Consider the following 134,431-nt stretch of genomic DNA (forward strand, 5'->3'; position numbering starts at 1 on the left):
CTGGGTTCGATTCCTCAGCACCACATTCACAGAAAAAGCCAGAAGTGGCGCTGTGGCTCAAGTGGTAGAGTGCTAACGTTGAGCAAAAAGAAGCCAGGGACAGTGCTCAGGCCCTGAGTTCAAGGCCCAGGACTGGCCAAAAAAAAAATTTTTTTTTAAGTTAACGTGTACAATTAAGCATCCTTTAATAAATAACTATTTGGCTTTAACATGCACAAAACAAAACATAGGAAAAACTCTGACTTTGAACTTGGAGCATTTATTAAAAATCAAATTCCAGTGACAAGTGACATACAAGCACAGTGAGGGGCTCGCTCAGTCCTCTTAAAGCTTTGTATTTCAAAGGTCCATGTGACATGCTTAGCCGACAGGAAGAGCCCACCTGACGCCCACCACAGACTCCGCACATCTGCCTAGCTCAGCTGTGCCATAAAGTGCTACTCATGGGTGGGAAAGAAACAAAAGACGACCACACACAGGTTCTCCATGTTTTCCTTTCTTTTTTGCTGCTACCAAAGCTTGAACTCAAGGCTTTGTGCTTGCTTACTCACGGCTGTGTTCTACCACTTGAACCATGGCTCTAGTCTAGCTTTTTGCTCATTGGAGATGGAGTCTGGTGGACTTGTCTGTCCAGGCTGGCCTTCAACTGTGATCCTATAGGTCTCAGCCTCCTAATCCCAGTTGTAGGCCAGGATTACAGGCCTGAGTCGCCACATCCAGCATTTCCCATGATGCATCACATCAGGGTTGGGAAGAGGGTGAGGCAGAATCTAATTCAGTGTTATCAGCCTGAATAAGACTTCTAGTGAAAAACTATAAAACATACACACACACACACACACACGTTCCAAGAGTTTGGGTCTTCCCATTCAGATGCCACCAACATTCCATAAATTATTAGTGCATGTCCTAGTTTCTGAACATTCTAACTTAAAAAAAAAAAGAAAGGAAGTAATGATTTAGTCAAGTATCAGTGGCTTGTGCCAGTCATCCTAGCTACTCAGGAGGCTGTGATCTGAGGCTGGTGGTTTGAAGCCAGCCCAGGCAGTAAAGTCCGAGAGACTCTTATCTCCAATAAGCTACCAAAAAGCCAGAACTGGAACTGTAAGAGTGTAAGAGTGCTAGCCTCAAGTGAAAAAGCTCATACCTTAAAAAGCATAATGCCTTAAAAAACTTTTAAAATATCCAATTTAAATAAAGTATAATTCTTCAAATTTAAAAAAAAGTTTAATTTACCAAAGGGTACCCTTCACGGCAACTTTAGCCATTATTCCTATTTTGACATTTAACTTGCTTATATGACAAATATCCTCACCAATGGACCAAAAATTGCCACACTAAACAGTTTGCTGTTCCACATTTTAGAATGTGTTCAAGGCTGCTAAAAAAAATATAGCATGAACTTTCCAAACTTGTAAACATAAACTGGGAAGGGCTGGTAATATGTATGCAGAAAATATAAAAATCACACAGGGAGACAAAGGGCAAATAGGACATCAACCTCACTCTACATCACGCCTAAGAAATAATTTTTCGTTATAAACACGAGTTTCAAAAGTTAAAAATTGCAGGGTTTTTTTCCCCCCTTGGGGAAAACCAAAACAAAAAGTGAAAAGTTCCACATGCTAATAAGCCAGATGCTTACACTTCAACAAGGCACGTGGCCAGTACAGGCCCAACAAACCCGAACCCAGTCCCCCCACCAGCCTGGAAGCCCAGCTCCTCAGGGAGGCTGAGATCTGAGGACCGTGGTTCGAAGCCAGCCCAGGCAGCAACGTCTGTAAGACGCTTACCTCTAAATTCTGAAAAACAAAAAGCTGGAAGTGGAGCTGTGGTTCATGTGGTGGAGCACCAACCTTGAGCGGGGGAAAAGCTCAGGGACAGTGTCCAGACCCTGAGTTCTAGGCCCAGGACTGGTGTGCACACGCGTGTGCGCGCACACACGTATTCTTACTAATACAGTTTTGTGGTCTTCAAAAAAAAAAAAACCAAAACAAAAAACACACAAACAACAGCAGTGCTCATTTTCCCGGGGTCACTGACTGGCTCTTCTTAGCTTCACATTTTAAAAAGACATCATCGGGTTAGGATACTTCAGCACTTTCCGGTTCTCTGTCTTCCTATCTACCTCCTTATTTTCCTCGGAAGACCAAATGCAGGACGCGCGGCTCCGTGCTAACCCCCACACACGAGCAGTTTAAAAAAATAAGCTTCTCAAAAGACGAAAACATGACAGAAACACACACACACGAACTCACACGCAAGGCGGCGTAATAAATAAGAAGCGCGGGCCAGGATCACGTGGGCGCCTCCGTGTGGCGTGCGTGGACGCCGTGCGCGCCCAGGCCCAGGCGGGGAGGCGTGGCCAGGCCACTGCGGTGGGAGGGGCGGGGGGGGCGGGGAAGGACAGCCTGGCGTGGCCTGTGGGGGACTGGGCAGGTCTGGGGACGGCCTGGCGTGGCCGGGCCGAGGAAGAAGCAGACACAGGGAACGCGTGTGACCGTGTAATGGGGACCGCTTGGCACCGCGTGCCGTCCTGCCACGCGAGCCCGGCGGCTAAGCGTCCTGGCCCAAGTCCAGGTAGCGGGGGGCGATGGGCTCCTCCAGCTGGATGCCCGCGCCGCCCATGAGGGCGAAGGCCGGGAACATGGTGCGCGCGCAGTCCACGGGCCGCTCGTACAGGCAGCGCATGCGCGCCATGTCGTAGAAGGCCACGCGGCCCCGGTCGTGGTCCAGGCACACGCCGATGCTGGCGGGCATGGGGAGCACGCGGGCCTCGGGCTCGCCGGAGGCGGACGGGGTGCGGGGGATGAAGAACTTCTTCATGCCCACCGTGACCAGCGTGAAGGGCTGCGGGGCGTCCGGGCCGGCGTCCTCGCTCCCGCTGTCGTGGCCGCTGTCCTGCTCGTACCTGCGGGGGGAACGACACTCGGTCCAGGGGCCCGCCCCGCGGCCCCCACTCACTCTCAGGGCTCCGTGCCCACCCCCACCACCCCCATCCCTCAGTGTCCTGCAGAACTGATAGTTTCTGCGCGGGAGGTTTGACAAGTCCCCAAGGCGACACTTGGCGGGCAGGTGACACCGGCTGAGCGTGGCCACCGGAAGCACTTCACTGGTGTGTGCGGCCGAGGCCGGGGGTAGTAAGGACTTTCCTATCTGAAAACCCTGAACCGCGTCACCAGAACTGTCCTAACAGACCTGCTTGGACGCCTAGGTCTCACTATTCCCTCTGCCTGACTCTGTGTATGTGCGCATGCGCGCGCGTGTGCGCGTGGACGCGCCGGGTCGCGGGCGGGGAGGGCGGGCCTACCTGGGGCTGGCGGCCTCGCGGGGACAGTGCAGCCACTCCTGCAGCTTGTCGCTGGAGGCCACGCCCACCTTCACCAGGTAGGAATAGGGCTCCACGCGGAAGGCCCAGAAGTGCCGCCCCTTGCTGATGCCAGCGTCCGCGATGATGTAGTCTAGGCTGGCGTAGTGGCCGGCCTGGATCCGCTCGGCCTCCAGCAGGGTGCTGAAGCCCGCCCGGCTCTCCACCCGGTCCCGCTTCAGGTTCAGCAATAGGCGCTCCGCGTTGTAGCCACACTTGTCGTCGAAGAGGAAGCTGAGAACTGAGCGGAGCTCACCGTGAGTCTCGGGTCAAAATGGCGCGGCCTTCCCCAGACATGTTCAGACCCCCCCCCCCAACCCCCACAGACATGCCCCGGGGGCCCCACAGACACGCCCTGGGGCCCCACAGACACGCCCCCGTCCCCTGCCCTCCGGGAAACCTCCAAAGCAGAAGCAAGTGTTTTGAATATGTGTTTTTTAAAAAAAAATCATAAGTGGGGGCTGGGAGTATGGCCTAGTGGTAGAGTGCTTGCCTCATATACATAAAAGCCCTGGGTTCGACTCCCCAGCACCACATATACAGAAAACTGCCATAAGTGGTGCTGTGGCTCAAGTGGCAGAGTGCTAGCCTTGAGCAAAAAGAAGCCAGGGACTGCTCAGGCCCTGAGTTCAAACATCCCAGGACTGACAAAAAAAAATCGTAAGTGCACCTCTGTGGAATACAGATAATCAATTGAATGTGGATGGTTTATAGTTAATCATTCTTATCCTTATATGAATGATCACATTTGCATATGCATTGATTCCAAATTTTGAGATATTAAGCTCTTTTCCTTAACAAGCCACATGGCAGACACAAGAAATACAGTAGTGTCACTTTTTAAAAAAATTAAAGCCTAGTGCTGGTGGCTTATGCTTATAATAATCCTCGCTTCTCAAGAGGTTGAGAGATCTGAAGATCAGGGTTCTAAGTCAGCCTGGACAGAAAAGTCCATGAGCTTCTTATCTCCAAAGAACTAGCAAAAATCCTTAGGAGGAAATTAAAAGACACTTCAAAGGTGATGCCCACCATGCAAGGCCATTTCTGTGGAGCCCATGAGAGGCAAAGCCTCAGTCAAGCAGGAATCGGGAGTTATTGATCATGGTGGGGAGTTATTGATGATGGGAAGGAGTTACTGATCATGACAGGGAGTTACTGATCACAGCAGGGAGTTATTGATCACGTGGGAGTTATGGATAACAGACTTTTGGGGTGGGATGGGGAGAATGACTGTGGATGCCACTGAACTGGTGGTCAGAAGAGTAAATGTCCTCCATGTGACACCATCACAATGTTTTCAAGACCTGGCCTCTGGCAAAGAGCTAAACCCATTTTCATGGACTGGCAGACCCTTCCTCCTGGTATCGCCCAGCGCCCTGGCAAGCTCATTCCTGCCTCTTCTCCATCTCCTGAACCTCCTGACTTGCACAGTGAATGGAAGGGTGGGCTAATTTCACTCATGAGGCTTCTCTCCAAGAAAAGGAAGCACCCCTGAAAACAGGCAGCTGCACTACTGCTCCCTCCCGTGCTGTTCCTCCCCGTCTCTTCTCCCCTGTCCTGCTCCTCTCCCTCCCTCCTCCACCACGCACAAGTCAGGGAGAACACATGGCTCCCACTTCATACTGGAAAAGGCATCCGAGGGCGCTACTGGATTTTATCAAAATTCAAGAGAAATCATTTTAGCCAACTCTACGTGTGCCCCAATTTTTTAACGCCATGATGTGCTTGAAAACCACAGAGGGAAATCTACACACACAGCTTCTCTATTTTGGACCAAAAATAAAACAGGAGGAAGGAAGGACAGGGCAGGGAAAATCTGAGGTCCTAAGCCACTAAAGTTCTCCAACTAGAGAAGCCTAAGGACCACTGGCAGGGCCGGGCCGGGCCGGGCCAACTTCTGTCCTCCAGGTCCTGCACATAGGTGGGATCTGGAGCCCCTGCCTCGAGCTGCAAGGTTCTCCCTGCACCCCTGCACCTGCGGGGGGGGGGCGCACACTGCCCCCCCCCACGCCACAGCCTCCCCCCCCCACAGCCCCCCCACACCCTCTGGCTAAGAACACCCTAGACCAGGTGAAGCCAGAGTACAGGACATCTGGACATACTTAGATCCTAGATTATAGAATGACAGCATGTGAAGCATGCTGTTGGAGGCAACCCGGCACAATCCCATCTCTTACTCCTTGCCCTGCAAAGCTCCTCCTGACAGCAGCCTTGGAGCTGAGCTGCGCTGGTGACTCATGCCTGTCATCCTAGCTACTCAGGAGGCTGAGGGCTGAGGATCACAGAGAGAAGCCAGCAGGGCAGGAGAGTTCGTGAGACTCTCATCTCCAGCTGATCAGCAAAAAGCCAGAAGTGGGGCTGTGGCTCAGGCAGCGGAGCACCAGCCTTGGGAAGCTCAGAGGAAAGGAGAGCCTTACCTGGCGCCGGTGGCGTGTGCAGGACCAGCTCCCGGCTGCAGGGGCTGCAGATGGAGCCGCGGTAGGCGCGCACGCGGAAGGCATAGTGCGCGTTGCTGTCCAGGTTGGAGACCACTTTGCTGGTGCCCAGCACCTCCACCTCGTCCCACGGCAGCAGTGTCTCCTCCCGGCTGACCTTCCGGTACTCCAGCACGTAGCTGTCCGCCTCGTCCCCGCCTGGATGGCGCCAATTGATCAGGGCGTTGTTGTAAACCTTGCTCTGCTCCTCGCTGATCTCCGGGACGGCCACCCCTGCATGAACCACAAGATTCAAGACGACATTCAAGGGCTGGCAGCTTGGCACTAAGATTGTTCCTCAGTAAAAAAGAAAAATGATGACATTGGGGCCCAGGCCCAGTGATGTCCCTTTCTCATGTCAAAAGCAAGAGGCACATGACGCATGCTTGCAAGCCGAGACTTCAGCTGCCCTCCCTGGGACTTACCACTGGAGAAAAAAGACAGTTCTCCAAGGAGTTCCGATTGCTTGGATGTATTCAGCACGTAGTCTTCAAAAGATGTCTGAGCAGCAGGTCGAAAGCTCTTCAACGATTCTGTCGCTCTCTGTATTCTGTAATGAGAAACATTTTATATCAGAAACAACCCAGATCAAGCTAGCCACCCCCACCCGTGGCTCACACCTGGCATCCTAGCTCCTCAGGAGGCTGAGAGCCGGGGATCACGGCTCGCCGGGGAGGAAAGTCTGTGAGACTCATCTCCAATGAAAGTCACAAGTGGAGTCATGGCTCAAGTGGTAAAGTGCTAGACTTGGGGAGTGGGGGGGGGGGGCCTCAGAGACAGTGCTCAGGACCGGCACACACACACAAATCCAGATGAGACCAGGCTTGAGCCTGGCTCGGTGGTGGCATGCCTGTGGGGCATGCGTGGTGTGGGGCGGAGCACCTGAGGTGGAGCTGCTTGGCCGTCTGGACGAAGCAGGACGGGTCGGTCTCCTTGAGCACCTCCTGGGCATAGCCCACCAGCCCACTGCTCTCCAGGAGCCCCTGGTGCTCCTCCACCTGCGTCTGGAACTTATCCAGCCTCAGCTTCTTGGAGGCCTCAATGGCCTTCAGCACGGACAACTTCCTCTCCTCCAGAATCTCAAAGAGCTTCTCAAAGTGCACGATGGCTTCTTCCTTTGCTCTCTCGCCGTTGCACTGTGGGGAAGAACAAAGTTCACGCCATCTGCTAAACCCAATGAAAAACTGCCACAAGTCAAGGAGACCCAGATGGACGGATGGATGGACAGGCAATGAAAGCAATTCTGTCATACTCGGAAACTGCCCAAACCACCATGGTACAGAAATGCACTGGTTTCCTGACGCCTGCCACCCTCACGTCCAGGAGATGACAAGTCTTCATTCTCATGAGTATATCTTAGCTATGGATAACTAAATCATTACTTACTACTATTAATTTCTTATCATCAGTAATAGTGGTATTATTAACGATCTCTCATGATAATATACATTATTATTTCTAAGCACTTCAATTATCCAGAAAGGACATTGGGACAGAAACGAACTACTAGAACCACACACGTGACAACACAAAATAACTGAACCCTGGGGATTCATTTCAGGTTCAGGAGGTTTAAGCCTTTCTGTGCAATTGCCTTTAAGTTAAATCCTAGCTACAAAATTAAAAAAATATATAGTCATTCTTTTCTAAGACATAAAAATTAAAGGCAAGGGTCACTGAATCCTGACTCCACAGTGGATTCCGGCTGGAGCTCGGTGGCCTGGAGCCTCGTCACGTGCTCTGAACATTGTGATTGTGGACATGTAGTATGTTATTATATGATCCTATCTAGTGTTCATTCAACATTTTCATTTCAAAAGGAGAAGGTCTGTCTGTCTACCCATCTATCTGTCTGTTCACAGCTAATGTAACTGATGAGGCCTAGCAACAGTCACTTCCTGTCAGTCATTCCTCCTGTGTTCCCAGGATGTCACCTGATCACTCTGTCACAGCACAGATAACAAACCCTTGCATGGGCTGAGACTGAATGCATGGGCTGAGACTGAATGCAGGTGTGATTCCAACTCACACTGGGTCACCCAGGTGATCATGAGCAAGGGCCCTGACTGTCAGGCCATGCACCACTCACCTCCGTTTCTCTCATTAACAAGTTCAGTTCTGAAATCTGGCTCTTCACCTGGCTCTCCTTACCAATGAGGTAATCAATATCCTTCGAAAGCTTTTCCTGTGGGACATTTGTAACACAAAGGACAAAAATAGGTTAGCGGAGACCTTGCAGATTTCATTTTATTCTACCACTTGAGGCACGTCACCAGCCTAGCATTTTGCTGCTTAACTGGAAATGGAGTCTGGAGGGTTTTCTCCAACAGGCTAGTATCACCCCAAGATCCTTAGATCTCAGCCTCTTGAGTAACTAGGTTATAGGCGTGAGCCAACTGGCCCCCAACTTGCAGATTTTTTTATTGCATCGTTTTGATTCATATTTGGTAAAAATTCAGCTAGTCATCCCTCCATGAAGCCTTCATTATATTAATATTTTATTATGTTATATACATGTACCAACTGCATATACATACTATATATTACATATATTCTGTATAATATATGTTGAATGTGATATATAACATGATATATTGCATATATATTATACATATAAATAAAGATCAATTAAAACTGACCCAGTAATTGTAGAGGGAGAGAATGAGTACACAGAACAATAAATATGTCTATATGCACTACTGAGCATGACAGATATAAAATATAAAACTATACATGTGCAGTAATATATGAGGCCAATACAAGTATGAAAGTACGAAGGTATATATGGATGTATTTTCCCCGACCCTCCAGTGTCTGTGGTGGACCAGTGTGGTCCCCAGAGGAGGGAGAGGTGGGCTGGCTACCCCAGAAGCCCAACCCTGCCCTACCTTCAAGGTCTTGTAGGCAGTGCTCATAGTGGTCACTCGGTGGTTGGCGTGAGCCCCGCCCAGCTTACACAGGTGACACACCGGCCTCCGACACAGCTCACAGTACATATTGATTTTCTCCGTCTCATGTTCCGGGCACATTAAAATCTGTCGCATTCAATAAATGAATAGAAGTATGATTAAGGATCTCAACACACCAAGATTTTCTTAAAATAAAATACATAAAGCCATTGAGGCCAGTGCTCTATCACTTGACCATTTCCAGCATTTTGCTCATTGGAAATAGGACTCTTTCAGATTTGTCTGCCCACGCTGACTTTGAACCGTGAACTTCAGTACTCAGCCTCTGAGTAGCTAGGATGACAGGCTTGAGCCGTGTGTGCCTAATTTCAGGAAACCCTTCATTCACAAAAGCCCAATTCAGCTACTAATCAGAAGGCTTTTCATGACAGAACAGCACTAGCCAATTTAATGGGTCTCTTAAAAGAAATAGTACATACAACATCAGGACCAATTAGTACATTTTTAAAGTCAATGGCCTTGAGAACGTCAAAGGATCTGACAGGATTAGAGCTATTTCCTAAAGCTGCTGCAGGAAAGGCAAGTGTGAGTTTCTCACAGGGAAGCACCAAAGTTCTAGACTGTCTCTCTATGGGAGACAGTCTTTCCCCTTCTAGTGAGAATTATCGTAAGGAGCATCTACTTTTTTTTTTTTGGCCAGTCCTGGGCCTTGGACTCAGGGCCTGAGCACTGTCCCTGGCTTCTTCCCGCTCAAGGCTAGCACTCTACCACCTGAGCCACAGCGCCCCTTCTGGCCGTTTTCCATATATGTGGTGCTGGGGAATCCAACCGTGAGCTTCATGTGTAGGAGGCAAGCGCTCTTGCCACTAGGCCATATTCCCAGCCCAGCATCTACTTCTTGTGATGACCGTACCAGTGTCGCCGTCTGGCCGGTGCGCCGTGGCCTGCCTCACCTTGGGCCTGAAGTTGGTGGTGGGGCCCACGTACTCGTGCTGTGCCTTGAGCGTGCCCCACGGGTGATGGATCTTGAAGCACTCGTTGCAGTAGCTGGCGCTGCAGTCCATGCAGCTCTTGGTGGACTCCTGGGGCGGTGGCTTGCACAGGTCACACATGATGGCCGTGGCGGCCCGGGCCGCCTGCCGATACCGCTCCACGATGGTCTCCAGCGTGAAGTTCCGGAAGAGGCCACTGATGCCTCGCTCCCCCAGGTCCACATCGTGCTCGCAGCCTGGGCAGGGGAAGGCTATGGTCCGGGGCGTCAGGGAGTTCCGCTTCCAGCCTGCATGGTCAGGGGAGGCCGGGTCAGTGAGGGCAGGGAGTCTGGGAGTCCTTCCGTGATCCATGGTTACACGGGTATTGAGTCAAACAGAGAAGGGAAACATGGTCTAGAAAATGCCACCAAAAACCCAATTAAACCAAACAGCCATAGGAAGACAGAAACACAGAAGACAATGCTACGTGGGGACAGGGTCCTTTGACTTCTAGAATTCACATTTCTCGTTGCTCAGACCCACCGGATGCAAAGGCATGAGCGTGCACTAAAACACACTGCTTGGGCTGACGGAGGGGTCCTGAACTCAGGAGCAATGTGAAATTGTGTGCAGAAGTCTCCACCTATTTGCACATTTTCTGGTTTATCTACAGCTCTTATCAGCTTCTCAAAGGAATTTTATGACTACAAAAAAAAAAACTGAAGAAAGCTTTAAGCACCCACAGTAGTATTGTTTTCTCTAAAACAATCCAGCAGGCAGCAGCACTAGGCAATTTAAAGAATGAAAAGCCACTCACTAAGAGATCTAGAATTTAGTAACGTTAAGAGGGACCAACCGTTTAGTAAGCTCTTCTTGTGACCTGAAACAAACAACGAAGGTTACTTCACTCATCAACAAAGCACAGGGCATCCAAAAAGTGCCAGAATTCTGTAACAGATTTCATTCAGTAACTGAACCCTAAACATCACAGGTTTGTTCATGATTATCACTCTAAGGGTAGAAATATCAAGGAATTAAGGCTCGACAGTCCCTACCCACTGCTCCCTAAGAAAAAGTTCTCCATCTCACAGAGGCTCAAGCATTCCTTCCCCTCACTTAGAAATCTACCCTTGGTCCAGCATACACCCATAGATCCAGCTACTCAGAAGGAAAAGACTGGGTAGATATCCTGGGGGAAAATAAAACACTGTCTGGGACTCTCATCCCTCTTCCCCACCCCCAGCCCCCAGGCAGGGCTTTGAACTCTGGGCCTAGGTGCTGTCCCTAAGCTCCTTTTGCTCAAGACTCTCCACTACTTCCGGCTTTTTCTGTGATTAATTGGAGATAAGAGACTCACACACTTTCCTGCCCAGGCTGGCTTTGAACTGTAATCCTCAGATCTGAGCCTTGTGTGTGTAGCTAGGATGACAGGTGTGGGCTGCCAGTGCCCCAGCGTTCAACAGTTTTACATTTTTAAACATGGATGCATACCCCCAAAAAACACCCCTTAAAGAGTTTGGAAATCCCACCCCAAACATGTTGCCGTAGGACTTCTAAGAGCAAGCAATGCAATGCAGAAGTTTCACTCCACAGCAGGTAGAGAGGAGGCAGCCGAGAAAGCAAGGAAGGCGAGGGGGCTCCGGCTCAGCTCAGGGAACAAGCCAACCCCAGCCATTCAGGCAGCTGGGAATCCGGGAGTCAGGTGTAAACACATGCAAATTTACATACAAATGCATATTTCTAACCCAGGAACTGGGAGGCTGAGGTTTCAATAGGTAAACAGCTCATCCCAGCAGCCAGTTAAAAGATGACGAGCTACTCTAGGTTCTGTGAAAGTAATGATTAGTAAAGGAATGAGCTACAACTAAGTTAAATCCCGACCTGAGATGCTGCTTGCACACACACACTAGCAACACCCCGGTCTCCATGTTTGGAAATTTTGATTAAGATGCTTTGTCCCTTTTCTATACACCTCAGACTTTTTTTTTTTCAGCCAAAAACATGATGCCTATGAATTTTACTGATGAGTTAAGTATTACATTAGAATTCTGCAACTTGAAAAAATTATTTTTCTCAGATAACTTCTGAATGAAAAACAGATAAGAAACTTAAGTAAACAGCTCCTCTTACTGAATCACAACAGGCAAATCTCAGAGACAGGTTTTGAAGATTTGCAAATCAAAAGATGCAGAAGACAAGGAGGAAAACAGAAAGGCGCATTTCTCCAGTGAATCCCAAGGCCCGCCAGCATTTCACCAAAAAGCAGACCATTTTCCTTTCAAATAAAGGTCAACTAGAGTGAAAATGGATGGATGGTTCAGGGTTAAAATTCGGAGGCCAAATACCTTAAAACATTAACCAAAAAAACTATGTGATAAAACAAGATTATGTTCTACTACCTATAAAAAATAATACCATTAATTAAAAGTTGAATACCTTAAGATAGGATTGGCTTATTTAAGGGCTCACAGGGAGCACATTTAGCTTTATTCCACTCTAGGCAAATGTGAAGGATTTTTAGGTACCGTGTGTGTGTGTGTGTGTGTGTGTGTGTGTGTGTGTGTGTGTGTGTCACTGAGTGTATGTGTACGCTGGTGGCTTTAACTCAGGGCCTCATGCTCTTGGCTTCTCCCCCCTCCCACCCCCCGCACTCAAGACTGGCTCTCTACCACTGTAACCATGCCCCCACTTTCCAATTTTTGCTGGTACTTTGGAGGGGACTTTCCTGCCTGGTCTGGCTTCTAACCATGATCACCCATCTCAGCCTCCTGAGTAGCTAGGATTACAAGCCTGAGCTACCAGTGCCTGGTAGTTTCATGTATCCTGGCTGATGTTCAAGGACCACTTTCAGACATCAGAACTTGCCTGGAAATTCAGTCCTGTTGACCTTTTTTTATTGGCCAGTCCTTGGGCTTGAACTCAGGGTCTGGGCACTGTCCCTGAGCTTCTTTTGCTCAAGGCTAGCACTTTACCACTTGAGCCACAGCGCCCACTGCTAGCTTTTTCTGTTTCTGTGGTACTGAGGATTTGAACCCAGGGCTTCATGGCTTCATGCTAGGCGGGCACTCTGCCACTAAGCCACATTCCTAGTCCCCTGTTGACCTTTTAAGTCATCTCACTTTCTACGTGCATATGGAGACGACCACTGACCGGTCCAGAGCCGCATGTGCAGTCGCACGACGCCATTCCACTGGAGTCCAGGCTACCAGGCCCAAAGCCTCTCTGCCTCCCCAGAAACACAGCACGCCATGGACAATGAACAGAAAGCTGCATTTAGAACTTCACTCGGGAAGAATCACAACTTGTTAACAAAAGAGAAAACACGAGCTGTGTCCTGCACACAATACAATTATTCAATTAACAGTCAAAATGTGTTTTCCCAGCCAGCCATAGAAAACATTCTCGCTCCCTTCCTCCAATCCAGAATGTGTCCTTGTCTCTAAGACTAGGGCTGCATGAACCTGGAGGCACTGAGGAAAAGGAAGAATGTTCTGTATCACTCGTTATCAGCCTAAACACTGCTAGGAAACACTACCAAAACTGAGCAGCTAGCCGGGAACCCGTGGCTCATGCCTGTCATCCTAGCTACTCAGGAGGCTGAGATCTGAGGCTCCAGGTTCCAACCTAGCCCAAGGAGGAAAGTCCATGAGACTCTTGTCTCCAATGAATCACCAGAAAACCGGAAGTGGTGCTGTGGCTCAAGTGGTAGAGCCCTAACCTTGAGCTGAAGAGCTGGACAGCTCCCAAGCCCTGAGTTCAAACCCCACAACTGGAAAAAAACTGAACAGCTTTTCCTGACAACAGACAATACAAAAGAAGAGGAAGGAAGAAGAGTCTGTACCCTTTACCATCAGAAATCTAGACGTGGTTTTTATTTCTGCATAATTTAATGTGCAACGGTGATAGATACATTGTTCTTCTTTCAAAATACCCATTTCTTAATTAGAAATAAATAAAACACTTGAGCCTAATTTTTCCACTAGCCGTACTTTAAAAAAGTAACTAGTAAAATTCTGATAACATTATTTAACCTGTTACATTCGAAATACACATGTACATAGGCATATACAGATATACACATGTGTATATATCCATACAGTGCATATATACACACGAACACATACAAATGCATGCTTATATGCATGTACATGCACTCGTGTGCACACACACATTCACATGTATACATAACCACCCACATGCATATGCATATACAGACAATGTGGTATACACCTGCCTGTGCGTTCACATGAGCACACTTTACATGCACACACCGCACGTGCTCGCACACACAGAGTAACAAGTTCAGGGTGAGTACAGAGTCTAATCCCCATTATCCTCACACTCTGCCAATGCACAACATGCCTGATGCTCCCTTCTGTGGTGTGGACACATCATTTTTTTTAATGAACACTGTGCCTGAGCGCCACTTCTGATTTTTTGGTGGTTCACTGGAGATCAGAGTCTCATGGACTTTTGTGCCCAGGCTGGCTTTAAACCAAGATCCCCAGATCCCAGCTTCCTTCCTAGCTGGGATGACAGGACTGAGCCACCAGGGTCCGGCTGGACACATCATTTTTTTTTTTTGGCCAGTCCTAGGCCGTGAACTCAGGGCCTGAGCACTGTCCCTGGCTTCTTTTTTGCTCAAGGCTAGCTCTCTACCACTTGAGCCACAGCGCCATTTCTGGCCATTTTCTGTATATGCGGTGCTGAGGAATCAAACCCAGGGCCTCATGTATACGAGGCAAGCACTCTTGCCACTAGGCCATATTCCCAGCCCCTGGACACATCATTTTTATTTGTACAAAACAGCCTCCAAGTTATCAGGGACCTCTAAAGAAACATCCACTTCACCCTTAGAGCCAGTTCCATGCCCCTGTGCGTTGGAAGGGGCAGCACCTCGCGGCTCGAACTCGGAAACTCAACCACAGCGGCATTGTTCACAATGGGACCTCCACAGAGAGATTCTTGTCTGGAAAAGGACTCAAGGTGAATGACTTCTGGTCCTAAAAGAGCCACACTGGGCGAGGCTGAAGGTGAGGGTCACAGAGCTGGCAAGCCAAAAGTGAGGTGTCCCACCTCAGCAGCCTGACGGTGTTTAACCTCAGCCTACATTAAACCCCCTGAACCTGTCCAGGAGAAAACACTGGACAAGACTTCACTAGGTCAACCTGAAACAACGTGAACACCAGCCAGTGCTGGGTAGAGACTGACACTGTGTCAAACTACATCTGCTTCTACACACATATCTCAGAATTCCACTGCTTTTTTTTTTTTTTTTGCCAGTACTGGAGCTTGAACTCAGGGCCTGGGCGCTCGCTGTCTCTGAGCCTCTTTGTGCTCAAGGCTGGCACTCCACTACTTGAGCCACAGTGCCACTTCTGACTTTTTCTGAGTAGTTTATTGGAATTAAGATTCTCCTTTTCTTTTCTGCCCAGGGTTGGCTTCAAACCACAACCCTCACATCTCAGCCTCCAGAGTAGCTAGGATTATAGGCGTGAGCCACCAGCGCCCAGCTCCACTGCCTTTTATGATCCTCAAAAGCTTATATTTAAAATGCACTATAAACGACTGAGGGAAATAAAAGTTCTCAGGTAGAATGATATTAGATAATCTAGCTAAAGAACTTTCGAGCATTCATCGTTCCTAACATGCCATTAAGCCGTGCTCAATTCTGTGGGCCTTACTGGCACATTGCCATTTGTGGCTCATCCGCTAGTATTTCAGTCGTCCATTATCACATCAAAAATATCACAGGTCATAAATATCCCCTAAAATACAGACTCCCTACTAAGGAGTCTTAGCACGAAGTTGGTGTTCCATTGTCCTCTTTAAGGACATTTCCCAAAAAAATGAGTTGAACATTTAAAATGTGTGGGTGGGGGGACCTTTTAAAAACTATAGTTTATTTACCTGGAAGAAAACAATACTCATGAAAAAAAATTATTCTTCCAGAGTGACAAAAGAGCAGAAGCTCCTCGCTCTCTTGGCTCTCTCTCTCTTACACACGTACACACACACACACAGATACCTGGCCTGCTAATCCTGTCAATTTTATCGAGGCTGGGGGAGGGGAGGCGGAGTCGAGGGCTGCTCTGATTGGAGTTGTCGGAAGCAGAAGCGACATCATTGAAGGAGTCATCCAGAGACAATAGGAGTTCCTTCACACATTTATGGCAGATGCTGTGTTGGCACGGGAGGATCAGCGGGTGGCTGAACAGCTCCTTGCAGGCTGGGCAAATGAGCTCTCTCTCGATATTCTTAATAGTCACCTGAAAACACAGCGAAAGGTCAGAGTCAGAACTCGGCTCCACACCAACACCTGTCCAGTAATCCACTCCTCTTAAACCTGGAACAATGAATGCTATCCATCTCCCTTCAACAGCCACAGCTTAGAACTGAGAACTGGGAAACGTGAGACTAAAGGAAAGAAAGTTAAAGAAAAAGAGTTGGCATAAAATACTATGGACATTTAATACTAATGTCCAGTCGAAACTTACTGGGCTTGGTGAAGCACACCTGTAATCCCAGTACTCAGGAGAGCCAGGCAGGTGGACAGGGTTTCAGGGCTGGCGGGGGTGGGGGGGCGGGGTTGTGTATCATACATGATATCTCTCACTCAAGACCACCTCAGAATCAACAGGTGTGCCTATGACAGGAAGAATGGACGCCCCTGCTGAGTGCATTCGCTGGAGCAGAGGACACTGGCCCAACCAGTCTGCTGAATTATCAGCAGTTTTCCACCCACTGAGGGTTCTCGGCTCTGCAGCACAGCCGCAGTCATAAAGGCAGTTTATGAACATGAAGAGGGTGCAGTGGACTTGGGGCCACCATGCTCAGGGCTTCTAAAAGGTCCCATGGTGATTTTCCCATCCTTTCTCTACAAACTTTGGTCCAAAGAACCCAAATTTCAACGACTGTGAAGGTATTTGTGCCATGCTGTGTGTGTGTGTCTGTGTATCTGTGTGTGTGTGTCTGTGTATCTTGGTCCTGGGGCTTGAACTCGGGGCCTGGGCTCTCCACTTCCAGCCTTTTGGTGGTTCATTGAAGAGTCTCATAGGCTTTCCTACCCCGGCTGGCTTCGGACCCCAATCCTCAGATCTCAGCCTCCAGTGCGGCTAGGATGACAGGCGTGAGCCGCCCTGCCTGCCGTCTGCTGCCCGGCTCCAGCATCACTCGTTTAAAACCATGTGTTTCTATTAAGCTGTTTCACCAAGGGGTCACCGAGGCCCCAGCCATCCCATCCCTCCTCTCACCCACGGGGTGCGCACAGGCGCCCCGACGTAGCCCTACCAGGCTAACTGGGCTAATGAAGTGAGGATGCGCAGAACCCTCCCTCCCCGACGGTCCCCGCCCGTCCCCAGCGCGGCCCCCTGAGGCGGCCCCCCCCTCATAGCCGGGGGCCCGGGGACCTCGGTCCCCGCCCGCGGCTCGGACTGACCCGCTCTACACCGCCCGCTGAACCGTGAGCGCGACCGGGGCCGCGCGCCGTCCCTGGGCGCCGCTTCAAAGTCCAACTCCAGCCCCGGAGCCCTCACGCACCCAGCCTCCCCCCTGCACCCCCTCCCCCGCCGGCAGCCGCACCGGCACCCGCACCCGGCTGCAGGGGCGCCGCCCCGCCGCGCCTCCCAGACAAAGGGCGGCTGGGCACCGCCCTCGCTCGCCCCGCGCCCCGGACCCCTCTGCGCCCCGCGACGGAACCCGAGACCCCTCTGAGCCTCCGCACCCCGCGCCCCGCGTCCTCACCCCCTGGGCGCCCCACGAGAGCACCCGAGCCCCACTGCGCCCCGCACCCGCGCCCTGCGCCCCACTGCGCCCCGAGCCCTGGACCCCTTCGCGCCCCACCGCGCCCCGCGACCGCACCCGAGACCCCACTGTGCCCGCACCCCAGCTCCAGACCCCTCTGCGCCCCGCGCCCCTCAGCCTTCCGCAGCCGCGCCCCCGCGGCGCCCCACTCTCCTCCCAGGGCCCGGAACCCCAAGTCCGGGCGGGACGGGCGCGGTGCGAGAACTCGGGACCCACGGCACTGACCAGCGTGTCCGACGCGTCGCCCTCCATGGCGGCCGGGCTCGGTGTCTTGCGGGGCGCGGCGGCGGCGGCGGGCGGCAGCGGCGGGCGGGGCGCGGCCCCGGGCGGGGTCCGGTGGCCCCAGGCGCGGGTCCCTGCGGCGGCCCCGAGCCTGGGCTCGGAGCCGGGTCCCGCCAGCGACCCGACGCGGCGAGGCTGAGCCGGGGCGGCGACAGCGGCGGCGGCAGCGCGGGAGGCTCGGCGGGCTCCCAGCGGCGGCGCCGGGAATCCGCCCTGGGCCGGCGGCGGCTCCTGCGGACTGCGGCGGGGCTGCCGGCGGGTCCCGCGGCCGCGCCGGCCGGGGCGGGGCGGGGCGGGGCGGGGCGGGGCGGGGCGTCGCCGTGACAACCGCGCGCCGCACAAAGGGGGCGTGGCCTGGGCGGCACGGCGAGCGTGATTGGTCCTTCTCCCCAACACACACATACACACCGCCGCCCCGGGGTTCCCGCCCACCGCTCCGGGGAGTCGTGGGGGGGGTGAGGGGGGGAGGGTCCCGGGCCCTCCAGTCCCCAGCTTCTCCCCAGCTCCGATCCTAGGGTCCCACTCCGAGACCTTCCGGTCCGTGCCCGTCCCGGAGCGCTCGGGGCCGGGGCGCTGGCAACCCGGGCCCCAAACCCCCCACCCGGGCCTCCCCAGGCCCCCTTCCACCCGCGGTCCTCCCACCGACGGCGCCGGGGTCCCCAGATGCCCGTGCCCACGGGGACCTGGCCCCCAGCTGGAGCCACGCAACTCTATTTTTTTGCGGGGGGGGCTCTTTCTCTTTTCTGTCTTTTCATTTCTTTTCTTTCTTGTTGTTGGTCGTGGGGCTTGAACTCGGGGGCCTGGGCGCTGTCCCTGAGCTCTTTGGCTCTACCACTTAAGAGACACACACAGCTCCACATCCGGCCCCCTGGTGGTTCATTGAAGATGAGAGACTCACGGACTTTCTTGCCAGGGCTGGCTTTGAACCGCCATCCTCAGACCTCATTCCTCCTGAAGGGCGGGGATGACAGGCGTGAGGGGACCGGGGACTGACTAAGAACCGATGCCTGGCCAGGTAAGGACCAGGACCAGGCACGATTACCCAGAGCCTAAACACCCCCACCCCCCAGGGCCTCCATTAAAGAGCATTATGCCCATTCCTGTTTTCAGATTGGATTAAATTCTCCCCCCTCCTGTGATTTTATATCAGCACACCCCCATACTGCTTTGGGCCAAAAATGTCCAAGAGTTAATGTAGAAGAAGAGATTACTAGATGGTTTCATAACATGAACTAAAGAGAAGTCCTGTGCAAACAGTAGATGGGTGGGAAAAAAAATCTACAAGACTTCCATTATACGAATCAAGCTGTTTTCCACCTGATGAACCTTTTGTTTTGCCAGGCCTGGCATTGAACCCCGAGCCTCAAAAATGCTAGGCAGGCACTCCAGCCCCAGGTTGCCTTCCCATCTGACTGAATCCCTCTCCTGCCTCCGGATATGAGCTCTCACGACTAATGATTTCACAAGTTCAAAGGTCCACACACCCCCAGCTCTTCTCATTCCCATGAAATAGAGGCACAGTGCGTGTGCACCGTTTGTGGTATAAAACATAAGCTCTCTGTAACCCCACACCACTAAGCCACATCTTCCCACACCAACTCACCTTACCCAGCCAAGATAGAAAACCTGCCCAGGTCCCCAGTCTACAGGACCAGACACTTGACACTCAAAACACCACTGGCCCTCGCCCTAAAATCAGACAGACAGGGCAGCGGACAGGGTGTCCTGAATAGAAAGTGGAAGCCAGCCGGTTGCAGCTGGGGCAGCCGAGATCTGACCATCTGAAAACTGAGGCTCAAAGCAAATCCGAAGTCAACTGATCAGATGCTTTATCTCCAGCTAACAGCAAAGAGCCAGAAGTAAGCCTTGAGGCTGAGTTCGAGCCCGAGCACTAAGTGTGTACATGCACGTGCACACACACATATACCAGAGTGATGTGACCACCACCTCCTAAACCTTGTTACCGCTGGAAATGCCTAGTCTTTACACAACTCTGTACAAAATCCAAAGAGTTCCTGGGCGAAGGCAATAAGGAAGCGAGGATGCAGTAAACGCTCGAGTCACAGGAACACCCACACACACACTGTCCGTGTGTCCAGTGGGGTGCCAGGGAGCCAGCCGTGCTATCAGTTACTAACCCAAACCTCTGGTAGGCCACACACCAGCCATAAAGCGTTTCCATGGGAACAAGGTCAGGGGAGAGGCGGGAAGTTCAGCTTTCCACCACCTGCCAGCCTCCCGCTCATCTTTCAAGCCGCAGTCCTGGAGCCGGGCTCGTTGGCTTTCCCTGACTGACTCTCCTCTGAGCACTGTAACTTAGTCTCCCTGCTTTTACACAGCCACCCACATCCGTGCCACATGCGAATGGTGGGTGCTTCTCACTCGCTTTCCACCTTTCGTATGTGTACCAGACAAACTCCAGAAGGTATTCATGGCCTAGACAGGTGTCACTAGCAGACAACAATCTGAAAGTGTAATGGAATATACTTGCACTAACAAAAATTACCTAAAATCCAAGGATAACTCTACATCCTGTATTTTATCTGGAAATCCCACCTGTGCTTGTTCATGTGCACACAATGTAGATGTAAGGTATCCTAAGCCTAACCCAGTTTTCACAGCAGCTAGACACAGAACTGCTACTTCTTGCCTATTATGTGCCAATAACATGAAGCCTGCATGAGATATGGGTGTAATTATTTCAACAGCCCAGTGGAGCGGTAGACCTCTGCCTGGTGGACATACGTGCTAAATGCCACTCCTCCCCTCCACACAGATGCGGTAAGACACTTGCCTTGGCTTGGCTACATTCCAGGTGCCAGAGCACAAGCCTGGGGGGTTTGGGGGAACCCAGGCTCTGCCACAGGTAAGCCAGAAACTGGAATTGACCATTTCATAGAAATATCTGGCCTAAGCCAGGTGCTGGAGGCTCACGCCTGTCATCCTAGCCAATCAGGAGGCTGAGATCTAGGGATCGTAGTTCATAGCCAGCGCGGGCTGAAAATTTCCCCATGACACTCTTATCTCTAATAAACTACTCAAAAAAGCAGGAAGTGGCACTGTGGATCAAGGGGTAGAGCACCAGCCTTGAGCACAGAGAGGTTCAGGGATGCCCAAGGCCTTGAGTTCAAGCCCCCAGGGCAGGCAAAACCCAAAAACCTGGCCTACTCTTTTATTTGTTGTTTTTTTGTTTTTGTTTTTGCCAGTCCTGGGCTTGAACTCAGGGCTTGAGTACTGTCCTTGGCTTTTTTTTGCTCAAGGCTAGCACACTGCCACTTGAGCCACAGCGCCACCTCTGGCTTTTTCTATATATATGGTGCTGGGGAATCAAACCCAGGGCTTCATGTATATGAGGCAAGCACTCTTGCCACTAGGCCATATTCCCAGCCCCTGGCCTACTCTTTTAAATGCAAGAGATGTGTTTATGTGTTTTTCTAATTATATCAAAAACCAAGAACAATATCATTAAAAACAAAGCTATGGCAGTTATGAAATTAACTATTTTTGAGTCCTATTACAGACTCTAAAACTTCTCTCCCCCTCCCTCCCGAACACATATACTTCACTCATTCCCAACTGATTTTAAAATGTTTTAAAGAATACTTTGCAGGTGCTAGGAATATGGCCTAATGGTAGAGTACTTGCTTCGCATATATGAAGCCCTGGGTTCAATTCCTCAGCACCACATAAACAGAAAAAGCCAGAAGTGGCGCTGTAGCTCAAGTGGTAGAGTGCTAGCTTTGAGCAAAATGAAGCCAGGGACAGTGCTCAGGCCCTGAGTTCAAGTCCCAGGACTAGCAAAAAAGAATGTTTGCAGCCTAGCTTTTGCCTGTAATCTTAGCCACTCAGGAGGCTGAGATCTGAGGATCATAGTTTGAAGGCAGCCTGAGCAGAAAAATCCCCATGAGACTCTTATCTCCAATGAACCACTCAAAAAGAAAGGAAAGAAGGAAAGGAAGGAAGGAAGGAAGGAAGGAAGGAAGGAAGGAACGATCTGGAAGTGGGGCTATGGCACAAAGTGATAGAGTGTTAGCCTTGAGCTTAAGAGCTCAAGGACAGCCCCCAGAACCTGAGTTCAAGCCCCATGACCAACAAAAGAAACTAACTTTGCAACAGACACAACTTGGCCAGTTTAGAATTCAACTGTGAGGGTGCTGGTGGCTCATGCCTGTAATCTTAGCCACTCAGGAGGCTGCGATCTGAGGATCATAGTTCAAAGCTGGCCTGGGCAGACAAATCTGAGAGAGTCACAGCCAGTTAGCCACCAAAAAGACAATAGAGCTGTGACTCAAGTGATAAAGCACCAGCCTTGAACAAAAAAAAAAAAACTAAGGGAAAGCTAGGTCCCTTCGGTGGCTCAGGCCTGTAATCCCAGCTACTCAGGAGGCTGACATCTGAGGATCACAGTTCAAAGCCAGCCTAGAAGAAAATTCCATAAGATACTTATCTCCAATTAACTACAAAAAAAAATGAAATTGGAGCTATGGCTCAAGCAGTAGAGTGCTTATCTTTGAGCACAAAAACTCATGGACAGTGCCCAGACCCAAAGTTCAAACCCTAGGACCAATACAAGAATAAACAAGCTGGTAGTTCAGTTGTGTTAGCAGCTCTCTAGCAGCCTCTGAAACTGGTGACAATTTTACTTTGTACCCCAAACCATTTAAAAACTTCACATCCATCTAGATGTGTGGATTTTCTAAGCCTGATCCAGAATGTCTTTTTGTTTTAGAATCAATGTTATGTTTGTTAAAGTTCTTAAAATTTTGTCCCTCAAAGACCTTTCAAAGTTAAAATAATCATTGACCAAGTAAAGTTAAAATAGCAATTTAGTTCATTTTAAAACATAAAATAATGTAGTTCATACTTGTTAGAATAAGAATTCACCAAGTAATTAGTATCATTACCTGTATCTTTACCAAAGTTAAATGCACACTTTCCAAAGTGTCAATTTTTTAAAAACTAATGTATTTCTTGGAAAGGAGAAGTACTCACTATCCACACAAATGGGAACATCATAAGCACTGGAAATACAGAGGTGTGCTCAACTTAATTCTTTGGTGCCTTGTCATCATTGCTTCATTATCGGATCCCCGAAGAGTGCAGAGGAGTCAAGAGGACGGGGAAGACAGCCGTGATACAAAAATTTCAAGACACTAATGGTGCTTGAAAACTTTGCCTTGCGTAATCCTAGATACTGACTGCCAACTTGAAAAGCTTTTAGTCCAAGGGATGAGTTGCAGAAAAAATAAGAGACAGAGCTTTCCAAAATGGCCAAAGTTTCACAAAGTGGAATAGGAGGAAATACATTGACATTGATTTTAAGTCTCCCCAGAGCCGCCATCAGCATTAACGGCAGTGTGTACGAAGTATTGTTTGATGAGCTGAAAGATCACAGTGCTGGAGATCTGTGCTTTAAATATTAACGTAAGCCTCACAATAGAGTTTGCTCTACCCAACAAGCCCATGGGGTTTGGCACTGTGGGTCTTGGGTTACAAAGATAAAAGGTTCCCGCCCCACATCAGAGAACACACCATCAGCTAATTTAATTGGAAGTCCGCACAGAAGGCTTCTGGGAAGACGAGTGGATTGGATGTGGAAATGGACCTTCCAATGTTTTTACTCCCTGAAAGCTTTCCCAAAAGCTTGAAGATGTTGCAGTACTGGGAATCAAACCCACAACCTCATGGCCCGTGAGGCAAACACACCACCACGGAGCTGCATCCCAGCCAGGACTCTCACGCAGTGCAACCAGCTTAGGTGCAGAGGCTGGGAAAGTCCTGCGGGCCTGAAACTGGCATGGGGAGGGCGCGTGGAAGAAAGGTGATGGCCCCCTCACCAGGCCCGGCTCTGAGGAAGGGAAGGGCCGAGGCTGGCCCGCCACAGGCCCAAGCTGTCCTCCTATCTCACCAGTAAACGCACTGGCCCTGGTTACTCACACAGGGTGAACTTGAACTACAAAGCCAGGCCTGACTCCTCAGGGGAGACTGAAGTCAATTGGGGAAGGGGGGGCATTTCACGCCTAAAGCAAGTGTGGTCACAAAGTGGTTTTCACTGGAGTTGAAATGGTGAGGAGGCTATCACACACACACACACACACACACACACGCACTGCCCTTTTCCACTGGAGAGCCTGCTTTCCAAACTCAGGAGCTACCCAGGGACGCCTGAGCTCTGCTCGGTGGCTGGGGCTCCCCCAGCACATCCTGGGGGCGGGGGGGGGGGGTGGAGAGAGGCAGAGGGGTCCAGGGCTGGAAGCGAGGGGTGTTGTGCTTGCACACTGCGGTGAGCACATCGCCTTTCCTGGGACGCCGGGCCCGCGCGCGCGCTGGCCGGGCTGAGGGGGGTGGGGTCGGGTCCGCTCGGCGGCGCGCCCCCGCCGCCCCACTCCGCGCGCGGGGAGCGCACTGCCCGCCCGCCCGCTCGCTGGCTCGCGGCGCCCCGCGTCCCTTCCCTCGCAGTCCCTGGACGGAGTGCGGGAGTGGGGAGTCCCGGCCGGCGGGCACAGCTCCGCTTTGGCAGCGGATTCTCTGCGCACAGCCTGAACCCGCCGCGGGCGTACCGTCCGGCCACCCCCCCGCCCCCGCCAGCCCTAGCGCGAGACGCCCCCACCTCCGGCCCCCGGGAGCCGCTCCCCCCCCCCCACCGAGAGTTCGCTTAGCCCGGGGCAGCCGGGCCCCGCCGAGCCTCCGCTCCGCTCTCCGGACGCAGCCTCGGGGGCCGGGCCTCCCCGACAGCTCTCAGGATGTTGGGGACCACGGAGAGCAGGATGCACGGCCAGTGTCCCCCGAGGCACAGGGTGGGACCCTCCGGTGTGGGGGGAGTGGGGGGCCGGAACGGCAGGCGGGCGCCACAGCTCGGTCTGGTCTGAAGCCCCTGGGCGGTTTCCCCCACGCAGCCCCGACTGCGGGGGTCTGCGAGCCGGGAACCCCGCGCCCACCGAGGGCGTGGTCGCCGAGCGCCCGCCCGGGATGCGTGCCCGGGCCCCGAGCCCCGAGCCCCGGCGGCGCGGCGAAGTGGGGGGGGGGGGCCGAGGGGCTCACGGCGCCCCGCTGCGAGGACCGACCGGGCGGCGGCGTGGAGTCCGCTTACCCTGCCCTTGGCCAGCAGGTCCATGATGTAGCTGAATTCGCCTCTGTCCCCCGACCCCGCCATGGCTGCGCCCCTCCGCCAACTCCGGGGGGTCTGGGGGTCCGGCCCGGTGCATGGGGCCGCCCGCCCTCCCGAGCGCGCGCGCACCGCGCCCCCGCCGAGCACCGAGGCCAAGTCGGGGGTCGGCGGGGCTGGGCGCGATGGAAGCCTTCGGGGGTCCCGGGCCGCGGGGTGCGCAGGACTGACTGGGCCCGGGACGCGGATCGGGCGGCGCGAGCTAGCGGAACAAATAAATGCGGGCGGCGACAGCGACCGGGCTACTCCGACGGGCGGGGCCGAGAGCAGAGGCCACGCCCCCTAGAGGGTCGCCGCAGCCGCCACGCCCCCGAGCGCGGAGGCCACGCCCCCTAGCGGGTCGCCGAGGCCACGCCCGGAGTGTAGAAAGCCCTGCTCCCGGAGCACAGAAACCACGCCCCGGAGGGGGAGGCTCGTCGAGGCCACGCCTCCAGAGGGCGGAAGCCACGCCCCTGAGGGTCGCGGGCGCCACGCCCCCGACGCAGAGGCCACGCCCCCTGAGGGGGTCGCAGACGCCACGCCTCCCAGGGTGGACAAAGTCTGCACACAAAGCCGGCGACCACCGGAGCCCGGTCCTCACTGGGGCGCCACGGGGCTGGAGGTGCCCTGGCAGGGAGGCGCGGAGACAAACTGAGGGTCTGGCCCGCGGTGGTAGACGGCCCGCGTCTCCCCCCTCAGCCTTCCGAGAACAAAAGGCCTGGGCCCCCCTGCCTGCCAATCCCCCCTCCATCCCTCCACCTGTCCTTCCCCCCCCCCCCCCGCCCGCCCTGCCGGAAGGTTCTGGACATTCTTGAGGAGGAGGAACAGCCACCAGGGAACTTCACTGGACTGGGGGCCCCAGCTCAGAAAGACACAGCAGGGCCTTTTTCCTTGTTTGCCTCTCAGTCTCCCCCTCTTCCCGTCTCCTCTCTTCTTGCGGCTGCACCGTTGCTCCCGGCCGTCCGTGTCCATGGCTCTGTGCATCCTTCTTCCAGGGGCGCCCAGGCTCCTGGTGATCCCAAGTTCTGAAGAACCTGCCAACTTCAAAGGTCAGCAGCCTCGGTGGACGGCTTCATTTCCACCCGCACCCCTGCTGCACCATCAGAAAGAGACGCTGCTCTCAGAGCCGAGGCTCCTCACTCAGTCCCTGAAGGGATTCGAGCCCTGATAGAAATCAGTCAGCCGTGAACAGCCAACCTTATGTCTGCATGAGGGAAGGGGAGGGGGGGGGGGACAAAAGGGAGCACAAGGCGAGTCTGTCACCCCACAGCCCCGTCCCATGCCCGTCCTTACAACTCCTGTGTGAGATCTGGGTCAGGTGCCCACCTTTGGTTTCCAGGAAGTCGGGAAGGTAGTCATTGTTTGCAGGGGCTCTTCCTAGTCTTCACAAAATCAAAGGTTAGTGAGGAAGGGAGACAGATCTGGGGTGAGGATGCTGTCTGTTCCCAGGATGCTGTCTGTTCCCCCAACGGCCTGCGTTAAGTCCATTCGACTTTCTGGGTTTTGTTTTTCTCTTCTGTACAAGGACTGGTTTTCAATAAGATGTGCTCTGTCCTCTAACTGCTCTTAAGGTCAGGATTGCAGCGCTGAGGCCCTTTGCCACGTGGCCACACTAGAAGGGGTTGCTAAGGGCTGTCCACCTGATCACCGGCTCCCAAGGAATACTCCAGCCAAAGGAGCCTCACCCTGACTGACTCCTACCAAAGGCCAAGCGAGCAGGGTTGGGGCCAGGCCTGAGTTCTAGAATCAGCGACTGTCTCATAAGCATGTCGGTGGCACACTTAGGATCTGAGGCCTCCCGAGATGACAGCTGCTGTTTCCCACTATTCTCCAGTGCATAAAGCGGCCGTGAGATTTAGAGATAAGGATGACAGGTGCACAGAAGGATGGCCTTCCAAACAAAAATCACTTTTAGTCCCTTTTTGCCTCCAAGGACAAAAATAAAAGTTCAGTCACAAAGGTTAGCTTTAAACTTTGCTTTATCAAAAGTTAATTTTTTTCAGGGCTGGGAATGAAGTTTTAGCAGTAGAGTACTTTGCCTAGCATGCATGAAGCCCTAGGTTCCATTCCTCAGCACCACATATATAGAAAAAGCCAGAAGTAGTGCTGTGGCTCAAGTGGCAGAGTGCTAGCCTTGAGCAAAAAGAAGCCAGAGACAGTGCCCAGGCCCAGAGTTCAAGCCCCAGGACTGGCATACACACAAAAAAGTTGTTTTCTAAAACAACAAATGGCCAGGTGCTGGTGGTTCATGCCTGTCATCCTAACTACTCAGCAAACTGAGATCTGAGGATCACGGTTCAAAGCAAGCCAGGGCAGGAAAGCCTGTGAGACTCTTACCTCCAATGACTGCCGCCCCCCCTCCAAAAAAAATCTGGAAGTAGAGCTGTGGCTCAAGTGGTAGAAGGCTAACATTGAGGGGAAAAAAGTTAAAAGACAATGCCTAGGTCCTGAGTTCATGTCCCAGGACTAGCACCAAAAATAAAGAATGAAATTAATGTGACAGAAGATGCTTCAAATGGAACTTTCCCACCCAAGAGGCTTGAACCCAGGGCCTAGGCACTGTCCCTGAGCTGCTTTTGCTCAAGGCTAGCGCTCTACCACTTGAGGTACTTCTGGCTTTTTCTGTGTATGTGGTGCTGAGGAATCCAACCCAGGGCTTCATGCATGCTAGGCAAGCCCTCTACCACTAGGCTACATTCCCAGCCCCTAAACAAAAATTTGCAAGTCCCTTTTGCTTGTAGGTTCAAAGGATCTGTGTGTCTTCTCATGGTTTGTCTCCCAGGGCCTCCTCTGTCTGCAGGGGTGGAAAGTGAGTCCTTTGTCCAACAAGGGGATGCCTGGCACACCAGCCTGGGCTGTCACAGGTGCCAGCGGCCACCTAGCACTTGTTGCTAAGCACAGGGCCTACGTGCTGGAACGACACTTGCAAAGTCGCCCTCAAAATAAGTGTGCCCTTGAGAAGATTTAAAAAAAAAAAGAGGGCTAGGAATATGACCTAGTGGCAAGAGTGCTTGCCTCATATACATGAAGCCCTGGGTTCGATTCCTCAGCACCACATATATAAAAAAAGGCCAGAAGTGGTGTTGTGGCTCAAGTGGCAGAGTGCTAGCCTTGAGCAAAAAGAAGCCAGGAACAGTGCTCAGGCCCTGAGTCCAAGCCCCAGGACTGGCATAAATAAATAAATTGAAAAACCTTCAAATTAGGAATGTCCCTTCAGTGCTTGGATTCTGTGCCTTGCTTTCTGCTGCCAGGCGGGAGGATGCCCTCTCCCCACCTCATCTCTCCCTGGGAAATAACAACTATGGAGAGATCGCCGGCTTGCTTGTCACTAGATATGGCACAACCATACTGGATGGTCAGGCTTCTTTGAACCAAGGTCGTGAGCCACCTTCCCTGCGTGGCATCCTGGCAGGTGAGTTCATTTTCCACTGATCCAAGAGAGCGAGGCGGGGCTGGGAACTGCCTCTGATCAATACAGCTGCGGCAGCATCGTAAATAATTTAACCACAGACTCCGGTTTTAGTTCCTTTGATCTGCTTCTTTCATCAGGCCTGGCTGTGTTATGACCACAAAAGTTTCTAGAACCTTCCAGCATGACCCTAAGTCATCTTCTTAGGGGCAGGGTTGAGTTTGGCTTATTCGTCTGCCTCCAAGGTAAGCATCAAGGTTGTTTCATGATTCTAGAATATCTTAACATTGCTGCATTGAGAGATACAAGCCAGGGAGAAAGGAAGTTTATATATTTGTTTAATTTTTATTTTCTCAGTCATGGGGGCTTGAGCACTGTCCCTGAGCTCTTTCGCTCAAAGCTAATGCTCTACCACTTTGAACCACAGCTCCACTTTCAATTTTCTGCTGGTTCACTGGAGATAAGAGTCTCACAGACTTTCCTGCCCAAGACTGGTTTTGAACCCTGATCCTCAAATCTCAGCCTCCTGAGTAGCTAGGATGACAGACATGAGCCACCAGCACTCAGCTGAAGTTATTATTAGTGCTAGACGTGCTAGCCTTCTTCCCTTTGCTAGTTTACAATGTTGTTTGTGGTGTGGGTGTTGGTGAAGAGGGAGGAAGAAGAGGGCTGATGTATAAGACTAAGATTCATATCTAATATTACTTTTAGCAGGCAGTGAGTGAGGAGATGGTACAGGAAGAAGTCTCTCATCAGCAAAATATTGTCTACTGTCTGATGACTGAATATAAAATTATTAGCGCTGATAAAAATAAAGCATGGCTATTCCCCCTCCCCCCATTTTGCCACCAAGACATCTATTTAAAAAAAAAAAATCCCTTCATGTTTTGCTACAGACGCTACAGACCCTCAACCAAAGGCACCCGTTAGCTTGCCTTTAAATGCAAAGCAAGAATGTTAATAACGTCCATACTGGATACTGATTTATTGAATCAGCGGAGTGTCTAGCAGGGCATGAGCGCTGCTGCGATTGGAGGAGAGAAAGATCTTGAAAGGAATTCACAGTAGAGAAAGGTGCTAAGAAGAGGATTCTTTGCCCACCTTTGAGACATGGAAGGGCGAGCCTGGGCCGGCACCTGTTCCGAAACACCAGACCGGCCAGGGGCAGCCAGGTGTCACAGAGCTCTGCTGTGTTTATAAACAGTCACCCTTTTTGATTAACATCAAGGGCTCAAAAGGGAAATTATGCTGAAACCCTCTTTTAAGAAATAAGTAGCCAGGCCGGTGGCTCACACCCGTCATCCTAGCTACTCAGGAGGCTGAGATCTGAGAAGTGCGGTTTGAAGTCAGCCAGGGCAGGAAAGTCCCTATGAGACAGACACTTAGCTCAAAAACTGCAAGTGTTGCTGCAGCTCAAAGTGGTAGAGCACCAGCCTTGAGTGCAGAGAGGCTCAGGGACAGCGCCCAGGCCCCAAGTTCAAGCCCACAACTACCACCACCAATAACAACACAAAAAGCTGGCAAGCAGCACTGTATCTTCTCCCAGTCCAGACAACAATCTCCTTCTGAATCTGTGGTTGGTAGGTTTGCTTTTCTTTCTTTGGCACTATTGGGATTTGAACTCAGGGCCTTGCATTTACTAGGCAGGTGCTCTGCCACCTGAGCCACGTCCCCCCACTTCACCTCCTGCCTGTTTCCTTTGAGCTGGAGACTCCAGGCCTTTCATGAGATCCTCCCATGTAGCCCAGCTGCAGGGCTGAGAAGGGGTCTTGTGAATGTTCCTGCGTGGCCTAGCCTGGGATCCTGATCACCCTTTTCTGGTCACCCTAAGCAGCTCTGGGCGATCCCACAACCCAATGGGGCTGCTGTAATCGTGCCCACGGCTGGCCTGGTGTGGGGTGCTCCGAATCAGAAACAAGTGAAAACCACCTCAGGCCTGCGGCCATGGCCCCGGCTCTGCTGCTGAAGCCAGAGCTCGCCACCCACCCTGTCACACGCCCGCTCCTCCCTTCTACCGGGAGAAACGCTTTTATTATAGTTTCCATCACAGGCAGCTCTCCTACTATGATCCTTTCTTCCCAACACATTTCTGAAATACGACAGCAATATGTACAAACCTCTCCTTAGAGAAGCACTATGGCTACTTTTTAAATATACACTAGAAGGATGTGTTCATCAAACATGTCTGTTTTAGAGAGCCCCAGCTTGCTATGGGAGTGTTGGGTTTCAGAAAAGCACTTCCCAGAATACTATTTACTCTTAAAAAGGAAAATTGTTAATATTTGTCTTCAAATACATAAAAGTTCATAACGTGTGCTTTGCTCCCTGCGATGTGTACTTAGCTGGAAGTATTTGTATAATTCCAAAAGGAGTTTCTTTTCTCAATGTACCATTAAGGCAAATTTGGTTTACGTATTTGAAAAGACATGTTAAATGGAAATCCCCGTTGTACAACTATTTCAAGATAATAAAAATACATAAAAAGAAGTGTGATATGTTCAATCATGAAAGTACTTTGAGTAACAATTTTTAATCTTTTATTACAAATTACCTCACTGCTTTGCAAACAATGAAACAAAAATGACTTTCTGAGTGAAAGTATCCAACACCCAACACTAATTTCCAGACAAGTATGTAGTCGATGAAGAAATAAAGGGAAAAATAAATGAATGATCTATTTACTTCACAACTGGAGAAACTGAGGTTGAAAGATTTTAGCCATAGTCAAGTGTCACTCAACTAAGAAATTCTCTAGGACCAGGCCTGGCAGTGCACACCTGTAATCTCAGCTACGGGAAAAAGACATGAGGATCAAGACTCAAGGCCAAAGTACAAAAGTTAAGAAGATCCTATCTGAAAACTAAAAAGGTTTGGGAGGGGGGAGAGTATGGCTCAAGTGATAAAGAGTGTTTGTCTATCAAAAAATTCTCTAAAAATTTAAATTTTTTCCCTTAAAAGATACATGAAGGTCTAACTCTGAGACAAACTGGGTTATATCTGTATGAAAAGAAATACGTGTGTTTAACACTACAACAATGTAAGTGAGGGACTTTAGAATAAAACTTTAGAATAAAAATAACAGAAAAATCATTTCATCTAAACACTGCTATAGCTAGGTACTGGCAGCTCTCGCCTGTCATCCTAGCTACTCAGGAGGCTGAGATCTGAGGGTCATGGTTTGAAGCCAACTGGGCAAAAAAGTCCCTCTGAGACTCTTATCTCCAATGAATCACTCAAACAGCAGAAGTGGCGCTGTGTAGAGTGTTTGCCTTGAGCAAAAGAGCACAGGGGCAGCCTCCAGGCCCTGAGTTCAAGCCCCACAAGCAGAAAAAATGAAACACAAAACAACTGCTACTTTCTTTCAATCTGACCGTTACAGGAGCTACAGAATTTTATCAATCAAAGAACTGTGGATAAGGAAAACAAATGTTTAGCAAAGGTGTGTGTGTGTGTGTGTGTGTGTGTGTGTGTGTGTGTGTGTGTTGGTACTGAGGCTTGAACTCAAGGTATCCTACTCCTGTTTGGCTGCCTGCCTGCCTCCCTCCCTCCCTTCCTTTCTCCTCTCCTGGGGCTTGGACTCAGGGCCTGGGCACTGTCCCTGAGCTTCTTTTGCTCAAGGCTAGTGCTCTACCACTTGAGCCACAGCGCCACTTCTGGCTTTTTCTGTGTATGTGGTACTGAGGAATTGAACCCAGGGCTTCATGCATGCTAGGCAAGCACTCTACCACTAAGCCACATTCCCAGCCCTCTTGCTTGGTTTTCTTGCTTACAGCTGGTGTTCAACCACTTGAGCCATGCCTCTAGTCTGGGGTTTTGTGTAGGTTAATTAGAGATGAGTCTCACATACTTTCTGCCTGGGCTGGCTTCAAACCAGGATTCTCAAATCTCAGCCTGCTACTGAGTAGCTAGGATTACAGGCGTGAGTCACCATCACTCTTTACCTTGGCATTCTGAGAGGATCTGAATGTCAGCTGTGCCACTAAGATGAGAGGGGAGCCCAGGGTGTACAGAGGTTACACCTGCCATTCTTCCTACCTCCTGCCTTCCTCCACATAAGAGAAAACGGACTTGTTGAAGGGATGTTATTTTCTGTCACATACCAGCTAGTTCTAACCAATCTAGCACCTTAGATGACTCATTTTTTAAAAAAATGAGCATGATAACAGATGGGCTCCAAGAGCTCTATAAGTATCAGAGGCATTAACACAAGCTCCACTCATTTCTACACACTGCAATTCAGCACTCGGGGTGGGGTGGGGTGGGGTGTCATTCCTGAAGATTCCACGGGCGCTGGCAATGTCCAATATATCTCCCCCTTCTCTCCATCCAAATGGGTACAATCAATATGGTAATAGCTTCTGGAGAATGGAGCCATCAATAGAGGACTTTTAAAAGGTTCCTGCCCAAACCCAGCATCCAATCATGACCCCAGTCCAATCATTAGAAAAACACTGGCGAAATCCCAGCAGGGGGCACTCTCCACACATCCCCCCCCCAAAGCCATCAAGAACAAGGAAGGTCCCAGAAACTGTGACAGGCAAGAGAGAGGGCTGGATGGGACGTGGCCTGGTGGACAGGTGGACAGGTCTGGGGAAAAAGAGTATTGGGTCAAACTTCAGGAAATCTGAATGTATGTGATCACCATGCAGCAGTATGGGATTATTAATTAGTTTAAAAAAAAATGAAGCCGGGCACTAGTGGCTCATGCCTGTGTAATCCCAGCTACTCAGGAGATTAAGATCTGAAGACTGAGGTTCAAAGCCAGCTCGGGCAGAAAAGTCTGTGAGACTATTATCTCAATAAACTACTCTGAAAAAGCTGTAAGTGGCACTGTGGCGCAAGTGGTAGAAGCACTAGCCTTGAGCAAAAGCAGCTCAGGGACAGCAACTAAGCCCTGAGTTCAAGCTCCAGAACTGGCATACACACACACACACACACACACGCACAGGAAAATATGAATGGCAGGTAAATGGGTACAGAATGCTGTGGTGGGAACTCGGAGGAAAAAATGGGCTGGGGAATGTAGCTCAGTGGTCAAGTATTTGCCCAGGGTTCAAGAAATGTACTTAAGTCCTATCCTGTGTGTGGTTGGCTGAGACTTCCTCTTCCTGTTGAAGGGAACGCCCCCTTCTCTGGCATATCGGCAGGCACACATTTGTTTTTATTGTTTGCTTAGCCAGGTGGCAATTTTTATGATTCCAGTTACACAGTGATTCTGGTTGCACAGGGAATGGTTGCCAAAGGTCACCAGAACAGGGCATGGTTGGGTGTGGAGTCAACAGTTTACCACGCCCAGCACCTGCTATGCACCACAGGCTGGGTACTCACACACGGGGAGGGGGGGGCGGAGGGGGGGTGGGATAACTCCCTGCCTGGTGATCATGTGGTGCAGCTGCATATGGACATCACTTCCAGACCCAAGGCAAAGCCCCGTAGCAGGTGCATGAAGGATGCTGAGGTTGCTAGGAGACGGCCATGGGTCCCCAGGGAACCACCCAAGCCTGAAGGACTCTGCATCCCGGCTGGGGACAAGGTGTCACAACCCCGTAGGTTTTCTGCTACGTCTGGGCCTTTCCTGAAACACCCGTGCTGGTGTTCTTGGGCAGGGCCTGAGACTTCCATTCAGTGGCTCCATTTTGTGAGAGACAGAAGACCTTTGATCCACACAGAGTAGTAAAATCGCAGCTGGAGCAACCTGGCTGGCTCCAGGCCTCGGAGGGGTGAATGGAGAAGGGGGATGGACAGCTGGGAAATGTGTTGAAATGTGACATGTGTAGGGTGGGGAGAGTGGAGCCCGCCCTGAACTCGATTCGTGTTACTCAGGACTGAGTTGTGGCTCTGAGCATTGTCAAAATCTTCAGTGAAGACAGGAAGCCATTTCTTTCTTTTTTTTTTTTTTTTTGCCAGTCCTGGAGCTTGAACTCAGGGCCTGAGCACTGTCCCTGGCTTCTTTTTGCTCAAGGCTAGCACTCTACCACTTGAGGGACAGCGCCACTTTTGGCCTTTTTCTATATATGTAGTGCTGGGGAATCGAACCCAGGGCTTCATGTATACTATGAAAGCACTCTTTCCACTAGGCCATATTCCCAGCCCCAGGAAGCCATTTCTAAACCTGGTCTCTCTCAGTTCAAGGCCCTGCACAATGTTTCACAGAACTACACAGGAGATTGCTCTTTCATGGTAGATCACTGCTTTAGGAAAGTAATCTCCCAGCCTAGAAGTTTCACATCAGTTGTCTATGTTCTCTACACTTCATTCCAGCAAGGACTGTGTACTAGTTGCCAGGATTAGTAGGGGATCAATATGGAGGCACACCTTTGGGGTTAATAAAGCCCTTAGCCAAGCCAGGCACCAATGGCTCCTTTCTGTCATCCTAGCTACTCTGGAGACTGAGATCTGAGGGTCATGGCTCAAAGCCAGCCTGGGCAGCAAAGTCTGTGAGACTCTTCTTACCTTCAATTAACCACCAGAAAAGCAGAAGTGGCACTGTGGCTCAAAGTGGTGTTAGCCTTGAGGAAAAGAGCACAGAGGACAGCACCCAAGCCCTGAGTTCAAGCCCCAAGACAGAAAAAAAGAAACAACAAAAAAAACCCTGAGTCACGATTTAACAGCCAGTAGTTATATGACTTACTTTGACTGGCTGTTGGCCAGAGGGTAATCACATATTCACATAATGTACTTTGCCCATATTACTATTCCTTGTCCCTGTCCTCTTTCTCCACTACAGGAAAATGCTCAAGAACCTATCAAAAACAAAGCAAATAACACAAAAAGGAAAAGCAAACAGTGTAGCGGCTCCAGTGGCAGAAGTGTGGCCTTAGCAAGTCCTTCCCTCGGCGAGCACTTCTAGGGTGAATGTGCCTTTGCCTTCTTGTTTGGGTGATAATCTCTTTTCCCATATGTTGTCTGGCATGGAATACTTTGGGCTATGTTCAGAGGTCTCAAATCTCCCAAAATTGAAAGTAGGCTGCCCAACTGCCTAGTCTGTAAGAGAACTAGTCTTTGAAATAAAAATCCCCCAGAAATCACTGTCCCTGGCTTCTTTTTGCTCAAGGCTAGCACTCTGCCACTTGAGCCACAGCGCCACTTCTGGCCGTTTTCTATATATGTGGTGCTGGGGAATCGAACCCAGGGCTTCATCTATAGGACGCAAGTGCTCTTGCCACCAGGCCATATTCCCAGCCCCTCCCTTTGCTCTTTCGAGGCTCCATAAAGTACTATAAATCCTGACTTGCTAACGCAGGATTATTTGCGGGAAGCAGTATAATCCTGACTTGCTAACGCAGGATTATATGCGGGAAGCAGGTTTGGAGTCTGCACTCAGAATGAACGTCCCTCACTTGAGTTCCCCAGTGAATTTCCCATGCCTCTTATGGACCCACGTGCAAATCTTTATTTGATTTTGGGGTGGTGCTAGGATCTACCACTGACCTCTACCTCCAAGACCCTTCCCTCCCATTTTAGAAACTTTATTCTGAAATATTTAGACTCACAAGAGGCAAACAATCTTCACAGGCTTCTGTGCTCAGGGCATCTTATACAACTGTAGCACATTATCCACTCGCTCAGAACACCTCACCCAGCAACCTATCATTAAGTAGTTGGGGGGACCCATGGCTCACGCCTGTCATCCTAGCTACTCAGGAGGCTGAAAGCTGAGGATTGCAGTTCAAAGCCAGCCCACGCAGGAAGGGCCATGAGATTCTTACCTCCAATGAACCACCAGAAAATCAGAAGTGGTGCTGTGGCTCAAGTGGTAGAGTGCTAGCCTTGAGCTGATAGAGCTCAAGGACAGTGCCTAGGCCCATCGTTCAAGCCCCATAACCAACAGAAGAAAGATCCATAAGTGAACATCAGGAAAACATGGAGAGGCAAGATAAAATGCCTACTGTGGGTTCCTTCCCTGGGGACGCCAGTTTATAAAACGTGACGTTGAAGTGCCAGACTTTGAAGTCAGGCCCCACTTTACCACGTGAACCTGAGATAAGCAGGCCCTGTGAGCAGACCCAGGATAAGCCCATTAGGCCCCAGTCGGTCTAGAACTCTAACCGCTGGGAATGCTTAACTCTGACCACCCCTGGGGTGCCTCAAACCCTGAGCCAATCAGATTTGTACCTGTGTCCTAATCTTGCTTGCTTGAACACCTGATTGTTGTAACTTTGTTTTTTGCCTTTATAGCCCTGTGGAATCGTAGCTCGAGGCTGCCTCCTAACCTCCGCTGTGTCGGTGGGTAGGACGAGGCCTGGGCTGCGGCCCTGCTTGAATAAAGTCTTGCCCTGCTATTGCATTTCGGAATGTCTGAGTCTCGGTGGTCTTCTTGGTGGTGGTTTTGCAACTTGGCACAACAAGGTGAGTAGAACAAGGAAGGAAACCACTAACGGTTTCCCAATGCCAACATTCAGGCTCTACAGGCAGACGGTGCTCCCCTTCAGACTTGTCTTCACCACGTGGACCGCCTTGCTGTCAAGGCAAGAGTGTGCTTCTCGGACAACAGCTTGGCAAGGTACTGGCTGACATGGCCCTATTAAACCCACATCTGTAAATGTAGCTTAAATGCAACACAATGGCATATTTTCAAAGACCTCACAGCAAAGTACTTGTGAAAATGCATTGAAGATACATTTGTATGATATCACGTTAACTGTTAAGAAGCATGGACAAGGGGCTGGGGATATGGCCTAGTGGCAAGAGTGCTTGCCTCGTATACATGAGGCCCTGGGTTCAATTCCCCAGCACCACATATACAAAAAATGGCCAGAAGGGGCGCTGTGGCTCAAGTGGCAGAGTGCTAGCCTTCAGCAAAAAGAAGCCAGGGACAGTGCTCAGGCCGTGAGTCCCAGAACTGGCCAAAAAAAAAAAAAAAAGCATGGACAATGCCGAGAGCTGGTGGCTCTCACCTGTCATGCTACTCAGGAGGCTGAGATCTGAGGACTGCAGTTTGAAGCCAGCCTGGGCAGGAAAGTGCATGAGACTACTATCTCCAGTTAACCACTGAAAGGCAGGAAAGTAGAGCTGTGGGCCTAGCAGTAGAGTGCTAACCTTGAGCAAAAAGCTCAGAGACAGCAGCCAGGGCCTAAGTTCAAGCCCCAGGATCAGCATTATTTAAAAAAAAAAAAAAAAAGCAAGCATGGACAATGGACGGCATTCACAATATTGTTGAATGGGAAAAGGGGATGAAGCAACGAAGCCTTCAAAAATACAAGTATCCGATATGATTCAAACTTCAAACTATCATCCCAGGACCGCTTATTTCACCATTCACTTTCTGTTTCCATCTGGCATTCCTGACTGCTTTGCTTGGGTGCTGGTAACAAACCTGTAGTGTCTTCGTTGTGTGCTACTACAGATGTAGGAAAATAAACAGCATTTTCACACTTCCCAGTCATTGCTGTAAGGCTATTGAAACCATACCACAGCCTGCTGTGCAGACGCTGATTTAGAGCACTGTGGAGGAGGAAGGCGGCTGTGACAGTGTATACCGAGCCTAGCCTGTGTAAGAACGTCCTGCAAGGTTGGCCCCTCATTCTTTGTGGTTGTTGGCTTGTTTTGTTTCCGCCAGTCCTGGGGCTTGAACTCAGGGCCTGGACTCTGTCTTCCTTTGCTCAAGGCTAGCGCTCTACCACTTGAGCCACAGCGCCACTCCCAGCTTTCTGTGTATGTGGTACTGAGGAATCAAACCCAGAGCTTTATGCATGCTAGGCAAGCACTCTACCACTAAGCCACCTTCCCAGCCCCTTCATTCTTTTTTAAACAATATGATGTATTTTCCCCCCCATTTGTTCCCATCTATTTGGTCTTTCAAGTTTTGTTCTTTTGTAAAGTCAGGAATTTCTCAGATTGTAAGAATATTAAATTTATATATTTTATGCCTTTGGTGTTGCTTGCCCAGAAAGACTGCAAACCTGTCTCTACTGACTATTCATAATTTATGAGGTACTCATTTTCCACTGCTGAGCAACAAATTCCCGTAGGTTTAGCAGCTTCAGATGCCACCACTTTGTAAGCTCAGTTGTGAGCCTGAAGTCTGGGGCAGTGCAACCAGGCTACGGGGGGGGGGGGGGGGGGGGGAAGCAGAAACAGAAGACTAGCCTTTCTCACCGTGCCTCCGGCCAGCAGAACCACCCCGGGCCCTGCCTCGCCCAGGCAGTGGCTAACATGGAGAGAGAGAGAGACTGCGAGGCTGGGGGGTGAAGGGGGCGCTACACTGAGGGTGGGGACACAAATCCACAGATTAACGCCGCTGTTCTGGAAATCAAGCTGATCCAGAGGTGAACTGTCAGACACTTGCCTGAAGGAATGAAAACAGCACACAGTGCCTCAAGTAAGCTTGAGTCTCTGAGTTCAAATCCCAGGACCTCCGCGGCACTGGCGGCTTAGGGCCACAGTCTAGCTACTTGGGAGATGAAGATCAGGACGACTGAGGCTCCAGAGCAGGAAGTTGGAGAGACTCCACTTGAACAGAAAAGGCCCAGTGTGGTGATACATGCCCGCCATCCTGGCTAGTTCTTTTCTTTGCGATGACAAGTGAGGTGTTCTCTTGTAGCTTGGGTATGTGTATACTCACATATACATACATACATATACATATGTTGTGCATATATATGTATGCACGTGTGTACAAAGTCTTTTCTTTTTACTGTCTTTTTATTGAAATATGATCATACATACAGAGCACTGCAAAAATAATGTGTATAGAGATCAATAAATATTCATACAGCGAATGCACCTGTGTAATGAGAAGCAAGACATTCCTAGCAGCAGAGCCCTGCGTTCCCTTCCAGAGCCGGGCCAACAGGGAAATAATGCACACATCTTCCACATATGGAAATCCCAAAGAGATGACTGAGGCTGGCAAACCATCGGTTACCAGTTAGTGACTGTCGACTCACCTATGTGCAATCGGAGCGTGGACACCTGTGTGTCCAGCGAGGGCCCCTGGGAGCTGCATCGCGCTGAGCTTTCTGGGGAATAGTCCAGGTGCACAGCGGCTGTAAGTGGCTGTGCCTCTTTCTCTGTCGCATCTGCCTCCTGTTGAGCTCCCTGTGCTGTCCCTACCTGCTTCTGAGCTGAGTGAGTCTGTCTGTGCTTTCAGGAGGAGGAGGGGTGCTCTAGGCAACTTCCCCTACATGTCCACATGGCCATGCCTCTGTCTACTGGCTTCCTTCCCAGTGGCCCTGTCCTGTCCGGGTCGGATTTCAGGTCTAGCAGTGACCCCCAGGGCCTGGATCTCCTGAGAAGAGCCACAGTGGGAGGCCAGGCTGCTGGGGAGGCCTCTTTTCTTCAGCGCTCACCTGCATGAGGCCTCTGTAGACACTTCTCTGTCTCAGCTCTACTCTCGTAGGTCCACTCCACTCTTGAGAGGGCTGCGGGCAGTGTCAGAGCTCTCCAACTGCAGGAGCTCAGAAACCAAGCAGGTGGGTGTCCCCAGGAAGGCCCTGCGCCTGGCGCTGTGCTCAATGTGCATGGCTGGCCACCAACGTGTTCCTCCACTCTTCATTCTTTTTTTTTTTTTCCCCTGGCCAGTCCTGGCGCTTGGACTCAGGGCCTGAGCACCGTCCCTGGCTTCTTTTTGCTCAAGGCTAGCACTCTACCACTAGAGCCACAGCGCCACTTCTGGCCTTTTCTATATATGTGGTGCTAGGGAATCAAACCCAGGGTTTCATGTATACGAGGCAAGCTCTCTTGACAGTAGGCCATATTCCCAGCCCCTCCACTCTTCATTCTTATGCCATCACTTTCCCTGAGGTTAAACTCTGTAAGACCTCTGCCTTTAAAAAGAACTTTATGATGATATGACAGACGGTGGAATCAGGATTTCGCTGCGTTCCTGGTGCCCTGCTGAGTGCTTTATGTTTACTGACTCATTAATCCTCAATAAACCTGTGAGTTTGTCCTACTATTTTCCTCATTTTACCAGTGGTAAAACGTGGGTCCAAGATGGCACTGTTCATCTGACAGACTTGGGATTGAACTCAAATCATCTGACCTCCGAGCATCTCCTTATTAAAGCCTATCAATAATCAGGGCTAACCATTCTCCAATTGTGGACCATATTCAGTGAACTTTCTGGGTTTCCATTACTTGGAAACGGTTCCTTAAAAAATTTAACAAATATAAATACTCCACATTTCTCTTCTCCTTGTACCACTACTGCTAAAAAAGAGTACAGATGTGAAATGATGCTTATTATTTATTTATTACTACTTTCCTTGCCAAGTAAACATTTGGACGGGTTAGGAGTAATTTTTCCACAATTGAAGGGCCTAATATTTCTTGGTCCATAGCTTTCTATGAGATGTGAACCGTTACTGGTCCCTAAAATTTCACAAGAAACTTTGCCCCTCAAGTATGTCAACTAGAGTCAATCTGTCATGAATGGTCTCTTACTGGTACTCATCTCACTGCTCTTAACTTCTACCATAGATGGCAATTTAGGAACGGTTTTGGTGTATCCCAGGGCCAGGGTCTCCGTATCTAGGTGATAACTTAGCCTGATATGGCCATGTGTGAATTTTCCAGGACTGAAATAGAAGCAAGTGGAATAACTAAAGAATAAAATCATTTTCTCCCACTGATGGGAAATTTCTAATCACGCTTTTAACTTCTCTTCCTGTCTGGTGATCAAAGCCAGGCTTTGCACAGGCTGGCAAGTATTCACCATATAATACCATCACCTGCTCTTACTAACCACTACTTCCCCCCCAAAACACTCAGGACTTTGTAAAATCAGGTTTAAAACTAAGCATGCCAATCATAAGCAAATTGTTTGTCCAAGTGCCCACGTTTCCGTTTAGAAGGATTTTTCTTTTAGGGCATGGCTTAGAAAGCAAATTAAAAATACAATATTTAGTGATACTAGTCATTTAGTTTTTGTTGAGGTCTGTGGAATCATTCAATTTTTTATTATTACTAGAACTGATGAATAAACCCGGCTCCCCTGGTGAGGAAATTTTCTCATTTCAGAACCGGACTCCTGTCTGACTGCTCCTGGGTGAAGGCTGTGGCGTTTGCCGAGTGGGTTACCCATGTACAGCAGTTTCTACCCCAGCTCCTTTAGGACAATAGTTAACAGAATGAATACAAAACAATGGATTAAAGCAAATTAAAGTTCTTAAATTCTAAAGGGTTCTAGCTCCCTACCACTTACTTGAAATGTAAAAAGAGAAATGACATGTATGGAGCCGCACCATTAAGTTTACTTGAGTGGTTTCCTTTTTGTATTTGAATTCTTAATTAAATTGAAAAGAAAAAAAAATTACTATAGATTGAGCATCCCTTATCCAAAATGCTTGAGACCAGAAGGGTTTAAGACTTGGGTTGTCCATAATCAACACTGTATCTCATCACAGGATCCAAGGTTAAATGCAAAGCTGATTTAAGTTATGAATAGCTTCTCAGCATGCCTGCATTTTTTTGTCTGTGAAACTTTACACTTGGGGTGTCCTGTAGGTATGCAAAAGTTTGGATTTCAGAGCATTTCAGAGTTTGAATTTTGAAGTTAAGGATGCTCAACCTGGAAATTTGAAATTAGAGCAGCTAACACACTGAGAGCAATAACATTTCTTTTTTTAAAAAAGGAAGAAAATCTCCAAATGGCTAAAAATTACTTAGTTATAAAAGAACAAATATAATTTACAGTATCAAAAACCTCAGAAAAATAAAAACACTCAATGTCTTTCCTTTTAGAAAAGAAAGTGTCTCCTCCCCATTGCCCTCAAAAGGCTGAGTAATTCAGATTCAAAACCCCAAAACATAGATGCTCACCCCAGCAATGTCTTAAAGACTCACAGAGCATAAAACTTTCTCATCCATAATCAGTCAAGTTACTTTTCATTTACATAATAGTCCTCTTAAAACAATTTCCGTTTAGAAAACTAAAGTATTAGTTGCGCCTATTTATTCTTATTATAAACAATTAATTTCATTTATATAGGCCACAAAAGTGTAATTGGCACAGAGGAATAAAACAAAATAAGCCATTCTTTTTTCTAAAAGAATTATGGGATTTTCTTTTGAAGAATGATCCTGACACATAATTCACGAAAGCAATCTTTTCCCTAACCATTACCGCCAAGATTCTTAAAGAGTCACTGTCACTTGAGGATTATCAATGCTGAGTGAAGTGTAAACTTGTTCTGAAGATCTGTGTCCATATTTTAAGATATAATTTGTACTGAAGAGTTTTAAAAAGATAACTTACCTCCATAGTTAATTTGCCTCAAAGAATTTCTTAAAAATACAGTATAAACATCTAAGAACCAAACAATATCTATGGTTGTGGTTCAAACTTCAAGGAAAGCTTTCTTGAAGCTTTGTAGCAAGGTTGTTGGCTCAAACCCGCATCCGGAAGTGGTGCCTCTTGGCGTGGCTCTCAGCACCCCCATGGCTTCTAACTTTGCGCTACACAGCTGTGCTACGACCCCGCCTGCCGCCGTCACGTCTCAACGTGCACGGAGCTTGGAGCATAGCCCTGGCTTTTCCAAGCGCGATGGAGGTCACGAAGGCGCTCCGAAGTCCGTGTGCTGACATTCAGGGCCGGATGGACTTTGCAGATCCCGCTTTCCTCCATGAGAGAGAGCCCGCAGATCCCGAAATACGCATGCAAAGCATCTGAAAGGCAGGTGATTTTAATTATAATCTGTTGCCTTCTCTGTACAATGATGAAATACGCATCCAGCAGCCCAACATAAAACTAAAAACACATTTAGAAAAACGCTAGTTTTTGAAATATTTTCTTCCTCTAAGTCTCAAACAACTAATTTTAAAATACATACCATCAACATGAATTATCAAAGAAAAACTTCATGAGGGGAGGGGAGTAAAGTGGAGCCTTAGATAAGTGGAGTTTTCCTTTTGCTTGCTACAAATGTAGAATCAATGGCTTTAACTCTGTATTTAAAATTTTTTTTCTTTTTAAAAATGTTCCTGTGGGGGGCTGGGAATGTGGCCTAGTGGTGGAGCGCTTGCCTAGCACGCACAAAGCCCTGGGTTCGATTCCTCAGTACCACATAAACGGAAAAAGCTGGAGGTGGCACTGTGGCTCAAGAGGTAGGGTAGCCTTGAGCAAAAAGAAGACAGGGACAGTGCTCAGGCCCTGAGTTTAAGCTCCAGGACTGTTCCCGTGGCGCTGAGGATTGAACCCAGGGCCTTTCATAGATGAGGCAAGTACTGTACCACTGAATCATACTTTGATTCTCAACATCATGACACTGTACCCCCACTTTACTTCTGACAGCTCCTAGAGCATCAAATTATCATCACCGTTTTACATAAAAGGAGCAAAACCAACCCTCTTAGCATGTGGTGCCATGTTGGTTCTTGCCCATCGTGCAAATGTGCCTTCTGGTTGGCTGTGGGATAATCACAAGGCCCTCTCATCTACCAAAGTGCAGTGCTCGCCCGGGAGCCTTAGAGCTGGCCGAGGGCGCTATACAGCGGCTGTGAAAACACGGCAAAAAACAGCAGGTCTGCAGCACTCAAGACCTTTCTTTCCTAGCTTTGAACCAGCTGGTGTGTACGACTACAAGAGACACAGAACACTGTCAGCAGCTACATGCCCGCCTCCCCCCACGCCTGCACTACAAATATCCTGCGCTTACGCCAGCATTCACTGACACTTTAAAAAAACTATTGGAGCCAGGTGCTGGGGGCTCACACCTGTAATCCTAGCTACCAAGGAGGCTGAGATCTGAGGATCCCAGTTCAAAGACAGCCTGGGCAGGAAAGTCTGTGAGACTCATCTCCACCAAAGTAACAAAAAGGCGACGCTGTAGAGCACTGGCCTTGAGCATAAAAGCTCAGAGACAGTACCTAGGCCCTGAGTGCAAGCCCCAGGACCAGCAAAGAAAGAAATAAGGGGAGGAGGAAGAAAGGGGAGGAGGAGGGGGACTGCTCTGGATTCGTACCTGGATGGCTGTCTGGCCACTTGGCGAACCCCCCTACAAGGCGGTCTTGAGTTGACAAGATGTAATTTCTATTCTTCTCAAAGTTAGTGTACTGGAAAATTTTCAGAAGCTGAAATGACAAAAATTCATTAACATCTGGCTCACATTTCAGCTGTGCTGGCAGTTAAGAGCAACTCTGCAGACTCAAGTACTTGAAAGTAGTGAACAATCCAAGTTTGTATTTTCTTCTTCTTCTTTTTTTTTTTTTTTTTTTTTTTTTTGCCAGTCCTGGGGCTTGAACTGGAGCCTGAGCATTGTCCCGGGCTTATTTTTGCTCAAGGCTAGCACTCTGCCACTTGAGCTTCAGCACCACTTTTGACTTTTTGTTTATGTGGTGCTGAGGAATGGAACCCAGGACTTCATGCACGCTAGGCAAGCACTCTACTGCTAAGCCACATTCTCAGCCCCAAAGTTTTTTTTTTTTTTTTAATTTATTTAATTGAACGCAAATTTTTTGACAAGTTGTGCAAAAAGGGTACAGTTACATAGTAGGGCAGTGTGTACATTTCTTGTGATATCTTACGCCCTGTTTTTCTTTCTCTTCTCTAGGTCAGGTAGACATATATACAATACACAATGTACCAAGAATATAGACAGTAGCCACGTGGCCACGCCCAAGAAAGTTCACCTAGGGCTTTAAATGTAATGTCGATATTAGACCATATGTCGACAGTAGTCTTATATGAAAGTACATACATAGCTTTTGAGCTATTGTATTCCCCTGAGAGGTCAATTTTTGACCTTTATATGTTGAGTAATTGTTTGGTTTTAGTTACATACTGTTGGGTCGCTGCCCCAATCCTGTGGGGAATACTATTTGACAAGCAGTTTTTGTTTCACAGACTTGGTCTCTACTGTCTCTGTCTCCCTTTGTTAACAGTCATATATCAGGGAGATCATGCCCCTTTGTTTTCTGTGTTCTAGGCTTGTCTCGCTCAACATTATTTGTTCAAGTTCTGACCATTTCCCTGCGAATAACAATATTTCACCATTCCTAATCGCTATGTAGTATTCCATTGTGTATAAGTACCATATTTTTTGGATCCATTCGTCTGTGGAGGGGCATCTGGGTTATTTCCATATTTTGGCTATTGTGAATTGTGCCGTGATAAACATGGAAGTACAAATGTCCTTTTTGATATCTTGGGGTTTGCTGTTTAGGATAGATGCCTAGGAGTGGTATGGCTGGGTCATAGGGTAGGTCTATATTGAGCTTTTTGAGAAACCTCCATACTGTTCTCCAAAGTGGTTGTACTAATTTGCACTCCCACCAACAACGGAGAAGGGTTCCTCTTTCCCCGCACCCCCTCCAGCATTTGTTGTTGCCTGAGTTCAGAGTACAGGCCATTCTAACTGGAGTGAGGTGGTATCTCAGGGTTGTTTTTATTTATTTGCATTTCCTTTACTACCAGGGATGTTGAACATTTCCTCATGTGTTTCTTTGCCATTTTTATATCTTCTCTTGTGAAGTCTCTCTTTAGCTCCTTTGCCCATTTCCTAATTGGTTTATCGGGCTTGGAGGGGCTTAGTTTTTTGAGTTCTCTGTAGATGACCGATATCAGGCCTTTGTCTGTTGCTGTGCTGATAAATATCCTTTCCCATATCGTTGGCTGTCTTTCTATTTTGATGGCTATGTCCTTAGCTGTGCAGAAACTTTTAATTTGTAGTAGTTCCATTTGTTGAGTCTTTCCCCTATTTGTTGTGCCCCTGGGACTCTATTCAGGAAGTTCCTTCCTGTGCCTATAAGTTCTAGCGTCTTTCCTACTCTGTCCTTCAGTAGTTTCAAGGATTCAGGTCTGATATTGAGGTCCTTGATCCATTTTGAGTTGATCTTGGTGCATGGTGATGGGTCTACTTTGAGTTTTCTGCATATGGCTGCCCAGTTCTCCCAGCACCAGTAGTTGAAGAGGCTATGTTTATTCCATTGTCTGTCTTTAGCTCCTTTGTCGAATATCAGTTGGCTGTAAGAGTGCGGTTTTATTTCTGGGTCTTCAATTCTAATCCATTGGTCTTCCAATCTGTTTTTATACCAATACCATGCTGTTTTTGTTATGATGGCCCTATAGTAGAGCATGAAGTCTGGTATTGTGATACCTCCTGCGCTGCTTTTTTTGCCTAGATTTGCTTTGGCTATTCTAAGTTTTTTGCTGTTCCATATGAATTTATGGATTGGTTTCTCTATTTCAGTGAAGAATGTTCAGCCCCAAAGTTTGTATTTCCTTACCAAATCTATTCTCCTTTTCCTGACCCATTACTTTTTTCTTCTGAATCAAGCCAAACTGATGTAGACTCAACCCATAACTTTTCTAAAACACTCAACAAATTCATCATTTTTAAAAGTGCCATTTACTCATATTTTTAGGATTATAGGTGGTAGCCATGAAGCAGCTGGAAGTTTTAGATTAACAGCTCCCACAAAATCTTCACTGGTATATCTTCCAGAAAGAAACTTCCTCTACACCAAGCACTGGTTAGTTGCAGTAACATGTACTTATGACTCTAGGGAAGCAAGGGCAAACCACTCTGCAGAAGTTACATGGAGCCACAGAGTTCAAGTTCTAGATGGCTGGTGTTGTGTAAGGACGGCCATTTGCAAGTAGCTCAATGAAGAGAATGAGCCTAAGTTTAATCATAATGAAGGGAGAACAAGGCCATTCCCGTGTGACCTCTCACCTTTAGAGTCGCTCCCACCCAGAAGGAGTAGCAAGTGTCCACCGGCTTGTTGGGTCTTCCGTGGTAGCCATTCTGCTGCCGCATGATGCACCACCTCTTTATCCTGTTCAGCTCCTTTTCTGAAAACACCTCTTCTAGTTTCCCCATCAGACACAGAGAGGCAATGCCACAGAAAGTTGATCCTCCTGTTAATCAAAGCCCATAACTAAGATGCCGGGAAAACACTGCACAAGTTGGGGGTGGGGGAGTTAAATGAACCTTGAAAACAGTAAAATCTAATTTTTAAAGGACAATTTTGAAATACCAACTCAGCACAGAACTCTCCCATGCTGTGCTGACAAAACATAATGAAATGTAAAATAATTGGAAGCTATCTAGTGAACAGATTAATGTGAGGTATTGTAGGAGCATGCGGGTTTGAACAGCCTGGTAATGGCCAATGACTAGAACAGCAGCATGGGAGAGAGAAGCAGGAAAGAAAGCACATGCATCAGGCTACAGTAACAGCTGACACAGAACTGTGCTGAAGATATTGCAGTGTATTTAAAGAAGCAAAAGGACACCACACCACCCATGTTCATTGATTCTTACCATGAGATTCTAGTCCAGCTCCCTGTGCCAGCCCATTGTCGTAGGACTGAAAAAGAAAACACTGCTTCATTTACAGAGAAGAATACAGGAGGAACTTAACACCCCATTTTTGATCTCTTTATTTACTCTATCTTCTTTCTTCACAGAGAATTAGAACTAGCCATTTTCAAGGACCTAGCCTTGTCTCCTTTACCAAACCAAGTTCCTAAGTGCATATACTAGAGGCACATTCTGAGACTCAGTTGGTCAAAGGTAATGTCTACAGATTCAACTTCTACCCCAGCATTCTGGCCCTTACTTCCCTTGCACTTCCTATGTATTGGCTGACTGAAAATATAAGGACCCTGGTCATAAAACATTCCTCTCCCCACAATTCCTCTAAAATCAAAATAGAGCAAGGAAAATAAATGAAAACCTGTGGTTTTAGAAGCCACGGTCAAGCTCCAGACCACTGCCTGTAGAGGAAGAGACATCACATGCTGGCAAGCCAGCTCTGGCATAGTTCCTGAGAGCCGTGGTCTCTGCTAAGAGCTGGGAAGGAGGAAGTGGCACGGATGGGAGGGCAGAGCCTCCTCCATATGCCCTGCTTGGAGACAAAGCCCACCCTGAGAAGGAGGGCACGGGCAACCTTGCCCTCACTGAGCTAGCATGTATCAAGACTAGTCACCCTGGGGTAAATTTACAAATGGCTTAGATTACAGTAAACCACAGCATATTGACTTCAACTGAATAAAGTATAAGTAAGCCCTATGGTCCAGAAATCCTTATGTAAATAACCAAGGCCATCGAGATCAGTGATCAATGCCATCACTGTCAGCAGTTTTCACACCTTGTGTACTTTGCAGATGCAGAGTGAAAAATGTGGCTCTGCCACAGCGCTGTGGTGCTGTCATTCAGTGAGAAGTGCGCAGTGTGCTTTCCTTTCTAAGGAGGCACCGTGAAAAGATGAAAGAAGCATGGAACAGGGCTGGGAATGTGGCTTAGTGGTAGAGCGCTCACCTAGCATGCATGAAGCCCTGGGTTCGATTCCTCAGCACCACATAAATAGAAAAAGCTGCAAGTAGCGCTCTGGCTCAAGTGGTAGGGTGCTAGTTTTGAGCAAAGGGAAACCAGGGACAGTGCTCAGGCCCTGAGTTCAAGTCCCAAGGACAGGCAAAAAAAAAAAAAAAAAGAAGCACACAACAGTGACACTAGATAAGGAATCACACCATGTTCACAACTAGAAAATACATGCTCTACATATAGAATACTTGAAAACACTAAGGGACACCTGAGAAACTACAACTTTAACAGAAAGAATAAGGAAAACATGAATTTGCAAGGGATTCTCATGGTATATTGCTCAGTGGGGGAAAAAAGGAAAGTCAGTGGTATGCTATCTTTAAGTAAGAAAAGAGAAATAAGATATGTATAAATATATTTTTATATTGTTCCATGGGATGATGAAACACAGGGAAGATAACAGGACAAATCAGTAAGAAGTCTTCCTGAGCGTGTGGAGACTCATGGGAGGGGGCGGGGGGTAGAAGGTTTGTGGGGGGGGGGGTGGAAGGGGGGATAATCACACCTCTTTGAACATGGCTCTTCTACAGTCTTAATATTCAGAACCAGGCCAGCATTTCATACATTAAGTAAATGAAGGTCAACTAAGTGGGGGGGGAATCTAAATTGAGCAACTACCTGAAATGGGAATCCAAATAAAAGCAACCTGAAGCCGACTTCAAATAAATACCATCCATATAAGCATAGTAAAGAGGTAAAATACATGAACACTCTAGTGTCAGACTAAGAACTGAAGAACTCTTGCACTGGATTATGTACATGGATGGACAAGGTACACCTGTGTGTGTCTCTGTGTGATGGTTAACTGGGAGAATGTCCATACATTTTCTAGCTCTGTCTAATGAGATGGGGCCGAGACACAATGTGCACACTCCAGATAGCGTCCTCCAACAAGGATGAGGACTCCAGATGAAACTGGAATATCTTATGCTGGGAAGCAAGAAGGGGCTGAGAGAATGAAGGGAACATTCTAAGAGCACTGGGAGCTTGTGTGAAAAGATTCTCAGCTGCTACATCTAAGACTCAATGGACATCAAAATCAAATCTGACAATACAGTCTCTCTAACCTATACCACTAGAGTTTAGAGGATGTGGAATTTCAACTGCATGGCAATCAGGGCCAGACAACCATAAACGCACATTAAGACACAGATAGAAGTTTCACAACAGTATATTTATAGTTTCCAGATGCTCTAAATAATTACAAAGAGAAAAAAGATGCTAGCTTTGCAGAGAAAACTCTGGCAACACATCACCTTACCCAAGTCAACAGAAATAGGACAAAACCACCAACAAGGAAAGTCAATACACATCAAATAGGACAAAACCACCAACAAGAAAAGTCAATACACATCACCCCGCCTTCCTAATGCATATCTGAATTCCTTCAAGGTGACTCGGCTTCCACAGCCTTTTAAACAGAGTGCCAGTTCCTACACAATCGGACCCATAGTCCCAGAGTCATTTAAAACCAGCTCCACTTCCCTAAGAATTCACATACATTTCCTTTCATAAATACTGGCTAAAGCTTGAAGTAACAAGTGTTAAATATTCTATTCTAGAACACTACAAACTTCATATCTGAGAAGCGATAACTGTAGGGAAGCAGCTCTATCCTTCCAGATTTGGTTTTTCTTCTTTCTTTCTTTTTTTTTTTGGCCAGTCCTGGGCCTTGGACTCAGGGCCTGAGCACCATCCCTGGCTTCTTCCTGCCACCTGAGCCACAGCGCCCCTTCTGGCCGTTTTCCATATATGTGGTGCTGGGGAATCCAACCGAGAGCTTCATGTGTAGGAGGCAAGCACTCTTGCCACTAGGCCATATTCCCAGACCCCCCCCCTTTTTTTTGCCAGTCCTGGGGCTTCACTCAGGGCCTAGGCACCGTCCCTGGCTTCCTTTTGTTCAAGGCTAGCACTCCACCACTCAGCCACAGCGCCACTTCCTGCTTTTTCTGTTTATGTGGTGCTGAGGAATTGAACCTAGGGCTTCATGCATGTTAGGCAAGCACTCTACCGTTAAGCCATATTCCCAGCCTGTTCCAGTTTTATATAACAACAACAAAAAACCGAAACCAAAACAAAAAAAAGAACCAAGGAGCTGGGCGCCAGTAATCCTAGCTACTCAGGAGACTGAGATTTTAGGATCATACTTCAAAGCCAACCCAGACAGAAAAACCTGTGAGACTCTTACCTCCAAGAGGGAAACCAAAAATATCCATAAGTAGAGATCTGTGGTCTTGAGTAGAAAAAAACTCAGCAACAGCACCCAGGCCCCGAGTCAAGCCCCAACACTAGCACCAAAAAAACAAAAAGCCAGAGCATATATAATTCTGGCTAAGATTACTATTCATAGTTTGGGAGAAAAACACTATTTTCCTGAAAATGAATGTTAGATCAAAAAACTCACACAAGTATTCTATGTTCATGGCCAAGGACTGAATCTGCTCTTCTGGTACAACGAGCTCTGTGGTGTCTACTTGTGGGGTGCAAAAGGAAAGCAATCTTAATTAATGCACACACCACATGCCAGCAACAATACCCCACGTCGTGGCAGCCATACCGCTCACCATACTTCTCCGTATGTAGCTGATGGCCTTCTTCACATCCATGCCCGACCAGTTGTTGAGCATATAACAAATGCAGGATGCACAGTACACAAACCGCATGTCATTCTCACTGCCTTCTGGAACAGCACAGAAACTGAAAGGAACAATACGATGTTCTATTAATAACACAATGGACAGATATTTTTATAGGGGGGTTAAAATACCGACTTTGTGTCTCTGCTAGTGATTTAAAAATCCTATGCTACTTGTATGACATACTAGGATAACTGATATAAAACGATGTCTACTGGCCATCAACTGGAGAGCTCTGGACCGGAGCTCCTGCACACCAATGTGGTGATGCCCTGTACAGATGATGCCACTCCCAACTAGGGAAGCCGTGGCACAGGGATGGTTCTGCCGAGGCAGGAAGGCAGCAGGTAAACCTACTATTAGGCAGTAAGTCATTGCTCTGCTGTGAGGAAATTCTCCCCAGTGTATAGGGCTATTAATTGAGCCATCGGTTGCTTTGCTGCATACTTAGTATTCGAGTCACAGTGCGCACTGCATAACTGTTTATTCATAAGCAACGATGAAGGACGTCTGAAAACAGACAGAGCACAGAGATAGAGCACGTGGTGGGTTTGTCTGCAGTCTTCCTCAGGCAGTTCTGCTGCTGCAGCGCTTGCCACTGTGACCATGGGCAAAGCATCAACTGCCAACATGGAGCACACAGCACTCCATGTGTGCCCTCTCTCACACCAGCAGGAAGCTCACACTAAATGGATGTTTACTTCAAGACAGTTTCTCATTCATTGAAATGAAATTACTCTTGCTCTCATTCCACCTAAGCATTGAAATCAGGGCCTCATACTTAGCCAGTGTGGCAGGCAGGCAGGCACTCTACCTCCTGAACCATGCCTGCAGACTCTGTGTGCGGGCTATTGGCAAGGTATGCTCTGGCTTCTATGCCTGGGCTGGGGTGCTTCCCCTCACTGAGGGCCATAGGCCATGCCTACTGGCCAGGAGATGGAGTCTCTCGAGCTGGTCTTTGCTCGGGCCGGCCTCAAACTGCAATCCCCTGATCTCTGCACTCCAGGTAGCTAGGATGAAGGATGACTTTTCTGATGAAGCACTTAACTATGTATGCAATGGGCTTTTACATGGTTCTTTGTTCTTTGTGGTGGTGCTAGGTTGAACCCAGGCCTTGCATGTGCCAGATGAGCACTCAGAGCTAGATCCTCCGAGTTTTAACAAGAACATGTGATGATCCTCGAACCATCAACTGCAGTATGTTCTTCTTTGTTATTCCAAGAACTACACACCTACACACACACACACACACACACACACACACACACACACACACCCCTTTCCGACTAAAGGGATTTCCAGTGACTCCTACCTTCCATCTTCCAGCTGCAGGGCTCTCAGGCCGGCTAAGCAAGCTTCTTTGTTTACACGGCTTAAGTCATCTCCAAGGATTACTAAACACGAAAGGCCAGTGTAGGTCATTGCTATATGTCCACTATCGTAAGGATGAGCTGTTCCAGGATTCTAAATTCAAAATCAATTTTATGTCAATTAATAAATCAAAACACTTCATTAATTAACAAATCCAGGGGCTGGGTATATGGCCTAGTGGCAAGAGTGCTTGCCTTGTATACACGAAGTCCTGGGTTTGATTCCCCAGCACAACATGTATAGAAAACGGCCAGAAGTGGCGCTGTGGCTCAAATGGCAGAGTGCTAGCCTTGAGCAAAAAGAAGCCAGGGACAGTGCTCAGGCCCTGAGTCCAAGGCTCAGGACTGGCAAAAAACAAACAAACAAACAAAAAACCAAAAACAAATCCAGACTACATAATTTAAAATTTTATCTTATTGAGACATCAAGTTTATGGAAGGAATTATGATACTCAAAATTATTTAAACTTTATATATAATTTTCATTTACAGTACATTTTACTTATTTATTTGGCCAGTCCAGGGGCTTGGACTCAGGGCCTGGGCGCTGTCCTTGGCTTCTTTTTGCTCAAGGCTAGCGCTCTACCACTAGAGACACAGCCCTACTTCTAGTTTTTCTGTTTATGTGGTACTGAGGAATTGAAACCAGGGCTTCATGCATGCTAGGCAAGCGCTCTACCACTAAGTCCTACAGTTCATTTTATAGGTAATCACTTAATCTTTTAAATAAAAATATTTATAAGACAAATTCCTTTAGCTGAGCACCTGTGGCTCTCACCTGTCATGCTAGCTACTCAGGAGGCTGAGATCTGAGGATCGGGGTTCAAAGCCAGCCCATGCAGGAAAGGCTATGAGATTCCTCCAATTACCCACCAGAAAACTGGAAATAGTGCTGTGGGCTACAGTGGTAGAGCACTAGCCTTGAGCTGAAGAGCTCAGGGACAGCACCCAGGCCCAGGGTTCAAGCCCCACAACTGACCCTCCTGCCCCCCCCAATTCTTTTATATAGGAGAAATCTAAATTGATATTACAGTAGTAATCACCATTTACAAAAAATTAAAGAGCCCAGGTGCTCTTTTACAGGCCTCTACCTATAATAAGCAGGAGGAAATGAGTTCAAAGCCAGACTGGGCAGGAAAGTCCATGAGACTCTTACCTCCAATTAACCACCATAAGTGGTAGAGTACCAGTGAGCAACAGAGCTCAGAGACAGTGCCCAGGCTCTGAGTTCAAGCCCCATGACCAACAACAACAACAAAAAGAATATAGGTGAAAAACCTATGAAGTCTCATAAATTTTATAAGCTAGAACTGAAAAACTGGCTACAAATAAAATAGTCTATCTCTGTACCCTGCCATCAGCTGAGATGAAGCCTCATGAACTTCTTTTTGCCCAGGGTGCCACAATCCCCCAATCTCTGCCAAGTAGCTAGGATTACTGACTTGACCCATTCCATTTTTTTTTTTTTTTTTTTTTTTTTTTGCCAGTCCTGGGGCTTGGACTCAGGGCCTGAGCACTGTCCCTGGCTTCTTTTTGCTCAAGGCTAGCACTCTGCCACTTGAGCCACAGAGCGACTTCTGGCCATTTTCTGTATATGTGGTGCTGGGGAATTGAACCCAGGGCTTCATGTATACGAGATAAGCACTCTTGCCACAAGGCCATATTCCCAGCCCCCATTCCATTTCTTTTAACAGAGTAATTTCCTGTGTGTACATGTATAGGAAAAATGTTCCAGGTAGGGGGTGAAGGTTTCCCATAGGTGGCTATTAGTTTGTAATACACTTTATTGGACAGTGTTTAGCACAACTGAGCCTGGAAGCCTTATCTGTCTGTGTGGTTTACTCAGTCCATACGCCCTACTCCTGCTGCAGACTCCAGGAAAAATTGACCTCAGATAGCTGAATGGATACCCGGGTGGGAACTGACCTTACATGTGTTGGATGGGTGGAATGGGATGCCCGGGTAAGAACTGACCTTGGATGATTAAATGAGATGCTCAGGTTGAGAACTGACCTCAGATGGTTGAATGGAATGCCCAGATGGGAGCTGACCTTGGATGGTTGAATGGGATGCCCGGGTGGGAACTTACCTTGGAAGGGTTGAATGGGATTCCCAGGTGGGAAGAGCCTCGGAAACCACAGCGATTTAGGTTTGATCCTAGAAAAAAAATGCACTTCTTTAACACACTCCTTATTTACTTATGCATTCTTGCAGACACTTTCTCGTGCTCTCCACCCAGCTGGTGTGGGTCTGTCCACTGCGGGTGCTCCATGGGGACCTCCTCAGGGCACTTGGGCGCAGGGACTTCTTACTATCATGTTCTCCTATGCACAGCCTACCCACTGCACACTGAATTCTCTCACAGTTCTATGTGACTCGCCCTGTGATCTAGATGGTTGACAGAAAACAGAAGCCCAGGGTGAACAAAAACATGTTCAAAAGATCACTCAGTAACATAACAGGTCTGCAGTGCTTACTGCTTTAACCCACTGCTTCTTTACAGATGAGCAAGCAACAGCCAGAGAAAACTCTTTGTATGTTAGCACTCTGTGTGTTTATTCACACATTCTTCCCTACCTATTTCAAGACACAATGGCATGTTTCTGCAGTGTGACAACCATTAGAAAACGAGCCTTTTAGAGGCAGAAGAACCTACAGCAGGCTGTGTGTGCACTGCTAATGAACAGTGAAGTTGGCTTAACAGGCTCTCAAGTGGGGAGCTACCCCCTACCTCTCGTGACTGGAGTTCAGTCACGCGCCCATCAGGACAGGTGGGAAAGCAGTTCTTTTTTTGGAGGGTGACACAGGAATAAGGGGAAGAGGAGTGAATAAATGCAGTCACGGAAGTCAATATTCACTATGCAAGAACTCAACTATGTAACTCGCGGGTAGGGACAGGAGGAGGAGATGGGAGAGACTGAAAGAAGGGGTGGCAGTGCCCAAGAAGTGGTGCACTCATAACCTTACTTATACAACTGGAACCCCTTTGTACAGCTCCTTAAAAATAACAACTTAAAAAACTCTAGATAGGGGCTGGGGATATGGCCTAGTGGCAAGAGAGCTTGCCTCGTATACATGAGGCCCTGGGTTCGATTCCCCAGCACCACATATACAGAAAACGGCCAGAAGTGGCGCTGTGGCTCAAGTGGCAGAGTGCTAGCCTTGAGCAAAAGGAAGCCAGGGACAGTGCTCAGGCCCTGAGTCCAAGGCCCAGGACTGACCGAAAAAAAAAAAAGAAAAAAAAAAACTCTAGATAGGGACTGGGAATATGACCTAGTGGTAGAGTACTTGCTTCCTATACATGAAGCCGATTCCTAAGCACCATATATATAGAAAAAACCAGAAGTGGTACTGTGGCTCAAGTGGCAGAGTGCTAGCCTTGAGCAAAAATAAGCCAGGGACAGTGTTCAGGCCCTGAGTTCAAGCCCCAGGACTGGCAAAAAACAAAATGAAACAAAACAAAAAAACCCTAGCGGGCTGGGAGTATGGCCTAGTGGCAAGAGTGCTTGCCTCCTACACATGAAGCTCTCAGTTCGATTCCCCAGCACCACATATATGGAAAACGGCCAGAGGGGGTGCTGTGGCTCAAGTGGCAAAGTGCTAGCCTTGAGCAAGAAGAGGCCAGGGACAGTGCTCAGGCCCTGAGTCCAAGGCCCAGGACTGGCCAAAAACAAAACAAAACAAAAAAACAAACCTAGTGTATGTTACAAACATTTTTTAAATTTAATTTATTTATCAATTGAACACAATTTTTTTTGACAAGGTGTTGTGCAAAAAGGGTACAGTTACATAGTAGGGCAGTGTGTATATTTCTTGTGATATCTTACGTCCTGTTTTTCTTTCCCTTCTCTAGGTCAGGTAGACATATATACAATATACAATGTATCAAGAACATATACAGGCCAGGCCCAAACCATACCATGGACATCATCATTACTGAAATGAGGTCTCCATCGCTTGCCCAGGCTGGCCTCAAGTGCCATCCTCCTGCCTCAGCCTCCCAATGCCAAGCTCATGCCAAACTCTACCATTATTCATCATCACAGGTATACTGGGATCAACACAAACACTGTATTGCAACACAGTATTTCTTTCAACAAACTAGGAGGTCAAGAGTTTAGGATGACACCTAGACCATGAAAGATCTGTGCAACTAGCGGACACATAACTAGGTATGGGTGCACACTGTTAGAGTAATGAAGGAATTCCTTCACAAAGACTTCTTGATATATTATGATTCTAAGATTGGTAAATAATAATTTAATATGCAATATGCTTGGGTTAGCCACATGAAGTTGTACTTGCAACACATTTTGTAAACATGCTTTTTTAAAAGGGAACAAGTCTGAAAGGCCTACTGAAAAATGAAAATGAAACATTAAAAATCGTACCTTTTGGTATTTCTTTCTTTTTTTTTTTGTCAGCTTGAACTCAGGGCATGGGCGCTGTCCCTGTGCCTTTTTTTCCTCAAGGCTAGTGCTCTACTACTTGAGACAGCTGCAGTGCTACTTTCGGTTTTCTGGTGGTAAATTGGTGATAAGAGTCTCCCGGGGGCTGGGGATATAGCCTAGTGGCAAGAGTGCCTGCCTCGGATACACGAGGCCCTAGGTTCGATTCCCCAGCACCACATATACAGAAAAACGGCCAGAAGCAGCGCTGTGGCTCAAGTGGCAGAGTGCTAGCCTTGAGCGGGAAGAAGCCAGGGACAGTGCTCAGGCCCTGAGTCCAAGGCCCAGGACTGGCCAAAAAAAAAAAAAAAAAAAAAAAAGAAGAGTCTCCCGGGCTTTCCTGCTCAGTCTGGCTTTGAACTACAATCCTCAGATCTCAGCCCCTTGAGTAGGTAGGATTACAGGTGTGAGCCACCGGCACCCAGCTACCTTTCAGTATTTCTAATCACCCAATTCCAGTATTTTATAGTATGTTAAAAAAAAAAAAAGGACCAGATCATTCCTTCATGTCATAAGATAGCCTCAGAATTCTCATGATAAAATCTGTATCTCAAAGAAAAACACACATGATAAATATCACCTATTGCACTGAATCAGTATTACATAATAAGACTGTTGGCCTAGTAGCCTCCTCTCCCACAGCTTAGCACCCTCCTTTCCTAGGCCACACTAGGCCCATTTGGTGAGGGCAGTAAATGATCAGCCTCCACCCCCTTTACCTTGAGGTAGCATTCCTTCAGGGCAATTATCAACATATAAGGCAACAAGATCCCACCTGGGCAGCTGCAAGACCCTTATCTACCATTTGGGCAGCAGCCATAAATCCTAGCCGCCATGATGAAGCCCCTAGATCACATGTCCACATTGGGGTCTCCATCTCCAAAACCCCCAGGTTATATAGGTCACCTCAGACAATAGCAGGCACTTCTTCTTACTTCTCCCTTGTGAGAAGAGGTCTGGCCAGTCCCTTTGCTGGCAATAAACCATTCCTTTGTTTTTTGTACCTGGGGGTCCGCGTGGTTTTCTGGCAAAGTATAATATATTCTCACAAAGACTATCAACGGACTAGAAATGAGAACACTCCCTTGAATGGAGCTTGACTCCTGCATTAACTAGCCATATTACTGTGGACCTGAGGACCTTCGTAGTGGGGGGTGGGGGTGGGGGAGCTGTGTGCCCTGAGCAAAAATAACCACTCTTTGTATATAGCCATGTAACTTTTATCTTGTTTTGTTGTTGTTTTGAAAGTTTAACTAAGGCTTTTTCTAATTTAAGACATTCAACACTGAAAGCTTTTTACTTTTTACATTCAACATTTTAAAATGTTTTTTAGATGGGTCCTCACGGTGTTGCCTACACTGGCCTTGAACTCCTCAGTGAGCTCCAGCAGTCCTCCTGCTGCTGACTCCCTGGTAGGCTGAGACTATAAGCACACACCACCATGCCCAGCTCTCTCTATGTTTTAGCTCACTATTGAATTACATGCAACGGACAGAAACCAGGTCAGTACATACAAAGGCCAACTTCTTTACTACATAAGTCATAGTTTATTTAACTCTTCTAACTTCCTTGCTCTTTTTTTGGGGGGGGGCTTGCTACCAGGGTTTGAACTCAGGCCTTCAGGTTTGCTATGCTGAAGCAATGCCACATCTGCAGCCCTGTGTCCACTGGCTCTTTAAAGGATAAGGCTTTGCTTCCTGCCCAAGGCACGCACCTGACCTGCCAACATCTACTTTAGGCTTCCCAACATGCTGAGATCAGGTGTGGGCCACCCCATGCAGCTCTCCTTTCGGGGAGATGGAGTCTCCCGGACTTTTCTGCCTGGGCTGGACCAGAGCCACAATCCTCCCATTCTTAGCTTCTCAACTAGCCAGCACTACAGGATATACCCCAGGGATCAGACAAACCATGTCACTGTTTGATCCTAATTAGTTTTCTGTAAGAAAGGTGATTAGATACATTAAATTCTGATAGACCTTCAGAATGCTGAATCGTTTTTAACAAGAATTTACAAAGTTTAGATTTAAAAAGCAGTATAAAAACAACTATGGATTTCAAGAATAAACTAGAAAGCTATCAACCATTTCCAAGGCTATATCTGACAAAAGACAAGATCTCTTTCTACATAAAAGTCCTAGATATTTAATTATCACAAGCCACTGGATGAGCTAGAGATGATTACCCACCATTGCACCAAATAGCTAGGATGTGTGGCTCTCCCAAGACTAGCGGCGGTGGCCACTGACACAAACTGCACAAATCTCATTTCATGCTTTTTATTCCCTTGGCATTTCCACCACCCCATGTCGAGGATGGGACGCAGAGGCCAGAGCAGGCTACACTTAAGAGAACATCCCAGAGTTGTTTTCTTTTTTTTTTTTTTTTAAGTGTACCTTCAGCTGATCACGAACTTCCTGAATTTTGGAATTTAATCAATCAAAACCACCAAAGTTTTAAGTATAAAAGTGGCTGAAGAGTGCTAAGAAACCATAAAAATATTAATTAAACATAAAGATCAGGAGAAAAGTGCCGGACAGACCGAAAGGCAGAGTGTGTGTCACACTGAAGAGACAAAACAAATGGTGGGGAATGACAAGGGGAGCCAATGGTATAGGTCAGTCATACATAAAGAGCAAGCACAAATAATCAATCAGCAGTTATCAGTGAGGGGTGCCCACAGCGTGCTACAGGTGTAACTCTCCACTTGACCCCGGGATGCCAGGTCACTCTCGTTACAAGGGAAGCACAGGCACAGAACACATTCACAGCCTGAGTCAATACTGACATGCCCCGCCAGGTTCCAGCCATACTAAAAATAAAATGCTAAAAACTCACTCACTGTCTTCTGTGGGGAGGACCTGCAGGGAGTAAATCCACTCTATTATATCACCTCTGTTCACCACATCTAAGGAGTCCAACATATCCAGCCCGGAGAGAGCAAAAAACGCAATTGTCAACCTAAAAGAAAAAACGCAGAACACCACCTTAACCATCAAGCCACAGAACCAGTGCTGCCTCAGAAAAGCAACACACACACACACACCTACTTTTGCAATCATTGAAACAATACTTCCACCTTACCAAAGCAAAACAAAACATAAACGATTTTTTATTTAAAAGCATCAAACCTTTAATTTAAAAAAAAAGAGATTTAAGGGCTAAGGAACTAACATTGCTCAACCAAAGCATCCATGAATCCACTGATGCCAGTACATAAGCAACTGAGAGCTAAGGAGATTTAAAAATCAGTACAATCAGCTTTAGCGGACTGGGAATATATAAAAAGGTCAATTTTCACTAATATGGTAAAAGCAGTTATGCTTCTAGGTTTTGTTTATACTTTTTTTTTTGGTCCAGGTACTGGGGCTTGAACTCAAGGCCTTGGTGCTGTCCCTTAGCTTTTTTGCTCAATGTTGGCACTCTACCACTTTAACCACAGCTATACTTCCAGCTTTTAGGTGTGAATTGAAGATAAAAGTCTCACCAACTTCCCTGCCCTGGCTGGCTTCAAACCTTGATTCCCAGACCTCAGTCTTGTGAATGGCTAGGGTTACAGGCATGAGCCATTGGTACCTGGCTGGGACCCCAGTTTTTAGTCCTGTGACCAGAGTCATCTGATGCATCCAAGGGGAGCGGCAGATTTCCCGAGTTCAGTGTTCTTCCTGTGAAGATGGGAGAGACGACCTCCAAGGTCCAGACACACTGCATACTTGGGAGACTTTTTCATCTCTTCCTCCCCTTCCATATTTTTAGAACAGGGCCTGCTTCTGCTTGCTCAAGAGCGTCGCACATCCTAGCATTTACGTTTTCTCAGAGCGCTGAGAAGAATACACTGAGAAGTGTTGAGTCGCCAGGCCCTGATCCTGGGGTGACAGCTTCATGGTGAAGATGGGCCTGACTAGGACAAGACAGAACTCACTGCACTCCCCACACTAGACTGGACTGGATTAGAGAGAGGACACAGTTGCCCTCAGGACTCATAGGTTGGAGGCACTCCCTGAGGAAAACACACTAGAAATGAAGATGATGAGTCCACAGAGCATAAACGCGACCTGGTTCTGGTTTGGAAGTTTGACTCTGTTTCATGATGCCTGCACTAGATGTTCAGTAAATGTTTCTTTTTAAGAATTTATGATACTACAAAAATTGCTTCCCACATGAAGTAATTGTAAAGATGTGTGACTAAGCTTAAAAATAGTTACAGATGAGTCAGCTGCTGAAAACTATGAATGAATAATACTTAAAATCCTAGATTCACACACAACTTCAATCATTCACCACAAGCACCTGCTGGGATCTGCATGCTGGTGCGTGAACTCAGATGTGAACTCTTCATATCCTCTCAGTGGACACACTCTCTTCCACTCACAGTGCTGACAATTTTATTTGAACTTCTTTCTTTCTTTGGTGGAAGTGGAGTAGAACTCAGGCCCTCTCGATGTTAGGTAGGCACTGTTCTACTTGACTCTGTCCCAGCCCCTTGCCAGTCACCCTTTGTACTTTATTTTACATTATTCTTCAAATTGGGACTTCATTATGGACAATTGAATTCCCCTGCTTTTGACTTCCTACCTACCTGTGACCACAGCTACACAGTATCTGGCTTCTTTGTTGACATAAAGTGTCTCTAATTCTTTTCCTAGGCTGTCCTTGAACCAAGACCCTCTTGCACCTCTCTAGCAGCTGGGATTATGTAGGTGTGAGCTACTGTATCCAGCCTACATTTCTATTTTTTTTTAACATAGTCACTTATTCATAACTTTACAATACTGCAATATGATTTAGCCATGTCCCTGCTTGAGATCTAAGACCCTCAGGGACACCCGTAAAGAAAGGAGGTGAAACAAAGCAAAAGACCCAAAGTTTGTGAACACGGTCAATTCATGCATGTCAGGGTTCCCAAAGTGCCACTCCAACCTGACACAACAGTTCTTGTTCACGCCTCAGGATGGCTACTTTCCTGAATTCCTACTTCTCAGAATGTTGAGGTTTTTTGTTCTTGTTTTTTAAAAGAGTCTTTCACCATGCAAGCCTCTAGTGATCCTCCCACCCCAGCCTCCTGATAGCTAGATTGTGTAGGTTTACACCATCACACCTGGCTCAGAATAGGTCTTCTATTCCTTTCTTTAGTTAATATAGAAGAAAAACCTCCTATGAAATAGCAACCTATATTTTCATGAAGCCACGGTCATAGAAAATTAAAAACATTTGTTCTGAGTGCCACCAAGCAAGAACACCGAACAAGCAAGAGGCCTTGAATTTAAACCCCATACCAACAAAAAAAAACCCAAAATAAACCCAACCAACCAAGCACACACACAGACACAATATATATAAAATATATATACATATTTATATATGTTATATATATAAAATAAAAACCTACCCAGGGTGATCCATCCAGTTTTTGTCTTTTTTTTTTTAATAAGCCATAGGGGAACTAGAAATGGTTTAAAAATTCAGTGTGTGGGTTGGGAATATGGCCTAGTGGTAAAGTGCTCACCTCCTACACATGAAACCCTGGGTTCCATTCCTTAGCACCACATATATAGAAAAAGCCAGAAGTGGCGCTGTGGCTCAAGTGGCAGAGTGCTAGCCTTGAGCAAAAATAAGCCAGGGACAATGCTCCGGCCCTGAGTTCATGCCCCAGGACTGGCAACAAAAGCAAAACCAAACAAAAGTTCAGTGTGTGAGCTACCATACATTAAATAAGACAAGGGCCATCGCTGTGGCAAACGCCTGGCACTGGGGAGTCTGGGTGAGCTGGTCAGTCTGCATAGAAAGAGCTGGTCTCCAGCAGGAGAACACAGAGGGAGACCAAAGAATACATAATTATTTATCTCTTAATAATGCACCAGGGTGCAACACAGCTATCCTGTAATACACAATGGTCGGTGTAGATCCTAGGACTACAATAAAAATGAACTATTCAACTCATTGTCATACCATTTCTCTACTCTTTTATTTAGGTTGTGAACCTGGAAGCCTACATAGCAAAACAATGGCATTTTGAAAATAAAATCAAAGACCTGTAATTACAGCTGTAAACAATGTGTGACCGACAAACACAATTTAATGAAGGGCAGATTTTTATTCAAATGCTTGGGAGTTCACATAAAAGTAATCCCCATAAGAGTATCAATATGGAATGATCGTTTGCAGGGTCCTGTCACTGAGATACACCCCAGCCCTAGAAAGCTTATGTTAAGGTGTAGACAGGGATGGAATCTGCTAGCCAATTAGTACCGGCTGTTAGAAAGGAATATCAATGTTTTCTTTTCAAGGAATCCGATCATCCTTAAGGGTTTTAGCTCACAGCATTCTGCAACACTTCAGAGCCTTTAATACGCCAGATACCACCCAAGGGCCTAGTGAACTGCTTTCCAACGGGACTCAGTGGGAGGAGGCAAATGCCACAAAGAGGAAGTAGCAAGGCCACTGGCCAGTCGGGTGCATTCGCAATGTGCTGGTGGATTCCAAGGAAGGATTCTAGACTTCGTTAATTCAAACGGAAATAAATAGCCCAGCGTGGCTAGAGGATGCCACGCCGGACAGGGCAGCCCTGACGTAGGAGGTCAACACGACTAGAGAAGATGCTTGCCCTCACGGGGTTCACGGGCGCGCTGAGCAAATAAATGGCCGGACAGGTACCGGGCGCCAGGCGCTGGTGGGGGACGAGCCAGTACCCGCGCACCCCGCAGGATGCGAGGACGCGCGCGTCTCGAGGCGCTGCACTGCAGTCCCTACCGCGGGAATCCGTCGCCTGACCGGGTGTGGGCAGGGGTCGGCTGTAAATCCCCCCGGACGGAACCGGCCGGGCAGCCCAGCAGACGCCCCAGAGGCTCCGTTCAGAGCGCGAAGGGGAGGGGGAAGAGACACCCGGGGCAACGTGAATCGGTGCGTTCCCGCGCGGTGCCGGGCGGCTCAGCAGGCTCAAATTAGGGGCCCAAATCAGGGTCCCGGCCGCGCCGCCTCCCTTCCCCGCCCTCTGCCCCTCCCCCTCCCCGACTTCCTCGGTCGCCGGGTCGCGCGTGGCCCACCCAGCCACACCCTCGGTGCGGGCTGCAGGCCCCGGGGTCAGCCCCGCCCTATCGGCTCCGGGTGCCTCCCGACTGCCCAACGCTCCGGCCACCCGGGAACGGGGACGGCGGCCCGCTGGAGGCCCGAAGCTCGGGGTCGAGGCCCACGGCCCGCGGCGGCCCCCGCCCTGCCGCCCCGCCGCCGGCCCCGCGCTGCCCACCTGCTGGTCTCCAGCGAAGAGTAGCGCTCGGGCAAGACCTGGAGACAGCGCTGGAAGAACCGCACGTGACGGTCCCGCAGAAAGTCCAGCCGCTCTCCCTCCCCGCTCCCCGCCGCCAGCCGCTCCTCCTCCGTGGCCGCCATCTTACTCCGGAAACGAGGCCTGCCGCGACCCGGAAGCAGTTGGCGAGAGGCGGGACCGGCCGGCGTGGCCCTAGTCGGCTGTCCAGACCGGCCCCGCCCCGTCCGTCCCAGCTGGTCAAGGCTCCCCTACCCACTGCAAAACCCACGGTTCCAGCCCTGCGCGGATCGTGAAGGACGTGAACACGGCAGGATATTAGGAAGGAAATGCCAGAACGAGGCCGTAAATGCTCCTTGCGGACACCCGGTGCTTTATAACCCCTCCCCCCCTAATGCACGTGGTAAGCCAGTTCAAGAAATGTTTCTTTGCTGAGCCCTGGTGTCCCCGCCTGTAATCCCTGCTGCTCAGGAGGCCGAGATTCAAGGGACCCAGTTTGAAGGCAGCCTTGGAAGTCCTCGAGACTCCCGCTCCAAATAATCAGACCCACAGTAGGGTCTTGAAAACGTGTTTCTATACTTGTGTGTTTCTTGGGATTGTGTGTCCTGTGGGCTGGTGAGGTAATATTCAACAATCCCAGGCAGTTTAAATGAGGTGTTTGTTTTTGGGGTTTGTTGTTGTTGTTGTTAGTCGTGGGCTTGAACACTGGGCCTGGGCACCATCCCTGAACCCTTCAGCTCAGGGCCAGCACTCTACCACTTAAGCCACAGCACCTCCGGTTTTCTGGTGGTTCATTGGAGATAAACTGGCTTTGAGCCATGATCTTCAGATCTCAGGCTGAGTAGCTAGGATTACAGGTGTGTGCCACCAATGCCTGGCTTAAATGAGTTTTGATACTAGTCACAACTCACGCATGTGTGCATTTCTTCCTACAGGTGACAGGTGTCTGCATCCCTTCAGATGTGCCTGGTCTAGAGTGTTCAGTTACCACAGCTGAGATCTCTCCCACACACTCTCAAGAGTGAAGGTGGAGTCTGTCACATTCCACTGAAATATGGGTCTTGATTAACTTTTTGCCCAGATTGGCCTCAAATGATAATTCTCCCCATCTCTGCCAACCAAATTATTGGCATGACAACATGGCACCTGGCAAAATGAAGGGTTGTTTTCAGGAAAACTTCCTTTTATTGCAAATGGAAACAGAGCTGAGTGGTGGAGCTTGGTTTGTCATACCCAAGCCAAGGCTCTGCATTCAGTCCAACCCCCAGCACCTGTGAAACCCTCCAAAGAAACACACTGCATAACAAACAGAACACTTAGCTGAGACACACAACACTGCAAAGTGACTTCATGTGCAACACAAAGCATCATGTAAAAAAGAAACAGCTTTTCAGTATCTTATAGCTGCTCACGTCTGTTGTTAAATCCCCTTACGTATCTACAGCTTCAAATCATTTTAAACAGTAATGGAAAACAAAATCAGCATTTCCAACCAATCTTCTGAATCAATTTTCTCATTCTGCTCCAATAATTGTACAGTTAGAATTCAAGTCCTAAACTGTGGACTCTGCATATTGTTACATAAGGAAAAGTTTGACTCATTTAGCCATTATGTATCAAAGTATAATTAATGATATTCTAAATTTGTAAGAAATAAGTTTCTTGTATTTCTATGTATATGATACTTTCAAATAAATACCTAAGATTTTTATAATATGAAAAGATAAGTTAGGTAAAATTGTGTTTTCATGTATGAAAAGGTTGCAGACTTTAAATTTTACTCTCTTGACCAACTATGTTTGTCTTGGAATTAGAAAAGATTTTTGGATACCACCAAGAAAAGTCGTCATTCTGCAGCTAGCTTATATCATGATGTTTCAGAGCAAAATTTTTTCCTATTTGACCAGGCACCAGTGGCTCATGATTGTAATCCCACTTACTCAGGAGGTGGAGATCTGAGGTGAGGTTCAAAGCCAGCCTGGGCAGCAAAGTCCATGAGACTCCTTATCTCCAATAAGTCACAAAAAAAAGCCAGAAGTGGCATTATGGCTCAAGTAGTAGTTTTAGCAAGAGGAGTACTGGGACAGCACCAAGGCCCAGAGTTCAAGACCCAGGACCAGCAAAAAAGGAAAGAAAACTGGCACAGGAGCTGTGGCTTAAAGTGGTAGAGTGCTAGCCTTGAGCAAAAAAGCTCAGGGACAGTGAGTTCAAGCCCCACCACCAACAACAAAATTCCTATTTGGGGGTAAACAGAAGCACAAAGGAAAACTGCATTAGCCTGAAATATGAAAGACACAAAATTTTATAAATTTGTCCAGAAAGGCAGAAGAGATGTTTGGGATAGTTGAAAGACCACAAGGATGATGTCAGTCATACAATTAATAAGGCATAGGAGGTGAGAGGTATCTTGTTTTAATAAATACCTATAGAAAACAAAACATGCTTCAAACAAAGTATTTTCTACACAAAAATGTAATCACTGACAAAGTGCCCATTTGTTAAAAGTAGAAAAAGTATTAAATCAATTCCTAACACTTAAAAAAAAGACACTTCACTTTTGCTTTTGTTACTCACGCTAACTTACTTCCAAGTTATAAAACTTACAAAAATTTGGCTTAAAAAAATCTCTTGTGATTATCTCAAGTTATTTTGCAATGCCATGAAAAGAACCCCAAATCTCTGAAATGTTTTGAGTAGTTAAATGGAATAGTGTAACACAAATGTATTTAAGTAACTTTGACATTAACAAGAGGCCAATGCATACTTTAAGTACTCCTCAGTAGAAACAGGAAATGGTGAGAGCACAGCCCTGACTCACGCGTGCAGAATCACCAACCTGACCTGGCTGGCGGTGTGTAACTCAACACACTGCTACCTTCTGCAGACAGTGATTCTTATTGGCTCAGGTGGTTCCCTTTATTCCTTGTCTCCAAGTTGGAATTGCCCTAGTGAGAAGAAACAACAGCAATTACAAATATGCAGAAAAATAAAAACAAGAAATCCCTATCTGATTCAACTGTAACTACAGAGATATTTGCCTTTATCACCTCACTGCTGTACAGCATCAGTGCTCTGTGCACTTGGAAATGCCCGTGCAGTGCATACATTTCCTTCTAATGCCTTTTACCTATGTGGGATATGCAGAAGTGGCCCGGAGCCTGTTGGTCCTATATTTTTGGTTCGTTCTTCCCAGCCTTTAGTAGCTTTGTAAAGCCTGGAGGGATCTCTGCTGACATTATTTTCAACCTGTAATCAGAAGTAAAGTAGTGCTAGTTAACTTTCAGGAAAGAAATTTGTATTACATGGGTAAGATCTGAAACAGCAGTTTTGGAAAACATACTTGTTATCACCTAAAGAGTGACGCGTTCATCATCAACTTTGACTTGTGCTCATGGAGCTGAAATAAAGTTTGGACTGTGTCCATTTATCAATAAATTATGAGTTTACTTTTCTACTATTCTATTTTGGGAAAGAACACAGCTAGGCATAATAGTGATACAACTGCACAACAGATGAATGATGAAAAACTATCACTCAGCATCTACTTGACCTTTAATGGCTCCAAAACCCTCTGTTCTGAATATACTAGCGAGACTCCGTAATGTTCACCGCTGCCAGAGGCACAAAACACAGCACATATAGAAAGAATGACATGTAGGAAGGGAGAAATAATTCAGGGAGGAAGGAAAGGTGCTTACTCATGTACAGAGGTGGAATTCAAACAATAGCTGCTTAAAAAGGACTACTTATTCTAATATGTCAACAAATATGAAATGTAAGGTCGACAGAGATGAGATACAGTTAGCTGAGCACCCCCGTGGCTTACACCTGTAATCCTAGCTATTTGGGAGGCTGAAATCAGAGGGCTCAAAGTTGGGATGCCACCTTGTGCAGAAAAGTTCAGGCCCTCTCTCCACTGAAGGTAGTGGCAGTATCCTCTGCCTGTCATCCCAGCTCATGTGAGAGGCTGAGGTGAGGAGGATAGCAGTGCTAGGCCATCTCCCAGAATGAGGAGTAGAGCACAGTGACGTTCACCTGCCGCTCCAGCTATGCCATGTGAGGCCCGAAGTACAGACTGCAGCTGAGGTGGAACAGAAAATAAAACCCTATCCTAAAAATAACCAGTGACGAACAGGGCAAGAGGTGTGACTCCGGAGTTCAAACTCTAGTCATGTCGAAAAAAAAAAAAAAAGATGGCTGGAAGGTGGCTTGGTGGTAGAGTGCTTGCCTAACATGCATGAAGCCCTGGGTTTAATTCCTCAGTACCACATACACAGAAAAAGCCGGAAGTGGCACTGTGGCTCAAGTGGTAGAGTGTTAGCCTTGAGCAAAAATAAGCTCAGGCACAGTGCCCAGGCCCGGAGTTCAAGCCCCAGGACTGGCAAAAAAAAAAAAAAAAAAAAAAAAAAGAAATAAAAAAAAGAAAAATAACAAAATAACAACAAAGGAAGGAAAAATAGATTTGGCTAGATGGCTCATGTCTGTCATCCTAGCTAGTCAGGAGGCTGAGATTTGAGGATCATAGTTCAAAGCCAGAATCGGCAGAAAAGTCTACAAGATTTTACCTCCAAATAACCAGCAAAAAAACTAGATTGGAGGTATGGCTCCAGTGGTCGCCAGCCAGACATGAGCAAAAGAAGCAAGTGAGAGCTTGATAACCAAGTCCAAGCCCAGACACTAGGAAGAACAAAAAATTTAATATCAACATCCTGACAGTTCAAAGAAGTAGGATAATGATCAGGAGATGGGCGAGGTGGATTGACAATAGATATTAAGTCATGTAGTAAGACGTTCTGTTTGGGAGTGCCCAACAGAAGAGACAACAATTATAGGCATGCTGTGTATTTCACAAAGCTAGAAAGAAGGCATTTGAGTGTTGTAGTCAAAGAGATAATCTATGATTGAGGAGATATTTTATTCTGATTGAAACATTACACCATTATGCATATATTGAAATCTCACATCAGGCTATTAATATACCTAGTTTTATGTTTTTATGAATCAGCTAACAAAAAATAAAGCTGGATATTGTGGTATATGCCTGTAATCCAGGCAGTCAGGAGGCTGACAGACTGGAGGATCTAGAGTTGAAGGCCACTTTGGACTACATGGCAAGACCCTGTCTCAAAAGTACCCTGGAACCTTAGTACTGAGTACCTTTTCTTTTAATTTGGTCAGTCTTCTTTGTTTTTCTGCCTTTTCATCTTCCTTTGCTTGTCTATCTAGAATTTTCAATTCAAGTTTGTGTAAATCCTAAAAACATACCAACAGAAAAAGAAGAAAACAGCATTAGGATTTTCTTCAACGTTAGTTGTTTGCAAGTACAATTAAATTAACTGAAGTACTATGGACATCCTTCTGTGTACATTCCCCTCCACATCCCTCCGGCACTGTTCTGAGCTGTCATTTGTCTTGCTCACAGGCTCAGTCTCCAACATCTACTAGGTAGGTGAGGCCCACTAATCAATACAAACACATCTCGCTGTAGATCAGTCACTTTATGCTCCGCTTCCGGGAGAGTGAGGGAGCCATAGGATCTGTTATTCATTCCGTAAAATTTTTATATAGAAATTCAAAGAAAGCTGGTGGCTCACACCTGTCATCCTAGATAATCGGGGAGGTTGAGATCTGAGAATCCTAGTTAGAAGCCAGCCTGGGCAGGAAAGTTCGTGAGGACTCTTACAACGGAAAAAGCCAGCAGCAGCATTGTGGCTCAAGTGGGAGAGTGCTAGCCTTGAGCACCAAAGCTCAGGGGCAGTGCCCAGACCCTGAATTCAAACCTCAGGACCAGCACCAAAAGAAAAAAGCCTCAAAGAAATGAATCGCTATTTCCACTAGGAATGTAATTTTGGCTCTCCCTCCGTTTGTGACTTGATGGTGTTGCTGCCAGGACAAGCTCCTCTTCCTTTCTTCTCCATCAAGCATCCCTTCCATACCAAGCACTGGGCCTTACCTTCTATGACATCTCCTCACTACATGTCTCCCAGCAGATTATAACCCACTAGGAGTGGGGAACGAAGCCTACTCATGTGAGCATTGTGATGCTACATAGAGGATGCACTTGATTAACTTTTCTGTTATTCCATGCCGGTACTAGGGCTTGAACTAAGGGCCCAGGAACTCTCCTTTAGCTCTTCACTCAAGTCGGGTGCTCTACCACCTGAGTCACAGATCCACTTCTGGCTTTTTGCTGGCTAACTGAAGATAAGAGAGTCTCAATGACTTCCCTGTCTGGGTTGGCTTTGAACCAGGATCCTCAGATCTCAGGCTCCTGAGAGGCTAGGTTTATGGCATAGGCCACTGGTGCCCAGCTCAATTCACTTTTGCTGAACAGAATCTGTAAGTAATGCCTGTGTGTATGGCATATAAAGATCACTCAGGAGCCTGGGAGCTTGTTTTATGTGGTAGGTAGAGCTGCTGTCTCCCAAACCTGAGGCCCCGAGTTGAACTCCTACCACCAGAAAATACATTTACTCACTCTTTCTTGAAACCTGGAAATTTCCTCAACAGCAATTTTCCTTTTCTCTGCCTTTTCTGCTTTCTCCCTTGTCTCCCTTTCAAGCCGTAAAAACTCTTCCTGCTCTTTCTTCTGCTGGGTGTAACTTTCCAGCAGGAGTTTGAGCTTGAGCTGGCGCTGGCGTGCTTTCTGCTGCCGCCTCTCCTCCTCCTCCTCCTCTTTCAGCTGGGAAGCAGACTTCATTGACATCTCCAGGCTCTTCTGTCTTCTCCAAGCTTCAATTGCCATTTTCTGTCTCTTTCTTTGATCTTCTTTATGCTTCTCATTAGCTTCTGGTTTATTATGAGCCAGCATAGGCACAGTGTCTGATTTTTCTTTTGACTTGAGGAGTACTTCCTTTTTTTGCTGTTTTTTAGTTTTCCAATTCTGAATAGACTAAATTTTTTTTAAAAGAGAGAAATGTTTTTAAATAACCTTTAGTTAAGATACAACCTCAAGTCCATTATTTCTAGAGAGAATATTGATTACTGGATTCTCGGTGCTCTGCTTTCTGTTTTGTTTTGAACCAATACATCTGTTTTCCTGTTTTTCACTGTAAAAAAATCACTACACCCAGTGGGCACTGGTGGCTCACACCTATAATCCTAGCTAATCAAGAGGCAAAGATCTAAGGATAGCAGTTCAAAGCCAGCTTGGGCAGGAAACTCTATGAGACTCTTACCTCTGATTAACTATCAAAAAAAAAAAATTGGGGGCTGGGGATATGGCCTAGTGGCAAGAGTGCTTGCCTCGTATACATGAGGCCCTGGGTTCAATTCTCCAGCACCACATATACAGAGAGGGCCAGAGGTGGTGCTGTGGCTCAAGTGGTAGAGAGCTAGCCTTGAGCAAAAAGAAGCCAGGGACAGTGCTCAGGCCCTGAGTCCAAGCCCCAGGACTGACCAAAAAAAGAAAAAAAAATTGGGGGTAGAGTTGTGGCTCAAGTTAGTAGAGTGCTAGCCTTGAGCATAAAAGCTCAGGGACAGCACCCAGGGCCTAAGTTCAAGGCCCAAGACTGGCAGAGAAAAAAAAAATCACTACAACCTTAAAAGCCATGAAGAATGGGATATCCTCTTGGCTTTCCTCCTTTCCTCTCAGTCCTCGGGCTCTCAAGGCCACAGTGCCATGAGTATCTCTTCCTCCAAGTCTGTGAGCAGCTTTCTTTCCTCTCCTCTCGTTGCCTTCAACTTCCCTTCCTATGCTGAGAGAACCTGCTAGATGGTCTTTCGCTGGTATCAGGAGAGGAATTAGAGGTAGAGTGGTCAAGAGCATGACCCCTGAAGCCAGACTACATGAAACCAAAGCCTGGCATGCGGCTTACTAGGTTTGGCCTTCTTCATGTTCATCTCCAAAGGGCCTGGCATGCAGGGTTCAGGAGTGCTAAAAAAAAAAAAAAAAAAAAAAAAAAAAGCCAGGGGCTGGGAATGTGGCCTAGTGGTAGAGTTCTTGCCTGGCATGCATGAAGCCCTGGGTTTGATTCTCAGCACCACATATATAGAAAAAGCCAGCAGTGGTGCTGTGGCTCAAGTGGTAGAGTGCTAGCCTTGAGTAAAAAGAAGCCAGGGACAGTGCTCAGGCCCTGAGTTCAAGCCCCAAGACTGGCAAAAAAAAAAAAAAAAAAAAGAGCCAGGCAACGCCTGTCATCCTAGTAACTTGGGAGACAGATCTGAGGATCACCGTTTAAAGCCAACCTGGGCAGGAAAGTCCATCAGACTTTTATCCCCAATAAACTACCAAAAAGCCAGAAGTGGAGCTGTGGCTCAAGTGGTAGAGCACTAGTCTAGAGTGGAAAAAGCTAAAGGAGAATACCCCAGCCCTGAGTTCAAGCCCCAGTACCCATACACAAAAAGATAAAGCTAATGCCCTATGCATGGGTATGTAAAGAGGCTTTCAAATTCTACCAGCCTTCTCTAGGATATATTTATACTGCATAACTTCCTCCCAAGTAAAGAAACTTTCTCTTTCCTTCCTTCCGCCCTTCCTCCCCCTCCCTTCCTTAAAGAACATATATCCATAGGTTATTAATTCATACTAAATGCCATCTAATTCAGTGCTGCTCAAATTCTGGACCTCAAAAATATTAGGAATTCATGTCACAATGAATCAATGCATTTCCTTCAATGAGAAAATTTTCTATTAAAAAGTCAACTGAGGGGCTGGGGATATGGCCTAGTGGCAAGAGTGCCTGCCTCATATACATGAGGCCCTGGGTTCGATTCCCCAGCACCACATATACAGAAAATGGCCAGAAGTGGCGCTGTGGCTCAAGTGGCAGAGTGCTAGCCTTGAGCACAAAGAAGCCAGGGACAGTGCTCAGGCAAAGCCCCAGGACTGGCCAAAAAAAAAAAAAAAAAGTCAACTGAATGGCACAGAGTGCTTCCTGGGTAGCTGCTTCTCAAGCGATCACCTCATTATACACCAGTATAAGTTTGCAGACTGGACATCTAGTCTGTGGATCAAGTTTGAGCAGCTCTGTTTTTAGATGCGGTATGACGTAGGCACAACGCCGCATATCACTAAAATTGCCTAAAACAAGTGTCTGTGGATGCTAGACTCCCTGCTTCTGTTTGGGTGGGCAGATGTCTGTAGAGGTGGGGGTGGAGAGGAATAGAAAGAATGAGACACACAAGGGCATGTACAAAATCCATGCACATCTAGGCAGAATGTGAGGGACAGAAGTGGTAAGCTCCCCTTGGCATCTTAGGTTCTGTAAATTCAAACTTGGCTTCTTGAGCCTTGACCCAATCCCTCTCCCCTACACAGCCTCCCTCCATCAACACTGCACTGCCCCGGCCTTCACCTCAGCCCTGTGCTCAACAGCTGTCAGCAAGAGCAACAGCTGGAAAGGGAGAATGCGTGCTTCAATACAAGGATCTCTCTTTTCCTGCAGCAGGAGTGCTCAATGGCAGCTTCTAACAAGTAACACAAGTCATGAAATTTAAGTTCAAAAACTCAAAGAGGCCTGTAACAGTCCAGTGTTTTGTCCTATGGCCTCTTAATTTTTCCTTTCCTATAGAACAGCACAGTTCTGGCTGGTAAAGCAGACTTGTTCCAAAAGTATGAGCAAATCTAAGCTTGGAAGCAGACTATGGTTTTGCTCACAGGCTGGTATTCTGTGTCCTGTTGTGTGATTCATGGGCCAGAAACACTGGGTGTGGGGAAATTGCAGGACAATTCTGCTTGTCATTGCCTAGGGGTGAAACGACCACACGTGCACTTGGTCAGGTGGTTGTTCTGAATGTAGCACCCTCCCACAACATAGAAACACACAATGACAGACACCCTTTATACTTATTGTCACCTTTTTCTTCTTTTCTTCCAGCGCCAGGAACTTTTGGTACCACTGCTCATGCTGCTCCACCTCACCCTGCGTCCTTCCGGGAAGATGCTGCAGAGCCTCCCGCGTGAAGGCGGGCTTCCCTTTATGCTTGTTCCGGATCCTCAGGAAGTGCTGGTGATCATATTCATCCCAGCCCCCTTGACGCCCTCCTGTCTGCTGCAGGAACTTTTCAAACTCCACCACTTCCACTGGAAGAGTATTTGCTGCCACTCTGTCTACTGGAACTTTGCTTGAGATCTCTCGGAAAGCTTTCTCTGTTTCTGAATTCCCCAAAGCCCAGGAGTCAATTTTTCGTGAGATGGCACTCAGCTCATTATTAGTTGTTCTCTCTTCCTTAATAAGCTTTTCGTATCTGCAACAAAGGCAAATGAAGCTTGAGGAAGAAGACACAGCCGGTCCACATTAACCCTTCATTCCCCTCACACTGAACTATCCGGGCCCCTCCAGCTGAAAAACACCAACACAAATCTGAGTCTTCAAAACAGGCCTGCTCCCTCGAGAATACAAACAGCCTTCACAGATTCTTATTGTACCCAAATATGTCACTGTATAGCTGTCTAAGATGACAGTTGCCATCTTGCATTTATGTGAGAGACTCATAATACACAAGAACTTAATGGTAAATCGTTAAAAGTCAGAAGGCCAGTGGTTTTATATGAAAATGAGATTAAACATACATCAGCCTTTGCTCTTCTTTAAAAGTATTAATTGCATTTTCAATTTCTTCCATCATCTCTCTGAGCTTTTCAACAACTGTAAAAACAAACAGAAAGCCCATGGGAAAATGGTTATTTTCTTGTCATATTTCAATACGGCCAAGTTAAAGTTGAGGAGAAAAAAAAAGTCACCCTAATTCAAAAACATTTCTTAACCTAAGGAATTAAGAAAATTCTGTTCAAAAGCAAATTTTTATTGCAGTTTTTTCTCATTACAAATTTTATCCTATGCATCCATATCAGTCAATGTTATGATTAATATTTTTTAATAAAAAAAGTATTTCCTACTTAACCTGCAGTTTCTATTAGACAAGATGTTGTGGTTAACTTTCCTCATAAATATATCCAACTCACCTCTTGGAAGGGCCTTTCCCATGTACTTGTTTTTGTTGCCACTCTTTTTTGCCAGTCCTGGGCCTTGGACTCAGGGCCTGAGCACTGTCCCTGGCTTCTTTTTGCTCTAGGCTAGCACTCTACCACTTGGGCCACAGCGCCACTTGTAGCTTTCTTCTGTTTATGTGGTGCTTAGGAATCAAACCCAGGGCTTCATGCATGCTAGGCAAGCACTCTACTGCTAAGCCACATTCCCAGCCCCAGATCTCAGCCTCTTGAATAGCTGGGATTACAGAGGTGAACCACTGGTGCCTGGCTCCCACATACTTTTAATCACTTCCAACATGACAGGCAGAAATTCATCATGATGGACCTAATTGCTATTTCTGTGGCCATCAGTAAGCCTGAGCATTTTTCTTATGTGTTTTCTATCTCCTTTGATCCACTGTACATCACATCAGTCTTAGCCAATTTCTCTATTAGATTGTTTATCTTGGTTGTTCTAATTTGTAAACATTCTATATATTTTTTAGCTTTCTCTTTTTTTGATCTGAGATTGGATTCAAACTCGGTACCTGATGCTTCTGCTCACCGGCTAACGTTCTAACAACTGAGCCATACTTCCAACCCTTATTTTAGCTCTTAAATTACATAAATATCACTAATGCTTTTCTAACTTGTCTTTCAACTCTGCTTACGGGGTTGTGTGTATTTATGTGTGTGTGTGACTTATATATATTATTCCACGCTTTCTTCTGGCTTTTAGTTGGGCATTTAAGTTGGTGAATCCAAACCACAGGACTCCAGCCTCCATTCCTAGCACTTTGGGACTCGCTGCTCCAGTGCAGCTTACTTCATCTCCTAGGATGCCTTAAGAGCTAAAGAAACAACAGCTCCGAGAGCCAAGCAATGAGCCTGAAGCCCTATAACTATTAAACAATACTTACAGCTAACATTCTGGCATTCCAGTCCGCGTGTTGGGAGCAACTCATTGCTTTGAACTTCATGTGCTAAAGCTGCTATCAGCAAGGAGATGGGGAGCCCATTTTGCCTTTTTTCCTAACCCAGCTTTGTCCGGATACAATCGAACCTTTTCTTACCATTTGAAATGCCTCTTAAAGGTAGTTATTTCAAAAGTCAAGTAATGGAAAAGTACTGGGCTTAGAAATCGGCAGGGGTGGGGGATCAGTCTTTTTTTCGTCCTTTTTTTGTTTTTTTCCTTTTTGTGTGCTAGACCCAGGGCCTAGACTCAGGGTCTGGCACTTTCCCTGAGGTTTTTTGCTCAAGGTTGGCACTTTACTACTTGAGCCACATCTCCATTTCTGGAATTTTGATGGTTAATTGGAGATAAGAATCTCATACACTTTCCTGACTGCTCTGGCTTCAAACTGTGATCCTCAGATCTCAGCCACATGAGCACCTAGGATTACAGGCATGAGCCACTGGCACTTAGCCTCTTTTTTCCTTTCAACTAGCTGAATCTGAACCTTTCTCTGTGCCTCAGACTTTCTATCTTTTAATCAGAACTAGTTTCTTTCTGCCTGCCTGGCTGCCTGCCTTCCTCCCTCCCCTGGGGTTTGAACTCAGGGCTTTGTATTTGTTCAGCTTGCTTACTTGCTTGGCTGAAGCTCTACCACTTGAACAAAAACCCCCAACCTGGCTTCTGGCTGGTTATTCTCAAAATGGAATATTGTAGACCCTTCTGCCTGAGATGGCTTTAAATCATGTCCCTCTGGGTTTTGGCCTCATGAATAGCTATGGTTTACACCTGAACCACTGGCACTGGCCTTCTGTCTTATACTTCTGAAAGATTTGATAGCATGTGAAAGTTAAAATTAAAAAAACAACAACAAACTTTAGAAATTACAGGTAATACAATTGTCCATACTTCCTTACTAACCCCCAATCAGGGTTTTATTTCATTAAAGCCAAGTTTTCTTTTTTTTTTTTTTTTAGACATATATCTTCTTAGAAAAGCACATTTTCTCAGTGAGTAGTCAGAAATAGCAGTATGTGAGAAAGATGCCAACGTTTCAGTTCACTTACAATCAGGGGTGGGCTTCACATCTTGTAACTGATGCTGAAGTTTCTTAACATTGTTGTGTATTTTGGCTAATTGTTGCTGGATTTTTGCTCCTGTAAGGAAGAAATATATGCCTTTAAGCGATTCTGTGACAAGTGTGGTGACAGCTGGGGCTGTACCCAGAGGATTCCAGTCACTGAGGAAAGGGAACACAAGGGTAGCCAAGACAGTGTTCGCACACTTGGCCTTATCTAAGATAAAGCACCTCTCAATTCCCTCACTATTTGAAAGGACCTTGGGTCTTCCTCTGTGAAGACTGAGTTATCGGAAACCATTTTAAATGCTTGGTCAGTAATTTGAAGCTCATCATCCTTTGTTCTTTAAAAGCCTTTTTGTTTGTAATTTGTTATAATGAATGGAACTAGAACTTAGCTCTACTGTAGACATATGTGAACCGTATAACCAGCAACTGGATTAATACTGACACACCTTCTATTGCAGGGAACTTAGTCTGAACATATCCTCTAGGATGGCAAATGAAATCATGGTCAAGACCCCAGGAGGTGTCTCAGGAGCCACACTAGTGTATCTGGCACAGGTGCCAAACCCAACTAAGGACTGGCCTGAAGAAAAATGCAAGGTCTAGAGGAAAAGCCTCACAGACAGGGTCTCCAGGCAGTCGCACATGGTCTTTACCAGCAGGAAGACTTCGCCATGTTTTTTCTTTTAAATGAATCGTTTTTAACATTTCTTTAAAGTAGTGGGTATAGGTCATTAGTAGTCACATTCATACGTAAATATCTACAGAGCAGCAATATTATTTTATATTGTTAGGTACTTTATGCACCCTCTCTTTTTTCTTTCTCTTTTGGCATCTTTTCACAAATGAGCCCTAAGCACCTTAGCAGCTCAATCCAAAATCTTTTTTTTTTTGTGGCACTAAGGATCAAATCCAGGCCCTTGTGCACGGGAGGCAAGCGCCATACACTGAGCTACGCTCCAGCCTGAGCCATGGGAACACCCACAATCAGCCTCCAAAGAAACATCCAAGGCTCAGGCTCGATTACTCTTTAAACATGACAACCCAGGAATTCCATAAAGGAAAAATTTCATTCCCTCCTTGCTCAAACACAGGTGTGGTTACTGAAGGGAAATAGGTGATCAAAGTCGCCTTTGCAAAGGGGGAATGAAGTGGCCTCCTACGAGTCACCAACCACCAGTTTTGCTTCTCTTCAAAAGAAATGCATGAACATGAGACCAGCAATGTCTCCATTTTCCTGGTAATTAAAGCGTAGGGTGACCCGGAATGTGGCATTCATATGAGGGTCCTGGTTATCACACCAGGCCAGGGAGAATGTTGAGTGCCACTGCCAACAAAAGGGGACTTTTAAAAACAGTATGCTCTTGCATTGTGAAAGAATTACTAGAAATTTCTATGAACTGGTGATAAGAGAGTACCACATACAGTGCGATCTCCATGGTAGTAGATAGTAGGTGAGTATATTACAAAGCTTAATTGTCTGAGGACCATTACCTCTCCTGGAAGCAATGCCAAGTAGTTCCAGTATTATATAGATTCCCCAGCATGCAGAATTGAAGTCTACAAGGTACCACCACTGAGAGTGACTCCCACTTCACAAACACAGGGCACATTCCCTGTGCCAGCGATGGCACTTTCTGTGTGCCCCAGCAGGTGCACAGGAAAACTCTCCTGGAGCAGAAACACAGGCTCGAGGGAACCACATGACCTGTCACTTCATACAACTCCTAAGTACACATATAACTCCTAAGTAGACATTCTGACCTGCATTGCTTAAGGAAGCCAGAACTCAGTCACCAAGGCCAATGCCATGAGCTAAGGTCAGACAGCCCAGGAAACAAGCCAAATGTGTAAGAGATTCTCTCTTTCTTATTAAATTGGAATATATTTACAAACCAATCCAATAAAAGTGACTAGTGACCTGAAAGATAAATGTAACACCAACCAAAGTACTTAACAGAAAACACAGCATAGACAGACAGGCTGGAAAGGACGGCCTTTCATCATCAACTGCTTTTGTTCATCACAAACTCTACTTACTTTCTGTTTTCCTGCTGTTAATCAATTTGTTTTCTAATTCTTCCAGCATATTATGCTCAGTTCTGAAGTCACTCTTTTGGTTGTAGAGATGATTGTGCTTATCTTTTTCTATGACAATAACTCTTCGAGAAAAGAAATAAATGATTCAGATTAGCTCATGAGTTTACTTATTTCATTGTGTGTGTGTGTGTGTGTGTGTGTGCGCGCGTACCAGTACTAGGGCCTAAACTCAGGGCCTGGGTTCTGTCCCTTAGGTTTTTTTTTTTTTTTTTTTTTTTTTGGCCAGTCCTGGGCCTTGGACTCAGGGCCTGAGCACCTTCCCTGGCTTCTTCCCGCTCAAGGCTAGCACTCTGCCACCTGAGCCACAGCGCCCCTTCTGGCCGTTTTCCATATATGTGGTGCTGGGAAATCCAACCGAGAGCTTCATGTGTAGGAGGCAAGTGCTCTTGCCACTAGGCCATATTCCCAGCCCTGTCCCTTAGCTTTTTTCACTCAACCCTAGGGCTCTACTACTTGAGCCACAACTCCACTATTGGCTTTTTGCTGGTTAATTGGAAATAAGAGTCTCTTGGGCTTTTTGACCAGCTGGCTTTGAAATTCAATCTTCATATCCCAGCTTCCTGAGTAGCTAGGATTATAGGCATGAGCCCCTGGCACTTGGCTGATTCAAATATATTTATTTAAAATATGAAGATGCTAATAGTAATCAGAACTTTATATTCAGATCAATTCACTTACAAAGTAAGAAAATAATGACTTTGGCCAGGAGCAGTTGGCTCATTCCTGTAATCCTAGCCACTCAGGAAGCTGAGATCTGAAGATCACAGTTCGAAGCCAATCTGGGCAAGAAAGTCCATGAGACTCATATCTCCAATTAACCACCAGAAAACTGGAAGTGGCACTGTGGCTCAAAGTGGAAAAGCACTAGCCTTGAAGTAAAGAGCTCAGGAACAGCACCCAGGCCCAGAGTTCAAGCCCCATGACAAAAAAAAAAAAAAAAAAGAATGACTGATTAACGAAGTTCGGGAGTCAAAATAAAGAGGAGAGAGTTAAGTTCAACGAATATCAACTGTAATTTGAACTGTTATGTGACTAATAAAATGTTAAAATATGTACAGCACAGCTATAAAATGAAAAATGTAGTCTGTTGATACACAAAATGTAAAGAAATAGCTATTGTATTGTTCCTGGAATATACTACTTCAATATGGTAAAATACACTATATTAGTCTATTATAAAGTGTTAATATTTTATTTTTTATTTTTTCAGTTGTGAGGCCTGAATTCAGAGCCTGGGTATGGGCCTGTGCCAGTGATCCTATGCTCAAGGCTAGCACTCTACCACTTAGAGCCACAGCTCCATTTCTGGTTTTCTAGAGGTTAATTGGAGATAAAGAGTCTCACAGCCTTTCCTGCCTAACTGGCTACAACCGTGATCTGCAGATCTCAGCCCAAATTTCTGTGGCTATATTTGATAGGACACTTCTAATCATGTGGGAGTAGATAAGACTCTGTTGGATTAATTTAATGTTGTCCATTTACAAATTACTAGTAATGTTGCACTTACTGATTTTTTAACTTTTCTGCTGTGCGTAGGAATTCTGCTTTCTTCATGCGACTAACTTTCTGCTTCCAGTTCTGCAGCTGAGGCCGAATTCCACCCAAGGCACCCAGACAGCCATCACTCTACACAAAGAAAAAAAACCAAACACATCGGTACCAGTAATAAAAAGATCAATGTGGAATGGTTTTCAGATAAAACATCAATACTAGAGTTTCTCTGGGGATCTCTTTAGAGTCAAACCAATTTTTTAAAAACATACTTTGTGGAAAGATGCTGGTAGCTCAACTCAGTAATCCTTGCTACTCAGGAGGCTGAGATGTGAAGATTGGATTTTGAAGCCTACCCTGCTAAGAAAGCCTCTGAACCTCTTTACTCCTATTAACCACCAAAAAGGAGGGAAGTAGAGCTGTGGCTCAAATTGTAGGTCACCATCCTTGAGCACAAAAGCCTAGTGGTAGCTCCCAGGACCTAAATTCAAGCCTCAGGACCAGTGCATGTGCACGCGCACTCTCTCTCTCTCTCTCTCTCTCTCTCTCTCTCTCTCTCTCTCTCTCTCTCTCTCTCTATATATATATATATATATATATGCTTTGTGGAAAAAGGAGTATCAGTCAGCCTCTCTCACTCTCTCTCTCTCTGGTCCTGCAGCTTGAACTCTGGCTCTGAACTCTGTTCATGAGCTTCTTTTGGTCAAGGTTAGCTCTCTTCCACTTGAGCCACAGTGCCACTTATGGCTTTTTCTGAGTAGTTTATTAGAAATAAGAGTCTATTTGGGCTGGCTTTGAACTGTGATTCTCAGATTTCAGTGTCCTGAGTAGCTAGGATTTCAGGCAAGGGCTGGAATATCTGTTTTAAGATGCTAAACTGATTAAGACACTGTTGTGTCAGGGATTGCTTGGATGTTAGATGTAATTAGCAGCTCCTGTCCTTTCTCAAGAGTGACAGCCCAGTGTCTGGTACTTTGATGACCTGCAATGACCTGTACTAACACCGCCTGCCTTGAATCTTTCAGGGACAATAGTGGATTGCCAGATTTGAGAGAATAAGCAAGAGCGGGAGGCCCTTTGTTCAAGCCCCAGTAACTCGCACGGAAGAGGGTGCGGTCCTAGCTTGTAACAGGGGTTCTTCTGCATGGACTGACCACAGATATTTCCCCAGTGCCTACTATGTGCTGGGCTCCGCTCCGCCGGAAGTGAAGCTGCCTTTACCGTTCATTCATGGGGCAGAGACAGACAACAGGTCCCCTGACACGGAAGTCAGTGCTCCGGAGAAAATAACAGATCCGGGCAGGGTGGGTAGGGCCCCATCTCCAGGGCTGGAGCCACCTGAACAAAAAAGGAAGGACCTGGTCCTTTGTTCACCGCCAGTGGGGGGGCGGGGTTTGTGCTCGCCCCACCTTTATTATTATTGTATTATTATTGCTTACAATAATAACCGCGCGGCCACCCTGCCGTGTGCTAGCGGCTGCCACACGGGGCCAGCTGGGGGTGCCAACATCGCCCTCCCCCCCACTCCGCAAACCCGCACCAGGCCCCGGCACAGCGCAGGCCGCCCGGGCCTGCAACACTCCTCCTCCAACGGCCATCCCAGGACCCCACGGCCTGCGACCCTCGCCCCCCACAGCCGACCCCCGGTCCCTACAACAGACCCCCCGGATCCCCACAGTCGCCCCCCGGAACCCAGGCCTGAGACTCCCGACCCCTACAACAGACCCCCGGATCCCCACAGCCGTTCCCCGGATCCCCACGGCCGCCCCCCGGGCCCCAGGCCTGCCTGCGACGCCCCCCGCCCCCCCCCCTCCACACAGACGCCCCGGGCCTGCGCCCCGCTGGCCCTCGGTCACCTGTGGCGACGACGCCGCTCCCACGCCGGGCCCGGGCGCCGCCCCCGCGCCCGCCGTGGCCGCCGCAGCCGCCACCACCACGGTCGTCAGGGCCGCCATGTTTCCTCACGGAGCAAGGCGATGCAGCCCGGTTTGAGGGTTCGGTTCGGGCCGCGCAACCGCCCGCGTCCGCACACCACACCCGGTGTGCAGGGATGTAGAGCAGGGCCAGCGAGGGCGGGACTGGAGGGGCGGGGCCACGAGGGGGCGGAGACAACGGGGCGGGGGCGGGGCCAAGACAGGGGCGTGGGCAACGAGGGAGGGCCCTGTGTGGGGCGTGGCCGCGAATGGCAGACTGAACGTGAGGGCGTGGCCAAGGCGAGGGGCGTGGCTGTGTGTGGGTGTGAGCGTGGCAGAGCTATTTTACCTATTTAAGATTAAAAACGTAATTTTCTCTCTTATGTCTTTTCTCTTCTGAGTGCATATCAGTCTTTTCCATAAGTTTAAGGACATCTGGATGTTTATTTCCTCATTGGTATTTGGTACCCTTGCCAGATTTGAAGATTTTTGTATCAAGCCAGGCGCTGTCATCCTAGCTACTCAGGAGGCTGAGATCTGAGGATCACGGTTCAAAGCAGGATATTCTGCAAGACTCATTTCCAGTTAACCACCAAAAAGCAGGAAGTGGAAGTGAGGCTGGAGTGGAAAAACATAGCAGGAGAGCAAAGCCCTGAGATCTATTTGTTGTTGTTGTGGGCCTTGAACTCTGGGCCTGGGCACTGTCCTTGAGCTCAATCAGCTCAAGGCTAGCACTCTACCACTGGAGCCACAGTGCCATTCCCGGTTTTCTGGTGGTTAATTGGAAATAAGAGTCTCATGGACTTTTGTGCTGGCTTTGAACTGAGATCCTCAGATCTCCTGAGTAGCTAGGATTACAGGCCTGAGCCACTGGGGCCTGGCTGGACACGTTATTTTTATTTGTACAAAACATCCTCCAAGCTGGTTTGAAGCAAGCTCAGGTGGTAAAGTCTGTGAGACTCTTATCTCCAACTAACTGCCAAAAATGCCAGAAGTGCAGCTATGGCTCAAATGGTAGAGCCTTGTGCAAAGAAGTCTAGGGACAGCATCCAGGCCCTGAGTTCAAGTTCCACCATTGTCCAAAAAAAAAAAAAGATATTCATCAGAGGCCAGTCAAAGACAATGGAGTGTGGAATGGTTGCTGTGAGCTCTAGGTTTAATCATCAGATCAACCTCAGGACATTAAGTCTTCAGTGTGGATAACAGTTTCACAACCACGTTACTGTGTCCCCAAAGAGCACCTTTCTTCTAGAACTGTAGCCCACATAATGAATGTGTGCCTAGCATTTCAAAATTAATTCCAGAAAGGGTGGGGGAAGGGAGTCATTTGATTTACAGTTACATTGGATATTAAACTCATATTTCATTGGAATAGTCCTTTGGATTTAGAGGCAATTTCTCAGAGACATCCAGCTCGTGGGTATAAAACAGTTTTCCAGTTACATCTTTATTCCTGTTTGAGAATTTTAAATGAAAAACCACATTCCCATACACAAACATCAAAGATAACCAAGTGTATATCGAGAAAATAATCAAATGTCCATGAGTAGTTGGGGCCTCAATAATATTGGGGGAAAATGTTAAAGTTATTCTGTATTTTCCAGTTGATCTTATTTCCAGCTTTTGCCCATGGAGGAATAGTGTAAGATCATTCAGTGGAGGACAGGAAGCTAGCACTCACACCTGTAATCCTGGCTGCTTGGGAAGGCAGAGAGAGCCAGGAGCATTGCATTGGAGTCAGCCCAGGTAGGAAAGTCCAAGAGTCCTCAAATCCATAGCTAGGGGCTACATTTGTCCAACCAAGCTACATGAGAGGCGGAGCTTTAGGAGGATGGTGATTTGAGGCCAGCCCAGGACAGGCAAGTGTGCAAGCCTCCATCTCTATGGGGGGACATTAGATACAGTGGCACGGCCTGTGACTCCAGCAGGGACAGGAAGAAAGTTAGATCGATTATACTCACACAGGTACCTGGGAAGGAAGCAAGACCTTATCCTAAAATTAGCCAGGGTGAACTGGGGCTGCAGGGGGGCTCAGCCATATCATGCCAGCCTTGTACTCATGAGGCCCTGAGCTCAAATCCCAGTACAGTAATAAAGAGAAGAAAAAAAATCAAGATCCCTCAGGGCTCGTTTCTATGCATTTTGTGGCCTAAGGAGTGGAGGCTGAGATGTACCCCTAGCCCCTGTAGCAAACTGAGGTAAACTAGCAGCTAATCTGCTCAGGAATTAAATTAAAGAAAGGGTACTGGGGAGGGGGTATGTGAAGATGATCCAAATAATTATATACAATATATAAATGTATGTGAACATACACACACATATATATCCCACACATACATACATGTATCTATGTGTGCATATATGTTTATATACATATGCATGCTTGTGTACGAATCCAACATAATGAAACCCACTGAGTAGTGTTTGAACAAGCAGGAGAGGGAGGGGTTAAGAAAACACAACAGGGGTCCTCTGGTCCTCCCCACCGACATCATGCTGCAGTTCCTGCTTGGATTTACTTTGGGCAACGTGGTTGGGATGTATCTGGCTCAGAACTATGATATACCAAACCTGGCTAAAAAAATTGAAGAGATCAAAAAGGACTTGGAAGCGAAGAAGAAGCCCCCCAGTTCCTGAGGCCATCTCCAGCACTGTATTCTGGACACATCGATTTTGCCCAGCCACTCTGGGGAGCTCCTTTACCTCCTGACCCAAAGCTTCTGTTCTTATCTGTCTCAGCCATTTCTTACTCGCTAGACCCTGGGTGTTGCCTCAGAGCAGAAATGGGGCCACAAGTTCAGAACTCCTTTCTGCTTCCAACAGCCTTGCCTCCCCCCTATCTTCCTCTCGTGTACTTGGGAGGCTCTAAGACTGGAATTATGGTGCTAGATTAGCAAACAAGACCTTTAATTCATAGTTTCTTTGGAATTTCGGAAACTCTTTTGTCAAAAGAAAAATTGATGAGTTTTGTATAGCTGATCGGATATAAGTAATGCTGATTTCATAGTTTAGCAATTACAATGGGTGCTTGTTAAACACTTGTTACTAAATTTTGTTGCCTCTGAGTAATTAAAATGAATGTGTAGAAGCCAAAAAAAAAAAAAAGAAAGAAAGAAAGAAAGAAAAGAAAACACAACAGGCTCACATCAGTCTTCCTAGCTATTGAGGAGGCTGAGATCTGAGGATCAGGGTTTATAGCCAACCTGGGCAGGAAAGTCTGTGAGACTCTTGTCTCCGAGGCACCACCAGAAAACCCCAAGTGGTGCTGTGGCTCAAGTGGTAGAGCGCTAGTCTTGAACAAAAGAAGCTCAGGGACAGTGCCCTGGCCCTGAGTTCAAGCCCCAGGACCAGCAAAAAAAAAAAAAACAAAACTAACAAATCAGTAAATAAGAAACTTAAACAGTACACATCAAAAACTTACTTTTACTTAATTTCTAGCTAGGGTCTCACATTTTTGCCTGGGACTGAACTCAAATTGTGACCCTCCCACCTATGCCTCCAGTGTGGCTGCAACATCGGGTGCCCACCACCACGGCTGGCTTATTTCCTCAGATGGGGTCTTGTTAACTTTTCAACCAGACCACCCTTGAACTGTAGTCCTCCTGATACCTACTTTCAGAGTAACAAGGATTATAGGTGTGAGCCACCTGGCCCAGCATGTGCCTCCTGCTGTAGTTCAGGTTTTAGCCACCAGGTGTCGCCCGAGAAACAGCTTTTAGAGGCATAGTCTCTGGAGTTGATACTTGGCAAATAAAAAAATAAAAACCCACACAACTTTTAATCTTCATGCATGGAAATTAATGGAAATTAGAACATTCCTGTTGTGCCATGTCAGGAAACATACCAAAAGCCCTGTGGATGAACGAAGATATTTACTAGTGTTTACTAGTGTTTACTAGTGTTCACAAATACAGTCAATGGACTTTTTTTTTTTTTTTTTTTTTTTTTGGCCAGTCCTGGGACCTGGACTCAGGGTCTGAGCACTGTCCCTGGCTTCTTTTTGCTCAAGGCTAGCACTCTGCCACTTGAGCCACAGCACCCCTTCTGGCCATTTTCTATATATGTGGTGCTGGGGAATCGAACCCAGGGCCATATCCCCAGCCCGTCAATGGACATTTTTAAAGTCTTCAGTATGTCCAGTTTCCAAAATCTTACGCTAAATGGAAGAACTCTTTTCTCATGAAAACGGTTATAATAGTTTTTGTTGAGACATGGTCTCTTTATGTGGTGTGGGCTGTCCAGGAACTCATTGTGTGGCCCCTCTTAACTCTGCCTCCCTATAATAATCACAATAATATTAATTTTATATGACCCATAGGGTTTTTTGTTCATTTGATGGCTTTGGGGTATGTGTGCTGGAACAGAGGCTTGAACTCATGACCTTGTGCTTTCGCTTAACTTTCTTGTTTAAGGCTGGCGCTCTACCATTTGAACCACATCACTATTTCTGGCATCAGGCTAGTTGATTGGAGATAAGAGTCTCATGAACTTTGCTGCCTGGGCTGGATTCAAACCGTGATCTTCAGACCTCAGCCTTTTACACAGACATATTCCTCACTCACCTTTGGCCTTGAACAGATTTTCATCTTTTGTTTTTTCCCTTCTTACATTAATCTGAAGGAACTAAGTTTCTACTGAGCACAGAAATAAGATAACTTATTCAATAGGTTGAAATATCCTCATGACCATCTTTCAGTGAGCAGGGCTCCTAGAGTTCTCTTGGGAAATTTTATTTATGTGAAAGACAGATGAAGGACTGCTGGCTATAACCTAATTTAGTCAGATGCTTCTGATACCAAAAAAAAAAAAAATCCAGTGACCTATAAAGCACTTATTTCCTTCAGTTTCTAGGGAAAGGAGGTCACTATTTCTAGCACTTATTTTATTCCTGATCTTTTTAGCTTTGAGCTGTGGCATGAATTTCTTTTGATAAGGTGGCTGGGCGAATTGAGAGGAAAACACCAGAAACAGAAGTCAAAGCCCCACAGGGATGATGGGAAAGTGTCCCAGCAGATAGTCCACTTCCGCCCTGCTAGGCTGCTGCCTTCACCAAAGGGACCTGGATCAAAAATGATGTGGCTCACGCCTGTAATCCTAGCTACACAGGAGGCTGAGATCTGAGGATTGAGGTTCAAAGCCAGTCCCGGCAGGAAAGTCTGTGAGACTCTTATCTTCAATCAGCCATCAGAAAACCAGAAGTAGCACTGTGGCTCAAAGTGGTATAGCACTAGCCTTGAGCACAAAAAGCTCAGGAACAGTGCCCAGGCCCTGCATTCAAGCCCCAGGACTGGCATAAAAACAAAACAAACAAAAATCTCAAATCCTCACAGCCACAGAATACAAGTACAAGTCAGTCACGTTTAGTAAATCTTTCAGGGTATGTTTCTATAATGCCAGTCATCTTGTGATGACCTTTTTTTTTTTTTCTTTTTTTTGGCCAGTCGTGGAGCTTGAACTCAGGGCCTGAGCACTGTCCCTAGCTTCTTTTTGCTCAAGGCTAGCACTCTGTCACTTGAGCCACAGTGCCACTTCTGGTCGTTTTCTATATATGTGGTGCTGGGGAATTGAACCCAGGGCTTCATGTATATGAGGCAAGCACTCTTGCCACTAGGCCATATCCCCAGCCCCTTGTAATGACTTTTGTGGAATGTTTTATTCCATCTGTTGTCTGTCCCCAGCCAGTGCCGGGCTATCAACTAAATTCTAATTACAATACAGTAAAATAGATTCCTAATTTTCCTCATGTAATTATCAACCAGCATGGAAAAGCAGAATATAGCAGTACTTGATATAACACAAACAACTTTTCCTTTCGACAGAAAATTCTACTTAGACAATTTATAAAGGTGAAGAAATCGACACCAACAACGATGAATCATCTCTGGGTAGGGTTTTTTGTTTTTGTTTTTTGTTTTGAACTCAGGGCCTGAGCACTGTCCCTGGCCTCTCTGTGCTCAAGGCTAGCACTCTGCCACTTGAGCCACAGCGCCACTTCTGGCCATTTTCTATATATGTGGTGCTGAGGAATCGAACCCAGGGCTTCATGCATACAAGGCTAGCACTCTACCCCCTAGGCCATATCCCCAGCCCCCCTTCTTCACAGTTTTTTTTTCTAATCTAGGTGGATAAAGAGCAAGTCGCAGGAGTTTCTTGTTAAAGAGTAAAATCAAGAAGAAGTAAAGGAGTTAAAGCTTGGATGTAGAGGAATGGTAGTGATACCATTTCCCAGCTGGTGGCCATACAGAGAAGAGAGGACAGAGAGAGGAGAGAGGGGAGAGAGAGGAGAGAGAGAGAGTGTGTGTGTGTGTGGGGATAATTTGCACACAGCACTCAGTGTGGCCACTTTGAGCATGCGCATTTCACAGACCAGGAGCCAGGCACAGCAGATACACACTGTCCTGGGCTCACCAGACACGCCCTTCTCGTCCACATCCCCATCCCTAGCCTGACAAGCCAGGGGTGGGATCGGAGCCCAATCCATTCTTCTCTTTCTTTCTTTTTTCCCTTAGGTCTGAGGCTGCGCCTCGAGTGCAGCACCCGCAGCTGCTAGTGCCCACTGGCTAGTGCTCTACCGACTGAGCCACGCGTCCGGCCCTCGGAGCCCGATCTGGAACACACCTTCTCCGCCCAGCACATCCTCCTGAGGTACCTGGGTGTCTGAGCTCCAGGACGCTCAGCCACAGAGCCACAGTCCCATCCTCCCTGCTCCCCCACAGCCCTGCTCCTTCACAGATGTATTCCAGCTGGATTTTGGCTCCCTGCCGCCCCCCCCCCCACAAGCATTTTACACTAAAGAAACAAAATCACAAAGCAAAGCGAGGCACTGTTAGCTCCTGCCTGTCATCCTAGCTACTCAGGAGGCTGAGATTGGAGGATCTCAGTGTGGAGACAGCCCGGGCAGGAAAGTCTATTAAGATTTTTGTCTCCAGTGAACCATCAAAAAGTTGGAAGTAGCACTGTGGCTTTCAAATGGTAGAGGGCTAGCCTTGGGCAAAAGAGCTCAGGGACAGCACTCAGGCCCTGAGTTCAAGTCCTAGGATCAGAGCGCGCGTGCGCGCGCACACACACACACACACACACACACACACACACACACACCAAAAAAGGAATTGCTTTGATTGGGGAATGGGGTGGGAGATCAATTCCATCTGTCCATTTCCCCCACCTTCCTCTCTGGAGATCCCAAGGGGCTCTCAGTTGAGCAATTTTCTGAGAAAACCTCTGCCGACCTCGGCCTTATCCCTGACCCCAGGACACATGGTCATGGAAGAGGTGCCAGGTGTTCAGGAAAGGAGGCTGTACCCCCATCTCCTCAGGCACCATCCTGGGATGCCACATGCCCAGACTCCCTTGCCACCTGTTCCTACACATTTACACCACCTATGTTCAATGGCATGGGCTGGCTTTGAACCATCCTCAGATCTCAGGTAGCTGAGATTGCGGGTACGAGCCACTGGCAAAGGCACGTAGTTTTGAAAAGAACATAAAAGTTCAAGTTTGCACATGATCTAAGCTGAGAATCGGAAAAGGTTTTAATATCCAAGAGAAAGAAGTCAAAGTTTATTCCAACTAGGCAAGAGGGTGGTATGTGAAATAATGAATGAAATAAACATATTAAAGTAAAATCTAATGAAGTGGAAAATCCTCTGACTTCACAATGTTGCTAGGATCTGGCAGTGCTGTTTGTGGCCAGAAACGTTCCTGTTAGATTCATGCAGGTGACAATGGGTCAGATCAGAGAGAGCTCAGACACAAAGCAACTGGGCTAAGTTGCTTGCTGAAATCATGTACAAGACTTTTCCAGAAAACAGGGCCCAGGTTCATCAGATGTGAAAATCTGATATGGAACACCAGGACATCTAGCCACTTTTAAAACAGGATATTTGTTTATTTATTTACTTACTTACTTATTGCCAGTCATGGGGCTCTAATTCAGGGCCTGAGTGCTATTCCTGAACTTTTCCCCTCAAGGCTAGTGCTCTACCACTTTGAGCCACAGCACCACTTCTGGTTTTCTGTGATTAAAATTGGAGATAAGAGGGCTGGGGATATAGCCTAGTGGCAAGAGTGCCTGCCTCGGATACACGAGGCCCTAGGTTCGATTCCCCAGCACCACATATACAGAAAACGGCCAGAAGCGGCGCTGTGGCTCAAGTGGCAGAGTGCTAGCCTTGAGCGGGAAGAAGCCAGGGACGGTGCTCTGGCCCTGAGTCCAAGGCCCAGGACTGGCCAAAAAAAAAAAAAATTGGAGATAAGAATCTCATGGACTTTCCTGCTCCTGCTGGCTTTGAACCACAATCCTTAGATCTCGTCTTCCTGAGTAGCTAAGATTACAGATGTGAGGCCCTATTGCCTGACCACTGTGTATTTTTACTCTTGGTGTTGTTCTAGGTATTAACTGCTATCAATCAGAAATTACTCATGCTGTCTTCCATCAGACTGAGCAAAAGATACTTTGCATTACTTTATCTTCCTCCTTTATGCTTGTTTTAACTACTTCCTCTGTGTCAGCTTGGGATAATACAATGGTGTAATTTAGCGTCAACCCTCAAACATAATTTGGAACCTCACCTCAAGAAAAGAAGGCTTTATTCTTTTTATTATTATTTTTCAATCCATTTTCTTTCTGTTGTTCAAATGATTTCCAGAGCTTTTAGCTATACTTCAAAGTTGAAAGAGGAAAACATTTATTCCATTTTCCTGGGAGTGTCAATCTATGTTTTCCATTTAAACTGTTCTCTATTTTTAACTTGGATCATAAAATATGTGTTCACTCTAATGCGTGAACAATACAGAGATGTGTACAGAAAACCTACATACTGTAAGTCTGTCTCTGCCCCAAATACATCCTCCACCACCATCCTCATTTCCAAACTACCTGTAGCATAATCCTTTTGTTTTTGTTTTTTTTGCCTGCCCTGGGGCTTGAACTCAGGGCCTGGGTGCTGTCCCTGAGTTTCTTTTTACTCAAGGCTACTAACACTCTACCACTTGAGCCATAGCGCCACTTCCGGTTTTTCCATGTATGTGGTACTGAGGAAAAGCACCCAGGGCTTCGTGCATGCTAGGAAAGCACTCTACCACTAAGCCACATCCCAGCCCAAGCACTCTACCATTTTGAGCCACAGTTCCATTCCCACCATTTTTGTTTTTGGTTTTGCTAGCTAATTGAAGATAACAGTCACACAAACTTTCTTGCTTGGGCTGGCCTCAATCTGTGATCCTCAGCTCTCAGCCTCCTGGGTAGCTAGAGTGACAGACATGAGCCTGTTACCTGAGAGAACTCCACAGTCGGGGCCACTTCCGAATGTTCTCAGGAGGATGCAGAGACTCCAGGCTTTTTCCAACTGGTCACCAGCAGCAGGGCCCCAGACTCCGTCATGTTTGTTCAAGTCGCTCAGCCCATATAAGGTCTGAGCTGGGGGTGGGGGCGAGTCTATGCTGTTGGTTAAACTTCTAGAGAGACAAGTTTGCATTCACAGCTCAAGTGCTGGCTTGGAGCCAGGATTGTGACCTTTAGGAAGTTGACCTTCCTCCTTGATGCTGCAAAAAATGGCCCTGATACCTACACCTGACTCCAAGATCAAAGACAAGGCCAGGTGTATGGTGAGTCCTCCTAGAGCCTTATCTAGTTATTACTGCTGTGTTTTTGTTGTTATTGTTGTTGTTCCCCCAAACACAGTGCTTTTCACCAGAGCACTCCACCATGATGGCAGGCCTTGGAAATTCTGACCTCAGTCCTCTGTTTGGGGACGGGGAGCTAGGTGCACACGCAGCCCTATAGGAACGCTTGGGATAGTAATCCTGTCTGAATAATGAGCCAGCGTGGGAGGGACAGATGGACAGATGGCTGGACAGCCCTGTGTGAGAATGGGGAAGGAAGGGAGAGGTATGGATGGAATTCACAGTTGTCTCATAGATTGGAGAAGATTGGCAAACAGTGTCTGCTCCGTTTAAAAACATTGTAGGAAACGGGGCTGGGGATATAGCCTAGTGGCAAGAGTGCCTGCCTCGGATACACGAGGCCCTAGGTTCGATTCCCCAGCACCACATATACAGAAAACGGCCAGAAGTGGCGCTGTGGCTCAAGTGGCGGAGTGCTAGCCTTGAGCGGGAAGAAGCCAGGGACAGTGCTCAGGCCCTGAGTCCAAGGCCCAGGACTGGCCAAAAAAAAAAAAAAAAAAAACATTGTAGGAAATGGACAGAATCGTCCCCTGGTGTGCGCACATGCACGGGCCTTTGAGACAGAATCACAGCAGCCTATGGAGGAAGTGTGTCCACTTGTGCATCAGAGAAGAATGGCTGTCTCCTGTTCATTCCAGGCTGCCCATTGGCTTCTTTCCTCCGGGTTCTGTCTGGAGGTTATCCATCCACGGTCACCCCCAGTGTAGAACATGCTGAAGGCTTCAGGCCTCTAAGTCAGTTCTTCCAAAGATGGACTTCAAGGCCAACTGCTGCCGGCTCATACCAGTTAGCCTAACTACCCAGGCGACTGACAGTGGAGGATAGTGTTCGAAGACAGCCTGGGCAGGAATGTTTGTGAGACTCTTCTTTCCATTAAACTACTGAAAACCTAGAAATTAAGTGGGAGAGTGTGAGCCTTGAACAAGAAAAAGCTCAGGGACAGTGCCCAGGCCCTCAGTTCAAGCCCCAGGACTGATACACAAAAAAATTTTTTTAAAAAAGTTGACTCCAAAAAGAACAACACTGTTTTCAGCTTTGTGTTGTTGAGTGTCGCCTTCTTCCTTGATTTAATGATTCCCTTCCTTTAAATAGAGCCAGGTTAATCAGGTGTGTGCTTTTGTGAAATCTAGCTCAATATAGGAGCAATTAAACTCATGAAACCTTTCTGAGACGAGTCTAGCACTGTTTGCCTCTGATAAATGTGACAAGCAACACCCAAACAATCTCAGCGGCAGGAGAGGATCTGCCATCCACCATGCTGCTTTTCTCGAAGGGCTTATTTTTTTTCTCCTTTCTTTTATTCTACACTAGCATGCATTGATGCCAGGAAGGGGGTTCACTGATGCTTTCATACATGCAAGCAGGGCCCTGTGAAAACCTTTACCCCCTTAATGCTGTTGTTCCTCTTCTCTCCTCCTTCACCTTTGGTGAGTTTTATTATGCTGTCTTCATTTATCATCTATCTATCTATCTATCTATCTATCTATCTATCTATCTATCATTTAGCATTTTTATCCTTTCATCTCACAGTATCCTTTTCTTTCCTTGTCCACCTCCTGCCAATCCTCTCAGCAGTCCCTCTTATACTTCTTCTTCTTCATCATCATCATCATCGCCATTATCGTCATCTGCCTCCTCTTTCTCCTCCTCCTCATTTTAGGTCTGGGTTCCCCAAATAGAACGTGGTATTTGGTTTTTAGGGTTTTTCTTATCCCGCTCAACATGATGATCTCCAGTTCCGTCCATTGTCCTTGGGGTGACAGAACTCTTAGTTTTCTTAATGGCGGAGCCATTTTCGATGGTGAGTAGACACCGGGTTTTCTTTACTCGTTCCTTGGTTGGGCACCTGGGTTGCTGCCACAATTGGGCTGCTGAGAGCAGAGCTCCAAGGAGCCTGGGCACAGGGGCACCTCCCTCAGACACATGCCTACGGATGACGTGGAGGGTCCTGTGGAAGGTCGGTTGTTAGTGTTTTGAGGTCCCTCCATACAGATTTCCACAGTGGTTGCATTGCTTCACATTCGCATCACTGTGTACGCAGGCTCCTTTCCCACCCCATCCTCCACAGTATTCATCAAGGCTAGTTTTCTTGATGGTTGCTATTCTGACCGTAAGCGCAAGGCCCTGAGTTCAAACCCTGTACTGCCAAGGTGTGTGTGGTGCGGGGGGGGGGGGGGAGGGGAGGGAACACAGGGAAATTGACTGAAACTGGCTTTGGGGCTGGGGCGCAGCTCATGTGGCAGAGCCCCCCACCCCCAGGACACGGCGGCGTCTCACTGAACCTGCCCCAGAATGTGAGCAGACCTCCATCAGGAACAGGAGCTTTGGATAACAACATGGGGTCTTTTGGTCAGGCATACTTCATTTCTTAGAAATAGCCCACTGAGCCTGGCGCCAGTGTTCATGCCTGTCATCCCAGCTACTCAGGAGATCGGAGGATCCCGGCTCGAAGCTAGGCCAGGTAGAAAGTCCATGAGACTCTTGTCACCACTAAACTACCCCCAAAAGCCAGTGCTGGAGCTGCTGTTCAAGTGATAGAGCACTAGCTTTGAGTGAAAAAGCTCAGGGACATGAGTTCAAGCCCTAGGACTACCAGCACACACACATATACACACACACATACACATACATACACACACTCCTCTAGCTTAATGATCTTAATATATACAAAGAAAGCTATAATGGGAAACATCTGATGTTCAGCTCATTTATTTATTTATTTTTTGTTTGTTTGGGGTTTTTTTTGGCCGTCCTGGGCCTTGGACTCAGGGCTTGAGCACCATCCCTGGCTTCTTCCCACTCAAGGCTAGCACTCTGCCACCTGAGCCACAGCGCCCCTTCTGGCCGTTTTCCATATATGTGGTGCTGGGGAATCCAACCGAGAGCTTCATGTGTAGGAGGCAAGCGCTCTTGCCACTAGGCCATATTCCCAGCCCCCTGTTCAGCTCATTTATAAAGGTGGCTGGGAGATAGGACAGCTGACATGCTATTTGATGGCCAGAAATCTAACCCCATCTCAAGGCGCACACATGGCTGCATGCTCCTCCTGGGAGGTTTGGAGTCGAGCCACTGGGATTGTCACATCTCAGTTCCTCCTGGATAAGTTCCCATCTCACCCTCACGCCAAACCCCAAGCACTGGCAACTGTGTCAAGGGAGGACAAAAACCAAAAAAGACTCGGGCCCTTCACAGTCCTTTGCTCAACTAAGAATGAATACAAATGAAAGCTACACACGTGCATGCCCTTCAACCAATGGAGGAATCCGTTATACACTTATTAAAAGAGAACGTATACATGTATTCTCATAAAGCATGAGAAGCTTGTTTATCCTTAGAGACTTTCAAATCTCAACCCTTCTTGTTTGCTTTCTCTTTTTTAGAGTGCTCGCCTCGAATACATGAAGCCCTGGGTTCGATTCCTCAGCACCACATACATAGAAAAAGATGGAAGTGGCGCTGTGGCTCTAGTGGTAGAGCGCTAGCTTTGAGCAAAAAGAAGCCAGGGACAGTGCTCAGGTCCTGAGTTCAAGCCCCAAGACTGGCAAAAAACAAAATAAAACAAAATTTTTTTTAAATTAAAAAAATCAGTCCTAGGGTTTGAACTCAGGGCCCGAGTGCTGCTCCTGAGCCTCTCTGTGCTCAAGGCTAGCGCTCTACCATGTGAGCCACACCACCACATCTGGCCTTTTCTATTATGTGGTGCTGAGGAATCGAACCCAGGGTCATGCATGCTAGGCAAGCACTATACCACTAAGCCACCTTCCCAGGATCACAAAGCATTTTTAGCAGAGTCAATATTCATGTACCTACGCCCTTTCATTTTCCACCTTGCATTTCTACATGTCAGTTGAGCTTATCTGAACTAATTTCCCCTTTGCCGGAATAGTGTAGTCTACTGGTGACAGAGTCTCTCATGTTACTTGTGTGGTAATTATGTTGTTGTCATTTTCAAGGTGATGTCAGGTATAGATTTCTGGGAAGACAATTCTTTTCTTTCATCATGCCAAACATTCCATTACATCCATTGCCTTCTATTTTGTTTATTTGTTTTGTTTTTGTTGCCAGTCCTGGGGCTTGGTCTCAGGGCCTGAGCACTGTCCCTGGCTTCTTTTTGCTCAAGGCTAGCACTCTACCACTTGAGCCACAGCGCCACCTCTGGCCGTTTTCTATATATGTGGTGCTGAGGAATCGAACCCAGGGCTTCATGTATACGAGGCGAACACTTTACCACTAGGCCATATTCCCAGCCCCCATTGCCTTCTAAATGACAATATGTTTTTAAAGAATTAATCATTCCATCTCATTATTGTACTGGGATTTGAACTCAGGGCTTTAGGCTTACTAAACAGTGCTCTACCACCTGACCTATGCCCTCAGTCCTTACTTGCTTTAGTTTTCTCAAAGTCTCTTGTAATCCCATGTAGCTGAGATTATAGAGGTGAGCTACCATGCCTGGTCCTCTTTATTTTTGAAGGCAATGTCTTCAGTTTTCCTTCCCTCCCTCCCTCTCTCCCTCCCTCTCTCCCTCCCTTTCCTCCCTTCCCCTTCCTCCTCTGCCCCTCCCTCCAGTGTGCCCTATCAAGTTTAGCACTGTCACTGGGATGTGACAGTGATGGTTTCTGTTTTTATTTAGAGGTTAATCCCTTTATGGAGTATGTGGTTCGCTCACGGCTAACTGCAATTGGGTCAGGGAAAATTTTTACCTTTTCACACTATTCTGTTTTTCTTATGTGGTCCTCTTTTTTTTTTGCTCTCTTTCTCTGTTGCATTTCTTCCTGTGTATGGAAAATTTAAGGCTGGAGGAAAAGGATGCACGGGCAGAAGCGACATTTCCCGCCTGACTTCCTGATGGTATCTGATCTCATTTCAAACTGTCCTTGGAGTGTATTTTGTGATGAAGCAAATATTTTACATTAATATCAAAGGCCAGAAGGTAAATTTTATCTGTTCTGGACTATGTGAAACAGGCCACTTTTAATTTAAAAGGGAAGAGCAGGATTGAATAAATATTTTAACTGTAGACCATCTGAATGGTTTGTATGAATAAACTCTAACCTACAGGCCAGACTGAAGGCCTGGGAAAAAGAATAAAACAAACACAGTTTTTGTCAGAATAATATTTCTTTCTTTCTTCCTCTCTCTCTCTCTCTCTTTCTCTCTCTCTCTCTCTCTCTCTCTCTCTCTCTCTCTCTCTCTCTCTCTCTCTCTCTCTCTCTCTCTCTCTCTCCCTCTCTCTCTCTTTCTCCAGTCCTGGAGCTTGAACTCAGTGTCAGGACGCTGTCCCTGTGCTTTTTGTGCTCAAGACTGGTGCTTTACCACTTAAGCCACAGCTCCGCTTCTAGCTTTGTACTAGTTAATTGGAGGACTTTCCTGCCTGGGCTGGTTGTGAACTGGGATCCTCCTATCTCAGCCTCCTGAGTAGCTATGAATACAGGTGTGAGCCACTGGTGCTTGGCTTTATTTCTGAACCTACTGGCTGCTCATGAAAACACAAACACTGCGAAGTCCCTACCAGTGCCCACATTGCAGAGAATGAGCACTGATGACCCACAGAGGGTTTGATTTCAGCCATTTGACTTGCTCCTGCTCCATTCCTAATTTCCCATCATCTTTCTAGCAAAACACAAACAAAACCCTCACCAAACAGCAACCTTTACTGAGTCAAAAAAAAAAAAATCTCCCAGCACATCCCTGATTGATTAAATCCTTTGAATGCTGCATTTACTAAGTTACCGCTGGGAAGCAGCCAGAGAGAGAGAGAGAGAGAGAGAGAGAATATACAGTTACCAACCAATGTGACAGATGGCTGCAGGAGTAAGCTTCGCTTTTCCTCCCATCTCTCTGCCTCTGCTTTTTGGGGGAACTCTCTGTCCCTCTCCCTCCGTCTCTGTCTCTGTGCCCTGACCCCAGGGAGAGGAGGGCTCCCCACTTAAATAGCTAGCCCCCCTTGCAGTGGGGTCTGCAGACCCTGAAAAGACATTTCAGAAGCATTCCAACACAGCACAAATCAAAGCACGCCTGATTTGCGCACCTAGGGGGAGGCCTCAACCCATCGTTTCCGTAGTGATATAAAATGGACTTCACTCTCGATCACAGGCAAACACTACCAAGGCAATCCTAAAGCAAGGCAATCCTAAAGGTCGGAGGAACTGCCTTGTCACGCCATGTCTTATGTGTGTTTTGAGGCAGTCCCGTTTCCCTTCTTTTATGCACCTGACTCAGGTAGCCCCATCTTGACATTTACACCACAGATTTAAGGTTCATCCTTAGTTCCTTCAACACGAACCCCATCGCTGCCCTGTGCCAGGAAGGAGAATAGGAGTTTAAACATGACTGATGGTGATGACAGTGATATTAATAGCTGTTCTTTGCCTCTCCAACAACAGCTGCTCATTCACTGCAGACCTGGCCTGGACCTGGGGTGCGCCTTTCTCTGGCTTTGAGGGCAGAACATGTGACTCAGCACCCAGCCAGCGAATGAGCTGCCTCTCCTCTGTCTACCGAGATTGGCCCAGACACCGGCACACACCAACCAGAACCAATCAGAGCGAATCTCAAGACTGGTTCACCGGGTACAGGAAATAGCCTTTGGACTGAACTAGAACCTCAGAAAAGGCAGGGCTTGCTTGCTTGCTTTTTGCCTTCCCTCCCTCCCTCCCTCCCTCCCTCCCTCCCTCCCTCCCTCCCTCCCTCCCTCCCTCCCTCCCTCCCTTCCTTCCTTCCTTCCTTCCTTCCTTCCTTCTTTCCTTCCTTCCTTCCTTCTTTCCTCTCTGTCTCTCTCTCTGTCTCTGTCTGTCTGTCTGTCTGTCTGTCTGTCTGTCTGTCTCTCTCTCTCTCTCTCTCTCTCTCGAGCTTCTTTTGCTCAAGGCTAGCACTCTACCTCTTGAGCCACAGTGCCACTTCTGGCTTTTTCTGTTTATGTGGTATTGAGGAATCAAAGCCAGGGCTTCATGCATGCTAGGCAAGCACTTTACCACTAAGCCACATTCCAAGCCCTGCAGGGCTAGCTTTCTGAGCTTTATTTTACTTTAGTGTCCTTTATTCTCTAATGTTTTAATTGACATCCATTAGTTGTACAAGGGGGGTTCATATTTTGTTTTATTTTGTCAGTTGTGGGGCTTGAACTCAGGGCCAGGGTGCTGTCCCTGAGCTTTTCTGCTCAAGACTAGGGCTCTACTGTTTTGAGCCACAGCGCTACTTCTGGTTCTCTGGTGGTTCATTGGAGATGAGAGTCTCATAGACTTTCCCGCCTATGCTGGCTTTGAAACGTGATCCCCGGATCTCAGCCTCCTGATTAGGTAGGCTTATAGGCGTGAACCACCAGGGCTGGTCCAGTTTCACATTGCCATGTCCGTATATGCATACAATTTACCTGGACCAGACTTGTTCCTTCATCACACTTCCTCATCACCTCCTCCCATTTCCAAACCAAGCTCAAACAGATTCGCTGTTCCATTCACAAGCATGCACCTAAAAGATGCTGGCCCACCCCTTTCTCCCTCTCCAAGAGGCCCTGTCCCTACCAGAGGCAGAAGGAAGGAAGGAAGGAAGGAAGGAAGGAAGGAAGGAAGGAAGGAAGGAAGGAAGGAAAAACAAAATAGGCAATTTCCCCCATCTGTATCCCTGAAAGGGTCATGAAGGTGGTAGATTTTCTTTTTTTAAATACTAGATTTATTATAATAGCAAGCAATTAAGGCTAATGCTGGCTGAGTGAAACAGAGAGGCTTTTGGAAAAAGTGATGAGTAGCTTGCCAACTATTGGAAAGCCCAACAACTGACCAAAGTAGGAGACGACACTAAGAACTAAGATCCCAAACCGTCCTGTGTGGGGCTTGCACATCCCCACACCCCACAAATGGCAGGGGCTCCCAGCCCCCCCCCCACCTCGTTCCCTGCCACTGGCTCCCAGTCGGTCATGAGTTCCCACCACAGGCGTCTGCCCTCGCTGCAAGAGACCTTGGGGAAATGAGCACCAGGCATTTTCAGGTTTAGATCAAGAAGCAAATTTTGTCCTCAACAAAGTGACATGGGGGTGGGGAGGATGGGGTGTGTGTGTGACTCCTCCTCAAAGACAAAGAGGAGAAACTCAGAAGTCAAGAATAATGGTAAGAGCCAGGTGCCTGGAGTTCACACCTGTCGTCCTAGCTAGTCAGGAGGCTGAGATCTGAGGATGGCAGTTCAAGGCCAGACCAGGCAGGAAAATCCATGAGACTCTTAGAGCTGTGGCTTAAAGTGGTAGAGTGCTAGCCTTGAGGTCAGGGACAGTGCCTAGGCTCTGAGTTCAAGCCCCATGACCAAAAGAACAATGATAAGTCTCCAACAGTTACCAGGAATTAAAGCCTTACTATAAGTTCATGCACATGTGTACACGCACACGCATGCACACACACACGAGTATTTATTTTGTATAATTCCATTGCCACAATATGTCCTTGCAAATAAATCTCCAAAATTAGCATTTACTCTAAAATTCATAAGGCTCATGGGAAAAATATTAGGAGCACATTTCTTTAAAAATATCTGCAAATTTGTTCACTAGGGCATCAACAAAAATAGCAACAGCCTTGGTGTTTTTTCTTTTTTTAAATTGATTTTTAACCTACTTGTTTGGTTCCTAAAAAAAAAAAGAAATCACAAAGTAAATCTGAAATATTTACTTAAACACTTAAATAGTGGAAGCCACATACACGAATCTTGGGAACCTGAATAGTAGTGGCAAAGGAAATAAATACAATATGGGAAGAAAATATATAATACATTTACTGTGCAGAGAAGTGGGTCAGACCAGGCCAGGAAGGAGATTAAGGGGTGACTGGCCATGGTGTACAGTGCTGCACCCCCTCTTCCTAACACGATGGGCTATGTGCCTTGTGTTCTGCTCTGTGGTTTCTGCAGACACCAGTAATAGGCTGGCAGAGCAAAGCAGGGCCCCCACGCAGTACTGCCTTCATCCTGCCACTCACTACACACACAGAAGTGAAACAATGCTCACAAGGACAGAACTGTGACAGAATGGACAAGGCATATCTATCTGTGGGCACAGTTGCATGTATAGCTTTGCCAACAAGGTGTTATTATGCTTATTTCAGAAACGAGGAAATGGGAGCTCAGAGAAGGATAAATCTAGCCTGGTTGGGCCAGGAATAACTGTCACACACACTGAGGTTTGAAACGTGTACACTCAGGTTTTAAGATCAATCCTCTTTCTGCCCTGTCATGTGGAGCATTATTTAGCAGGAAACGAACTTGCATTTGGAGAGTTTTAGATCTACGTCTCCAAGTCGGTAAGGAGACATGATTTTATTTTATTATTATTTTTTTTTTTGGCCAGTCCTGGGGCTTGGACTCAGGGCCTGAGCACTGTCCCTGGCTTCTTTTTTTTGCTCAAGGCTAGCACTCTGCCACTTGAGCCACAGCGCCACTTCTGGCCATTTTCTGTATATGTGGTGCTGGGGAATTGAACCCAGGGCCTCACGTGTACGAGGCAAGCACTCTTGCCACTAGGCCATATCCCCAGCCAGGAGACATGATTTTAATAAGATGGATTAGCAGAGCCAACCATCGTCTTTCAAAGTAAAGATTGATCTTTAAAGTAAAGATCTTCAAAGTAAAGATTGACCTCCTCCCAGAATGGGGAGTCTTGCTACTTTCCTTTCTCAGCTTTCCTTTTCACTCTCAAACAAATCTATTGCTTACTTAAAAAAAAAAAAAAAAAAGATTGCTGGGCACCAGTGGCTCTTATCTGTTATCCTAGCTATTCGGAAGGCTGAGATCCAAGGATCACAGTTTGAAGCTAGCCTGATCAAGAAAGTCTGTTGCTCAAGGCTAGCACTCTACCCCTTTGAGCCACAGCTCCACTCCCAGTTTTCTGGTTGTTAATGGAGATGGGAGTCTCATGGACCTTTCCTACCGCCATCCTCAGCCTCCTTAGTAGCTAGAATTACAGGAGTGAGCCACCAGCACTTTTTTTTTTTTAAAGGACACAATGTTTTCTTCCCCAAGGAGATTTTTCTGTATCTTGACACAAAAACTCATCATTTCTTACACACAGAGAGAGAACTCTTTTCCACTGTAAATATAGATTTTTGCTTCTGATTCCAACTTACACAGAAACCAACTCATTGAACCAATAAAAAAATGTCTCAGAGAGAGCCTGCCAAGAAATGTGATTTGGGTCCGTCTCCTAAGGTGGAAGAATTGGCTAAGTACTCCATAGCCCACAGCACTTGGTACCCCTCAGAGGATTTATTCCTATCCTAGCCATCCAATTGGGGGCTGAGATCTGCTTTGCGAACGAGACAGAGCCTTGTCAAAGAGATATAAGACAGCAATGACATTTAAACTCCAGCCCAGGATGGGAGACACCTCTGGACATACACGGGACATTTTCCAGGGTGAGATGGGGCTAGACACTAATTGTTGTAGGGAGTAGAGCTGACTCCATCTTGATTATTAGGTCAGCCTGACCCCAAAATTCTGCTTTTGTAAATGGCTTGCTTAACTTGTTTGTTGCTTGCTTTACCCCCTGAGTCAAGCCCTTACATCTGTGCTACACTTTTACCTTCATAAACTCCAATTTGAGGACTGCTTGGGGTCATGGTGGCAGCTCCCGAGTCTGCCCTGTGTCCCTGGCCAGTCAGCCTGCTTTTCACTGTCGCAGTTTCAGCTCCCGAGTCTGTGCTGCGTCCCTGGCCAGTCAGTTCACTTTATGCTTCCCCAATAAACCCATCTTTTTGCTTGAGACTGTCTCTGAGTGGTGGACTCTTGGAGGGACGGGGAACCCCCTCTCTCGAACCCCATAACACTAATAGCCCTTAAACCTATACAGCCACAGGGCAAAAATCCAGTATGAGATCCCCACGCCCTTCTCTATGGGCGAGCAACAGGTAAACAGATTTGAACAGCAACCTTGTTCAGGCCTCTTGTAGAATTCCAGTTCTTTCAAAGTTGATCACCTGAACATGACCACAATAAACAGTGCAGCAAGAGAGAGGGGTGAATCAGAATATACTAGTTTCCTCTCAGGCCAGCCAAGTAAGACTTGACCAAATCTGGTCATGCATTGGTAAGTCACTGTGGCCAAAGATAGAGGCTCTGGAGAGCATGGCGCCCCAGCGGGGGCCCCCCTGTGAAAGTGAAGTCTCGTGTTTGTAGCTTGTACACGTAACAGTACACTTAGGTGTCACAAAGTACTGAGATCCGAGGCCAAGGCAGAGGAAATCAAACTCTTGGGGCGCCTTGACAGGGTGGATAAAGGTTAGAGCTTATTATAGAATGGATGGGATTTCATGAGCAACGTCAAAGGTCCTTATATTTAGAAACGGTTCATGTGTGTGGTTTTCTCCATTATTCTCCGCTGGCAGCTACCGGAGGAGGGAGGATTCCATGTGTCCCTCTGTCCCTCTGTGTGTCCCTGTCAGGTCCACAGACCTGAGGCCCATGGTTGAGTCCACCCCAACCCCCCCCCCTCATTCTGAAACTAGGAAGGCATGCATGGTGGCCAGACTCCATAAACCACCGTAAGCAGACATCGAGGTGCCTTCTCCTGGGCAGACCTATTCTCTAAACGCCATTCTTTCATAATTTCTTTATACTATGTTACCTGGCTATTTAGCAAGAGCTTGTCTATTTAGGATCTATTTTCAAAAACAAATTTCTTTCTTCGTTTTTTTTTTTTTGCCAGTCCTGGGACTTGAACTCAGGGCCTGAGCACTGTTCCTGGCTTCTTTTTGCTCAAGGCTAGCACTCTACCACTTGAGCCACAGCACCTACTTCTGGCTTTTTCTGTGTATGTGGTGCTGAGGATCCGAACCCAAGGTTAGGTAAGCACTATATCGCTAAAGCCACATTCCCAGTCCCTCCCCCCGACTCTTTTTTTTAAAAAAGCAAATCAAATGGATGCCTCATTCATTCCTCAGCGATCCCATGACTGGTATCTGAGCTCCAACAACCACACAAAGGTAGAGAGCCATGAGTCAGATGCCCTTCACGGAGCAACTGTCAATAAATCATCACAGAAGGGGTCAGGCCGCAGCTCCTGAAGAGCGTGGCGGTGGTGTGTTGCTAGGTCTACCTCCCTGTAATTCCACTGGCATGGAAGTGGGTCTGGAAGGCCCTTCCTCTTCAGCTGACAGGAGACTGCCTTCACCTATGGGCACATTTAGGCACGCACACAGCTGCAGAAAGCCTCCTGACCCAGGTGATGCTCTGCCCAGAAGAGGCCCCCTCTCCAGTGGGTGATCAGGGGAGGACTGAGCATGGAGGCCCAGCCACACTGGCTCAGTTGGAGACAATGATCACAGGCCTTCTATAATCCAAGCTCCCACAGGATGAGAGAAAAGCTAAGGGAGAGAGCCCAGGCCCTGAGTTCAAACCCTACTATTGGCAAAGAAGGAGGAGGAGAAAAAAGAGGGGGAGGGAGGGAGGAGGAAGAGGGGGAAGAAGGAGGAGGAGGAGGAGGAGGAGGAGGAGGAGGAGGAGGAGGAGGAGGAGGAGGAGGAGGAGGAGGAGGAGGAGGAGGGGAGGAGGAGGAGGAGGAGGAGGAGAGGAGGAGAAATAATCAGTCTCTTTCTCCTCAACTCCAAAGCAAAATTCCCTATACATTCAATGAGTGTTTATGGAGGACACTTAACTTTCAGGGAAACCTTTGTCTCTGTGTGTGTGTGCTGATACTGGGGCTTGAACTCAGGGCCTGGGTGATGTCCTTTAGCTTTTGTTCACTGAAGGATGGTGCCCTACCACTTGAGCCATGCCTCCATTTCTAGCTTTTTGCTGGTTAATTGAAGATAAGAGTCTTGTGGACTTGCCTGCCTGAGCTAGTCTCACACAATCCATCCTGAGATCTCAGCCTCCTGAGTAGGTGAGGTTACAGGTGTGAGCCACTAGCATCTGGCCCTTTGACTTCCTGATATACTTATATATTTACTTACTTACTCATTGCCAGTCCTGGGGCTTGAACTCAGGATCTGGGCACTGTCCCTGAGCTTATTTTTGCTCCAGGCTAGCAAGTGCTAGAGTGCTAGATTCTACCACTTGAGCCACAGCATCACTTCCAGCTTTTTCTGTTGATGTCGTAGTGAGGAACCAAACCCAGGGCTTCATGCATGCTAGACAAACGTTCTACCACTAAGCCAGATCCCCAGCCCATTTTATTTATTTTTAACCTAGATTCTCAGGTTATGTCAGCATCCATCAGACTACTTCCCGCTACCCAGAAACAGGAAGAAGAAGCTGGAAGGGGTAAAGCTTTCGCCCATCTCTAAACATGATATTCATCTCTTGTCACATGGGTGCATCTGCCTTGAGCAGGTGGACATAATTAAGATGTTTGAACTAGCAGTAGGACCCATTAGCAAGTCTCACTAAGTCTCCCTAAATTATGGTCTTGGCCTCTTGATGAATTCCATGTATTTATTTATGCCTGGCTATCAGGCCATTGCCACCACAGAGAATGGAGAAGACACCAGTGACTGTGACCTTACTAGCATCCAGATCACTAGGAAGAATGGAGACATGTTCTCACATCCTCTGCCGAAGGAACACCCTCAGGGGGTTCTCTCGCCCACGTGGCTCAAGCACCCACAAGTTCATTATACATTCACAAATGGAGGGCCCAAGGCTGGGTGGGGTAAGGGCCCACCCAGGATTTAGCCACACCCCACTCCCTTTGTGGAGAGGGAAACATCCTATCCACAGTGAACATCAAACGTTGATCTTCACGGAGAAAGCCTCTATAGGATGGCCTTGGTGCCTTGGGGTGTGTGTGTGTGTGGGTGTGCGTGCACATGCACACACGCCACTCCCCTGCTAGCTTTACTACAGTCCAATGCAACTCAAGCCTATGTCCTCCTGACCCCTCCACTGCCCTCCACACGACCCCTCCCTCCACTGATGGTGCAAGCACCTAATTACCCCATACAAGCCCTGCCTATTCATCAGGGAGCTGTTGACCGTGTCAGAAGACGGCTCATGGCCATGTTATGCACTTCTGAGCATTATCTACTGTATTTAAACAGTAAGACACAGTGTCTATAATTATAACCTGGAAAGCTCGTAAAGTATAGACAAGTGTTTGCAAGATTGTCTTCATGCTTCTAGCTTTTTTGCGTTACTCTTTCTTAGTCCCTGTCCTGCATTTCTAACGAGTCTCACGATTCTGAGTTTCTGCATGCAAATGCAGCACTTTGGTACCTGATCACCCTCTTCTTTGCCCATTCACCCCTGCACCTGTTTCTTTGGTCTAGCTTCTGCTGATGTAAGAAAGCCTGTGTTGTTTCTCTTTCTGAATCTGCTTATATATTGTTTCTGGAGTTTTTCATACAAGAAAATAACTGATTGGGGGCTGGGGATATGGCCTAGTGGCAAGAGTACTTGCCTTATATACATGAGGCCCTGGGTTCAATTCCCCAGCACCACATATACAGAAAATGGCCAGAAGGGGTGCTGTGGCTCAAGTGGCAGAGTGCTAGCCTTGAGCACAAAGAAGCCAGGGACAGTGCTCAGGCCCTGAGTCCAAGCCCCAGGACTGGCCAAAAAGAAAAAAAAAAATAACTGATTGGAACATTCACGTAGCTAAGCAAAAGTTTTTCAAGCTTTAGTACGTGCAAAAAGATAGATAAGCTATATGTAAGAAAGGTTAATGCAAGAGTAAAGATCTGCCCAATATGATGAAAGAGAAAAAGAACACCAAAGAAAAAGATTAAAATTCAGAAGAGTGGGTGAGCAAATGCAGAAGTGGTACTCACTGGATATTATGTTGAAAATGAACTACGCAACTTATGGGTGGGGATGGGAGGGAAATACTGGGAAAGATAAAAAAGAAATATACTTATAACCTGACTTATGCAACTGTAGCCCCTCTATGTATCACCTTAAAATAGCAACTAAAAAAAAAAACAACAACAAAGTAGAGTTGGCTAGGTACCAGAGGCTCACACCTGTCATCCTAGCTACTAAGGAGACTTAGATCTGAGGATCCCTGGTTCAAAGCCACCACCTCAGGTCAAAAACACTGACAGATTCTTATCCCCAATTAATCACCCCAAAAAACTGGAAAAAGGGGCTGGGGATATAGCCTAGTGGCAAGAGTGCCTGCCTCGGATACACGAGGCCCTAGGTTCGATTCCCCAGCACCACGTATACAGAAAACGGCCAGAAGTGGCGCTGTGGCTCAAGTGGCAGAGTGCTAGCCTTGAGCGGGAAGAAGCCAGGGACAGTGCTCAGGCCCTGAGTCCAAGGCCCAGGACTGGCCAAAAAAAAAAAAAAAAAAAAACCTGGAAAAAGAGCTGTGGCGCACGTGGTAGGGTGCTAGCCTTCAGTGAAAAAGCTCAGGGACAGTGCCCAGACCTTGAGTTTAAGCACTACAACTTGCACACACATTCACACATGTGCACGCGCACACACACACACACACACAATCAGAAGAGTTGATTCCAGATTCATTTCTAGATGTGAGTACCCAATAAACTACAGCCATAAGAAGAAACTGAAGAGCTTGGTGGTAGCCCTTGGGGTGCTGGGGTATTGCAAAGACCTTGGCTGAGCACAACTGCTCGACACGATAATAACATTTTACTAGGACATATGATCTAAGATGGTGGAAAGTTAAGATCATATATAAAATCACAGGTTATCTAAGTACGTGTGTGTATGTGTTTGCATGTGTGTGTGTGAGAGAGAGATAGTGAATATTAGAATCTTATTGGCAGAGTCACCCGCCAATCAGGAACTGTAAGCCCCTACTTTGTATATAATTAACAATGGAAATGTTTAAACACATTCTTGTAATGATAAAAACTAGCAATACCAATTTAAAATAGACTTAAGTTTTACCAAAAACTTAAAAAAAAAGCCCTCTTCGTTTATATTAACTGTATCAAGTTACATCTTTAGCCATTATTGTGGAACTTCAAATGGAAAACTCTTCTGAGATTCCGTAGTGAATCTTGAGGGAGCTCCTGCTTCTGTGCTGGGCTGACAGGACATTTTACGTGTGTGTGTGTGTGTGTGTGTGTGTGTGTGTGTGTGTGCAATAATTTGGTTTCTGGAGTCTGCAGAGCAGAAGGGAGAGTGGGCGGGGCAGGGATGAGCCCATAGCCCATTTGAACACATGCTACCTGTTGGTCAGGTGGGTATGAGTGAATGGAACTTGATGGAAGCGATGGCACGGAGCTAGAGAGGAATGAATGGCAGGGGCATTTAGGGGATAGGGGCAGCATGGGAACGGTTGGAAAGGCCACAGGGAAAGACGCACTTCGGGCTTCTGTGCCTTGTGCAGATACTCCAACTGGAAGCAAGAGGGGAAGGGAGGCTGGGTGCTCGCAGGACGGTGCCGCAGCTCCCTGAGCTGTCGTGTTCCTCACAGATTATCAGATACTTTTCCTAGAGTCACCTGTACTGGGGTGCAGAACCCAGAAGCCAGGCGCTGGAGAGAAGGGTTGCCCAGGGAGACAGCAGAGCAGGAGGAATGACCGGTGGAGAGAGACTACAAGAATCTACAGCCTGATCCAAAATGTGGTACAAATACACAATGGAATTTTATGCCTCTATCAGAATGACATTGCCCAATTCGTAAGGAAATGGAGGGACTTGGAAAAAGTTATACTAAGTGAAGTGAGCCAGACCCAAAGAAACATGGACTCTATGGTCTCCCTCATAGGGAATAATTAGCACAGGTTTAGGCTAGCCACAGCAGAGGATCACAAGAGCCTAATAGCTATGCCCTTATGAATGCATAAGATGATGCTAAGTGAAATGAACTCCATGTTATGGAAACAACTGTTATATCACTGTTGTAATCACTTTCAACATGCCATGTGAAACCGTAGCTTCTATTATTGATGATCCTCTTGTATCCCCTTCCTATGGTTGTACCTGCACTATCTGTGTATCTTATCTGAGTATATAGGAAACCGTGTATACTGGTATTAGAACTAGGAAATGGAAAGGGACTACCAAAATCGAGAGAAACAGGGTAAAAAAAGACAAATGACTACAAAAGCAATACTTGCAAAACTGTGTGGTATAAATGAACTGAACAACTCATGGGGGGGAAAGGGAAAAGGGGAGGGGAGGGGGGGAGGGAGGGAGGAGGTAACAAACAGTACAAGAAATGTATCCAATGCCTAAGGTATGAAAGTGTAACCTCTCTGTACCTCAGTTTGACAATAAAAATTTAACAAAAAAACAAAAAAAGAGTTTACAGCAGCTGGGAATATGGCCTAGTGGGAAGAGTGCTTGCCTTGTATACATGAAGCCCTGGTTCAATTCCCCAGTACCACCTATATAGAAAACAGCCAGAAGTGGCGTTGTGGCTCAAGTGGCAGAGTGCTAGCCTTGAGCAGAAAGAAGCCAGGGACAGTGCTCAGGCTCTGAGTCCAAGGCCCAGGACTGGCAAAAAAAAAAAAAGAGTCTACAGCCATACCACTCCACAGGCCACTCCTGTCTGATGTCGGAAGCTAAGGGGGTCAGGCCTGGTTAGTGCTTGGATGCAAGACATGGACGGGATATTTCAGTTCTCTCTTCCTTCCTTTCTGCAGCCTGGCTTGAAGAACGTCTAGATGTGTCCTTCACTTTGCCTCACTAAACCAGGCAGGAATTCATATTGCACAGGTAGGAATAAGAGTCTAGAGGAGCCGGGCACCAGTGGCTCACGCCTATCATCCTAGCCACTCAGGAGGCTGAGATCTGAGGATCAGGGTTCAAAGCCAGCCCAGCCAGGAAAGTCTGTGAGACTCTTATTTCTAATGAACCACCAGAAAACTGGAAGTGGTGGTGCTGCAGCTCAAGTGGTAGAGTGCCAGTCTGGAGCAAAAAAGCTCAAGGATGGTGCCCTGAGTTCAAGCCCAAAGACCAGAGAGAGAGAGAGAGAGAGAGAGAGAGAGAGAGAGAGAGAGAGAGAGAGAGAGAGACCATTATTTTAATTTTAAAAAAAGCTTATTCAACAAAGTATTATTAACTCTTAGGAATTAGTATGTGTATTTCCTTAAAATAATTTCACTAGAATTGCTGTATGAAATTTCTCTTATAAGCTGGGTACAATGCCTCACACATATAATCCTAGCTACTCAGGAGACTGAGCTATGAGGATTGGAGGTTAAAGCCAGCCTGGGCAGAAAAGTCTGTAAGACTCTTATTTCTAATGAATCAATCAGCCAAAAGAGGAGGAGGAGATTTCTCTTACAGAAGATACAACGTTTGGTGACGTTCTCTGCTCAAAGCGCAGGTAGAAATCAGGACCTCAGTTGTGAAGACTGGAGGAAGGGAGAGAACCTGTGGACACAGCCTCACCAGGCGCTGATGCCCACTCTCACAGGGGTGCCATCTGACATCTTATGTGACAAGAGGAGCACTTCACCTCTGCAATCTTCTTTCCAAAACTTGTGACCCCAGTCAGTCACAGGGAAACCCACAAACTGGGGTCAGAGTGCATTCCAAGATGGACCACAGGGTGGTACTCCTCAAAACAAGAGATGGGGAAGACAAGATAGGGCTACACACAGTAAGATGGCCTGGATTGGAATCCCAAACATGAAGAGGACAGAACTAACAAAGGAAATCATAAGATTAGTTCATAGCCATGCAGCCATGTCACTTTCTTGGTTGTGACAAATGGATGGACTTTGGTTCTTATGTAAGATACAAACTAAGCCAGGTGCCAATCGCTGTAATCCTAGCTACTCAGGAGGCTGAGATCCGATAGTTCAAAGCCAGACCAGGCAGAAAAGTCCCCATGAGACTCTCATCTCCAATTAACCACTCAAAAACCAGAAGTGGAGCTGTGGCTTAAAGTGGTAGAGTGCTAGCCTTGGGTGCAAAGAGGCTCAGGGATAGCACCCAGTCCTGAGTTCAAGTCCCACAACTGACAACAACAACAACAACCAAAAGATACAAACTATAAGATAAATGGGTCATTTGGGGGGATATGAAATTCTTCTGTACTGCATTCACAGAGTTTTCTGTAAATGCAGTGATATTTCACTGAAAACTTTTTTTTTTTTTCTTTTCGGCCAGTCCTGGGGCTTGGACTCAGGACCTGAGCACTGTTCCTGGCTTCCTTTTGCTCAAGGCTAGCACTCTGCCACTTGAGCCACAGCGCCACTTCTGGCCGTTTTCTGTATATGTGGTGCTGGGGAATCAAACCCAGGGCCTCATGTATATGAGGCAGGCACTGTTGCCATTAGGCCATATCCCCAGCCCCCACTGAAAACTTTTGAGTGACTCTATCCACGAGAACCCTCCAGCTTCAACACGGACCCCGAGTTTTGAGATATAACTCACAAGTTCAGTAGAACTTGCTTCCTGGCAGACAGAAAAAGAAGCATAGCCCCAAAGTCAATTTTCCAGAAAAATGGAAACTAACCCGTCAATCACAGAAAGCACTTGTTATTTGAGCGATTTTTTAATAGCAAGTTTTAAAGAATGGATGACGTTTTAAAGAATTCAGTGACGTCTGAGCAGAGAGCAGGAATGGAATTGAGTCCTTTCGGGATGAGGCAAGGCCAGGGGTGCGAAGTTCTGCTGTTGGATTTCAGGCTGCGGAGTACGGCCCTGCTTTCTACTTTCTTCACAGTTGAGAAAGAGCTGGGCATGTTGGGCCGCCTCCCTCCATGCGCTAGGGCCAGGGGCGGGCACCCCAGGATGGTGAGGATAAAGGCAGGTGTTGAACCAGCTTCCTCTGAGGACAGCAGCCGGCAGCTGTCTTTCCCACGTTCCCCTGCCCTTTCACGTAACCACTCTAAATGTAACAAGAGCCAAACACACCAGAATCTTATTCCAGACGTGGGAAGTGGGTGGAGGAAGAAGTTAACTCACTGGTATTTTTTAAAGGATTTGAAATGATGAACAGAGAACATGGGGTAACTCAAGTCGATTCTTGGAAACTCTCACCATGAGGGGTGACTGCTGGAGAATGTGGCCCCCTATAAGGAGCCCCTGCTGGTTTAGATTGACAGTTGGGTCATTTAGCTTCCATGCTGATGAAGAGCCCATCCAGTCCATACCTTTCCATAATCTTAGTGGGCTGGTGTTGGACATCATCTGCAGAATGATGTCGCATTGCGTGGTATTGGCTGCCGGCTTTTACAAATACCTCAAAGAGTCAGTTACAAGATGCCACAGTCTGGAAGAGAAGAGGGAGGCAGATTTGGGAGCTGAATGCCAGGAACCAATATGGTGTTGAGCTGGGTGGTCCCTTGGCCAGCTGTTTCAGGTTCCGCCCTATCTGGTCATGCCTGCACCAATCAAACACTTCCAACTCCTCACAGACACCGTGGAATATTATGGAATCAGGGCCTGACACCAAATTAGATATCTCAATTAAAGGCTGGACATACCAGAAATCTAAATCTATTCCAGGAGAAGAGAAAGACAGGATTGCCTTTTGTATATATAATTAGTGATCCTAGAAGACGCTACGGATGGGCTTCTTTACTGTGCAAATAAAATTCCTGTGATGCAAAATATGGTTTCAAATTATAGCATTGTGTTCTTCCTTTGCTGGAGGCCAAATTTCTATTAACTGTTGCCATACCTTTCAAACCTGAGGTATTCCAACTGGAACTCTCTCAAGTATGACAATAAGAAAGAATGCATGACTACTTTTAAGATCCAAGATAGCTGGAGCAGTTTCTTAAAAGTCTGTGAAATTAGAACAGCATTCCTCTTCTGCCCCCACAAAACACCAATACAGAAAGTAGGTTTCTGTCTCAAAATCTTTTCCTCTGGAAATAGCTTTCTCTCAGGCTTATCATGCTATTTTTTAAAATTTTATTTTTGCAAATCTTTTTTAGAAATAAGGTGACACCAGAATGGGTAGAGATGGAAGGCGGATGAGAGACTGGTGGTCCAGTAGATTCTAAATAACCCAAGCCGCAGAAGATGCAGGGCTAGCATTGGCAGATCACGTCAAATGACACAGGAGCTGTTCTGATGGCCTGTGAAGTAAATTAAACCTACAGCAACTTTGCTAAGAAGGAAAAAAAAAAAGAAAAAAAAAAAAGCAGGGTGCCAGTGGCTCATGCCTGCAATCCCAGCTACTCAGGAGGCTGAGATCCAAGGACTAGGTTCAAAGCTAGCCCAGGCAGGAAAGTCTCCATGAGACTCTAATCTCCAACAAACTACTCAAAGGCCAGAAGTGGCGCTGTGGCTCAAGTGGTAGAGTCCTAGCCTTGAGCACCAAGAGACTCAGGGAGAGTGCCCAGGCCCTGAGTTCAAGCCCCACAACAGTTAAAAACAAACAAAAAAAACAACAACAAGGGATTAGTAGAGAATTGTCAGCTGGATGTTCTACACGGAATAAAGCAAAAACGGTCCCTCTGATTGGCCACACTAGAATTGCGTAATGTTGGATGGTGAACAGGCACCTTGGCTCTTCCGTACTTCTACTTCCTGGAGAGGCTGATGCCACAGGCCTGAGCCACCCCACAGCTGCGGTGTCTGGGGCTGCCTCACCCCCATGGGACCCAGGACATCACCGGCGCAGTCACGGCCTGTGGGGTGTCTTCTGGAAGTCATGTGATTGCCCTCTCACTGATCTGAAGCCCCACAGCCAGCTGAGCTTTGCAGGCCATAGGAAGATCTGGAAACTGAAGCCACTGATCCTACCATCGGCCTGAGCTACTGCCTAGACAGCCATGAGGACGTGTGTGTGGGGGGGGGATGTGTTTCACTTCTAAACACATGTTCTAAGAGTAGAAGAATCCCACACATTCAGCTTGGATCTGCGTCAGCTGTGCATTCTTAGGGCACCACCAGCCTGGCACAGGTAACTACCATGAATTAGGTCACGAGTCCACGGTTCACACACTTGGGCCAGCGGGCTCACACCCATCTTCCTCAAGGCTCCGCTTGCAGCACAGAGTGGACCAGCCCCCTGCCGGCCACTGGGCTCCCCCTGACCCATCTGGCAGCTCAGTTCCAGGCACCTGACCAAAGCGGGGCACTAGGCCACACTCCTCCTCGAAAGGCTGTTGTGGGCAGGCAGCCCCACCCATACCGGACTCACCACCCGTTCCAGACAGCACACAAACCTGACTCACGGAGAGAACGAACGGCACAGCGGCTGGACAGCTTGGCCCACAGCCACACCCCGGGGCAAGCGTCTCCCCTTCCGTGGGGGTGTCTCACCCCTCAGCTGCCAGACCCGAGGGACAAGGCCATCAAGATATGGCAACAAACCAACACACAACAAAACAAGCAAACATTTCAGCATATCCAAACATCCCCCAAACATAGAGCTAGCAACCTGAGCGAGGGTGTGGGGGGGTGAAGGAACAATACAAGAAAGGCATTTATAGCTCGATTTCTTCTTTGATGTGCTCAATTATGCCAAGAGGCTGTAGGTGGAGAGAATGACAGCTGGGGTGCCGAGACCACCACAGAGGGGCACAGAGGGCCACAGAGGGCATGAAGGGGTGCAGAGGGGCACAGAGGGGTCTCGCTGCATCGAGTGCCCCCTCCTCCAGGATCTTTCCTGTGGGAGGTTAATGCCCAAAGGTTGTTTTAGTGGAAATCTACTCATCTTAAGCTCAAATAAAGTGCTCCTTGTGTAGGGGCAGCAGAGAGGAAAAGGGCAGGCTTTGGAGAAGCATGGGACTAGTCTCCTGCGAGTTCTGGGACTACTAGAGAGCCATTCAAGTCCCCTCCCTGGTCTTCAGAGAATTTGGCTCCAAACCTGGTGGGCTGGTCTGGGCCAGGGAAAATCAGAGGGATGGTGATTGGTTCAGAGATGGACATGTGATTGGCCCCCCACTGGGCCAATGAAAACCAATGCTGAGTGTGGCCTTGTAGCAGCCCCAGAGCTGCTGAACTGGCCCCTTCTTTTCTGCCTGGTAGGGAAAGCCTGCCTGGAAAGGCAGCTAACACCGTGGGAGGACTACTGGGCAAGTGGAAGGGCAGTGAGGGTGTCCCTCATACATGGCTGAAAACCCTGGATCAAACCATGACTGAGCGTTTCCCAGTTGCTTGGACCAATAAAAACTATCTTTTCTTTAAGCAGCACATGTTTCCTTGCTCACAGGACAGCAACACGTTCCTGAGTTTGATAGTTCCCATAATATTCTCACCTTCATCAGCCCATATTATTTTATTGTGGTGAAGGAAGCCATACTTGAGGTTGAGCTCAGGGCCTTGGGCTTGCTAGACAGGCCTTCTACCACTTGAACCTCCTAGCCAGCCCTTTTTGCATTGGCTAAATTTGGGGTGTTATTTTATTACGTGCTTGAGCCAACCTGTGATCCCGATATATGCTTCCCCAAGTAGCTGAGAAGACAGAGTGATATCTCACTCAGCCGTTCTGCTCTCCCCTCCCCACCTCCCCTCTTCCCCCCACTAACTAGTATAACAGGCTCGCACCATCCCACCCAGCCATTGGTTGAGATGGAGTCTCCGGATCTTCTTGTGCTGGCTGGCTTTGAACTTCCATCCTCTGATCTCTACCTGCCAAGTAGCTAGGATTACAGGCATGAGCTACTGTGGCTGGCCTTGAATTACTTTTCCCAGGATTCAGCTCTGAAGCAGCCCTCGAGCCACTATGCTGACAGGAATTTTCTCGATCATCTTATGGCAGTCCTTTCTGGGTTGCCAGGATTCACTGGCAAAGGGTACAGCCAGTGATGGAAGGTCACAAGTGCGGGAGGCTGGTGTCCTAAAATGAAAGCACCCAGGGAGCTTCCCTCATGAACTTCCCGGGAGCCTGGGAACCAAATGTCACCCCTTCTGCCATCTGCTCGGGACACAGGTTGGCATGCTGCCTCTTGTAGGCAGCCCTTGGGTTGCAGGATGAAATGGAAATAAACCTTTACAGCCATGTGAAGCCAAGACAGACACACTCCTGGTCACAGGCCAGCACCCATCAGAGTGCCTGCGCCTTCCATCATGGGCGAGAAACCAGTCCCTGGCTCAGGCCCCTTGATTCAACTCAGTGTTCTCAGAATGCTATGTGCAGGCAGAACAACAGGGTCAAGCTCAGAGCTGGCAGAGAATCCCTGGCTAGCTGGGCAGCTCCTGGGAGGGGCTTTCCTGTGTCCTCCTCTCCCCTGATCTTGGTGCCAGGAAGACCAGCTTCTGTGAGGCTCAGTGCTGCTGTGTATATGGGAGGGGAAGAAGGCAGAGAGAGAGAGAGAGAGAGAGTGAGAGAGAGAGAGGCATTCACAGCACCTTTATTATGGGAACTACCTCAAATACTACAGACTAGAAGCCAGACCATACTTTATATATTAAGATAGTGATGGGAGGGAAACAGGGAGAGAGCAAGGAAAGGGGGGACATTGTCCAAAAAGAAATGCACTCTTTACCTGTAACCCCTCTGAACCCCTTTATAGTAGTAAGTGAAAAAATTAAAATTAAGATAAATATTTAAAAATTAAATAGAATATGAAGATAGTGACATTAAGGAAACTCTAATGAAAGCCGGGTGTCAGTGGGTCATGCCTGTAATCCTAGCTACTCATGAGGTTGAGATTTGAGGATTGCAGTTCCAAGCCAGCCCAGGCAGAAAAGTCCCTGTGAGACTATTATCTCCAATTAATCACTCAAAAACCAGAAGTGGAGCTGTGGCTCAAAGTGGTAGAGCAGTAGCCTTGAGCAAAAGAGCTCAGAGAGAGCACCCAGGTGTGAGTTCAAGCCCCACAAATAACGAGAGAGAGAGAGAGAGAGAGAGAGAGAGAGAGAGAGAGAGAGAGAGAGAGAAGAAATTCTAATGAGTGTGAACTCTCTGTACTAATAATTTATGAAATTAGACCTAAAGCTTAGATGTGCCACTGGAAAGCATTTCCTTCAATACAGAGAAATACAGATGATATAAAAATCTAATTCAAGCTGAGCAACAATGGCTCATACCTATAATCCTAGCTACTCAAGAAGCTGAGATGTGGGCAAGAGTGCCTGCCTCATATACATGAGGCCCTGGGTTCGATTCCCCAGCACCACATATACAGAAAACGGCCAGAAGGGGCGCTGTGGCTCAAGTGGCAGAGTGCTAGCCTTGAGCAAAAAGAGGCCAGGGACAGTGCTCAGGCCCTGAGTCCAAGCCCCAGGACTGACAAAAAAAAAAAAAAAAAAAAAAAAAAAGAAAGAAGCTGAGATCTGAGGATCAGGCTTCAAAGCCAGGAAAGTCTGTGAGACTCTTACCTCCAATGAACCACCAGAAAACAGAAAATGCAGCTGTGGTTCAAGTGGTAGAGCACTAGCCTTGAGCAAAAGAGCTCAAGGACAATGCCCAGGCCCTGAGTTCAAACCCCATAACCAACAACAACAACAAAAATTCATACAAAGGGCTGGGGATATAGCCTAGTGGCAAGAGTGCCTGCCTCGGATACACGAGGCCCTAGGTTCGATTCCCCAACACCACATATACAGAAAACGGCCAGAAGCGGCGCTGTGGCTCAAGTGGCAGAGTGCTAGCCTTGAGCGGGAAGAAGCCAGGGACAGTGCTCAGGCCCTGAGTCCAAGGCCCAGGACTGGCCAAAAAAAAAAAAAAAAAAAAATTCATACAAAAATCCAGATTGTCACAAAACCCTCTCCTCTTATGGTACCAAATCTTCAGCCCTCTATGCATTTCTTTGACAAGCTTTCTTTCTTTTTTTTAAGTACACAAAAAACGTGTGCATACACACGTGTATGTATATTTGTATGTGTGTGCAAGGTCTCTTTCTCTCTCTCTCATATATATATATATATATATATATATATGGTGGTAGAGTGCTAGCCTTGAGCAAAAAGAAGCCAAGACAGTGCTCAGGCCCTGAGTTCAAGCCCCAGGAATGGCAAAAAAGAAAGAAAGAAAGAAAGAAAGAAAGAAAGAAAGAAAGAAAGAAAGAAAGAAAGAAAGAAAGAAAGAAAGAAAGAAAGAAAGAAAGGAGGGAGGGAGGGAGGGAGGGAGGGAGGGAGGGAGGGAAGGAAGGAAGGAAGGAAGAAAGAAAGAGAAAGAAAGAAAAGAAAGAAAGAAAGAAAGAAGGAAAGATAGGGCAAAAATTGATGGATGGAACTGCATCAAGTTAAAGGGCAAAAATTGATGGATGGAACTGCATCAAGTTATAAAGCTTCTGCACAGCAAAGGAAACAATGAAGAAACATTGTAGAGAATGGGGGTGTGGGAGCCTTTGCCAGCTATTCAACAGACAAAGGATTTATATCTCAATATCCAGAATATACAAGAGCTTGACAAATCTAGCACTAATAGAATGAATTATACAATTAATAAATGAGGAAGTTAATTGAACCAATATTTCTCAAGAAGTGGCAAATACGTGCAACCATCCTTAGCCATAGTGAAATGTAAATCAAAATGAGATTTCATCCCACACCAGTGAGAATGGCCATTGTGGAGAAAATAAACAACAAATGCTGATGAAAGGGGGAAAGACGGAAAAGAGGAGGAGGAACCCTGACACTCTGTTGGTGGAAATGTAAATTAATGTAGCCACTATGGAAATCTGTATGGAAGATCTCAAACTCAAAATTGGACTTCCGTATGATCCAGCTACACCACTCCTGGGCATATATTCAAACAAATACAAATCAGTATACAATAGAGGTATCTGCACAGCCATGTTTATAGCAGGACCATTCATAACATCTAAACTTTGGAATCAGCCCAGGTGCCCTTCAACCAACGAAGGGATACGAAAAAGTGGTACATGTGCACATGGAGTATTACTGAGTCATACAGAAGAATGAAATTGCCTCATGTGCAGGAAAACGGATATAGCAGGCAATCATCAGGTTAAGCAAAAGGAGAGTTAGAGAGACAAATAGTGCATGTTTCATCTCCTATGCGGAATCTAGACCTAAAAATGAACTAATAAAAGCAAATAAAGGCAGATGGCATATCTTTATAACAACAACAGCATGAAAAAGAAAGAAAAACAGATGGCATGAGGAGGAAAGGTGAAAGGAGAGTGTAATGGGAGCAAATATGATTGATGTACTTTATATGTGTACGTGAAAATAGAATAGGAAAGCCCATTAAAAATTGTAAAACAATAACAAAAAGGGTTTGGGAAGGGCCTAGGGATAATAGGGAATAAGAAAGACTAATGGAGGAGGTGAATTTTTTTTTCCAGTCAGTCAGGGGGCTTGAACTTGGGGCGTGGGCACTGTCCCTGAGCAATTCTGCTCAAGGCTAATGCTCTACCACTTTGAGCCACAACACCATTTCAGTTTTCTGATGGTTACTTGGAGATAAGAGTCTCAAGGACTTTCCTGCCCAGGCTGGTTTTTTTTTTTTTGTTTGTTTGTTTGTTTGTTTTTTGGCCAGTCCTGGGGCTTGGACTCAGGGCCTGAGCACTGTCCCTGGCTTCCTTTTGCTCAAGGCTAGCACTCTGCCACTTGAGCCACAGCGCCCCTTCTGGCCGTTTTCTGTATATGTGGTGCTGGGGAATCGAACCCAGGGCCTCATGTATATGAGGCAAGCTCTCTTGCCACTAGGCCATATCCCCAGCCCCTGCCCAGGCTGGTTTTGAAGTGTGATCCTCAGATCTCAGCCTCCTGAGTAGCTAGGATTGTAGGTGTGAGCCACCGGCACCCGGCATCAAAGCATTATGTATGCAGGTATGGACATACATAAATGAAATGCCTTTGTAAGATTAATATATGCTAATGAAATGCCACAACCAATAGACACAGGAGAGGAAAATTAATTTACTTAAAACATACTATAACTATTATGTTCTTGCTGGAAAAACCAATTACTTAAAATAATATTCTTGCTGGGCACCACTGACTCATACTTGTCATCCTAGCTACTCAGGAGGCTGAGATCTGAGGATCAGGTTTTGAAGCCAGCCCAGACAAAGTCTGTTGAGACTCCTATCGCCAACGAATCCCCCAAAAGCCAGAGGTGAAGCTGTGGCTCATGTGGTAGAGCACCAGCCTTGAGAGAAAGGCTGATGGACAGTGTGCAGGCTCCAAGTTCAAGCCCTAGTAGTACCAGCAGCAAAACTACTACTTAGAAAAATAAATAACAAACTACTTAGAAAAATAAATCAGATTTCCCAATGGTGGTGCCCATCTGTTACATCGTCCGTGTCTGTCAGGTAGAGAAGCAAGTATTTGGGTGACAGGGCTACCCCTCCAAAGCACAGCAGGATGGGGTGGGGCCCGGGGACATATTTGGGACATATCAGGAGTGTCCTGAGTCTCAGGAAGTTGGGATTCTTGGGTCACTTGTGGATTCCCACTTATGGATAGTTGTTTCCGGTGCTCTGGACTTGTCCCTGCTCCTGTCTGTCTCTGCTGTCAGCCTGCCTCAGTGGCTGGGCTAACTTCTGTCCTGGACAGGACCCTGCCAGTCGCCCTCAGCTGTGCTCCTACCACCTTCCAGGGCTGTTCCCAACCAACTGCACAAGTCTCCTGCCAACCCTCACCCCTTCGGCACCTTCACCAAAGACTTCGGAGTCCAGACCACTTATCTTTAATTATTCTCATTAAATTATCACCACACCTCCTACCTCCTTCTGTCCCGAACGAATGAACCACCCAGCAAGACAACACAGCACACACCGTGCATTAGTGACTGCACAACAACACCCCTTCTCACACCAGCACAGAACAACAAATATGTAGCCAGACCAGGCACCTGACATCTGAGCTAACAGATCTGCAAGGTGTCAAATAATCAGGACTGTTTGTACTTGCTTATGTTTCATTTGGACCTAAACAGAAGTTTAGGCTGTCAATCAAGACACAGTGATTAAGTTTTATTCCATCAGGCTTTGTGGAATATATATATATATATTCCACAGGGTTGTTGTTTTTTTTTTGGTTCATTTTTTTTGTACTGGGAATTGAACCCAGTATGCTTTGAATCTAGTATGCTTTGAGCATACTAGATAAGTGTTTGACCACTTGAGCCATGTCCCCCTACCAGCCCTGTAGTTTTGGGGTTTTTTTTTTGTCTTTTCTTTTTTTGGTACTAGGGATCGAACCCAGGATGTTGCACTTGCTAGGCAAGCGCTTTGTCACTGAGCTACAACCCAGCCCCCAGCCCTGTAGTTTTTAATCTTGTTTTGGAGGACAGTCTCATTTCCTTTTTGCCAGAGTTGGCCTCAAACTTGGGATCCTCCCATCTCCACCACCCAAGTAGCTGGGATTACAGGTATGCACCGCCACGCACAGCTTAAAACACTAGGTTAGACTGCGCAGCTGCTAAAGGAGAGCTGAACCCCAGTTGGAATAGAGTCACTTCTCTAGTTCAGACATTCTGCTTTCTTCCCTCATTCAGATCACGCTAAGGGTTCCTAGCTTAACTGTACAAATAGTCTTCCCAAATAACCCTCTCCTAGCTGTGCCTGCCTCCGCACGCTACATGGAGTAAATTAATATCTTCCCAGTGGCTTACCCTTTGCCTGAACCTTCTGCCTTCCAGAAATAGAGCCTGGTTTTGGACAGCGCACGCCGTGTGCTGTGGAATGAATGTCTGGCCACCAGCAGCCAACAGGGCCCAGCTAGAGCCTGCTGGACGTGCACAAAAGCTCACCTCCCAGAGCGGGGCCCTTACACCTGCTGGCTCTGAGCCCTGAGCCCTGGGTCCTAGACCCCCAAGAGCCCCCGGCTGCTCATCTAACTACTTGTCATTTTTACTAAAGTCTGGCTGCTGTGGAGGGGTTGGCACTGAGACCCACAGCAAACTGATGAACGTTGCTTGTTCTCTGGGCAGAATTCTCAAACTGGAGACAACTTTGTAAGGATCGACTCTAGGGTGACTCTCTCATAACCCTCATTGTTTTTTTGGGGGGGACAAATGAGGGGCACAGAAATGGAGGGAGGACAGATGAACAAACACAATCATGGTATTTGACAGACACTATATAAAAAAATGAACTATACAACTGGTGGGTGGGGAGGACAGCAGGAGATTGGGGGAGAGCAAGGGAAGGGGTGACTTTGTCCAGGAAGACCCGTACTCATTACCTGATTTATGGAATTGTAACCCCTCTGTACAACTCCTTCATAGTAACAACAAAAAGAAAGTGCTGTAGCATGCACGAAGCCCTGGGTTTGATTCCTCAGCACATAAACAGAAAAAGCCAGAAGCGGTGCTGTGGCTCACATGGTAGAGTGCTAGCCTCGAGCAAAAGAAACTCAGGGACACTGCTCAGGTCCTGAGTTCAAGCCCCAGGACTGGCCAAAAAAAAAAAAAAGAAGGTGCTGGGCGACAGTGGTTCAGTCCTAGCTACTCAGGAGGCTGAGATCCTGGCTCAAAGCCAGGCGGGGCAGGAAAGTCTGTGGACACTTATCTCCAATGAACCACCAGAAAACCAGAAGTGGTGCTGTGGCTCAAGTGGTAGAGCACCAGCTTTGAGCTGGAATGCTCAGGAACAGTGCCAGGTACCCGAGTTCAAGCCCCACAACCGACAAAAAGAAGTAATAAATAAAAAGAAAGTATTTCCACCTCCCCAGCAAACACACCCATGGAGAGAGGAAGGAAAGTGCTAGAACAACTGAAACCCTTTTGCTCCATTTCCAAGAAGAGTCTTATAGATGAAACAGCAACACTGGGACATGGGGTTTCGCTGAGGTTGTGTCTCTGTCCATTCTCAGCACCCACTTCCACAGAGGAGAGAGAACCCGGTGTCACCATCAGTGACTTCAGGAGGTCACCGGGAGGCAGGGGTCGGCATCTCTGGGAGGTCACTGTAAAATGTCCACAAGGACAGAGACCACACGCTCCACCGGGCTGTGGCTCTGTCACAGCTGCCAGGCCTTGCAGAAAGGGGGCGCAGAGGAGAACCTTTCCCTCCAGGGCACAGATGGCCGTTCTGGGAGACATGTGGCAGCAGAACTCGGTCACTGTCACCTCACTGCCCCGAGCAAGACTGGTCAGTGGGGATCTCCGCCTCTGTCGCCCTGATTCCCACAGGACGTCTGATTTGACCCATATAGGATTCAGGTCTCCTCTTTAAAAAAAAGTTAATTGGGGGCTGGGAACATGGCTTAGTGGTAGAGTGTTTGCCTAACATGCATGCAGCCCTGGGTTCGATTCCTCAGTTCCACATACACAGAAAAAGCCACAAGTGGTGCTGTGGCTCAAGTGGTAGAGTGCTAGCCTCAAGCAAAAGCTCAGGGACAGTGCTCAGCCCTGAGTTCAAGCCCCAGGACTGGCAAAAAAAAATAAAATAAAATAATTGCTTTATTGCTATTATAAAGGCAATTTTTCAGAGGAAATGTTATGTAAGTCAGGTAATGAGTACATTTCTTTTTGGACAATGCTTTCCCCAGTTTTTCCCTCCAGTCCCCCACCCACGAGTTGTACAGTTCATTTCCCACATCTGGTCTAGTTCAGCTCTCCTTTTAAATAGCCACATTTCAAAAACAACTCCCTGCGGCAACCTCCATTAGCATCCACAGCAACACAAGCATGTGCCGGTAAATGCTGGACCCACCTAGCTCAATGGGGAGCTAGGGATCTGATTTAGGGGTGTTGGCTTGGTTTTCCACTGAAAATTGTCCCCTTGGCCAAGTTCAAAGTACCAAGTCCACCTCACCGAATGTGGGAATACAAAGTGATGCAATCACAAACAAACAAACAAATCATTTCTTCATCGGAGCTTAATCAAAAAGCCAGTGACAAGGTCAGACCCAATAGAATTAGTACCAGGGGAAAAAAATGGGTCCTTGCAAGAAAGGCCAAGGGGACGGGGGCAGACCCAGTACTGTGAACACCCTCCTAGCCTGGCTTATTCGTGCAGAAGGAAGTTTGTAAGCTCATCTGAGGTGGGCACTCAAGAACTTCCGGGTTAACCTGGACACAAAGGAGGAGCTGAGTATTTCCCAGTCTTTTATGTTCTACTCCCCAAGAGTATCTGATGGTTTGTACAGAGGCTTTTCTGCTATGACAGCTGCACACCTGAGTTCAGGGTGAGCCCCAAGCTTCCTGCTCAATCAGATAATACAGAGAAAAACAAGAACATGTCCACTTAAGAAAAATGGCCTGGCACACACCTATAGTCACAGCTGTTCCAGAGGCTGAGATCTGAGGATCATGCTTTGAAGCCAGCTTGGGCAGGAAAGGCTGAGAGACTTAATCCCCAATGAACCAGGAAAAAGCCAGAAATGGAGCTGTAACTCAAGTGGTAGTGCCCTAGCCTTGAGTACAAAAGCTCAGGGATAGTGCCTAGGCCTTAAGTTCAAGCCCCAGGACCAGCACCAAAAAATATTAATTAATTATTAAAAAAAACAACCTGATAGTGCGGAGATAGACCCACCAAACAGACTCAGCTAAAAGTGTATCTAAGAACACACAGAGAGGAAAGTAGTTATTTCACAGTTAGCCAATCAATGATTTACTCCTGCGAACCATGTGTTGTCTCTGAGAAAACTGTGTAGCTTGGGTCTTCACCTTGAAGACTCACCCAAATCTGCCTCCTTTTGGGGGCCACCCAGACCCCTGCAGCCTCTTAGAAGGGGAAACAAAACACCAGTTCCCACTTCTCCGGCAGTCACTCCCGACAGTATGGGGTGCTATGTAGCATCAACCCTGTCCAGCCTTCCCAGGTTGATCTGTGAAAAATCAGAGTCACTGGAAATATCTGGATGCAAACAGACTGAAGTGCCTTCTAAGTCCAGCCAATAGGTAAATGGTCTGTTTATACAGCCGTGGCTCCATCTAAGCCTACAGCCACGACCAAGCACCACATAAATAATTCACAGAGGAATCGCTGGAGGGCAGTTCATGAAGCCAGAGTTGTTGAAAATAAATTAGAGAGCCAAGATTCTTTGAAATCTCAAACTGCTTACAAAAGAATTAAGACTCTTCTTTTTGCATAAAGTATACACAATCCCGAAGCACGCTTCTAGAACATTCTCTACTAAGAAAGGTTTTATATGCTGATGACTAAGGAGCTTATTCATTGTACTCATACATTGATATACTGGATTGAAACCACTCTTTTATAACACTACTTACAGGTGATAAAACTGCTTCCAAAAAACAAAAAGAAAAGAGCTTATAGTGTGGGACTTTGATTCAATTCCCACTCTAGTTTACCTTTTTCTTTCAGATCTGGCTTTTATGCGATTGGTATTTAAAAAAAAAAAGATTAAAATCAGTAGAAGCTAAATGATGGTACATTCCTCATCCTCCCACTGAATCAGAATTTAAAAATCCACACAATTCTAGATCACAAGATTAGTACAACCTGACCTGAAACCCTTGAGTTCTGTATCTGTGGATTCAAAATATTTTTAAAAAGATGATGCATCTGTACTGAATACACACATATTTTTTTCTTTTTTTCCTTGTCATTATTTCTCAACAACATAATACAATAACTATTTACATAGCATTTATATTTGTCATACACTATAAATAATACAGAGATTTAAAATACACAGGAAGATGTAAATAGTTTATATGAAGATGCCGTGCCATTTTATAAATTTATTTATTTTTTTTGCTAGTTCTGGGCTTGGACTCAGGGCCTGAGCACTGTCCCTGGCTTCTCTTAGCTCAAGGCTAGCACTCTACAACTTGAGCCACAGCACCACTTCCAGCCTTTTCTGTGTGTGTGGTGCTAAGGAATCGAACCCAGGGCTTCATGTATGCTACACAAGCATTCTGCCACCAAGCCACATTCCCAGCTCTTATAAAAGGTTCTTAGGTACCATTGCATTTGGGTCTGTTGGGGGGGGGGTGTTCCTGGAACCATTTCCATGCACATCAAGGGAAGGTTATGAGAAAGAAAATAGGGCTGGGTACGTGGCTTAGTGGTAGAGTGCTTGCCTAGCATGCATGAAGTCCTGGGTTCGATTCCTCAGTACCACATAAACAGAAAATACCAGAAGTGGCGCTGTGGTTCAAGTGGTAGAGTGCTAGCCTTGAGCAAAAAAGCTCAGGGACAGCGCCCAGGCCCTGAGTTCAAGCCCCAGGACTGGCAAAATAAATCACTAACCCTGATTTCTAGCCCTCAGCCCCAGCCTCAGCCTCAGCCTCAGTGATGAGACTCTAATATATACTTGAGGTTTCTCTAAGAGATTCTAATGTGCAGCCAATGTGAGAAGCACTCTTCTAGATCATTCTACAATCTTCTAGAAGAACACACCAAACAGGGACTTTTAGCCTTAGCCAGACACTCCCTCCCAGAGAGGTCTGTTGCCAAAGTGGCCCTGCCACCAGTAGCACAGTGACAAACATCTCGCTGGCTGCCATGAGAAATGATGTTTTTTCCACTCGTGTTCCTTGACCGTCTGGCACTTGACATATTACCAGGAAAGCTGCCACCATTAGGGCAGTATTATTTTTGGTGCCAAATTCTTAACGCCAATGAGTTCCCTAAAACCATTTCAGCCAAAGGTTGTTGGCTGTTTTGTGGTTTTTTTTTTCATTCTTAATAGAAAGCTTGGAGATAGACAACACTGTACCCCCAAAGAACTGGGAAATGAGAGGCACCCAAGTCGTGGCTCAATCATTTCAATCCCCTTATATAAGAACACATATTTTTGTTCAATCACATGAATCATCACATTTGCTCTCACATCAAATGCACTGCATAGCAGAGGGAAATGGATCCTTAGCAATTAGCTGCTTTTGAAAAAATACAAAAGGCATCATGGGTTGAACTTTCTATGGTTCGATAAATCTAAGCAGTATTCACGTCACTTTTGATGATGAAGTTGGTCTGCTCATTGAACCTTTTATTCCTGGGGGGAGGAGGGCAGGCTGTATCAATTCATGATTCACAACCTAGGCCTCCTGTCACCTAATCACACATCCTGTGCCATCCTGCCTCCCACATGCCTGGGCTTTGCTCTTCACCTTGATTACGTCTTCCAGCTTGCCTTTTGCTACGTGAGCTCTGATGCCCTTTGAGAGAGGCCGAGGTCTGGGGGAACGTGATCTTGTCTTGCTCCACCAATTTCTACTCTTCACAGGCTTCTAAAAATATATCTGGATAGAATTCAAAAAGCATGACAGAAATGAAGTCACTGGCACTTGAACCTACCTCACTCCTCATTTCCTCCAGGCATTTAAACATTAGGATTTAATTCAAAGCAGAAAAACCAAATGTAACTAAAGGGGAACTTTGTTTTCTTCAGAGAGGCCCAGATGCATGCGACATATTTTCTTCTGTCTGCTCAGAGGGCTCTGAGTGAGTGAGAGAATGTCTTTGTGTCTATTCTTCATGGCGTCACACCCAGTATTTCCTACACATTGCTGTATATTATCCTTCTTGGTAGGATGTGCAAAGTCAAAAACATCACCCGCAAAACCCTTTCTGTAGTGATTTCCCATAGTAATGTGGGTTGAGATGGCTCTTAGTTAATCACATGACTGCTAACACATGCTTTCTACTCCGGTCCCCGCCTTGGTGACACTGGCCTGACACTCAGGTCAGAACCATGGAGTCGCCCTTGTCTCTGCCACTCCTATCTTCCTGGCTTCAGTTACCAGCTCTTCTCTGGGGACTTAACCTAGGGAAGGACCCTCCAGCACTCAGAATTCTTGGACCTTCTGGGAGTAGGGATTACCTGGGGTTTTCCAGAGATGAAGGAAACAGTATACAAAGATTGCACACACGTGTGTGCATGTATGCATGTGCATGCACACACATAGCGGGCAGGGAGAAGGAATAGGCTCATGCAATAAGAGGGGAGGGCTAAGGGACAGGCTGGCGTTGCAGGTAAGAGCTCATCTTGCAGCTGCAAGTCTGTAAGTGAGACACACCGAGGTGATGGTCGGTAGGTTCTGGTTTTAAGACAATTTCCTGCTACTCTGGGAAATTTTAGCCTTTGCTCTTGAGCCCGTGGCTGATTCAAGGCCTACTCGAGGCGTGGCTTGGAGAGGGCTGGGATCAAATCTTTTTCTTTCTGCTTCACAGCTACCACATGGCAAATGGGCTTCTTCTACTGTGGATTTCTACAGCGAGGGACTGGGCTACACCATAGACCCAAAGCAACTGGGCTGAGGAACCAAGGATGGAAACTTCTAGAACCATAAGCAAAAGTTAACCTTTCTCCGTTTCATGTTGATTATCTTTGAATATTGGGTCACCCTACCCGAATGCTCACACAAACATATCTTTAACAATCCTCTTAAGCTTTTAAGTAGGGTTATTTTTGTTTGTTTAAATTTTCAACCTTTCATAACAAATGAGATCACACACATACACATACACATACAAATCTGGCATTCCCACATCTTTGGAAAAACAACATTGAACAACGGCAGCTTTACAAGTTGGCCTGGAGCACAGGGATCTGCTGAGACAAGCTCACTACCCTCATTCTCACAGGCGCTGGAGCCAAGAGCCCCTGAGCTGAGCCAGAAGTCTGTACCCCGCCACTCTGAACCCCACCTGCCAGCCATCTCTTCCACTCTTCACTGGCCTCCGTCTCCCAGATTTTTTCTTTTTTTTTTTTTATAACAAAGATGATTCTGATGGGGCTCCAAAGGTGGAGTTAGTCAGGCTCCCTCGCCGTCACATCCCCAGGGACTGGGGTTTGGCCGGCTCGGCCCATGGCTGTAATCCTGAGCCGTGCACACATACACGACTTGAGGGAACCCCAAGGCCACTGATGGCCAGGTTCTTCTTTGGGGCAGTGGGAGTCTGAACAAGCCCCACTGCAGGGCAGCCTGTGAGGCTCCGGGCAGCCGCTGCTGTGGCCAGAGAGCTCTGAACGACACACAACCACCATCCTACTGTGTCTCAAGCGTTCCCTGGCCTTCCCAAATGGTGTTTCAATCCACCTGGAGCTGAGAACCTACAGCGCAGGGGGCGGGTGGAGCCATGTTCTACACTAACTGCTGCCTGTGAGCTCACTCCTGCCTTGCTTCTCCTCCCCTGAAGCAGCAAGCCAAGACTAAACCCAAACAAGCCTTCCCCCTCATTCCAGCTGCACAACAAGTCAGAGCTTCGTTCTTGCCTGAGAACAAGTCTGGCTCCCCAAGGCTCCAGCCCAGGACCTGGGAACAGATGGAGCCCCCAGGTCGGGCAAGGGCTCAGCAAGCCTGGCTCTGAGTTGAGGTTCTTCCAGTGCCTCAGAACTGCATTCCCCTCGATGGTGTTTCATTCCCACACAGGGTGAGAAGTGTCACAACCCTAAGCATGCCAGGAACCTCGGTTCAAACTCTCCTTAGCCTGAGCTGCAGCTAGAAACCTATCTACCACTGGTGTGTGTGTGTGTGTGTGTGTGTGTGTGTGTGTGTGTGTGAGAGAGAGAGAGAGAGAGAGACAGACAGAAAGAGACAGAGAGGCAGACAGAGAGAGACATAGAAAGAGACACAGAGAGATTGACAGAGACAATGAATAAATGAATGAATGAATGAATGAATGAATGGAGGCATGGATGGATGGATGGACAAACAGATGGACTGATGGCTGAGGAAGTATTGGAGAGGCAGAGGCTGACCATGACTGATTCCCCAGCACCTCCACCTTCTGCTGGGACAGCAGGCAGCCCACTGGCCCTGCCCCTTTCCAGCTGGGGCGATAGGCACTGGGCATGAGCAGGAGGGGAGAGGCGGGACACTGGGCCAGTCCCCACCAAGGCCTCGTGCCCACAAGCAGTTGCCTGGTGACAGTAATAGAAAGTCACGCAGGCACGCTTCGTTCCAGGCCTCTGAGGGGTGGAGAGTGCTGTTCTCCAGGCACCCACATCAGGGTCATGAGCTAAGTGCTAGCCAGGGCCGGTGCTCAGTTCTCAGAAGTTCCTCCTCCCCAGAGCAGCCCTGGAAGCCCAAGCTCTTCTTTCTGGCCCTGCTTATCCTTCCTTCCCACCTCACCAGGCCCAATCAGGTCCTGTTAACCTAGGGGTCACGCACCCAGCCACCCAGGGGCCATCTTGTCTTACAGGAGGCTTGTGTTCATCCTTCATTCATCTCCCCACACCCTAGTCTCCCAAGCTCATTGCCTGGCACTGGCCATTGGGTTCCCCAACAGCCAGACAGGTCAGTGTGGCACCCAGAACCCCAACATCTGGCACCTACCAGGGCAGAGAGGAGAGCACATGCTTATTTTCAGTGCTTTATTGTTGTTGTTGCTTAGTTTGTTTTGGTTTCTGGTTAATCTGTGCTCTTCTTCTTTTGGCTGGAATCAGTGAATTTCTTAGAACTAGACGTGGAATATTTTTACACAGAGTATTTCAGGGACATTAGAACAATGCCACGGAGAGGTAGGAGTTGGTGGGAAGACAGAACTCAGCTGTGAAAAGCTACCCATTTCCTTTTGTAACATCCTTAGAGACAGCCCAGCATTGGTGGTTCTCACCTGTCACCTTAGCTACTTGAGAGGCAGAGATCTGAGAATATTGGTTCAAAGCTAGTCCAGGCAGGAAGTCTATGAGACTCTTATCTCCAATTAACCACCCAAAAGCCAGAAGTGGACCTGTGATTCAAGCAGTAGAGAGCCAGCCTTGAACAACAACAAAAGAGCCAAGTTGAGAGTGTGAGACCCTGAGTTCAAGCCCCAGTACTGGCACACACACAAAGCAAGTGTCCATTGAAAACTCTGCCCTATTCTCACACCCCATCCTCCCACCTCCGCCTCTTACTGACTTGTCTAGGGGTCTGCCAGTTTCTTTGCACCAATGCTACAATGTACTTGCTCCTTATCCTTTACATAAAATGTAGCCAACAGCATATGTGGTTTCATCTTTTGCTTAACAATACACCTGACAATCCATATCCATCTATCCACTTACCCATTTCTCATTCTGGTAGCTGCCGTGTTTTCCTCTGTAGTTGCATAATTCATGTGACTGAATGGAAGGTCTCTTAGATTGTAATCTGTTTTTGCTATTATGAAATCCAGCTGCTGTAGAAAACCCTGGAGACACACACACACACACACACACACACACACACACACACACACACATCATGACTAGATTATAGATCGCTGGAGGTGGACGAAAGCATTTATGATTTTATGGCAGTCCTCCACGGAGCTGGCCTGTCTGCCCATTCCACTCCAAGCCCTGGAGGGAGACTCTTATGAAGAAAATGATGAGGGATAGATGGCGTGTTGGGCCCACACCCTGGGGGTGCCTGGTGCCTGTGAGGGGTGCCCAGCCATGCACTGCACTAAGTCTGGAGGAGGCCGAATCTCCCTGCACCTTGTGAATCTCAGGAAGTTGTTGGGGAATTGCTTCTGAGGGGATGGTGTTCAGAAGCAAATTGACATGCCTGCTTCAATCCTTAGATGAAGAGCTCAAACTCTGGTGTTCAAAAGACTCAGCACTAGGGCTGGGAATATGGTAGAGTGCTTGCCTCATACATGAAGCCCTGGGTTTGATTCCTCAGTACCACATATAAAGAAAACCGGAAGTGGCTCAAGTGGTAGAGTGCTAGCCTTGAGCAAAAGAAGCTCAGGGACAGTGTCCAGGCCCTGAGTCCAAGCCCCAGGACTGGCAAAAAACAAAACAAAACAATAGGCTCAGCACTGACAGGTGCTGGTGGCTCACACCTGTCATCCTAGCTACTCAGAAGGCTCAGATCTGAGGATCGCAGCTTGAAGCCAGCCCGGGCAGAAAAGTCCTCATGAGACTTTTGTCTCCAATGGAACCCTTCAAAAACTGGAAGTGGCCCTGTGGCTCAAGTGGTAGAGTGCTAGCCTTGAGTACAAAGAGGCTCAGGGACAGCATTCAGGCCCTGAGTTCAAACCCTGAAACTGACAAAACGAAAACAAAATGCTCAGCACTTAGACTCTTTACAGCTCAAATCCAGGTTCCAGTGGAGGGGAGCAGGGGTCCACAGTGGACAGCAGCCTGACTGGGAGTCAGGCCCCCGCGGTCTGACGCAGGCCTCCCCCTCTGCCCCTCAGGTCCCTCAGCTGCGAAGTGGGAGGAATGAATGATGTTTGCTTCCCGTCTTTCCTTGGGGAATCAGGACATATGGATGGAAGCCCTTTCACTGATCATTAACCACTCTGCACTGTGCGGGCTGGGAGTGGTGTGAAAGAGAAGGGGCATACGCAGGTTAGGAGACACTGAGTCACACGGGTGAAGAGAAAGCCCACCTGGGCCCGTGCATTTCATACAATGTGATAACTGCAAACCCAACACCTTGCCCAACGCTTCCTGGCCTCGGGCAAGTTTCTCGTGGATAGAAGGGTGCTGGGCTTCATCAGGGTAGCTCACACCGCCGCCGCTCTTCCCTGCAGCCAGGCACAAAGTCTGCAGACACAGCAAACAGCTCCAGAAGCTGGGGAAGACAGGGCTATGAATATTCACAACGGGCAGGATTCTGTGTGAAGACCCATTCAATGACGGAGGAGAATGGGCACAAAGCGATAGGATGAATTAAAGTGATAGGATGAATTCCTGACTCAGCTGGCCTGAAACACATGCACTGGCTTTACAAAGAGAATGTGCAAGCAAATGCACTCCCCGCCATCCATTTCAAGCAAGCAGAAAACAAACTCTGGATTAAATTCCTCTCCTGATGGAATATCCAAGTTTCCTAAGACGAAAAGGTCTGAGGAAGGCGGGGTGTCCACCCAGCATCTCTCTGTGTATTGATAACCATGGCAGACCCTACTGACTCCTGGCAGTCTTTCCTGTCTGTTGTTTCACAGAGATGTTTCACTTTTCTGAAATGAATGAAAGGCTAGTAAGTCCCTTACACTAAAGAATTACACACTTTGCCACCCTCTCCTCTCTTTCTCTCTGAATTATGGGCCTGCTTTAGTAATGAGTTTCATCATCATTATTAAATGGGGGGGGGGGGCGCATGCGCACTGGTCTTAGAGCTTAAACTCAACTCAAAGCCTGGGCTCTGTCCCTGGGCTTCTTTTGTTCAAGGTTAGTGTTCTATCCCTTGAGACGCAGTTCCAGCTCCACTTCAAGCTTTTCTGATAGTTTAGTGGAAATACAAATCCCACAGACTTTCCTGCCCAGGCTGGCTTTGAACCACGATCCTCAGATCTCAGCCTCCTGAGTAGCTAGGCTGACAGTGCTTAGCTCATTAATTAACTGTTGGGTATTATTTTTCATCTCATGCATTCCACACTCATTTTCTGCTCCAGAAATCACAGACTGTGAAAGATCACAGCTGGAATTAGTGCTGAGGGCTCAAGAGATGATGATACTGGGGGGCGGGTGGAATCACAATACTTACTGAGTACCATACCTCTAGTTTCCACAATATAAAAATCTATCTGATTCGATTCTTGCAATAACCCTTTAAAGAAAGGTTCTCTCACTCTCTCTCTCTCACACACACTCACACACACACACACACACACACATACACACACATACACTTTACAGATGGGCAGTCTGAGACTCACCAAAGCTCATAAACCTACCAGAGGCACCAGGGCTGCCAGACAACAGACTGCATTGATGAGGTTGTAGGGGAAGAAATGATCAACCATGGAAGAGAAGCCAAGATCCAGGCCAACCAGAGAGGTCTCCCAGAGCCCGCAGGGTGGGGGTGCACTGGGGCGCCCTAGGATCAGGATAAATAGTGTTCTGGTGAATATTACTTTAGGAGACGAGCACACGATGGCTGGATTTGCCTGGAATCCGCTGCCTGCAGGCTTTGCCCCTGCCTGGGACATCTCCCTGCCTTCCTCACGTGGCCCTCACAAGTCCAAACTTAGGAGCCCAGCTCACTGCTCACAGAAGGCCCGGATGGCATGGAGCTGCAGGAAATCCTTCCAACGTACCAGCACACAGGGTTTGTCTACAATGGCTTCGGTAAGGCTGGGGTGGAGAATGACAGACAGGTTCTTTGAATTAGAAACAGAACAAAGAAGGGAGATGGCACTGAGAAGGGGGCAGGGATAAGAAAAATGCACATGAATGAAAGTGGAGGGAGGGGACTGCAGAAAAATATTAAAATCTCATTCCTTCAGAAATGTTCTATAACCTTTTTCTTTTTCATGTATATGCTGGTCCTAGAGCCTGAATTCAGGGCCTGGGCGCTGTCTCCAAGCTTTTATGCTCAAAGCTAATATTCTACTACTTGAGCAACTCCATGCCAGCTTTTTTGGTAGTTTAGTGGTGATAAAGGT

At 47.2% G+C, this 134,431-nt stretch overlaps 4 protein-coding genes across 5 annotated transcripts; 1 reads left to right on the plus strand and 3 right to left on the minus strand.

Annotated features, from left to right (window-relative positions):
* Nucleotides 1-2,529: 2,529 nt before the first annotated feature.
* Trim36 (tripartite motif containing 36) lies at nt 2,530-17,789 on the minus strand. The gene is made up of 10 exons (XM_048334064.1): nt 17,750-17,789; nt 15,750-15,990; nt 9,704-10,029; nt 8,730-8,876; nt 7,931-8,026; nt 6,724-6,977; nt 6,267-6,391; nt 5,785-6,075; nt 3,311-3,608; nt 2,530-2,911 (listed from the first exon to the last, which is right to left on the minus strand). Exons 1-10 carry the CDS (start codon nt 17,774-17,776, stop codon nt 2,557-2,559), a joined length of 2,160 nt encoding a protein of 719 aa, XP_048190021.1. The 5' UTR covers nt 17,777-17,789; the 3' UTR covers nt 2,530-2,556.
* Nucleotides 17,790-40,751: 22,962 nt separating this feature from the next.
* On the minus strand, nt 40,752-64,544 carry Pggt1b (protein geranylgeranyltransferase type I subunit beta). The gene is made up of 9 exons (XM_048334120.1): nt 64,324-64,544; nt 59,923-60,041; nt 54,725-54,792; nt 52,578-52,729; nt 51,194-51,326; nt 47,568-47,613; nt 46,977-47,161; nt 44,265-44,373; nt 40,752-42,969 (listed from the first exon to the last, which is right to left on the minus strand). Exons 1-9 carry the CDS (start codon nt 64,464-64,466, stop codon nt 42,794-42,796), a joined length of 1,131 nt encoding a protein of 376 aa, XP_048190077.1. The 5' UTR covers nt 64,467-64,544; the 3' UTR covers nt 40,752-42,793.
* Nucleotides 64,545-66,736: 2,192 nt separating this feature from the next.
* On the minus strand, nt 66,737-82,906 carry Ccdc112 (coiled-coil domain containing 112). Of its 2 annotated transcripts, XM_048334221.1 has the most exons (10): nt 82,737-82,906; nt 80,897-81,015; nt 79,330-79,451; nt 77,273-77,362; nt 74,855-74,930; nt 74,139-74,529; nt 70,820-71,233; nt 69,499-69,594; nt 67,469-67,587; nt 66,737-67,286 (listed from the first exon to the last, which is right to left on the minus strand). In XM_048334221.1, the coding sequence occupies exons 1-10, from the start codon at nt 82,833-82,835 to the stop codon at nt 67,244-67,246; spliced, it is 1,569 nt and encodes a 522-aa protein (XP_048190178.1). In that variant the 5' UTR covers nt 82,836-82,906; the 3' UTR covers nt 66,737-67,243. The 2 variants fall into 2 exon arrangements, with proteins under 2 accessions (XP_048190178.1, XP_048190179.1); XM_048334222.1 differs by lacking the exon at nt 67,469-67,587.
* A 2,365-nt stretch (nt 82,907-85,271) lies between these two features.
* Nucleotides 85,272-85,719, plus strand: LOC125341995 (short transmembrane mitochondrial protein 1). Its single transcript, XM_048334136.1, has one exon. It carries the CDS (start codon nt 85,287-85,289, stop codon nt 85,428-85,430), a length of 144 nt encoding a protein of 47 aa, XP_048190093.1. The 5' UTR covers nt 85,272-85,286; the 3' UTR covers nt 85,431-85,719.
* The last annotated feature ends 48,712 nt before the right edge of the window (nt 85,720-134,431 follow it).

Source organism: Perognathus longimembris, chromosome 25, assembly GCF_023159225.1.
Source record: "Perognathus longimembris pacificus isolate PPM17 chromosome 25, ASM2315922v1, whole genome shotgun sequence".
NCBI classification, from domain to species: Eukaryota; Metazoa; Chordata; class Mammalia; order Rodentia; family Heteromyidae; genus Perognathus; species Perognathus longimembris.

What these genes read in the sequence shown, in the direction of transcription:
- Ccdc112 (XM_048334221.1), bottom strand. Translation starts at nt 82,835, where the DNA reads ATGGCGGCCCTGACGACCGTGGTGGTGGCGGCTGCGGCGGCCACGGCG. An exon ending in TAACAGCAGGAAAACAGAAA is followed by an intron (nt 77,363 to 79,329) that starts GTAAGTAGAGTT and finishes TCTTCCTTACAG; the next exon opens with GAGCAAAAATCCAGCAACAA. An exon ending in TGTGAAGCCCACCCCTGATT is followed by an intron (nt 74,931 to 77,272) that starts GTAAGTGAACTG and finishes TTGTTTTTACAG; the next exon opens with TTGTTGAAAAGCTCAGAGAG.
- LOC125341995 (XM_048334136.1), top strand. Translation starts at nt 85,287, where the DNA reads ATGCTGCAGTTCCTGCTTGGATTTACTTTGGGCAACGTGGTTGGGATG.
- Trim36 (XM_048334064.1), bottom strand. Translation starts at nt 17,776, where the DNA reads ATGGAGGGCGACGCGTCGGACACGCTG. An exon ending in CCACCAACTTCAGGCCCAAG is followed by an intron (nt 8,877 to 9,703) that starts GTGAGGCAGGCC and finishes TGAATGCGACAG; the next exon opens with ATTTTAATGTGCCCGGAACA. An exon ending in TGTTAATGAGAGAAACGGAG is followed by an intron (nt 6,978 to 7,930) that starts GTGAGTGGTGCA and finishes TCTTCCCCACAG; the next exon opens with TGCAACGGCGAGAGAGCAAA.
- Pggt1b (XM_048334120.1), bottom strand. Translation starts at nt 64,466, where the DNA reads ATGGCGGCCACGGAGGAGGAGCGGCTGGCGGCGGGGAGCGGGGAGGGA. An exon ending in TCCCATTCAACCCTTCCAAG is followed by an intron (nt 52,730 to 54,724) that starts GTAAGTTCCCAC and finishes TTTTGAATTTAG; the next exon opens with AATCCTGGAACAGCTCATCC. An exon ending in CTGCAGCTGGAAGATGGAAG is followed by an intron (nt 51,327 to 52,577) that starts GTAGGAGTCACT and finishes TGTTCCTTTCAG; the next exon opens with TTTCTGTGCTGTTCCAGAAG.